The 121,896-nt window shown below is 35.5% G+C and overlaps 2 protein-coding genes and 2 long non-coding RNA genes across 5 annotated transcripts; 3 read left to right on the top strand and 1 right to left on the bottom strand.

Moving 5' to 3' along the window:
* Positions 1 to 16,959: 16,959 nt before the first annotated feature.
* LOC127832227 (uncharacterized) lies at positions 16,960 to 37,017 on the bottom strand. Its single transcript, XR_008026751.1, has 4 exons — positions 36,215 to 37,017; positions 19,594 to 19,675; positions 18,139 to 18,215; positions 16,960 to 17,169 (listed from the first exon to the last, which is right to left on the bottom strand). It is a non-coding gene; the product is annotated as an uncharacterized LOC127832227 (long non-coding RNA).
* An 11,603-nt stretch (positions 37,018 to 48,620) lies between these two features.
* Positions 48,621 to 64,643, top strand: LOC127831751 (MAP7 domain-containing protein 2-like). Of its 2 annotated transcripts, XM_052356787.1 has the most exons (9): positions 48,621 to 48,779; positions 54,465 to 54,518; positions 57,787 to 57,883; positions 58,803 to 58,841; positions 59,035 to 59,088; positions 60,024 to 60,068; positions 63,113 to 63,175; positions 63,362 to 63,445; positions 64,156 to 64,643. In XM_052356787.1, exons 2-9 carry the CDS (start codon positions 54,470 to 54,472, stop codon positions 64,178 to 64,180), a joined length of 456 nt encoding a protein of 151 aa, XP_052212747.1. In that variant the 5' UTR covers positions 48,621 to 48,779; positions 54,465 to 54,469; the 3' UTR covers positions 64,181 to 64,643. The 2 variants fall into 2 exon arrangements, with proteins under 2 accessions (XP_052212747.1, XP_052212748.1); XM_052356788.1 differs by lacking the exon at positions 58,803 to 58,841.
* Positions 64,644 to 88,305: 23,662 nt separating this feature from the next.
* Positions 88,306 to 94,026, top strand: LOC127832142 (uncharacterized). The gene is made up of 2 exons (XM_052357404.1): positions 88,306 to 92,148; positions 93,042 to 94,026. The coding sequence occupies exons 1-2, from the start codon at positions 91,632 to 91,634 to the stop codon at positions 93,392 to 93,394; spliced, it is 870 nt and encodes a 289-aa protein (XP_052213364.1). The 5' UTR covers positions 88,306 to 91,631; the 3' UTR covers positions 93,395 to 94,026.
* Positions 94,027 to 104,793: 10,767 nt separating this feature from the next.
* LOC127882426 (uncharacterized) lies at positions 104,794 to 117,219 on the top strand. The gene is made up of 11 exons (XR_008050532.1): positions 104,794 to 105,268; positions 107,272 to 107,367; positions 107,715 to 107,820; positions 108,603 to 108,835; positions 109,566 to 109,679; positions 111,320 to 111,408; positions 111,796 to 111,865; positions 112,036 to 112,099; positions 113,165 to 113,203; positions 113,524 to 113,705; positions 114,102 to 117,219. It is a non-coding gene; the product is annotated as an uncharacterized LOC127882426 (long non-coding RNA).
* The last annotated feature ends 4,677 nt before the right edge of the window (positions 117,220 to 121,896 follow it).

Here is a 121,896-nt window from a genome sequence, read left to right as displayed (position 1 = left end):
AAATCACTACAAATGTCTGGGTTGTTCATTAACCCATTTATGCCCAGTGGACTCACCCATCCTTCTAAATTGGATCAATTTATTTCCAAAAGTAGGGGTGTCTGGTATATTTATTTCTATATTTAGAATATTTCTTACAGAAATTTCTTTAAGCAAACAGCGCAGACCCAGATGAGACGCCGCATTATGCGGCGTCTCATCTGGGTCTACGCTGTTTGCAATGTCCTTTTTTTCAGGACGCTAGGCATGAATGGGTTAATATAATTAATGCAAGTTTCTGATCTAATTGCCTGTATTTAGTTGTAATTACCATGATATTGATAAAATTAAAACGTTTTTTTTTCATAAATTAACATTACATGTTTTATTTTTATCATTTAGGGAATATATAATTGTATCATCATCATCATTAAATATTCTGAAAATGGTCTAAATTATCATGATTACTTTAAAGTAGAATTTTTAAATTTTACTCATTATTTTTAATGAATTTCCACATTTGCTTGATTCAAAATAAAATGTATTAATAAGGGTTTCAGTTGTTAGTTTTAACCCTTTTTTAGTTCGATTAAATTTAAAGTACTAACTACGTACATGTATGTGAAATGCTCTTGAGTTCGTTTCCTGGGCCTAGAACCAGTACTTGGGTGTCTCTTGGAGATTTCTTAAGAATGCTCCCACACTGGGGATCAAACCAGTGACCTCCAGATCATTAGGTGGACACCACATCCATTACACATCAGCGACCTTTAATTAGTAAATTACTTTAGTATTGCAGCATTATATAATGTAATGTTGCTACATATTTTTGGAAAATGATTAATGTGCAGTACTAAATAAATCTAAATGCATACAATTTTAATTGTGTATATTGTGTGATTATTAGTTACAAATTCCCTTTTTACAGGTATACTGGATTATGAAAGACTGATAAACATTAAATTGACAACTCATCTCCCCAACGATACTTTGTGTGGCTCATTCTCAGAACAAACCCATAGTCAGTGAGAAAACTACAGTGTAAAAAGACCACTTGATTGTGACAATTATGGCTGACCAAGCAAATGTTATCATTTAAAATAAAGAGAACTTCCAGTTCAATATACATTTTATACCAATTATGACATTGGCCAACACAGAAAATAATTATAAGGTTGATTTTCCCAAAATTGACTGTTACAATTGGATACTGTTTTAAGCTTCACTGTACTTTGTCTGAAAATAAAAGTCCTTTATGATGTAATAGAAACATACATATTTAATTTTTAGTTTTACAAGGATATATATATATATATATACATACATATATTATAATATCTTTTATCGATGGTCAATCAATTTAAGTTTAACTAATATATACATACACATTTTATACATGTGTATGCTTTGATTTTTTTCTATTGAAGCCAAATTAATATCCCATTAGATAGATAGATAATATCACAGCAGTATTTCTATTTTGTCAGCAAGTACTGCAGAAATCATGGATTATTATTTTACTGAGTCAGCCTTAATCTTTATATTATAATTGTTAAAACAGATTAAGATGTGCATTATACAATTGAGGATGCATCAAGATTAAAAAATGGTACATGTATTAATTAATAAAAAATCAATAACAATCAGAAACTGTGCTTTTTTTTTCAGTATTGTGTGAAAGGATTTGAAGTAATGATGTGTTTTTGAAATATGATTTATGTGAATTTGAATAAATATATAAAATTTAGTGATTTTCTCAGACAAAAACTGTTAATTACATACTAAAGTATTCAAAATGTATTATTGTAATATTTATTCGAATTTTTTAGTACAAAACGCACTTTTCCCTGGCATTTGTATTTATAGTAATTGCATATTTTATAATTCTGACAGCATTTATAAACTGTGTTCATGCAAGCATGAACACGGTTTCATTTTTTGAGTATTTAAACAAGAGGGCCATGATGGCCCTGTATCACTCCACTGCTGAAAAAAGCCTGAAACAAATTTCTCTGCATGTGCAAATACTTAAATATAGGCCCTATTTAAGCACATGTACACTTTTGTGACCTTCTTGGCTGGGTCAAATTTAACCCCAGGGGCATAATTTGAGAAAACTTTGTAGAGGACTACTATATCTCACTACATACAAAATGTGGTAGCCCTAGGTCCTAGAGTTAAGGACAAGAATATTTTTAAAGTTTTCACAAAATAAGAAAGATATAAGCGTATATAATGTTCAATTTTGTGACATGCGGGTCAGGATCAAATTTGACCCAAAGGGCATAATTTGAACAAACTAAGTAGAGGACTATACAATGTCACTACATACCAAATTGTGTAGCCCTAGGCCTAATGGTTATGGACAAGATTTTTTTTAAGTTATCACAAAATAGGCATTATATAAGCATATGTTCCATTTTGTGACCCCCGGGGCAGGGTCAAATTTGACCCTAGGGATTAAATTTGAACAAATTTGGTAGAGGACTATTAGATGTCACTATATACCAAATTTGATAGCCCTAGGCCGGATTGTTATTGACAAGAATTTTTTTGAAGTTTTCACAAAATAGGCCTTATATAAGCATATGTTCAATTTTGTGACCCTCGGGGCAGGGTCAAACTTGACCCCAGGGGCATAATTTGAACAAATTTGGTAGAGGACTATAAGATGCCACTACATACCAAATTTGGTAGCCCTAGGCCCAATGGTTATGGACGAGAAGATTTGTAAAGTTTTCACAAAATATACCCTATATAAGCATATGTTCAATTTTGTGACCCCCGGGGCAGGGTCAAATTTGACCCCAGGGGTATAATTTGAACAAATTTGGTAGAGGACTATTAGATGTCTCTACATACCAAATTTGATAGCCCTAGGCCCCATGGTTATGGACGGGAGATTTTGAAAGTTTTCACAAAATAGGCCTTATTTAAGCAAATTTTCAATTTTGTGACCCCCAAGGCAGAGTCAAATTTGACCCCAGGGGCATAATTTGAACAAATTTGAAAGAGGTACACCCCAGGAACATTCCTAAGAAATTTCATCAGAATTGGACCAGTAGTTTAGGAGAAGATGTTTAAAGGAAAAGTTTATGCATGGATGCACGATGGACACAGGACCTTTGGCCAGTGGAGCTAAAAATCAAATTAAACATTTAGTTTTGATTTAAAATCAGTTTTTATATGCAAGTGTCTATTTCACTTATAAATTAAAACAGCATATTATTCATTATTGAAAAGATTATTCCAAGCTTGATGTCATATTTCAACTTTGCATAGTGTAGTTAATTGAACATTGTATTGAACTGTATGGGCAGCTATATTTTTTAATTTATGTATGTTGTATTATACAAAATGCATTATTTCTACCACAAGTAGACCATATAAGGCCTACTGCTACTAAATAGGCACTGGTATGAATTTGACACTGTTTTTGATGCTCATACAAAACTTTAATTATTACTACACTTTAGTATATTAAATATTTTCAAGTTTTTGTTCAACATTTTTTGCAAAAGAAAAGAGTGTCTTAATGCATTTGAAAATATACTTAAAACAAACTAAAAATGCATTTTAACATACCTTTTTCCTGGTAAAGTGTATTTGGGATGATAAAAAATACACTTGAAGAGTATTAATGCTGGAAAAATGCAGAAAAAAATACATTTGTTTCTGTTAGAAGTGTGTCTTGTCTGCATTTTTAAGTGTATTAAATGCACATCAAATGCAGATAAATACAATGCCAATACTGTTACATGTATTGTAATGGACATAAAATGCACTTGTTCTTGTAATTAAATGCTTTAGTGTATTGAAATAACCTTTTATAACGTTTTAACAATTAATAATACCTTTTTATATAAATTTTCTTTTGAAATGTGACACTTAAATGATTTTTGCACCACTAGTAAGAGATATAATTTGTGCTCATAATGCTTTATCATTACACTACATAATATCATTTGTTGTATGAAAATTACCCGTAAAATTCATGTGAAAGCTCAAGAAATCAATAGCAGCGTGCTATACCCTGCTCCTTTTTACATGACTTGATGGTATTTAATCCCCAATTCTACATGGCTAAGGGAAAATTAATGTGCAGATTTGACAAATAAGTCTTAACTGGGATCCAATAGGCAGACTTTCATATTACTTGTATTTAATTTAAATCATGATCTGAATTGCTCTTTGGCAAATCTTTGTTGGTCACAGTATTCAACTGAATTTTGTTCACTTTGTAGTGATTATATTTTCTATATTTATCAGACAACATCTTTCTTCAAAAGTTTAACATGATTGCTTGGTTAATTTAGAAACAAGATCAATGCATCATAACATAAAATGAAAAAATGTGTAATAGTAAAAATGGCAGCAAAAAAGCACTAGATTATCTGCCTTAAATCTGAGACGATATGTTGATGTATTGGAATTTCTCATAAATAATGTGCTCCATACATGTAGTTGTATAATTGTATAGTCGCATGCATGAGTGGTGTCCATGTCACAATACCAATTAAAGCCTATAATTTACTAAAACAATTTGAAGTTTGATGTGAGTTTTTTTTCAAGATCTGTTATATATAATTATATATACATGTATATATATATTGTTGAAAAGTTAACATGCAATAAGTTTACTGTAATTAAGTGACAAATAGTTTTACTGATTTGGTTGGAGGCATATATGCAGATATATCATGGTTTGTGCAGAGGACAGTAGCAAAAACAAGAGCTGTCTCCGTAGGATGACATACGCCCCCGATAAACGCTTTAATAGAAGTTATGAGCATTTTTCAAAACCTAAAAGCCGACCCTAAGTTCAAGGTCAAAGGGGTCAAAATTTGTGTGTGTATGGGAAGGCCTTGTCCATATACACATGCATACCAAATATGAATGTTACATCTGAAGCGACATAGAAGTTATGAGCATTTTTCGAAACCTAAATGCAAAGTGTGATGGATAGACAGACGGACAGTGCGATCACTATATGCCCTCCTTTGGGGGCATAAAAATGTGTTTCACATTGTTTTGGTAAATGAGTAATGTAGTTAAAAGAACAGAATCATCAATTATAAAGTTATTGATTATAAAGTGTTGCTGGCATATTTGATGCATTCATCTAGCTATAAGAAGGTCCCTGTTTTATCCCCACTGGCACCGAGTGAGGGTTCTCAAAATCTTTAAACAATATGAATAACTACATATAGGGTCGAGAGCCTTGTTGATATGGGGGCTAAACACCTGAAATCAAAGCGACCCAGGTTAAAGGCCGAGGCCAAATAAATAAACCAGAGGCTGCATGATCCTGCTATACTCTGAACAAGTATTGTTTCTTCTCAGAAAACTGGCTTAAGTGTCTTACTAAGCTTTAGACTTTGAGTTTCAGTGCAATCAATCTAAAATAAATTGGTCAAATTAAATAATAATTTGTAAAAAATAAACATTCTGCACAAATTCAATTATTTACTTTACCTGTGTGCATGAATCATTTCAGTCTTGATGGTTAGTGAACTATGTCAAAAGCACCATAGCTATGAAACACTTGTTTTTTTGAATTGTGCAATGTTCCACAGAAATGATGCTGATGATTATTCTACACGATGATGAATTCAATTATTAGATATATTTCTAAATTCCATTTCCACCAACAATTCGGTTATTCCACTACCAGTTCACATGCTTCATACACAGTTGAAAATAACACTATTTCACTCAACAACCGTGACACATGTACTCAATTTTTCAACTTTTCGCAATTAAAATTGTCTTCTTCTGTTATTGTTGTTGTTGTACTTTTGAAAGTAGTTCGAAAGATGGCGACCATTAACCCAGAGATTGATTTATGAAATAAATCGTCTGCTGATCCAGAGTGATTGTGGGCTACACCGTTATGGCGGAATTGTCCGAGGAGTCCCGATTGAGTGGATTATGCAATACAAAGCCGATTGGGTCCAAAGTGCCGGGAGTGTGCGTATATTCACAGGTGGCTAGCGTGTGGCTATGATATTAATTAGTGAAAACATCATTTTGAATGATAAATAATCATATTATAACGAAAAATAAACTTTTCTTAAAAAAATTTCACTATCAAATATATATATAACATATTTGATAGTGAATTTTTTTTTTCCAGAAAAGTTAATTTTTCGTTATAATATGATTATTTATCATTCAAAATGATGTTTTCACTAATTAATATCAAAGCCACACGCTAACCACCTGTGGGTATATTCAATGTTTTAAAAACATTTATTGGTATTTTCATAAAAAGTACCTTACATTGTGTTATATATTTTAAATTTCATTCAAATCCATCAAGAAATGATTTAACTTCACAATATTTTTGAATGCCGTACGATACGTTACGGAAAGGGGCGAGCACCTCGGAAAGGGCTCGTAGGGGAAAGGGGCCTCGGCCTTCGGAAAGGGGCTACAATTATTTATTTTTTTAAGTTTTAAAGACATTTATTTGCATTTTCATAAACGAAACGTTACTTGATGTTTACATTTTAAATTTCATTCAAATCCATCACGAAATTATTTAATTTTACAATATAATAATTAGAATGTCTTGCGATACGAGTAATGGAAATGGACGAGCACCACGGAAATGGTTCGATCATCGTTAAGTTTCGTAATAAACGGAAAGAATCTGTCGATGTTCGGAAAGCACTTAATATATTTAAACTCGTATTTTCTTAAAACATGCATTGGTATTGTCATAAACAAGTAATAAAATTGTGATAATTGTTCCGTTTTTATTGAATATTTGATAAATACAATTTTGTGATTCCATATTTGACGTAAAGAGCGACATATATTTTATTATTTTTATTATCATAAATATACACAGAGTATCATACAATTTAAGTAACATAATAACACACACTAACAAATGGCAACATAGCATACATTATGACTGAAACTGTACAATGAAGAACAAAAATAATGCAGTAGGCAATATGCCCATGGGTATACATGCAATCATATGTCAATACAATGAACATAAAGCAAGTCACAGGTCCTGCAAAGTAAATCATCACAATTAAATCGAGACAGTGTCAATGTCTTAGACGTAAACGATAATTAAAGTGTTGTCTTCATGGAGATCAACGTTTTACAGTTCTTTTAATGATTTCGACGAGTTATGTTTTTTTATTTCTTCATTACTTTTGTATTAGTTGTCTTTTAGCACTTGGTGTTCTGGATCTTTCCGCTTTCGCTCTTTTTCTTTAATCCGTTGGTGTGGTTTTTTGCCGGCTGTTGGTGTTCGTTGGACTGTCCTTGTTCCATCAGTTGATACTGTGTTAATGTTTTTCCCATAATCATTCAGAAATCTTCGTGTTCGCTTTTGTCGGGCATCTTCTGTCATTGTTGCCCAGAAGCTGATGTCGGTCTTGTGGTGCTGGTATTTTTTGCTGGTATCTCACAATTGTTGTTTGTCCAACACTTTGAAAGTTTTCCTCGTCTAGTCGGTTTGATCACGTGTTCAATGAGTAAATGTTAAAGTTTTTTTCAAAGTAATTTCAATTCCTATGGCCGATAACTTATCCGCGATGTCGTGTAAAAAGATTGGTAGGTATTTATGTTTGAGCTTTGATGTATAAAAGTAGGTCCAAAGCGAATTGGATGATCATTGGTTGCTCTTTAAATTACAGATAAGTCCTTATAAACAGTTGGTGTTACGTTAAACTCTCCAAGGTTGTATGTTTTGTCCATTCCTAATACAGTTCCGTTGTTCATACAGCAAAATCTTGTTTATGTCCACTACCTGCTGCTCCGTGAAAAGCGTGATCACTGGATGTGGTAGGCCATGTAAATGCGTATACTTTAAACATACTTGTGGGTTTTTGTCATTTCTTCTACTTATATCACTTGGTCTGCCAGGTTTCCCGTTCTAGTTCCATCATGACATAGCTTTGTTTGTTGGTATTTAATATTTCGTAGTTGCTTTTCGTTTCTTTGTTTGGAAAAATCATCATCTTTATTGTTGTTTAACTCCCTTTCAACTTCTTTAACAGGCTTATGTTTTATTTCATTTTGCATCTTTGTCTGGTTTTGTTCTTAATTAATTAATGTTTTTTACTTCATTTTTCATCAATCTATGAGCAGGTCTTCCGGAAAACGCTGCAATATATTCATACACTGCCACGTCGCATTTTATTTCATCAACATTTGTATTCACTGTCTAAACCCACGTTATTCTCCGTTTGTAAGTCTTATCTTTTTTTCTGAGTGTGGTAAAACCGATGGACTTTGATTATGTCTGTTTGTTCAGGTTGGGGCGATATCGGAATAAATTCCCTCCTGTTTGCACGTTGTTTAAGGATACAGTAATCATTATCACGCTTTACCACGTTAATGAGTCTACCGTCTCTTTCAATGTATAATATGGACGGAGTTGTTCCAGCAGTCCACGCCCCGCAATCATCCCAAAATTCAGAATGCTGTCGATCGACATTTTTTGTGTTGTTTACCACGAAGTATGTGTTCTCTTTTTTCCGATTGGCACTTCGTCGATAACCGTGTACGGACATTTGAATATGTTTCGTATTTCCTGTATTCCCATGAAGTTTTTCAACGGCCCGGGCGTATATCCGGTGTTAAAGTCAAGAGTCACTGTCACTAACATGGGAAGAGGATTTAATTTGAGTATAAGTATATTTCCATTTATCGAACTGCATAACACAAATTTTATACATCCACGTGATTTCTGCACCAATCACTATACATGAATGCCATTTAAAAGTCGTGTTTTAATAAGAGCGCGAAACATAGTCGCGTTCCACGCAGGAAAAGCGTGCGTGTTAATACAGATCATGTGTCGTAACTAAATATAGACGTGCAACATGTAGTACTTATGTATGAACAAGAGCACCGCCTTGCGGGTGCAGACCGCTCATCTATTTTCTTTTTAAAGGTGAAGGGACTCTCATTTTCAATCACAAAGGAGAGAGGGGTGGTGTGAAGAGGGGTGCATAGTGTGGGGGTGTGGACATTTATTACATTATCTTCCAAAAATGCGAAAAAAAAGAAAAAAAGGAAAAAAAAATCGGGGGGGGGGGGTGGGGGTGGGGATTCTTGGGTGCAATGGTTGGACGGTATTTCAAACATAAAATAATAAAAATAAATAGTTTTGATTTTTAACCGTTTAAAAAAAAATTGGGGCAGGGGGTGGGGTGGGGGGGGGTATAGTGTGAGGATGTGGTGGTCATTTGTGAGATGACCTTAAAATAAAAAATATAAAAAATAGGGGGGGATTCGGGGGGGGGGAAGGGGGGGCACGGGCGATGGTTTGGGTGGAGTCTATTGTGGTATGTCAGGTAAGAGTAGTTTTGTCAAAGTATCAATCAAATCTAACCATAAATAAAGAAGTAATGGCAAATTTAGCAAAATTTAATAATTTGACCTTGAGAGTCAAGGTCATTCAAAGGTCAAGGTAAAATTCAACTTGCCAGGTACAGTAACCTCATGATAGCATGAAAGTATTTGAAGTTTGAAAGCAATAGCCTTGATACTTAAGAAGTAAAGTGGATCGTAACACAAAATTTAACCATATATTCAAAGTTACTAAGTCAAAAAAGGGCCATAATTCCGTAAAAATGACATCCAGAGTTATGCAACTTGTCCTTTTACTGTACCCTTATGATAGTTTGTGAGTGTTCCAAGTATGAAAGCAATATCTATGATACTTTAGGGGTAAAGTGGACCAAAACACAAAACTTAACCAAACTTTCAATTTTCTAAGTATAAAGGGCCCATAATTCCGTCCAAATGCCAGTCAGAGTTACATAACTTTGCCTGCACAGTCCCCTTACGATAGTTAATAAGTGTTGCAAGTATGAAAGCAATAGCTTTGATACTGTAGGAATAAAGTGGACCTAAACACAAAACTTAACCAAATTTTCAATTTTCTAAGTATAAAAAGGGCACATAATTCTGTCAAAATGCCAGTCAGAGTTACATTACTTCGCCTGCACAGTCCCCTTATGATAGTTAGTAAGTGTTGCAAGTATGAAAGCAATAGCTTTGATACTTAAGGAATAAAATGGACCTAAACGCAAAACTTAACCAAAATTTTCAATTTTCTAAGTATAAAAAGGGCACATAATTCAGTCAAAATGCACGCCAGAGTTATCTAACTTTGCCTGCCCAGTCCCCTCGTGATAGTAAGTAAGTGTACCAAGTTTGAATGCAAAAGCATTGGTACTTTCTGAGAAAAGTGGACCTAAACGCAAAACTTAACCGGACGCCGACGCCGACGCAGACGCCGACGCCGACGCCAAGGTGATGACAATAGCTGATAATTTTTTTTCAAAAAATAGATGAGCTAAAAATGACATCGGAATTAATGTACACAAAAATATAGTATTGACCCATTGAAAATAAATTTACGAATAATAAATTCAATTCAATAGGCAAAATGGATGCCTATATTAGGCTATGTAATTGACCTTTTGAAAGTAAAAAAGTCAATTTCTCCTCTAAACCGGAAGCCTCTCTAAACCGGAATTTCCTCTCGGTCCCGGGGGTTTCCGGTTTATAGCGGTTCCACTGTATACGTTAGCACACAATTGTCTACCGTATAAATAGGCATCCATTTTGCGCACCCACGAGTGAAAATATGATTTTTTTATGATCACGAGTGAATCGAATGCCGGTGGCGTCCCGGCAGAGTGCCGATTCACCGATGTACCGTAGCTATACCGGGACTCTGCCGGCATTCACCGGGGCATTCACTGGAGTCCACCTTGGCACCACCGAGGCCCCTTTCCGCTACGAGCCCTTTCCGTGGTGCTCCCGCTTTCCGTTACTCGTATCGTACGGCATTCAAAAATATTGTAAAGTTAAATCTGTATTTTATATGAGGTGAGCATGTTAATACGGCGGTTCCCGGAAGTGAGCACGTAAGTAAAGTTGCTCTCACAGATGAGCTGGTAAATACAGTTGCGCCCGGAAGTAAGAACGTGAGCAAAGTCGTTCTCAGAGGTGGACAGGTAAATACAGTGGTTCCCGGAAGTGAGCACATAGTTACAGGCACACAGGTATACGGGTCATGGACAGAGCAGGAGGCAGTTGCTAGTTCTACTTGGAGAGAACTCGATGCTGCTTCTAGAGTTTATTAAAAGTAATGTTATAATTCTACAGAACAAAAACGTCATCTTATATTCTGATAATAAAAACGTATCGTATATTTTTCCATCAGTCATTAATGTAGATGCGTTACATTGTAAATGTCTAGATATTCACAGAGTTTGTAGTTCGCGCAACATTTGTTTATCTGTGATATGGATACCGCGGAAAGATAATACTATTGCTGATCAGCTAAGTAGATATCAAGATTGTGGCGATTGGTCCATTCAAGAATCTATTTTCTCTGTATTAGACGTCAAATGGGGTCCGCATATGATTGATCGTTTTGCTACACATTATAACAACAAATGTGCACGGTTCAATTCTAAATGGTGGGTACCTGGAAATGAGGCTGTGAATTGTTTTAACTCAAAGTTAGTCATGTGTAAACAATTGGCTGGTTCCTCAACCTGCGGTCATTGTTATGTTGTTAAAGAAAATGGAACACGATGAATGTGTCGGTACTTTAGTTGTTCCCGATTGGGAATCCGCAGCTTTCTGGCCTTTGATTACAGATGGGAAGGGCGGATATAGCAAAAACGTTCAAGATGTGCACATCCAGAGACGTAGACGTCTCTGACACATCTTACCACAAACGGGTGTAATAAACCCATGTCGAGGAAATAACGGGCTGTTTGGTAATGATCATTTACCCTTTAGAATGTTAGCCTTGAGATTTGACTAAGTACATCAGTAGTTTAACGAGTAAGCAATTAGAATCTGTGTAGGATTTACACGGTGTCATCATTTTTGCAGGTGTTGGTTTGAAAGCTACTTTAAAGAGGAAGTTCGATGAAGCGTTGACGATCAAGACAACGTTATTGCACGTATGGCGGGACATTTGTTGTACTCAAGAGCGGAAACAACAGTTTATAAATACTCTCACCAGGTGAAACTATTTAAAAAAAAATTGTGCCGATAAACGACTTTCATTTCAATCGGCGCATGCTATTCATGTGTCTATGTATTTGTCAAATTTAATTGACGCCGGAAAATCGGACAGCGTTGTTTCTGCAGCTTTCTATGGTATTAAGTGGTATCACATAAACGAATTACAAGATCCTACAGACAATCAAATAGTGAAGTCCATGCTGGAGTGTGCAAAACGCGTCAACTCTAGACCCGTCACAAAGAAGGACATCGTTGATACAGACTCGCTGATTTGATTGTGCAGGGACCTTTGTTTGTATAGGTCACTGGATTGTGTGACATGTTTTCAGATTCGATCGATGTAATTGTTCTCAGAGATTTATCCATGATATTATTGTCATACGCAGGTTTTCTATGATTCGACGAAGTCAGTAGTTTAAGATGTTGCGATGTTTCATTTTTGACGATCATATTAAGCTTTTCATTAAAAAGAGTAAAACTGATGTTTATAGGAAAGGGAGAGAAATCGTTATTTCAAAAGGGGGAAACGTCTGCTTGTCCTGTGTCAGTGTTGCTGAGGTATTCCGACTGTGCAACCTTGTGTTCAAAGTCCGAAATGTATTTATTTAGAGTTAGACCAGCATGTAGGTCAGGCCAACGATGTTTTTTGTTATCCAAAGAAAAGAAATTAAGTTTCACACGGGCTAAAGAGTGCATTGTTTCATAATTACAAATTGTTGCACCTCTTTCAAACTTGGGGCTACATTCTTTAAGGGCAAGCGGGGCAACTGCGGCGGGTAATGGAGAGGGCGTGTCTGAGAGATGTTTGAAGCGACATGGTCGATGGAAGTCTAATCGGGCTAAAGATGGGTCCATTGATGATTCTCTTGACAAAAAGCTTTTTATCACTAGACAATTTAAATTATAATTGATTTGCGGTTCGAATTAAAAAAAAAATAAAAAATTAACAACCTTACTAAGTATGCTTGGTTTTTGTTCTATCGCAAGTCTTGCCCAATGCAAAATAAGTTGTGTTTTGGGCTAAGTTGTGTGAAGACTTCAGTTCTGTGCGTTACGGAGTACATGTATAGCGCAGAACGTATGTCCAAACATAACGCACCGCACAAAACAGGTATATGTGCTGTTCGTTCATGCGTAGGTTGTCACGTAAGTGATGGTCACTCAGGCGGACATATGCGGGAATGTGCACGGGGGTTTCATTGTTTGGTCAGTTCTACTCTAGACTTCGATCAGTAAACTTTTTTTTTTAAATTCGAACCGTATTAATAAGTTGGCTAAAACGACCTGTTATGTTTGAGTTACACAATGTGAATTGTATATATACCTACTCTCGAAAAAGGGCTCTAAAAATAAATGTTAAAAAAAACTAAAGTATGTATATTCAAAAAAATAAAAATCATTATATATGGTCATTGAATAATGAAATAATTGAAATTGGAGACAAATTTAAATACCTTGGTATCAAATTCAATTATAATGGTTCGCTCAATGACGCTGTCAAAACTCTGAATGAGCAAGCATTAACCCATTTATGCCTAGCGGACTCTCCCATCAACACATTGGATCAATTTATTTCCACACTTAGGAATGTCTAGTATATTTATTTTTATATTTAGAATATTTCTTACAGAAATTCCTTTAAGCAAACAGCGCAGACCCTAATGAGACGCCGCATCATGCGGCGTCTCATCTGGGTCTACGCTGTTTGTCAATGCCTTTTTTCTAGACGCTAGGCATAAATGGGTTTAAGGCATATAGTCACTTTCTGTCTATATTTAGTAGAGTAAAACAAAACTGTTACTTTTATGTTTTACATTTATATGTTAAAAATAAATGATAACCTTGCTAGCTAGCTACTTTGTTGCTTCTTGTTTACGTTAAAAATTCAATTATGTATTCACGTATTCATTTAATTATCCATTTATGTGAAATACTTTTTGTTTAGTATTTCATTTGTGTGTTCATCTTTACGTTTATTTGTTTAGTATGTTGCCAAAGGCATGCATTTGCTGATTTTGCCAATAAACTGAAACCGAATCTGATAATTCAACACTCGCAATAAACACAAAACGAGTCTCTCTTTTGAATCAATATACAATTATTTATTTACAAACAAAAAATACTAAATAATGCAACACAATGTACCAATATAAAAACAGAAGATAATAATAACCATTGCATTTACATTCAAATAGTATAGTTTTTACATCTTAATGAACATCATATTAATTTAAATAATCAATTGTGCATAAATATGCACATGAAGAATTATGTCATACATACATTTGGTATCATCAATATACGCATTTAATAATTCATTGTACATGAATATGCACATAAAGAATTATGTCATACATACATTTGCTATTATCCATATACACATTAAATCGCTAGACTTTTACTTCAAGGGTCGACGGTTCGAGCGAAGTCGTGAATACATTTTCTTTATTTATTTGTATTCCCGTAAATATAAATATATACTAGATATATTTGTTTCAAATGTTTACATTTATCAATTTAAAGCATATAATGACAGACTACGAAACATGCCAAAATCTGTGAAATGGTCCCTTTGAAAGACGGCGCGGCATTCAGAGACGGCAGAATTGTTTTTCTGCATATTTCAATTTAAAAGATGGTTAAATTATAAGGATAAGACATACAATGCGCATGCGTTTGTAACCATTGTATGCAAAGAAAGGAACATCTAATGGATTATATAAGGTTGATATTAGGTTGTATAACCAACTTGAAACGTCTTGAGCACATTACAGTTTTGATAATATTCTTTATTTTTAGATTTATGTCTACGAATTGAACGTTAAATACGGGCCAACGAATAGCTGAGCATCATGCATGTTACACATTTATTTATCGTTAAACCTCCTATAACGGAAATACGCATTATGTACATGTGGACCCCCCCCCCCCCCACACACACACAACAGAATGGTTCAAAATATTAAGAACACAAACAACAAGAAGTTCAAATCACATTCAAAAATAAACTTTGATGAGAGTTTTTAATATTTTGAGATATACTTTGGACATGAGTACAAACACAGAAGGTATGAATAATAAAGAAAGCAAGCAAGACAAAACACATGAGAGCTTAACATCTATACCGTGGTTATGATAATTGGATGAAATATTGAACACAAAAAACAACGAAGTGATTACATTTAGGATACAAAAAGAACGTACCGAGGGGAATCAAATGTCAAGCAAAACGAGAACCTGTCGTAATAGTTATACAGGCCCCGACATGGCCTAAAGACTGGTTCTTTTTACACACAAAAAAAGAACATAAAGACGTTGACATTTTTAAAGGATGTTTACGAACAGGTGGTCGAAGAGAAAAAAAGGAAAATAAAGAGAAAAAGAAAAACTTCGAGCCATTTATAATCAAAACACTTTTCAAAAAGAAGAGTTATGCGCTTGGCAGCGAGAAATACCCAAAAGTATGTTTGACGGTAAGGGGTTGAACACCGTTGACAGCGGACGGACGAACCGTATACATATCACTATAAGGACAGATAGGAGGGAAAACGTGTGCATTATACTCGTATATGCTATTTAACTGTAAATGGCTGCCAGCAGACGGGCGTACCATTTACATATCACAGTAAGAAGTGATAGAAAGGCAGACGTGCGTATTATACTTGCATATAGTGGTAAGTAACTGCAAGGCTGCCAGCGGACGGACGAACCATTTACATATTACAGTAAGAAGAGATAGAAAGACAGGTGTGCGTATTATACTTGCATATATTGGCATGTAACTGTAAGGCTGCCAGCGGACGGACGAACTTTTTACATATTAAAGTAAGAAAAAATAGAAAGGCAGACGTGCGTATTATATTTGCATATATTGGTATGTAACTGTAAGGCTGCCAGCGGACGGGCGTACCATTTACATATCACAGTAAGAAGGAATAGAAAGACAGATGTGCGTATTATACATGCATATATTGGTATGTAACTGTAAGGCTGCCAGCGGACGGACGAACCATTTACATATTACATTAAGAAAAAAAAGAAAGGCAGACGTGCGTATTATACTTGCATATATTGGTATATAACTATAGGGCTGCCAACGGACGGGCGAACCATTTACTTATCACAGTAAGAAGAGATAGAAAGTCAGGCATGCGTATTATACTTGCATATCATGTCATTTTACTGTACAGGTCTGACAGCGGTCGGGCGTACCGGATGCATATCTAGCAAGGGCAGTTAATTAATTTATTTTTTAATATATTTATTTTGATTTTTTGTTATCAAAATTCCACTTTTTACGATTTACAATAATCGTTTACCTTTTTATCCCACTTTTACAGCAAATTCGGTTGATTAAAGCCGTTGACTAAATTTCTGCTATAAACCACGGCACGAAATGACGTCATTTCTTTAAAATTGACGTCATTAATCCAGCGAAATTATACACTTCAACTAATTTTGTTTAAATAAAAAGATTAACTGAATAAAAAGCGGGATAAATAGAATAATAGATTAGTGTTGATTATAGATCAGGTTTATCATGCTCTGCACGAAAACGAAAAAGCACTCGCCAAGGCTCGTGCTTTTTGTTTTCTAAGCCTCGCATGATAAACCTGATCTATAATCAACACTAACCTATTATTCTCTATTTATAATATTATATTCTATCTTGATATTTACGTTTTTAAAGAGGCCCCAATGATACAAAAAAACGATATTCATGTACATATTGACAGAGAGTGCATGAAAACTTTTACACTAAAATTACTAGAACAAGAACATGAATTTTACAAAGTCATTACGAAATTTAACACAAATAATCAATAAATGATTTAAAGACAGACTTGTCCATTGGTCATAATGACGACATTTGTAATGAAAATCTTATACAGCGTTTATTGAAATGAACATTCGTTATGTGCAGCACATGGTAGGAGAATAGAATCTGAAGCGACCATCCGCCGCATCCATCACATAACACACCAAATCCACGTGCGAAATTCTTCGCTTGCTTATGCATATATCTACAAATTACATTGTTATATATTCCATTTTACTTGAATTCGAAGCATGTTTTAACACAGATTTAAATCTTTGGTACCAGCTCCATTTGTAGATGAAAACATAAATTTGCAAACTATTCTTCCATGGCGAAGCATATGGCTGGAAGTAGAAATAAAAATGGAGATAAACGAGTTGGTTCATTTTTAATATATCGTCTTAAATATATTTCATAAAATACGATGTTGATGCTGAAAGAAAATTAAACATTCACCAACGAAATGAAGGGAATACGGAATAACACAGTTAAGAGCAAAGTGGAATAGGCGATTCAGTCTCTTTTTTTTCGTTCAAAATGTATTATTGTTTTTGCACTTTCCAAAAATTCGTTAAAGTATCGATATAGTATGTGTATGTCCCCCCCCCCCTCCAAAGAGCTGGACCCTAAGTCAATGCAGTGGCGCTTAAACAGGAGGTGGCGCAAACGAACGATTTATGACAAATTAATTACAATCTTGTTGTCAAATGACCCTTTGTGATTTGATTTACGTGGGTTTTAATTTGATTTGATTTTTTTAACATAAATACGTTGTCAAACAATTTTTAAAGTACTATGTTCAAACACATAAATTTACCAGTCCAAATCCCACGATTTCCCCACTTAGCATATAATGAAGTGTTGGGACTGGAATCTATTTTCTCTATATTTTGGATATATTATAGCTCTCTGAATCAAATTCACCATTTTTTTAAATTAATATAGGATGAATATTTTATAATAGTTTTTTTTTTAAATCATCTCATAAAATACGTTGACCAGAGTTACAAATCGTGTTATAGCTCGGCCTGGTTATAAACAGCGATCATATTAAAAGGACTTCGAGCTCAATGTTTTAAAACAGACGATTATTTTATTTTACTCATTTCGCTCATTTTTAAAACGCTGACAGCAAAATGTATATAATAATGAAAACAATTGAACTATGGCACAATATACCATTGAACAATAAATTTGATATCATGTTAACAACATAGCATGATGATTTAAGTACGAGCAGCCTTCAAATCCGAGAAGGTAATACATACATGTACAACAGATAAACATATCCAAAGTAAAGTAAAATGTATTACCGGATAGCGTTTGTCAAACTGCAAGTAGAAACCTGATGTAGTGTGTTGGTCTCCCGATGGAAACTAAATCACTGAAACTGAATGGAAATTTAAAACATTATAGCATCAAACATTTCCCACCTATCATGAACATATTACTTCTTAAGGCCCATTTCATCTTAACAAATATTAGTTGTAGTAATGTTTGTTTCTGTCTAGTATTATATTCAAGTAAAGCCCGTCATTATGAGCTACCAGTTACAAACACAAAATGGCACATTTTCCATAACAGTATCATGTTAAGTCCATTTGCATCTCCTTGCTATTAAGAAATAAAATAGAGAATCTATATAACAAAACATACTTAATTAATTAATTAATATTCAAAGTTTCAGAGGAAGAATTTTTTCGACATCCTGCAGCTTTAGTGCAAATCCTTTTTCATGAAATCCCAACAGCTTTAAAACAGTGTCGCATGTTTGAATAGCAAAACGTTGGATTGTTCGTGAAACTCTTAAGTGTGTACTTTTTGTTGTGTTGAAACCGATTTGTACTATTTGTCAAAATAATTATAACGAATATGCTCATGAACTGTTACTACTCGGACAGTGTTCGCACAGACACAATCATTAAAATATTGAATAAAAGAGTGGCTAGATTTAAAAAGGAAACACAAAACAAAAAAAAAATTAAAAGATTTAAGTACATGTTTCTCGTAACAATTATAATGTTTATTCATTGTATCAATTTATCAAACTTAAAAAAAAATCCAGAAGACTTTGTAATACTGGAAAAACATACCATGTATAAAAACACTTTCACGTTTAATTGGAGAATATTTTAATATAGAAAAGATTATTGATAAAATTAAAGGTCGTTTATTTGTTCCCATATATCAAATTGATTTGTAATTGTCAAGTGGCATTACATTTATCCGTTCTTGTTAAGCATGCATTTATTCTAGATAAAAGCCTGGAACGAATGTTTTTGTTAATGTAAGTGGAAACACCATTTTAGAAATGTGAACAAATGGAAGACACTAACATAATAGTATGAGTCGCGTTCTGAGAAAACTGGGCATAATGCATGTGCGTGAAGTGTCGTCCCAAAGTAGCCTTGCAGTCCCAACAGGCTTATCAGGGACGACACTTTCCGCTGTTATGACTTTTTCGTTTAAATAAAGTATCTTCTTAGCAAAAAACAATTTAGGCATGCATTATGTCCAGTTTTCTCAGAACACGACTCATATAATTGCTATACTCTTGCACATAAATATAGCAGGCGAAATGTATGCTTATGAACATCGAATAATATACCAGCAGTATGTGGATTTGAAATCAGGCTTTTTGTTAGTCTTATCATGAAACTGTTGTGGTAATGCTAATTTCAAAATAAAAAAAAATCAATTTCAATATAAACACAAATATAAATTACGCAACATTCAAAAATAAAAATAAGAAAAACAGACAACCACACCGTTTTATCAACACCGCAATAAGCTCCCTTTAACCATAGAAGCCATCGCGACAGTGCGCCACCATCAAGCCTTCTCTGCCTCCTGCAACCGTTCAACAAACGTTCTGTTGGTTATAAAGCTAACATAAAGACGCGCTCTATTGCACAATGTCACGCGGCACGCCATAGATTGACTGTTCTGGAACATTTTTGATCGCTCTTGCTCGTGTTTTTACAGAACAGTCAGAACATAATGTCACATTTTAGGCTACAACCAGAAGTGACATTTCGCTCAATAAGTAAACAAATGTACCGTTTGTCTTCTAATTTCAAGGTCACATAGTTACCTTTTTCGCACAAAGGCAGCGATATGATTTTGACTTATTATGTACATCTCAATCCAATTTTTAGACAAAATGCTGAAAATGCATTTCATTTCAAACATAGCTTCCTTAAACTAATTATTTATTAACACCCGCTTAGAAAGCGTCATTACTCACAAATGTGCCTGAGGATATTAATTATTTTCTAATCAATGGTCTTTTTATTGCACCAAAACATAAGAACCACATATCAGTATTACGATTTTGATTGTCAGCTAATTTTTAGGTTGCACAGTTCAGACTGCCCATCGACACCAGAAGCAACCAACGAATGTCATTTGAATTGAGTGACAATGTTAACAATTCCTCTGCTATCGTCGAATGACCTACAATTCATCATCTTTATCTGTATTATAAATGTTTGTGGCTAAAACTCTGCACCACCAGGGTTTTAAACTCCGCTCTGCAAATCTCGCCCGCGTTGGCTCAAACTCTACCCCATGTTGCCTATACGCTTCCCTTTGCGACTTAAACTTTATCTCTGGCGGATTAAACCTTAAACGCAACACAAATAGTATCAACTTAAGTATATAATATTGTTTAAAAATATATTGACCTTGCGTGGACACATAACAAATCAATAATGCAAAACACATGTGCAAAGGAATGCACATATGCAATCTAGCTGACAAAACATATTATTGTTATTATCATTAGAAAAATAACCTCTTCAAATTTCCGCCCTTTGAGAAATATATTGCAAAAGGTACGATTTCTTAAAATGGTTATCCAGTAGCACATGTGGTTAGCGTGTGGCTATGGTATTAATTAGTGAAAACATCATTTTGAATAAAAAATAATCAAATTAAAACGAAAAATCTGCTTCTCTAAAAAAAAAAAATATATATATTTGATAGTGTTTTATATTTAGAGAAGTTGATTGTTCGTTATAATGTGATTATTTTTCATTCAAAATTATGTGTTCATTAATTAATATCATAGCCACACACTAACCACCTTTGGCCAGAATGAGAATACCGCAAGCAAATCTACAGATTTGTCAACATCCCGCCATTACAATGTTTTGCCTGTTGTTTTCTTAAATATAAGCCTCTAGACATTTTTACAATCCATCTGTTACTTCAAAATAGACAACGCACAATTTGACCATGATTCACAATGTTCTATAAAACGGTCGCCCAGCCATGATCGCTTGATCTGTATATGTTTAGTTGTTGTTTTGTCTTTTGTGCAGGAATGCATGAAATCATTTCGGAATTTGTCAACGTTTGCAAGCTTAAGCATTCCGGTCATACATATATCATCTGATCGTTGGAGTTATTCAGAACATTGAGTACAACATTGTATAAAACTGGTTGTCTTAAACATACATTTGTAGAATTCATCATCATCGCTAAAATAAAAATTAACACCATCATTGTCATCTGATTACCGCAGCAAACTGAAAAAATGGGAGGACTCCAATCTCGATTATTGAGGTCCTTTAATCAGATAAAAGTACTCTTAAATCAACTAAAATTTGCATATAACTTTGCAGTGGCTTTACTCCGAAGTAAATTAAATCGTTTGTACAGCTTACCGATTGAAGAAAAGTGTCTGCGAGATGGGCAGAGTATGTGCTAATTCAGATATTGGACAATAATATGTGTCGCGTTCTGAGAAATCTGGGCATAATGCATGTGCGTAAAGTGTCGTCCCAGTTTAGCCTGTGCAGTCCGCACAGGCTAATCAGGGACGACACTTTCCGCTTTTATGGTATTTTTCGTTAAAAGGAAGTCCCTTCTTACCGAAAATCTTGTTAAGGCAGAAAGTGTCGTCCCTGATTAGCCTGTGCGGACCGCACAGACATCTCGCAGACACTTTTCTTCAGAACGCGACTCATATGAACGATTTGACACTGCATTTACAATAAAAGATTAGCAGGTAAGGTGTATGAAAGACAAAAAATACACACGTCCCAACAATTAATTTAAAACATGTAACAACGTATAGGATATCAGCTGGCACAAGCAAAGAAATACAAGGTAGATCATACGAAATGCATGAAAGAAAACGGCGAAATGCGAGAATTGGATGAATAAGCATTTTTAAAGTGGCGTCATAGAAGTTTTGGCTAGTATATCTGTAATGCTACACACATACACAATATATTCACATACGAATCGGTATGAATGATAATAAATATGAACACCTTGAAAACTGCCATAGTTGGCAGGTTAACAAGACATTAATTGTTGACAGTGTCTTCAGTTGTCTTGCTCCGTAGAATGTGCATCCTGCTTGAAATATATTACGGTGCCGACAGTTAAATGACACGCGCGCTTGGCATAACTATGCTAGGTTGATAGTTGAAACGCGCGAATTCAGTAAATGTCATATCTTGTGAGTGAGTGATGTTAGCATAGGATGTGTGTGGCTGTTGCACTCGACTTTCTGAAATAAGCATATCAAATGCTATTTATTTATGATACTTAATGGTAATGAAAAGATATAATATTTTAATCAATTTAAGTATTAATCAAATTGTTGCTTAACACATAGTTCTCACTAAACATGTTTAATATAAATATAAAATGTTCTTCTGGTTGAGTTTTAAAAACATCTATTGGTTGATAATGGTCAGTAGATACATCGCTCACTTTATATTCAATATATTGTAAACTACTACACTGCTAAACGCCTGAAAAGTCTTTCCAAGTTGGCCGATTGATGGTTAAAGGACATACGAATATCAGCATCCTCTCCTCAAGGCTGAGGTATAAGCACGATAATCTATACAAAAAAAGCAAAGGCGGGAGACCCTCTAAAGCTTGGTCGGCAGTCTGCTAGGAAAAATGAAATTCTTAAAAAATAAATTAACTATACACTCTTCTATTCAAGAGTCACGCGTGGATCTCATGTTTTCATTTACTGCATTCGTACGTTGATTTGAATGAGACCGTTTTCGACGCGCATTTGGTTTATGATTAATACTTGGCAAAGTGTGATGTCCGGCTAGCCCTTAAACCGCGTTAATCCACAAATGCTTTACATTTATTTAATTTATATAACTTGACGAAGAATTTCTGAACCATATCATGGAATTTCTTATTTAGTCAGTTCTTGTTTACGAAGACTGATTAAAAGAAACTCGAGTATTTGAAGGACAGATAGTCTGATACCAGCGTTGTTGATGTCGCTCCACATAATCATTTACAAATAAGCGTCGTGCGATTGGTCAGTCGAACAACGATATTGTATTTTCTGATTTTTCAAAAGGTCATGTAATTATATATCTTATAATTTATGAACATATATTGTAAAGAAGCTTGATCCTGGTGGAGAACAAAGAACGACTCGAAGAACGAAGCTTGACTTTGAAGCCTATAGCATTCTTCTGGTATGTGGTAACAACTAAAACAGCAACAACAGCAGCACCATACATTTATTTGAGAAATTGTTCTAAAAAAACTGGGCATAATGCATGTGCGAAAAGTGTCGTCCCAGATTAGCCTGTGCAGTCCGCACAGGCTAATCAGGGACGACACTTTCCGCTTTAATGGTATTTTTCGTTTAAAGGAAGTCCCTTTTAACGGAAATCTTGTTTAAGCGGAAAGTGTCGTCCCTGATCGTAAATAATGCAGCATTTAGTGAATTTTGATGTAACAGCGGTACCAGGTTAGGGGACATAACCAGAGCGATCCTTTTTTAAAGTATTCATACACATGTTTTCTCTCTCCCTTCGTGTCAGGGGTGATCATAGAATATATCTGCAGTGAACTAGTATTTTTGAATTATGTCAAATACGTTTCATGATTGTTTATTAAAGGAAAATGTTTTCTCTCTCTCCCTTCGTGTCAGGGGTGATCATAGAATATATCTGCAGTGAACTAGTATTTTTGAATTATGTCAAATACGTTTCATGATTGTTTATTAAAGGAAAACTGCAATAATAGTTTACGTAACGGTGGTCCCTTTGCGATGATATTAAATTTGGTTCAATAATTGAAATCGCGTAAATGTTACATATGTTTACAAACACATTGGTTTACTTTCCAACTCCTAAATTTAGTTCATAGTGCAATATTAACAATATTATATTTAAATGAAACAAAGACTTATTATAGCAATTTTGAAAAAAAAGAGAGAGTATTTTTAGCTCTTTGTTTCAACAGTAAACCGATTCCGACAAATGACGCTGATATATGAGTTATCTGCTTATCAATTGCTTAATCACAGGTTGGAAATGCTGTACGAATTTTAGGGCCCAGAAATATGAGTCGCGTTCTGAGAAAACTGGGCTTATGCATGTGGGTAAGGTGTTGTCCCAGATTAGCCTGTGCAGTCCGCACAGGCTAATCAGGGACGACACTTTCCACTTTTATGGTATTTTAAGTTTCAAGGAAGTTCCTCCTTACCGAAAATCAAGTTTAGGCGGAAAGTTTTGTCCCTGATTAGCCTGTGCGGACTGCACACAGGCTAATCAGGGATGACACTTTACGCACATGCATAAAGCCAGGTTTTCTCAGAACAAGGCTCATATGATCGATTTGCTTGGATGTTGAACGCATCGGATATAATTAATTCTTCTTTAAACGGAATAATATTTTTCACTATAAATACATGTTTGCAAAGTTCAAATTTCCAATAAAAAATTCTTTGTGGAAACGTTGGTTTAAACGACATTCAATTAATTTGGCTTGCTAATAAGACGCGACGCCCCAATTCGATGTCAGTTTTTATTATATGTGTGTTAATTGTTCTTTTCAATACAAATATTGTTTTTGGAACATTGATTTGAAATCAGTGTCAGCTTAAATCGAATACATGCCAGATAGTTTTGTGAAAACTGTGCCAATATGGTAACACTTCTTAGCTTAAAATGGTTAAAATACATCAATTTGAAAGGCAATATGTCAAAATAACTGAAAATAATGATATACGTGTAAATATACGAACTTACAGAAGATTATAAACCCATACGTTTTCGTTTAAAAAAACGGCATTCTTTTGAAATTAGAATGGACTTCTGAGGCCCCATGCGATGATCAAAATCAGGGGCGGATCCAGGATTTCTAGTTAGGGGGGGGGGGGGCGAATTGCCTGTTATTAGTGGGAAATGTTGTGCACGAAAAAGAAGAAACATAAGTTTAAATAGGTGATTTAGATCTAGTTAAGTGTGAAACATCAAATGAATTGACTTTACTTTGGCGATTTTAGGGGGGGGGGGGGGGGTACGCCGTGTCATTCCCCCCCCCCCCCCTGGATCCGCCTATGAAAATTATATAATCTGTACTCGGTAAAAATACTGGATTCGACTTCTCCTCAACTGCTAACAAATTCTAACAAAATATCGCTCGACGTTAGCATATAATGTCGTCGCTAAATTAAATTAATACAATGGTACAAAAAATGTACTGCGACCGTGCTAAATGGACTAGTTGTAGACCACGGTAAGGAACACGTTCGACGACCACTTTTTTCCAGCCCCAAATTACCATATTATTCTAGAAAGAAGCATACGAAATACTCCAGCTATACACGCTCCACTAATTGATTGGCCACCTTTACAATACACGTAATTGCGCAACAATATTGAACGAGAGCGCCGATGGCGTTGAAAGTATATTTGCAAGATACAGCTAGGACGTTTCTTCTGAAGTAAATGTTAAGGGAACAGTTGACTGAATGAAAATCTAAAAGGCTATCAAGAAGAAAAGATTTTTTTAAGATTAAGTACAAATCAATTAAACAAGAAGTGATGAAATATTGCAAAAACATCCTATATCAATCGGAAAATCGGAAACAACCGCGGAAACATTTATCAAGCGAGCTTGGTATTTTGCGAGCGAGTTAATGCCCGGATTTAAATGTTATTTCTGATTTGCCGGACGTTTATTAATGCACTTGTTTTAAATTGGAGAAGAATAGTTCCCTACAGATCTTTCCGTTGTTTGTTTATTGAAAAGATGAAGTAACTCATATAACTAGTACATGCTCCTTTGAGATATTTGTTGTAAGCGAAATATGTAAACAAAGCGATAGCCTTTCAGGAATGTTTGAATTAACGAAGAAAATGTGTATTGATGTAAGTGTATTGAAGAAATGTACAGAAAAATGTGCAGCCATTGTGTGACTACGTTTTTTGTCACTTTGACCTTGACCTTTGACCAATGAAGTTTCATGATCCTAGGCGTAAGCATTCTTGAGTTATCATCCGGAAACCATCACACTATTTCGAGTCACTGTGACCTTGACCTTTGACCTAGTGACCTGAAAATCAATAGGGGTCATCTGCCAGTCATGATCAATGTACCTATGAAGTTTCATGATCCTAGTCGTAAGCATACGTGAGCTATCATCCGGAAACCATTTAACTGTTTCAAATCACTGTGACCTTGACCTTTGACATAGTGACCTGAAAATCAATAGAGGTCATCTGCCAGTCATGATCAATGTACCTATGAAGTTTCATGATCCTAGGCGTAAGTATTGTTGAGTTATCATCCGGAAACCATTTTACTATTTCGAGTCGCTGTGACCTTGATCTTTGACCTAGTGATCTGAAAATCAATAGAGGGTCATCTGCCAGTCATGATCAATGTACCTATGCAGTTTCATGAACCTAGGCGTAAGCATTCTTGAGTTATCATCCGGAAACCGTTTTACTGTTTCGAGTCACTGTGACCTTGACCTTTGACCTAGTGACCTGAATATCAATAGGGGTCACCTGCCATTCATGATCAATGTACCTATGAAAGTTCATTATCCTAGGCCTAGGCGTTCTTGAGTTATCATCCGGAAACCATCTAGTGGACGGACCGACCGACAGACCGACGGACCGACATGTGCAAAACAATATACCCCCTCTTCTTCGAATGGGGGCATAACAAGTTAATAGTACATGTATATATAATTATTTCCAAACCAGTTTTCGAGCACCGAAAAGCAAAAAACTGGTTGACTCAAAGAAATTTTGGGACAGCGCTAGCCCTGGTAGATAGACCCCACGACACCAGTACATAATATAATTTGCAAATGTGGTCCTTTGGAAGCAAAAACTGCATCCAAGAAAGAGTCACTGTGACCTTGACCTTTGACCTAGTGACCTCAAAATCAATAGGGGTCATCTGCCAATCATGATCAGTGTACCTATGAAGTTTCATGAGCCTAGGCGTAAGCGTTCTTGAGTTATCATCCGGAAACCATCTGGTGGACGGACGGACCGACCTACCGACGGACCGACATGTGCAAAACAATATACCCCCTCATCTTCGAAGGGGGGCAAAATAGGCAATAGCGTTTTTTTCTCAACCACATAAGTGTTAATAGTTTGATGATAATGAATATCACAAAATGAAAGTGAAAGTAGAACTGTCAACAAGAGCTGTCAGAGGACAGCGCGCTCGACTATTCGAGTGCTTGACAGTATAACGTAAGCCATTATGGGGAAATGGTTCATATTCAATAATTTATTAGACGATCTTTCAAAAATAAAAAAGGAAAAATATTTATTTTTATTTTTTTTTGGGGGGGGGGGGGTTGAGAGGGGGTATAATGTGGGATGGGGTCATTTATTAGACGATCTTTCAAAAATAAAAAAGGATTTTTTTTTATTTTTTTTTGGGGGGGGGTAGGGGGGGGGGTAAGGGGGTGATGTTTAAAAAAAAATTGGGGGGGGGGGGAGGTTGGTGGGGAGGGGAGGGACTCTGGGTAGAGGCGTGGGGTATTGTTTGGGTGGTGTAAAGACTTTGTAACTAATAAGACGTTGTGTTCAGGTTCGTTCCTTTAATTCAACTGACAATAACAAACTAACAGGATATGACATTAAAACAACGTTACATAAGTGGCGCGGCGTTACGGCGGTGTTACGTTAACGCGACATTCTGGGGACCTCAAAATGATTAAGCAACATATATAAATGAATCTGATCAAAATGTTAATCAAACAAAAATACATGAAGAACAAGTTATTAGTCAAAATATTTATCTCAATTACTGTCAAAGTATCGATTAATCACCTAACCCCCAGAATAGATTGCATTATTACCTGATGTCTTATATAAATGATAATTAATTATTTTTTGCTATTTCCTCTTCGGAAAAGAAATTTGCAATGTTTTAAACTGTTACCGGTGAATATCGAACTGTTGACCGGTCAACAGTTTGAACTGTTGCCCGCTGGAATAATGACGTCATTTCGTCGAAAAAATGACGTCATTTTACAGTTAAACAATCAAAATTATTTATTTTATCGATTACTGTTGTGTGTAAATAAAAATTTAGTTTGCTGTTATTTCTATGTTTGAAATTTGATCAGGTAATAAAACACTTATTTCATGGTTGCTTGGTGAACAGTCAAAACTGTTGTCCCTCGGTATCAGGGCTGACATTTGGAACTGTTGCCCTCGGCCGACAGTACCAAAGTCATCCCTGATACCTTGGGAAACAGTTTTGACTGTTCACCGCGCATCCATGAAATAAGTGTATACTGTTGCCCGCTGGAATAATGACGTCATTTCGTCGAAAAAATGACGTCATTTTACAGTTAAACAGTCAAAATTATTTATTTTATCGATTACCGTTGTGTGTAAATAAAAATTTAGTTTGCTGTTATTTCTATGTTGGAAATTTGATCAGGTAATAAAACACTTATTTCATGGATGCTTGGTGAACAGTCAAAACTGTTGTCCCTCGGTATCAGGGCTGACATTTGGAATTGTTGCCCTCGGCCTATCGGCCTCGGGCAACAGTACCAATGTCATCCCTGATACCTTGGGAAACAGTTTTGACTGTTCACCGCACATCCATGAAATAAGTGTATACTGTTTTTGAAAGTTCACTTTGTATCACATTTGTAACAATCACATGTTAAGCACATTGTTTATCAACTGTTTATCGCGCTGTTTCTCACATGTTTAATCACAATGTTCATCACTAGTTTCTCTCGGTTTCGCTTCCACATAGCACTTCTAACGGACAGAGTTTTACAATTGGCCTGGTTGCGTGTCCATTACACGTGCGTATTTTGGAGGCACGTGTTAACCCGTCATTTCCGGTAAGCAGCTCTTCAACAACTGCGAGTTTCCAACGTATCCTCGGGAAGTCATCTTGGATTTGAACCACGTCGCCTACTCGAATGCTCTGCGTGTTGTTGCCGGTCGCCCTATGGTATTCACGAAGACCCGTCAGGTACTCGAACTTCCACCTCTTTTGGAACAAGTTATGATGTGAGCTTGTAACTTAGCTCTTTTGTTGATCTGGGAATGGTCTAGGGTTTGAATCATCGTAGAATCGTCAGGGTTGTCGGGATATGGAAGGGTCGTCACTCTCCGGCCGTATAAAAGATGCGCCGGGGTCAGGGGCTCTGGATCGTCAATGCTGGTCGATACATGGGTTATTGGTCTATCATTCATCGTAGCTTCAATTTCCGTTACGATAGTTTGAAGTGATTCAAGACTAACGTAAGCACGTCCAAGTGTCTTCTTCATGGAAGTTTTGGTTAAGCCAATCAGTCTCTCCCACCATCCGCCATACCACGGTGCTCGTTTCAGTATAAATCTCCATTCTGTATCCTGGTTACGTAGCGCTTCTTGTAGGGAGGGGGGCTGGAACAATTTCTTCAGATGAGAAGCTGCTGCCATATACGTATACCTTCGGAATGCGTTGAGGAAAGATTCTTCGGACAGATTCGGAACCACTTCAAGATGTACAGCGCGTGTACAAGCGCACGTGAACAAGCAGACGTAAGCCTTGGATTCACTTCCGGATTTCTCCTTAACGTAAAGGGCCCCGGTGAAATCTACACCAGTCACTGTGAAGGGTGGGGCATCTTGAACTCTTATCTTTGGAAGTGGAGGCGGATCAGGCGTTCCATAGGATTTTCCAGACGTTTTCAGGCAGGTGGTGCATTTTTGTAGTACTGATTTAACGCATTGACGTATAGCCGGGATCCAGAACTTTTGCCTGAGATGCGTAACTGTTGCGTTTATTACGGCATGGTGTTGATTTTTATGGACGTGATGTACTATCAGTCGTGTTACAGGATGTCGTCGAGGCAACAGGAACGGAAATTTCGTCTGGTCATCCAACGGTGCATTATGTATTCGTCCGCCACATCGGACAAATCCCTCTGCGTCATGGAAAAGTCGTAACTGTTTCACTAGGGTAAGTCGTGCTGATGACGAGGATCTCATGTTGTGTATTTCTTCGTGAAACGCTGTAGCTTGGCAGTTTTGAATCACTGTCATCTCTGCTGCATGGATTTCACGCACTGTTAACGATCCTTGGTATCTTTCAGTTTTTGGGGATCTGCAGTTCTTCACGAATCTAAGCACGTATGCAAGTACTCTCAGTAGTTTGTTGTAACGGTTGTACCGGTTCATGTCTATGATTAAGTGTAATCCATGTTGAGGACTAGATTTATTGTGTACCGTGGTCACAACTGTTGTTTTACAAGTCGTCCACTCATCTGATGTCGTCTGCTCGTATGCCGCTGCTTGTTCTTGTTGGTCCCAATGCGGCCACTTCTGTTCATTAGCTCTCCACATCGGTCCACTATTCCATAAGGTATTGTTCATGAACTGTGACGCTGGACTTCCACGGGTAAGTAGATCTACAGGAATGTCGTAAGTTGGGCAGTATTTCCAGTTGTATGTCGCAGATAGGTCATTGATTTCTCCAGTCTGTTTGAAATAAACCGTTTTAGTGGTTTATTTGTTTTTAGCCAATGTAGCACGATTTGACTGTCGCACCAGAAGACCACATCTTTTGTAGAGAGGATTCCTTGTATGTGTGAAGCAAGACGAGCGCCAATCAAAGTAGCCATTAGTTCTAATTGCGGAAGTGTGAGCGTTTTTAATGGAGCAACTCTGTTCTTCGCCATAACTAATGAAGATTCTCTCCCTTTACATAGGTAGACTACTGCTCCGTAAGCTTGAATCCTGGCATCGACAAATACGTGCATTATGGGGGGATCGTCTGCTTCATGGTGGGAGGTATGTTTTTCGTCTGCACGATGAAAATATCGTCGGGGGAAGGAAATCGTAGTCACTTCGTTGAAATCTTCTGCAAGTGATTTCCATTTCTCTTGAAAATTGCTCGAAAGTGGGATGTCCCAATCAATTTTCTCTTTCCATATCTCTTGCATCAAAATCTTGGCTCGCACGGTCACTGGGCTCAGCAGTCCAAGAGGGTCATATATGCGGGAGGAGTATTGAAGGATGGATCTCTAAGTAGCGTTCTCTATGGCAGGTATATCACGTGGTGCATATGACAACTCATCTCTAACTGCATGCCAACGCATACCCAGGACTTTGGTGATTGTGTCGTTGTCAAGGCAACCTTCTGCTGCCGCGAGTTCTCTAAGACGGGGACTATTTGACATCCATTACCGCAGGTTGAATCCGGCTGTAGTCATCAAATCGCGTGCTTCCCGGAAGTAGGTTAATGCTTCCATCTCGTGCGCAAAGCTCGACAAAACAGTGTCTACATACAGGTCTCTTTTTAATGTATCTGCGGCGTTGACATGGGAATTCATCTGTAGATGTTTCAGAAGGACGGCATTCAGTATAAATGGCGAACAAGTTGCGCCAAACAATACAGCTTTAAACCTGTAGGTGATTAATGGGCTTTCAGGGTCGTTGGGGTTACTTAGCCAGAAAAATCTCGTCGAATCTCGGTCGTTTTCGTGTTATCTCACGTTCAAAAACGCTTTCTCTATATCTGTGACTTCGGCGTACTGGTGTGTTCGAAATCTCAGGAGTATAGCTGTCAAGTCATTGAGGATAGGTGGGGTAGATTCAAGGCAGTCGTTTAGGCTCGGGGATTCACGTGCTTGTCGACAGCTGCAGTCGTACACCAATCGGATGGGTGTAGTGAGAGAATCTTTCTTGACGCCATAGTGGGGTATATAATGAACGGGACGGTTGGGAATCTTCTGCGACCTTTTCAATAAAGCCTCGTCTCTCCTGCTCTTCTATAATCTGTGCGTACTTCTGTAAGATGAAGGGGTCTTCACTAAGACGCTTGATAGTGACTTTATTTCTTCTCTTCGTGACACCGTAGTTGCTTGGTACCGATGGGTGATCCTGTTTCCATGGTAATTTTGCACAGTACTTACCATCGGAAAACGATATGAAGTTGTCTTCGTAATTTTGAAGATATTCAATGGCTGTTTCATCTTTCTCGGCTGCGTGTATTCCAATACTCTCTAAATTCCAGAACCGTTCAAGCGCCATTTCTTCAGATTTGTGGGACTGGGGTATCATGACATTTATGACAGTGTTCATTGGTCTATTGGGATAATTGCTGTGTAAGGGGCCAGAAAGAAGCTATCCGATCTTTGACTTTACTGCTGTAGGCCCGTCTCCGCGTATAACGTCATCTTCTACCACATTCCAGTAATGGTCTGCTCCGATTAATAGAGAAATCTCAAAATTACAGCCGTCTGTAATAGGGTGGGCAAGTTTCAATCCTCGCAAATAAGGCAAGTTGGACGCAGGATTTCGTAATCTAGTGTTCATGGGCGTGGCAATGAGTGGGACTATCAGGACTTTAAGAGGAATTTTCTTACTTTCCTCTGCGTGTAGGTAGATTGTAGCGTTGTCTATGTGCCGTACTTGGTTCGTTGTGCTTCCAAACGAAGATATGCTCATTTATTCTGTTGAATCCGGGACGATGTTAAATTTCTCGGCCAGCTCTTTGGTTATAAATGATCTTTGGGCACCTTCATCAAACCGAATGCTAGCTTCAGCATCGTTGAAATTGTAACTTACTGTGGCTTGCGCTGTTTTCAATAAAACTCCAGACTGTACTTTTGTAGTAGTGTGTAGCACTGAAGCATCATGGGAAGGGTTTTCGGACGTGGAATTGTGGGACGCAGATTCGGACTTCCGGTCACATATGCTCGTATGATGTTTTCGCTTGCATTTAGGCTGCACACCACACTTTTTAGCCACCAATGCGAATTGGCCCCGGTATTTCTAAATTAAGAGAACATTTCTTAAGTAAGCACCATTTTGAGTGTCTAAATAATAATGAATGTCAGGTTTGAGTTGTGGTGATTTTTCTTGGATGTTTGTAAGTTACCAAAACATTGGTATTGTAACTATAGCTGCATACAGGAAGTAGAATTAATGCAATTCGAAACCAGGTGTAATGCTGGCTCCGGTCAGTATTTCTGTTGGAAATTTGAAAGGGCGTACGGACATTGAACTATTACAAAAAATCTAAACCTTTGACCCCCAATTTTCTCCATTGCTGTTAAGTACTTGGTAAGTTACCAATGTAAAAACATGGTTTCCAGGCACCTTGCTTCTGCAGGAAAGTGGCAGTTTGTTGTTGAAACTGGCTTAACAGGCTCGGAAACACACAGAATTATGATGTTTTGATTTTAAATAATCAATACTAAAACATTTTGCCCCAACTTATTTGATTTCAATGTTATTTATTTTTCAGAAGTCACAGCCTCCACCATTCTGGAAATGTGCTTGGTTTATTTTCAGATTTGCGAGGTGACCAGTTTTCAGACATTGGTTCGCTCCTGCTTGTGTACGAGATTAACCGAGACTAAAAAACTGTAGTGTGCCACCTTACGGCATCTTCCGTTTGACGTACACTGCGCAACAAAATGGGTTTCTAGACAATTAAAACACAGTTGTTTCTCTTTGACTATCTTCCGCCTTTCGTTTATGGTTACAATACACAAAATGATCGCTTCATGTAGGGCTGTACTCTCTAAAAAAATATCATAGTTGACAGGAAGGCATGTTTTACACTTTTTACCATTATTCGGGTATTATCTTGCGGAGATAATGGTAGGGCATGAATAGGTGTTCACTACTGAATCCCTGAAATATGATAAACGTGAAGACTATAGTAAACAATTGCACTAGAAAAGGTTACATTCCACTAAGAAACGGTCGAAAAAAAAAGTTGCAAAAACAGTCGATTTTGATTTGTGTCAAGTTCTTTCTTACTTTGTACATGACATATCTTTTTTATTGCATAAATCGATTCCGCTTAGAATGGCCTTTAAGAAAAGGTATGGTTATGGGGGTCTCTATGTGCAAAATGTTGCATTTATTTTCGCTCAAAGTTGTCGCTTTTACATTGAATTATATAGGGAAACTATTTAGTGTATTATGACCTTATGCTTGTGATCTTTTTACATTCCGTTGTAGAATGGCTGTCGTCGCAAAATACACATTTCACCTCATCTTTTCGTGTTCGTGTAGAATAGACCGCGTTGCTAGGTCTCTGATTTCCGTTCATCCTTTTAGGCTTCCTTCCGGTATAAAATGAGGCTGTAGCGTCAAATGCGTACATTTCACTGTTATGTCCCTGTTGCATTCCCGATTCTATAATATTGATTTCTTTACTAATCGCTCGTCTAAGATCACTTAGAATCCAATTTGCATCTCCATGATCACGAACCAAATTGCGTCGTATTTCCGCCGGAAGCTTCCCAATAATAACTGGTACCAACAATGTCCCGTATGTGTCCTGGCTCTGTCCTAGCGATTCAAGCCCACGGATATATGCCTCCATCTTATTTTGGAAAATTCTCACGCTCTGTAAATTGTTACTGGGCGATGGTGTTTCTAACAATCCTTGCATATACGCATTTATAATCTTGTGAGTTTTACCGAACCTTTCCCTGAGTAAATCTACAGCTTGCATATAGTTCCCGTAGGTAAGTTCAAATCCCTCAATCGTCCGCGCGGCGCTACCCTCCAACTGTGACTTCAGATAACTAAACTTCTGGAGGCCGTTTTATGAACATATCTTAGCGTGATCTTACGTAAGATGCGTAGAATTTTGTCGTACGCTTATCGTAAGTACTGCGAACCGTTTTCTCAAATAAATCGCAGCTAAGATGTCGTAAGATTTGTGCTTAAAGCTACGACTGGGTAAGACCACTCTTAGCGTTCGTAAACATGGCGGCCACACGAGCTTTAGACGTTGGTAAACCAAGAGAGTTGAGAATGTTTCGAGAAAGAAAGGATTTTGCGATCTCCGTGATGGTGAACTATTGATACTATTGGACGTATTTATGTTTGATAACGTTAAATATATTCGTTATATCATTCTCTGCATTAAACGTCCAAGGGAAATAAAATTTGTGATGTTGGGATAATTAATTCGTTGAATAGGTAAGTATTTAGTCATATTTGTTCAATATTTATCAAAACAAATGTTTTATGGTTTCTTTTTAAGTAAAACAGTTCATTTGTCATTATATCTTGAATTTTAAAGGTTGAATTATAATTCGGATATTGCAATATTTCGGACGTTGCTATACAAGTTTGTTATAGACGCAATTTACTGATATACCTTTTTCGCATAAAGTTTTGAAGTTTTCGTCTATCTTATAAAGGCACTGTATGGTGTCTGCGATATCTGCCCCACCGATTATAAGTAGTAAACTTTGCAAACCCAAAATTACCAATGTTCTGTCAAAAATAGATTTATGAATTTTACAGTCAATATACATATGAACAGCTGAGCAACATCAATCTCACACTGCACGGTGAGATACAGGGTAGCAAAGTTATATTCTGATCGAGTTGCGCTCTTGCCAAATGTTATTTTAATGACACTGAATCACACTGTACAATATCAGTCAGAGTCAGAAGTGGCTTAACTAATAGTGTAACATCATAAAACATTTGAATAAAATAGATGCCCCAATCATTCAACAAATTTAATTGAATTGCATTTTCACATATTAAAGTGTAGTTTATTTGCATGTTCATTGACATTGTGTCAAAATGGCCTGGGTCAACACACATGACACCTCTGTCTTTGACAGCTTTGGTTTGAACTTTGAAGGTATGACAATAAATAATGTGCATTTATGGATATACTATTTGAGGGACTATGGCTAGTATTGTGAAAAAGTGAAATACTACTGTGATGATCATGGAAATATTTTAGTTTCTACATCAATGCATTGCACATTACTTAAATATAATGTGTTAAATGCACATACATAATTTAACATTTTTATTTCTTTTAACAAACAGAGAAGATTAAATTATATTAGTTTATATCTGTAAAATTAATTGTATCTACACGTAAAAGATGCAAATCAATGTTGAATTTATAATTGAAATTTATTTAAGATTACGTTAAGCTTATTAGCATCCTATAGCTACCTTAATAAACCATTTAACTGGACGTTGGACAAGTTGATATTAAAATGGACCGAGGACTCAAAAGAATCCCAGAAAGACTGCCACTGTAGAATATCACCGTTCAATGTGGGTAAGGACAATTTAGGTAATCTATGAAATTAGGAAGAATTTGAATTTATACCTGTCAGATGAATGGTATCGACTGGATTACGTAACGCATGTGTATCTGTTCTCCAGTGTAGTTGGTGTGTCGTCGGGATGAAATGTCGTCTGTTGAATTTCCAACCTCGTATCCGCTTGATCACGCTGTGCATCCAAGGGATGAAATGTCGTCTGTTGACCTCCTAAACCCGTATCCTCTCGACCACGCTGCGTATCCATTGGATGAAATGTCGGCTGCTGACTCCTTATGCTCGTATCCCGTTGATCACGCTGTACTAAGGTATGAAATGTGGTCTGTTGACCTCCTACACCCGTATCGTCTCGACCACGCTGCGTATCCATGGGATGAAATGTCGGCTGCTGACTCCCTATGCTCGTATCCCGTTGATCACGCTCGGCGATAAGTGTGCCTAATTTCATGCGTAAATCCATCATGTAAATATCTGTTTCCACAATTTCATCTTCAATTTCTTCAGTTTCCGTGTTTGATAAGATTTTTTCGCTAAGTGTCTCTAGCATTTCCACTTTTGTCTCCAAATTTTTTAGAAGTATGTTGATTTCTATCAGCGTTCCATTCTCTTTCTTTTCTTCGATTTTCTCCAGCAAAATAGCGATGGTGCGTTTAGTACCTCCTCTATTTTATCGTAACTTCTGTAAATTCATCGTACTTCTAATGTAATAATCACGGCACCAACATGTAAAGACTTTGTAAGTAATAAGACGTTGTGTTCAGGTTCGTTCCTTTAATTCAACTGACAATAACAAACTAACAGGATATGACGTTAAAACAACGTTACATAAAGTGGCGCGGCGTTACGGCGGCGTTACGTTAACGCACCAAAACCGCGAAAGGTGGAATCCATTGTGGTATTCATGTAAGTGTTGTTTTGTCAAAGTAATTATAAAATGTGATCATAAATAAAGAAGTTATGGCAATTTAAGCAAAATATTTAATTATCTAAGTGTAAAAGGGGCCATAATTATGTCAAAATGCTTGATACAGTGGTCTGCTCTTGTTTATAGGTTGGGGTCATGTTGGTAAACAAGTATGCAACATATAAAAGCAATATGTCAAAGGATATAGGAAATATTTGGGGTAGTACGCAAACTTTAACATAGATTTATCAATAATATGCATATTCTAAGTATAAAAGGGGCAATACTTATGACAAAAACCTTGATAGAGTTGTCTGCTCTTGTTTATAGGTTGGGGTGATGTTGGTAAACAAGTATGCAAAATATGAAAGCAATATGTCAAGGGACAATGAAAAAATGGGGTAGTACGAAAACTTTAACATTTGCACGCTAACGGAACGGAACGGCGACGCCGGGGTGAGTAGGATAGCTCCACTATATATATTTCATATATAATAGTCGAGCTAAAAATGACAACCTGTCAACGTGTTGTTTTTGCTGGCACGAGGGGGCGATTACACTCTGACAATGTTTTCACATTTTTACCATAGGCTTTGTCAATGACCTTCATAGTATGAGCGGCTTTGTTATTTTAAATTGCTTTCATGTAACTGCATGATTGTGTATATGATTACAATACACAAAGCACAAATAATGATATAAATATACTGATTGAGCTTATATTAATCTGATAACTTTAGCCGGGTCAATTAAGGACTTAAAATACAATTTGTTTGTCCTGAATTCACCAAGACTTGAGATATTTATGCAAATAGAGTAACAAGATATGGGGTGATCCACAAATAAAAAGTATTTTTGATCTGTGTTGTGCAGGCTCTTTTTCCATGACTGTGAAAATGAAATTTCCATGTGAAAAGAATGTCAATTTTTTCTGAAGTATTTGATTCAACCATTGCATAAAATGAATTATTCTGCATATAATTTGCCATTTTGATAGGTGTTTGTTAGGTGATAAAAAGGAGATGAACGGGGATCCTGAGAAAAGGGATATACATTTGAGATCTGGTCAGGGCTCCATATGAAAGTGGAAAAATGATATACATTTTATATTTGGCCAGTGCTCAAGAGAAAATGGGTATGCATTTCAGAAAATTTTACTATTTAAAAATGTTTAAATATCTTTTGACTAAGGCTCTTAATTCATCTAGCATGAACATTTGTACTACAATGTATATCTTTTTAATACTAATAATATTAAATGTACAAATTTAATCTAGCAATGTGTACAGATACTACTTAAATATATTTCACTGTATTGAATGTAGGAACTAGCTAAAATATCCATTAGAAAAAGATCAGGGGGTGAAATATGCATTGCCTGAAGCTCTGACCCTGGGGCTATGTTTATATATCAAACACATTGATTTAACAATACATTGATACAACAGATGGAAAAATTCATCCCCTCTAAACAACATGATACATAATTATGTATAATATTTTTGGATCTGGATCTGTACACAACAGGACCTTTCGGTATGCGCGCTGCGGGAGAGAGTTGGTATTGACTTAAATTTTGGAATTAATTTAATTCACTGAAATTCATCATTGAAGTTACAGTATAATCTCATTTGATATAGATGTACATGATTGTATCAAGCAACATATATTAAATAATTATCAGTATAAATTACTGTTTTGATGTCAGTATCATTTAAATGATTTCAGTCAAGTTTATCATTCATATTATACATTAATTTTGTAAATATTATCAATATAAGTATACTAGATGCAAACATAGTTGAAATAATACAGTTTGATATACTGTATAATATAATTGACCAGTCGCCAAATACGAGATCACTCCGCCCACTAAGTTGTGTTTTCATAAAACGCTTTATCCATTACTCCGACAGTCTTTGATTGTCGGACCATGTGGCCACAATAAACGAAATCTGATTGATTATTTCGTGAGTTTGATTGACAGCTGGCGACTGGTCAATTATAATGTAACTACACATCCAAGCAGTCGATCAAACCATTGCAGCCAAGCCACCTGGTGTGCCGACGTACCAGCAGAAAAGTCAAATGCCTTCTGACTTAGTGCATTTTACTATTTATAACATCTACATTTTTTAATGATACATGTTTACATTTGTATGTGTTTGAAAAAAATTATTATCTTTAATGACATCATCTGACCATGCATGTCCTAGATTTCAAAATCAAGGCCCTGGTCTGAAACATTGGTAACATTTAAGTGAAACTGTTACCAGGCTTCTGAAATTAGTTTGTATTGAACTATGTAAGGAAATCTAAATCAGGCACTGATTTTTCTTGTTTTAAAACAGTCATAGATCAGTTGTGGCATGTTGGTAATGACCCATGGTTTGCTTACTTGTCACACCCTTAAACCTTTCCACACTTCTATAATAGCAAATCTGGATTTATGTGATCTTCAATAGTACATTTACACTTTAGCTCTGTCACAAGAGTGCTGGTAAAGTCAAGTCATATATTTAAATCTAGGCCATATCAACTCCAAGTGTCAAAGACAAATAAAAGATGCGTTCATTAATTATTTATAATTTATTGTCCCACTGTTTACTACTGCTGTGAGTTATATAATATAACTCATGATGACCATCGAACATGTGAGAGAAAATTCAGATTATCTTAGTATATCAGTTTTAGAAGCCTTTTAGATAACAAAGTGTGCTAATTTTCAATGTCGCTTCTGGGGATCAAACGCACATGTTTTAAGCCCAGTTTTCTCAGAACGCGGCTCATATCATCCCAAATTAGTGATCGCAGTTGAATCAAGTTTCAATCAGAAATGCACGTTACGTACACAAATTTACAAGAGGTTTTACTGGTTGTTATTTTTAAGTAATAAGATAACACATGTCATTAGGAAAACATCGTACATGTGAATTCCAATGAAAATTATGTCACTTTGATATTATTATTACCATTTTACCATGCGAAATGTCAAATAAAGGTAATTCGTGCGAGAGATGTGCACCCGAGAAATAAAATATCGGTCTCGTACCGATCCCGTTGTTGAAACCGAAATTGTATTTAAGGTCATTAATTGTTTATGTTCAAGGTCCCTCGGCTAAAGTCGGCACCGTATTGTTGGGCATATAATCCCGTGTGCCTGATCGTGTTTGCAGAGACCAACAGCTGTATTTATCATTGGTGAATATCGCGGGTTCGATTTCCCATCCGGGCACATATTTTCTGCGGTGAGAGGAAGTGCAATTATTCATACGTCGATTTTTTCTTATCTCTTTAAAAGATGTTATTTACGATCTGACATTCACTTGACATTGTAGACGAAAACAAATGCATTTCCAGTTTATGTTGTATACACGTTTTGAAATGGAATAAAAATGTCCGTGATCTGATATTAAAGGAAATACATTATTATTGTCAATTACTCCCTCCAAAAATGCCGATACCAAATGAGCTAATGATATACGCTCGTCCGTCATCTAAGATTACCGTTTATAAATTGAGACGCGTTCTGAGAAAACGGGACTTAATGCATGTGCGTAAAGTGTCATCCCAGATTAGCCTGTGCAGTCCGCAACTAATCAGGGACGACACTTTCCGCTTTTATGACATTTTTCGTTTAAATGAAGTCTCTTCTTAGCAAAAATCCAATTTAGGCGGAAAGTGTCGTCCCTGATTAGCCTATGCGGACTGCTTTTTCTCAGAACACGACACATTTTATTAAAATCTCGTCAGGAAATATATATCTTTTGTAGATAATGTTCTAAATGTTATAAGAGGGAAATAATTTCTTGACAACTCATTGGGTAAGGACGACTTGAAAATGAACGCCTGCTACCCGATTCGAACGATGAAATTAAAGTTTCATCAAATTCGGATCTTACGGTTTCAATATCATTTCTGGAAACATCTATTTAATGGACATACAATCCCAGAAAACTCACCAGAACGAAACAACATGATCATGTGTTCGCGGAGACGAAAACTGTAACGAACGGAAAGACACACAGATGGACGGACAGAAGAAAAGACAGATATCGAGTTGGAGTGAAACGATTATCGGGAAAATTCAGTTCTGTACCACACAAACTCAATTTCTTAAAAATAAAAAGTAGAATTCGGACGGACAAACGAACATGTGTTTATCTTCTCCACCTTCCGGGAAGCTTAGACATAATCTAGAAAACATACACACACAATCATATGGATACTCGAAAGCAAAAACAACAATGAACAAATGATATATTTTATTTAAATGGCTTTAAAGAAATGCAAGTTCATTTTAAAAATGCGGTATGCGGTTTCTGTTATTTTACCACCAGTGCATCTGTCTTTGGGCTTCGTTTCCTTCACGTTATAAATATATATGCTAATACCACGTGTTACCTCTGCATTCGAAATGTATGCGCATGTGTAAACTTGTGTATCGATAAGTACCTAAAACTCCGCCTACACTTCACGGCTTTCGTATATTGATAATGTCTTTGTCATGAAAATGCACATCATCATTATCATCATCATTATCATCATCATCATCATCATCATCATCATCATCATCATCATCATCATCATCATCATCATCATCATCATCATCATCATCATCATCATCATCATCATCATCATCATCATCATCATCGTCATTGTCATCATCATCATCATCATCATCATCATCATCGTCATCGTCATTGTCTTCATGATAGGAGTTTCTATATATCCGTATTTGAATGAATAATGCATTCTATCTTTAAGGAAAACCTTTATACTCAATAAACATGTGACTCTGTCCCACATATACAGGACAACATATTTAAAAATCAAAGTACTGACAGTACTGGTGTGACGATGCTTTTGAAGAGGATGGATATAAAAGCATCAATTTAAGTAGATCTACATCATCACAGTTGTGTATGTGGGTACGAAAAAGAATTTTGGAACGAAAATTGTGGGTACGAAAAAAATATGCCAAAAAAAATTCGGTTACTAAAAAAATTAAAGTACGAAAAAAATTGGGTACGAAAACAAAAATTGGGTATGAAAAAAATTGCTTACGAAAAAATTTTGGTACGAAAAAAAATTGGGGGTACGGGGACGTAGTACCCCTGGGAAATTGACCCACAATCGCACATTCTTGGCCCTTTCCGTCAAACATCGGATAAGTACCTTGAAGGCTATAGTATGAATACACATTTATGGCGTACCATTTGGGTCGAAAGTCAACAAGACCAAGTAACTAAAAAGAGAACTGTACTTTTACGTACAATATGTATGTCGAAGTACATTTTTTGTATTTCGACGTACAAAATTGTAATTCGACGTTCAGTTTTTACTGACCCTTGACTGTAAGCCAATCAGAGGACGCCTTACACCTGTTGTTTTTAGAGATATTTGACAATGAACATTATTATTATTATTATTATGCCCCCCTTCGAAAGAGAGGGGTTAGATTGTTTTGCACATGTCGATCGGTCCGTCAGTTTGTCGGTTGGTCGGTCGGTCAGTCCACCAGAGGGTTTTCGGATAATAACTCAAGAACGCTTACGCTTAGGATCATGAAACTTCATAGGTACATTGATCATCATTTGCAGATGACCCCTATTGATTTTCAGGTCACTAGGTCTAAGGTCAAGGTGACAGTGACTTGAAATAGTAAAATAGTTTCCGGATGATAACTCAAGAATGCTGAGGCCAAGGATCATGAAACTTCATAGGTACATTAATCGTGACTGGCAGATGACCCCTATTGATTTTCAGGTCACTAGGTCAAAGGTCAAGGTCACAGTGACTCGACATAGTAAAGTGGTTTCCGGATGATAACTCAAGAATGCTTACACCTAGGATCATGAAACTTAATAGGTACATTGATCATGACTGGTAGATGACCCCTATTGATTTTCAGGTCACTAGGTCAAAGGTCAAGGTCACAGTGACCCGAAACAGTAAAATGGTTTCCGGATGATAACTCAAGAATGCTTACGCCTAGGAATGGTTTCCGGATGATAACTCAAGAATACTTACACCTATGATCATGAAATGTCATAGGTACATTGATAATGACTGGCAGATGACCCCTATTGATTTTCATGACACTAGGTCAAAGGTCAAGGTCACAGTGACTCGAAAAAGTAAAATGGTTTCTGGATGATAACTCAAGAATGCTTACGCCTAGGATCATGAAACTTCATAGGTACATTGATCATGACTGGCAGATGACCCCTATTAATTTTCAGGTCACTAGGTCAAAGGTCAAGGTCACATTGACAAACAAGAAATGTGTTTGTCAGAAACACTATGTCCCCTTCTGCGCCGCTTTGATTTAGTTTTTTTGAAAGTTGACCTTGAAGAATGACCTGACCTTTAACCACTCAAAATGTGCAGCTCCATGACATACACATGCATGCCAAATATGAAAATGCTATCTTCAATATGGCAAAAGTTATTGCAAAATTTTTAAGTTGGCACAAACAGACCAACGGACAGACAGACAGGGCAAAAGCAATATGTCCCCCACTATAGTGGTGGGGACATAGAAACGTATTCACACAATGTCTGCAACTACAACTGACAGCCCATATGGGGAGGGGCATGCATGTTTTACAAACTGCCCTTGTTATTTATACCAAATTATGCGACTATCGACCGCTAACTAATAGATATTGAGCGTATGTATTGAACATTATTATAATTATTTATACCAAATTATGCGACTATCGACCGTTAACTCATAGATAGTGTGTGTATTTATTGACCTGGCGTGGCGGAATTAACCTCTGACTTATGCAAATAATGGTTAGCACAAAATACAACCAAACCAGGGAGTTTATTATACATTTTTAATGCCGTAATCGTTTGGTTACCGTTGGGAATTTCCTACACAGTGATGCGCTGGACCGTGATATTCCGCCCCGCATGGTCAATAAATACTCACAATATGCTTTATAATTTTAATTTAAAAAAGGTTACCTTGAATATTCTTCAAATGGGTATTTAATCTATTTCAATCCTTTAAATACTTGAAACTTCTTTGTAAAATGTTTTTTTTTTCAATTTTGATATTTATATTTATTTTGTCCTCAATTAAAAAAGAGATTTTAAACATTTATTATGAAATCTGAAGAAAAAGCGGCTCTTGAGACAAGTGTTTTGATCGGCTGTTAAGACAATTTGTACGTTGAAGTACAAATTGTACTTTGACGTACAAATATATACTTTGAAGTGTATTTCATTTGGCAGTGGCTAGTCGTACGGCCCCGTACGGCTAGACAAGAAGCTAGCTGTACGGCCTCGTACGGGTAGACAAGAGGCTAGCTGTACGGCTCTGTTCGTATAGTCTTTCCACATTTGTATGTGTTTGAAAAATCTTTAATGACATCATCTGACCATGCATGTCTTAGATTTCAAAATAAAGGCCCTGGTTTGACACATCGGTAGCATTACCCTTACAGAAATGAAAAGGTTGCCGCTATGTAGCGGCAATGTTTCGGCTACAAAGCCGCTACCATTTTTTGAAGCCACAACTACAAGCCATAAAGTAGCCAATAGTAGCCGCTAGCGGCTACCTTGTGGCAATTCAATGGCTAGTAGTGGCCGCTAGCGGCTCTTAAAGCCACTAGCGGCTCATAGTAGCCGCTAGCGGCTCATAGTAGCCAGATGCTGGCCAGAACATATTCTTATATAAAAAAGTGCAATTATGAGCAAGATGGTAGCCACAACCAATACTTTAATATTATTCTTGAAAACACAAAAGTCTTATAGTAGCCACTAGTGGCTCTTAGTAGCCAGAAGGTAGGCACAATTGTAGAATGACATCATATTTTGTATGATGTCATGACATCACTGATGATGTCATCAGACAAAAATCAAAATAGCTGAAGAATCTGACAAACAAAAAGAAGTTACTGGGAAAGAGTTAAAGTCATTGTAAGTAAGCTGTGGTGGTTAATACAGTTTCAATTGGTGTATATTAATGAAAAAGCATGGATTTGGAAATTAAAACCTGAATTATTGAAATATTAAATATGATTATTCATACCCAAAAAAAGCATGTCAAGTTTTAACACTGAAATTTTTCTTTAACATTTGAATAGGCTAAAAAAAGGTTTTGAATAAAAATCATGTTTTAATTCATGTGTTGAAGGTTCGTATCTATACTTATTTATTATAAGATAATTTATTTTTACATTTCAATTGTTGTTGCTTTATAAAAAAGCAGTAAAATTACAGAGCAAGATTAATTTTATCTCTGGATTATTTCAAAAGGTTGTCATTATGTTTTAATTCTAGCTGTTGGGCTGGCCATTTGTGAAGTCAACATAAAAGACAAAAGCAATCCATATATATAATTTCTTAGAGGGTTTCTGATAAAAAAAAGAAATGTTGCAGTTTTTTCAGATTGGCCCCACTTTCCTCAGGACAGGTGTCCTAAATGGTCAATTTTTTTCTGAACATTTGTCCTAAATCATGAAAAAACTTTCAGACAGCATGTTATTGTAAAGTTAATAAACTAGTCAAAACTAAATCCAATTACATTTTACTTTAAATAATTAACACTTTATAACTACAGACTTTTAGGAAGTTTTTTAGTAGAAAATGCATTGGTTTGCAATGTATAATATGGTATTGTAGGTTCATATATGTTCATGGCTCTCAAGGATTGCAATCATTACACTCTGGAACAGCAGACTATTTATTTCATAAATCTTGCGGCTAGAGCGGAGCCAAAACTAGCAGCGGCAACCGAGCCGCAACTAGTAGCCAGAAAGCTCATTTGCATACGAAAAACAACCCTTTGGCTACAAAGCGGCAACTAGTAGCGGCAACCGAGCCGCAATTAGTAGCCAGAGCAGAGCAAGAACTAGCAGCCGCAACATAGCCAGAACTAGTAGCGGCAACCGAACCGCAACTAGTAGCCAGAAAGCTCATTTCATACGAAAAACGAACATGCGGCTACAAAGCCGCAACTAGTAGCGGCTACTGAGCCGCAACATTGCGGCAACCGAGGCGCTAATAGTTGCGGCAGGGCCTAAAGTTTCGTAAGGGTTAACATTTAACTGTTACCAGTCTTCTAAAATTAATTTTTATTGAACTATGTAATGAAATCTAATTTGGGCACTGATTTATCTTGTTTTAAAACAGTCATAGATCAGTTACTAGTGTGGTCTCTCGGTAATGACCCATTTTTGCTTACTTGTCACAACCTTAAAACTTTCCACACTTCTATAATAGGCTTAGCAAATCTGGATTTGGGGATCTTCAATGGTACATTTACACTTTAGCTCTGTCACAAGATTGCTGGTAAAGTCAAGTCAAATATTTCAATCTAAGCCATGTCAAACTCAAAGTGTCAAAGACAAATGAAAGATGCGTTCATTAATTATTGTCCCATTGTTTACTTCTGCTGTGAGTTGTTATATAATATAACTGATGACCATCATGTCATTGTGAGAGAAAATTCACATTATCTTAGTATATCAGGTTGAGCAGTTTTTTAGATAACAAAGTTGGCTTGTTTTCAATGTCACTTCTGGGGATCAAACCGCAGCACAACCTTCTGCAATCAAAGACGACACTCTACCACTTGGCTTTTAGGAAGATATGTTAAATTTTTCGATCTCTCGTCAGAGCAACCAAACCGAAAATTTAATCAATTATTTCAGACTCGGTATTATTGAGTCAGTTCATGAGAGGATGCAACATCTCTCACGCCCCCGGGCATCGCCTTAAGCAGTATTCACTTCTCAGCACAAAAGTGCTGGAGTCATTGATCCCGAGGGACCAGAAAAAACACTTGATTAATGTTCGAAATAAAATCATTTGATTAATGACAACACTATTATTTGAGCCAGGTCACGGGGAAAGGACAGTCTAATCAGTATCCAATTAAACTACAACTGTATTTGTTATTGTCAGAAAACCGCTTTTAAGCAAACAACTTTCAAGCGACTGCAGGCTGATCTAGATCCAAACTGGCCACAATCACCTTAATGTCTCTTTTACTGTGACACAGTTCATTTGACTTTAAAATGATATCAAATACTAAAATAGAAAGAAGAAATAATACAAACCAGTAATTTGAACAAAGTAAAGACTTTGTAATCAATGTTTTCAGGACAGCTTGGTGTCGAAGTTGGTGATATGCAACTCCCATGTGATACGTTGATATCGGATATCATAGTCATTCAATAAGTCGCAAAATACTCGAATACAATTTCCAAAGCAAAATGTGACTTTAATTGATAACTAAAAATACAAATTTTGCTGTGTCCAGCTGTCAAGTCTTCAGATCCAAAATTAAGTCCTGCATTCACATCGAATATATCCTTCGAATTGAATCCATTGTTGACATTAGCGGAGATTTAGTTAATAAATAACTCATATATCCTAAATGACAGTTTCTAAATAGCCAAAAAAGCCGATGTACGCTGTAAGAAAGTTTTGAAACGAAATTAAATATTTTCTCTCATGGACGCGGCCATTGTTGTCGACACGAACGACAACTCTGCTGGAGAATGTGGGTCGCACTAAAACGAGGACCAATCTGAGGACGATATAGATTATAAATCATAATCTAAATCGTCCTCAGACTGGTCCGCGTTTTAGTATCTGCCGGAGATGTTATCAATGCTAATCAGCGAGGTATGCCGATTAGAAAAGCTGCTCTCTCTCAATCGGACTGGCTCGGTCTTTTACATAGCTTGCCATTTTGAAGAATTTGTTCATGGTATGTTAACCTTGACTCGCTGCTGAAAGCACCATCGTCAAAAATACCTCCGCATTTGACGTGAGCGTGGATGGTCGAGTGGTAAAGTCGGGAGACATTTTACTGAAAAAAAATATGACACTAGGGGTCAGTGGTTCGAGCCCTGAGGAGGTTAACGTGTTTTCTTCTCTTTTTTTTTAAATTGTATTCTTATTTTTTACTGGAGATTTTCAGTTCAAATGTTTAAATTTATCAATATAAGGCATTTAAAGCAGTTAATGACAAGCTTTAATACATGCCACAATCTGTTGGACAGTCCCTTTAATGTTTGACCCTCATCTTATTGCCTTTTACAATCTATGAACGTTTCATGATACACGTTAAGGGTATAGGATAGAGTGATCGGACACGAAAATGGACATTCAAACCACGTTGCCTAAAATAACGGCATTGAGCCGGCATAACTAACTCATACTTCCTGCGAATCGTCTTAAGATTCTCAATGCTTGAGGCTGGTTAAAAGTCACCAATATCTATTAGAGATAAATAGCGGACGCGAAAGTGTTCCGTAAAGACTGAAGGACTGACGAATGAACAATCCCCCGCGGGATTAAACGTGCAAAGGAAATAATCCCGTACCAACATAACACACACAATTAAATGTTATTTCCTGTAAAAATGTTTAATTGCTATATTAAATTGAAGAAAGGTTCAATGATTTTTACTTTGAAACCAGACACGATTTGTTGACTAATTTTGCAAATAATTCAATACACGGCGGATCATTTTAGATAATCGAGCAAAATTGTGCAAACCAAGATAAAAAATAATACCTGAGACTATTTGATGTAGCGTGGTTAGATAGAATATGCTGAAACATGTTAAAGAGAAAACAGATATTGATTTTGAGATCATTGATGATATTATGTATCAAAGTGCAGTTTGAGCGGAGAGGCCTAAGTCTGTGTACGGACTGCAAACACTTCACAGAAAGGTAGGAGGAAATTCTCGTAAATTTTCAATGTCATTTTTTTCCATCTTGATATAAGTATCTTTGTCTTCCGAGGAAAATTGAAACATAAGTTTGCCTCTGTATGGTTAGTACTAAGATTTTCATATTTGTAATTGCCATATTTTTTTTATAGAATATTTTTTTTATCATCATCGTTAACGCATACAGTGAGTTACGAAACCTGCATTACTTGCAGACATCAGTGAACGAGTACATAAATTGTTTTTAAATATGATATCAGTCTTGAGATAGAAAAAACAGTGTATACGAATACATTTTGGATTGCGATGGACAATTCGCCTGATGTACTTCTATGTTACCCAAGAAATTGTTTAGACACATATGACACTTTTTTAAATACAAGATTTTTGTAAAACTGGTAAAGATAATCTTCCATTTTAAAAAGAAAAGATTGAAAAGATTATCGTATTAACCTAATGTTTTTAATTTTAGTAATGAAAATCATGAAATTCGATGAACAAATACATATACGAATCGCTTATTGAATACGATTATCGTACTTTCATTTGATTCTTTTTAATAATTGAGGCTTTTGCATGATTCTTTGAGTGTAAAACATCGTATGCAAGAAATCGAACGTGTTTCAACACGACAATAGCAAACAAAGTTTTGGAATATCATAGTTTTAGAATTGTTTATCGAATAAAAGCCAAATAAAAATGGGAATGTAACATGATTTTATAAGATCTATCCAATGATATGATTTTCAGAAAATGTTATGCCGCGTTTGTTAAACCTTGAACACTGAAAATGCTGACACTACGATATCTCTTCAAACTTGAATTAAACGAATGCAGGTATAGTGCAGATAACAAACAAGCATTATAATTAAGCTTTGTTGACATTTCACAGGCTCCATAGCGATTCAAGATAAGATATGGATTAGTGTATTGGTAACGGATGTTCAAAAAAGCAGTTGCTATCAACAATTAAAAACACACACACAAATCTATTTTTTAAAGTGTACAGATTAGTGATCGTGAGGTGGCAAGTTTACCAATTCGAAATGCATATATATTAATGTCAGTAAATGACAACCACCATACGTGAATATGAGGTAGTAGGAAAAAGGACGAAGAAAACATTCATGACCAATCACCAAACAAGTTATGTGGTAGGACTTGTGGTACGGCGCTTTACTTACTGAGCTATCCGGCCGTAAATACACAACATCAACCACTTCATTGAAAATCTGCCTAAATTGTATCAATATGGCACATGTCATGGCATAAAATATATATGTACAGATAAATGCAATAAATAAAGTACAGTGTTGCTATTTATTGCTTGGCAATTTGTCACTTGCTTTATATAAAGGACCAACTAATTGTATATGCTGAAAATGCAATACTGCACCTGCAGCTGGAGTTTCACTTCTTTATATTATTTGCCAGGCCTAAAAATACTTTATTTATTCCGAAAAATCATTGGGGGGGGGGGTGGCTGTATTCACCAGTTTATCCATCCGTCTTCCGTCGGACTTTCCGTCTGCCCTTATTTCCATACTTTTTTCACTCGTTCGTACCCTGGCTATTGCTAAGAAAGCAGTATGTGAAACGTAACATACATTTAATCTTAATTACCACAAATTATTCGTATAAATAGTCTGTTTAGCAGTTACTTTTGACCTGGGTAAATCCAAATGGAAAAAAGTTTCGACAAAAAGTAAATTTTAAGTTCAAAGTTATATATGTGAGCACAATTGCCTTCGAGTCCGTTACCTGTATTGAACCAGTTGTTGGTGTCACAAGAGAAGCTCTTGATGAATCTGTGATCGAATTACCTCTAAAAAATGATAAATGAAAACACTCATTTCGCCTTAGTGTGAGATATTGCAAAAGAGAAAGGATGCTAATTGGAATTGGATAATAATATTTATTATAAATCTAATAAAATATGTCCCATGTCTCGACTTGTAACTGATTAATGTTCCGGTCATATCCAGATGACTATCAATATTGTGCATATATTGACAATATTAAATTCAGTACAAAGACGATCACTTCTACGGTGATTCCGTCAAAAGGAAAAAGAAGTTTTATAACATTCGAAAACATGTCAATCATGAATGATCATATAACGTGTGCATTTTACCCTCTTAATAATTGAAGAATGCATTAAAACGTAATATGTCATAGGAGCCTCACGATACGATTTAATTGCGAAATGAGTATACGGTGGACAAACATGTTCATTTTCGCACGTATTCCCGCTTTCAGAAAACACGACTTTGTACTTAATGGCGGCGTTAATAAAAATACACACCCCTGTACTCATTGCACCCACAACGAAATTAGCCAATATGCAATAATATGACCTTGAAGTATTTATTGATTTTCCTTGACGTTTTTTCACAAAAGCATTTGTTATACTGTGTATACATTGCCCGTCCTTGTCATAAATGCACAATGTCGTTCAATAGGCATGTACGTACATGAATATTTTTGAGCTTTTTGTCCGTATTTCTTTTATTTAAGTAGGATTGGGCAATCAAATCATTTTTTACTTTTTCTATTCAAAATGAATAGGCATCTGTTTAAAAGCTGAATTCTTGTTTTAAAATATTAAAAGGCAAAATCAACATTACTTTGAAACCAGACACGATGTGTGGACAAATTATGTCGAATAACACAACATGTCGGGGTCCGCCGAAATTCGATTAAGGTTACATATGCGCACACCGGAAGTCTTGTCACAAAGGTAACAAAGGTCATCATCATCATCATTACCACCACCACCACCACCACCACCACCACCACCACCACCACCACCACCACCACCACCACCACCACCACCTACACCTACACCACCACCACAACCTACACCGCCACCACCACCACCACCACCCCTACCATCATCATCATCATCATCATCATCATCATCATCATCATCAACATCATCATCCTCATCATCATCATCAATCATCATAATTTATTATTTATTCCTTTCATTTTTCTTAGAATGTTCTATCGATTGTTTTTGTTATTCATTACAATCTTTGTCTTTTAACGCTGACGCATAATACGTAATATGTATGTATGTTTTTATGTCTTTTGTAAAGTTGACAATAAAGCGAAAAAAAGATCAAGCATTCACTTCATTCTTTAATTAAAATCGTTTTATATGTATTTCACTAGTGTATACAAACGAAATTTCCTTTATGTATTTAACAAAGTGTTAATATTTCTGAACATTTACAGTTAAGTGCATATGTATCATAATTTCTTCACAATGTCGTTTTCGGTTTGTCCTATTCAACTTTTCTTCTAAACCGTCGATTCACAAATTGCTTAATGACCCTCTTAATGTTATCTTACAAACACTATTAAGGCTTGAAATGGTGCACCTAGTGCAGACACAATAAACGAGATATTGAATTTCGCTGACAAGACATTGCCATAAATTGATTTCCATATTTACAAAGCGTAACTGTTTAAGGTAAACAAAGTGTTCGATTTTCTGAAAACAGATGTATTTGTATATCGATCACACCTGTAACACTAAAATTCGATACAATTCTTCACCAACATTTATGCGTTGCATATTTCCAATTAAATTATTTTATTGAATTTGTTGTTGAGAATTTTCATAGGAAAAGAACAATCTGAAATATTTAGATTACATGTCAGGGTCTTATACTTGGAATAACAACCCCCAAAATGAATTATTTAAACATTGTAGAAATTAAACGGCATATTTCTCATTGTCAGAGGAAAATCCGAAGTCCCCTAACGGCTGAACTTGTAAAAGGTAATAACACGCACTTAAGAAATATGTAAGCCATCAATTAAAACAGATGAAGAACTAAGAGACTAGGCCCTTGTTAAAATGTTTATAGACATCTACCCTAACGACATTGCAGATCAAAACACATAATTTAGATATTTTTATCACACATTTAATTTTTTAAGTATGCATAAGTATAGCATTTTCGCACCGACAAAGGCCTTTAACTTTGACCAGCTTGTTAGAATGATTATACCCCGTTTTGTACTGATGAAAGTCCTGTAAAGGCTTGCTTTGAAATACTACACATATTGAATTGAAACTCCACACATGTTTTAGAGATCATCATTTTATGTTACAGACCAATCCCCATAAATCTGACTTTCGAATTATGCGCATTTTTCTATTGTTTATACTGCATTTGATACTAGTTGAGTTAAGGTACAGATGCTAAAACTAGAACCATTGTTTATGCTTTATAACTTTTGTCTGGGGGAGATTTTCTGTTGTCTGTTTGTACGTAGCTCAAATTACTACATTGTTTACAAGGTTGTTATGAGTAACTGAAAAATACTTTTTTAAATCTAATTGCTTTGAATGATCAGATTTTTTGTTTAAATTAGTAAGTTGTGATCAGTTTATTTACAAAAAATGCATAACTACTACAGATATTCAACTTAAAATATGGCTTTGTTATCATTATATTAAGTGAATGACAGAAAACATAAATTATACTATCAAAGTAAAAGAATTAGTTACTTATTATTGTACAGCTCATATTCACAGTTCCAGTTGTACGTGAACTGACGACTGAAAACTTGACGGCGATGTGTGAGATGCAATTCATATTTTTAGCCTTATTGGTTCAAATCGTATTATACAAAAATGAGACAACTTAAATCTGCATCACATCAACTGTGAAAGGTTTCTTGATTACTGGTATTATCAAGGTGATGTCCCCTGTTTGTTATGTAGTGATATACCAGATATCTACAAATCTAGTATTTTAGCAGGCATACTATGTGCAAAATTTCTTTAAATATGTGAATGTAGTAAAACAAACCTTTTTAAATTCGTTTTCTTTGATTGTCCTTATTTTACAGAATGTTATCTAAAATTAATGTGTGTGCTGAATAAAGGATTGACTTTATTTTAGAGGTAAAGATATACGAATTTAAAGGCCCTATAAAGGTGACAAATCCAATTATTATGCATATAAACGTCTAATTTTTACCGGATTTCAGTTACTCTTGCATAAGAAATGCTAATAACACAGCTTAAGTGCAACTTTGTCAAGAATTATGGAAGATATACCCGTTTCATTATCGGAGGAAATGTTTACAACTTTGCAACTAACGTGATGTGTAGCCCCATAGCGGTGACGTATCCTAAAAATAGCCGAAAGAACATTCAACTTTAATTCTATTTTAAACAACTTTTTACCTGCAGAAAGTAACTTATTAGATCACTACAAACGTTTTAACCCTTTAGAAGAGACCTACTTTGTGAGTGATACCGGAAAACGTTGAAAATCAAGGATATATTTTTGGTGACCTGAGTCACTTTCACTTTCACTTTCCCGAGTAAACAGCGATGTAAATAAACTGATTGTTTGTAAACACGATTGACTTGGAGGACACTGTATTTTGAGCTCAAAACAAGTTGTATTGCTCATATTTTTATGGTAATGTCCAATAGCATATATATATTGTTTTTTTTAATAACCTTTATAAATAAAATATGGAAAAAAATATTTAAAAATCGGTAAATATTTACGGATCGTCACCTTTATAGAGCCTTTAATGCTAATTTTCCTTATAATAAACATGCTTAGTGACGACTTGTTTCACGTCAAAAAGTGATTTGAAATGATTTGCAAAGAATGTATAACGTTTTTTTTTATTTTATTTATCATTTTAGAAAAAATGACCGATCCCATGGCTGCGGTTGTAGGGGGTATAGCTAGTGCTGTTGGTAAGTATATAAGAGTCATTAAAGTGGGAATAAGTTTGAGCTATCAACATTCATCGTCGGATCAATTTTGTTCAAATGTTTTCCTAATAGTAAATATGTATATAATAAAATTGTGTGTGGCTACTTGCTGTTACCGGTTGTTTAATTTTAAATGTTTTGATGGATGTATTTTGATATAATGTCCTATTTTCATACCCAGCCGCAGTTGATCGACAATAATTGTTCTTATTTGAATATGCGAGCGTTTACCCAATAGAAAAAGCAAATGAGGCTACGTGAAATATACTGAAGATCGATCATAGCTTTAGGCGGAAGTATTAAGCTAGGCCAGTGTTTATATAGATACATACATTATAATACTCCAAAACATGACATGGAAATTAAACTATATGAAAATAAATTAATCTCATTATTCTTTAAATAATAGTTAAAGTAAAGCTCAGTACACATACCATGTTGAAGTAATATTGATAAAATGAAATAAATGTTTATACACGTATATTTAATACGAACGTAAAGTATATGATGGTCATCATTGAGGTGTTAGTTTAATTTAGAAAAGATATGTTATAGATTATTTGCATTATGCATGACAGCGGTGATTGGATACAGTTGTTAAAGTAATTAGCTTTGAAATGCGTGTATTTTTGCTCGATAAAAGACCAACATCTATGACAGTGGTGTATATGTGCAACTTAAAAAAGTTATATTTGCAGTATGATAACTTACAAGCTAAAATTTTCATATTTTCAAATTAAATAATGGTTCAAAAAATCTCTTCTCATTTGTAAAATACATGGATTTGACAGTTTATCTTACAATTCTTTCATTTTGAAGCAGGAAGCTTAATTTATCCATATCACTATATGAATCAAATAATGTGTCGACATATCAAGCATTTAAAACAGTAATTGGCGAACTAAAGTACAGTATATTCAAACATAAAAACACAAAGTAAGCGTGACAACATACACGTTTATTTTGCGAGGTTAAGAACACTAACACGACATGCCCTTAACGAGATGTTCATGTTTTCGTGCTAAGCCAATGAACTGTTATGTGTTAAAATTTCATGCCTTCCTGGATTCATATGCATCCCATCATGTTCACATATTTTCTGTCTGCATTCCGTAATTTAACAAACATCAACTAACGTCACGACAATAAACAAAACGGTGTAACGATATAACGCATGTGTATTGTATCAATAAGGTTAATATACACACACATTTATGTCATTGCGTGTTTTTTGTCAACGAGGGTAAGATGGAAGGATCACATGTAATATTACATGAATTGTATCTTTAACACCATTAGTACATCTGGGACATATTATATCATGTACATTTAACCTTTAATAGTGTTTTTGATTCGTGTGACTTACATTCAAAACTTCGAAATTGCTGACCTACGATTGTATTGCATTCAAGTTTTAACACAGTGTACAGTTTCATATTAAAGGAGCGGTGTAATTTGTATATTCTGCCCACATCAATGTTCATGCAAATGAAACCGTTTTGACTTTAAAGTGACAATTTATTTATTTGCAAATGAAAAAGATGTTTCTGATATGTTAATCTTAAAACTTTCATGATCCAAATAAGATATTCTGCACTAAAACATGAAACTTTTTTAGTAAATACAATATCTCAACCCATATCAACGGCAACCACACCACTTTCAAGTTCCTAAAAAACACATAGATCGTTTATTTAATCAAAACAAAATTTCGAATAACCCAGATACGTGACCCGTAAAAATACAAACGGTTTTTAGACTAAATAAGAGTTATCGGCGCAGGCAGGAATAACTCCTTCTACCGACGCGACCTCCTTTAATAATGTTAATTCAAGGGTAAATAACCATTTTATATTTTAAAATGTGTGCCTTCTACAAACATTATTAGCAAATAATAAAACCTCAATCTCCCTCTGCTAAAACAAGGAATGTCTAAGAAAAAAGACAATCGGCTTTGGAAATAGTATTAAACTATATTTTTCCGGTAATGTAACTTACAAGACCGAGAAATTCGCTTGCGTATCTTTTCAAGCCCCATATGTGTAGGGGTTTTACCGTGGTGATATAAATAGTGGACGCGTTGACTCTATAATTTTCGGATATCGGATTCAACATTAGTTGCAAATAAACTCGAACGACATTACTTTCTGTAGTGCAGGAAACCGACCATATATTTCACCATGTTTCCACCAATTACACGCAAATAACACTGAAAAATACCTGCAATGTACGTAAACATAATTAAAACATGAATTGATAAAAAATCAAACATTAATTGAACAACATCTGATGACGAATTTCATTTCAAAGTACAACCATAATTATAAATAACACAGCAATTTATACATTAAAAAATGTACGGTGCACAATGAGTTTTAAAACAAACAAGCGCCTTTTTTAATTCTCGGGGTTTATTTTTCTAAGTGAATCGATGTAGACGTACGCTTTTGTAAATCTAAAACCTTTTCAGGGGTGTATTGTAAACGCAAGATAAAGCAATGAGTTTTTTCGGCGCATTTAACAATGTGTCAGACATGTATTTGTGGTCAGTTAATCTAAACATACTATTCATATGTAAACTAGTTTAACCAGTACTAAATGGAAATGATTCTGTTTTTATGAAACTGATAACGCCTTTTTTTGAAAAGATGGCAGAGTAGAATGTTCGTAGAAAATACTTCAAACAGACGAGCGCTTAAGTCTAACAATAAAAATGGATTTCTTATTTATAAAAAGCTGATGATTAATCTGAAGTGAAGCTTATAGCTAATCCTTAAGTTTCCACCAAAACGTAACGACACTGTAATGTACTTCTTACGGCGGATATATTTTTCCGTGAAACAAAGATAATTTTACTTAATTGCACTTCTTTAATGTATTTTCGATGGAAATGGGTTGTTCATTTTATTGCGTTTGTATTTAACAAATACACTGTACATTTTAATTGATCATTACGTGGAAAGATGTCAGAATGCACTTTCATAAATGTTTAAATGTGAGAGATGGTCGGAAAAAAGAGAGTCCTGATTTGGATCTACTCGGCTGTGCCATGTTACGGTTTTTGGACACAAATATCTGTTCGCGTATGAAAATTAAAATGGAGTAGTTAAATTCTACCATAACATTAATTATGACATTGTATACTTTAAAATATATGATATGTTTGTTACATATTTTTTTACACGAAGAGAGTATTGACCATATACAAACATTGTGGACGACATAAGTCTCATTGTATTTATTATTGTAGTGAAAACGGGAGCACAGATATTTGGTTATGGTCCAAAGGTTTGCGTATCGGGACACGAACATAACAGTGAGAAAGAGGCACAAGCATGCAACGATGTGTAAGTTAATAAAACTAGTCATTGTACTCCACGAGAAGAGGACCATATACTCACCTTTGTTCCGCCCGTCCAATTCTTGTGTTCATAGAATTGAGATTTTGAGGGTATGAAACAAATCTCACTTCCGTACGAGATAGTATACTGGTAAATGTTTTCATAACTACATATTCGAGTCAAGCAGAAATCACTGAAATCAGAAGAACATTGTTTTATTTTCCATTTCTTTCTGATCGGCGTCTAATCTGCAATTCTTATATAAAGCACAATTTGTCTTCATTGTACTCTTTTCTTTTTAAACCTTCAGAATTCGGTCAACTCAAGTAGTGTGACTTACATTCTTCACATTTTATCTAACACATTTGATGGTTTCTGAAAAATCTTCTTGGTGTATTGAAGCTTATAGGGCGCCAAACATTGCGACACGCTAGAAAGACAAATTTTCCCACTTAAACAAAAAATGATACTACTTGTCCTTTTTGGCGTGCTCACGTGTTTTGGACTTTCAAACCCGCTTACAACACATCATAGTCGCCAGCGCGACATGATTATTTTGTAACATTTTCTCTACATTTCGCACATTGCTACAGCGCATTATTGTGAACCACCTATCAGTTTCACTTACATTCTAGCTTTCCTTGTGTTTAACAAAGTAAAATAATATATAATAATAGTGCTTGCTTACAAGATTATACAAATTCGATTTATCATTCTGATGTGACATATAATCGTCGTAATCATAACACAATACATATAATATCTTTATGTCAAAATATGTTCCCTTGCATTGCTTTTAATTTCGTTATCCTTATTATTATTCCGACGACAATTCATTTGTGTAATTAATAAATTAAAATATTACTGAAGACGGAATAATTCAAAACGATCTCGCTAATATTTGTTTGTCAATTTTGTATTTAAGGCAAGAGAAGAAAAAGTTATATGAAGTGGAATTGTTACGGTATGCTTATTTTTAGTTAACAAGTACTTGTAACGCATGATTTTTTAAAGCCACTAACTCTTTACTGTACAAATGTCGTATAACGATAAGTAAACATTGTCTCCGTTAAAAAAATAAGTTTTCAAGTAACGCGCTTTGATTTTTTTGATTTTTTAACAATGTTTTGTTGTGACACATGACATGTTTCCTCTAGCGAAACAAATCGTCACCAAGCAGCAATGCAGAAAGAGAAGATGGAGGCCGAGCGGTAAGGGTACCAACATATAATTAGGCTTTTAAGTGTACGTTTCCATCATCGTTCTTTTTTCTCAAATATATGTCAATTAAAATTAATAAGACTGGAATTCCAAACCAAATATTGCATATATCGTTAAATACATAAATATTTTATTGTAAAGAACTAAAACACACACAAGTGAATGGTAAGTATATGCTGTTTAGATGATAACATAGCTAACCTTGGTAGAAAGCATATAGGCGAAGTTGCCTTATCAAGGACAACATGATTCAAGAGACAGTTTGTCCATTTAATTTCTATATTAAACATTCACAAAATCGCTGGAAAATAGTCACAAGACATCGTCATAAAACATGTATTATGTGACAGAGTCGGAGACCTGCGATCATTGCTACAAGCAAATGATTTCGCCTTCAAACGTTACGTCGCTGGCGATTTTCGAGGATCAGCTTTAATTGCTAAACATGTTTTACCTGAATTATTCACGTACTGAATTACTAATGTATAGTTAGACCAAATGTTTATTGGCGTGGAATTTACCAGCACTTATAAGACCACATCTGTTAATGTAAATGAAGAAGTATGTATACGCCAAACTAGATCATGACTCAATGCTCGAACAAAACTATCCCTTCCTTACACGGTTCACTTTCTTTGTAAAGATTAATCCCAATATGCGCCGTTGCGTGAAAGAGTTATGGGGTATTTTGAGTGGATATGTACATGAATTGACATTTTATATAGCAACGTATATTTTAAAACTAAAGAATAACATAATAAGTTTACTATGTTTGTACAATGTACAAATGAATGGTACTGATATAGACCGCTTTATCCACATATTGTGTTCTCTCAAGCAAGTTTTGATCAACTAAGAGGTAAAATGGTTATTTAAAAAGTAATTGTTAAATGTATGAAATAAAGTGTAAATTTTAATATTTTAGAATCAAAGCCATCGAAGAGCAACAAATTATAAAAGAGAAGTTAAGGTACAGTACCTACACGAGTAACAATTACATTAAATAAGTCTTAAAGCCCCATAAACACTAAAAATCAAATCGGCAGCACTACGTAGTTGCCATGAGCTGCCCGCAGCCAATCTCGCGTTTGCTCGTACATGTTCGGATATGGACGAGAAAATTTTAAATTGAATATATTGTCACACAAAAAATAAAAACGAGCATTATGTATCTCGCTAAATCTATGTTACCAGAACACATACAGGGTTGAAACTTTGGCTATTGCTTTAAGGAACATTTTTTTTTTTTGTTTACTTTAATTTTCCAAATATTTTACGAAATGTTCGTTGATTTTGAGTGTTTATGGGGCTTAAGCTTTTAATAATAGCATTTTAAGAATAAGTCTAAAACAATGGAATGGCACTGCACAAGCTAGCTTTTGTAAAACACATATTGTCAGAACTCCATATATGATATACATTGGAAATCCTATGATTATGTGTAAACGGAAGTTGAAAGAGCCTATTCTCCAATCGGGGCTTTACAAAATGTATGTAGACACATTTTATTAAATAATCATAGTATTTATGAAAACATTAAACATGATCATATTGCATGTCCTTTTAATGGTATTTTACTTTTCATTTTCAATACAGAATTAAATCACTAAATTGCAGAGTATAAAGTATAAGAATAATAATAATCTCTTTATTTTTTGAAGGTAACTCATTAAGACAACACATTGATACAAAGTAATGCAAACAGTTTAACAATGGTAATCTTATTTTCAATGAGGCCTTCAAACAACTATGGTATGTATAATGCATTTCTGCATTATCAATTTATCATGCGAACATGTAGACTTTAACGGACATAAGAGTACTGTAACAATGTTATAGAAGTGTCATAAAAAGAAACTATTAGATTTACATGACTTCTCTTATATTAATAATTTCTCTTTCAATATTGAAATGGTCTCAAGGAACAATTATTTATTTACAGAAAGTATTTAAGAATCCGTTGATTACAGTCATGTTATTTTAACGAAGCTGCTACATAAGGAGTATCTATGCTCACAGAAAGAATTATCAACGGATCTGTCCATGCCATTTATTTGAATCGTTCAATAAAGGAATCTTTCGGACCAAATATAATATGATTCGGTAGTTGGTTTATTTGCTATATATGACGGTTCTATATTTCACAAGGCCGATGGATTTTAATTTCCGCTACTTACATAACTATTTCTTGTGTTTTCCTTGTATTAACCACACTGGTATATTTGTTCTTAAAGGGATCTTTTCGCGGTTTGGTAAATTGACAAAATTGAAAAAGTTGTTTCAGATTCGCAAATTTTCGTTTTAGTTATGATATTTGTGAGGAAACAGTAATACTGAACATTTACCATGGTCTAATATAGCCATTATATGCATCTTTTGACGATTTAAAAACCTTAACATTATAAAGCGTTGCAACGCGAAACGATTGAATAATTTGGAGAGTTCTGTTGTTGTCGTTTAATTTTGTGAAACTACGAAGATTGCTTATATAAAGTATAAAATACTTCATATGTATGCTTGGCAGGATAGCCGAGCGGTCTAATTGGTTTTTACTCCAGGACTCCGGGGATCACTGGTTCGAGCCCTGATGCGGGTTACTTTTTTTTCCTTTTTTTAAATTTTATTCTTGATTTTTTACTTGAGCTTTTTAGATCCAAAGTTTAAATTTATCAATATAAAGCATTAAATGACAAACTTCAAAACATGCCAAAATCTGTGAAAAGGCCCCTTTAAGATAGTTGAAATGGTCCCACTTATCATCAAATAAATGCCAATTTAAGATAATGAATATCATACGAAGAGAATAGCTCAATAAATAATTTAACAACAGATTTGTGTCGCTGGATCTGTTTATTGTATCCAATAATGTCGAAATTATCTAAATTATATGCAGCCTTCTAGATAAAATGCTATTTAATTATCATCCGGCAAATTTTTACGAGCGTTTAATCTCCCGCTACGTTTATGTACGATTAATAATAACTTTAACGTATTTATAGTATTGGCTATGATGTTATCGGAAGTAAATGCCCGCGATACTATAATTAATAATTTAATATGAAATATAATTTAGCCTTATGATTATAACAACTTCTTGTTATGGTCAAGATTACACAATTACCAAACTTTTCAGATGTTTCCGTAATAAATTGTTCTTGGGTAAAAATTATTTTTTGCTAAACCACCAATATAGCGTAAACCGTCTAACGAAATATGGTATTTTAACACAGTAGAGTTTGTTTGAACCATGTCAATTGTATCAGAACTGGAAGCTACCACACGAGACTTTAATAAAACATTGAATTCAATTGCAATTAAACCCCCGGTCAGATGGTTTATAAAGACTTACAAAGCACAATTATTTATGAAAATTTTCCTCTAAAACGTCCAGGCTCATAGGTTTGATATTGTGTTTGTTCCATCCGATCATCATCCTGTCCGCAGGATTCTAAATTGACCACGCTCTGTGGGTAATGTTATTAAGTAAATATTAAAACTTGCTTAAATATTTCGACATACAGTGTCGGGGTGGGGTGTTACTTAGCTGACATACAGTGTCGGGTTGGGGTGTTACTTAGCTGTGTCGGGGTGGGGTGTTACTTAGCTGACAATCTCTCATTATTACTAGGTTGCCTCAGTAAATCTCATAATTATATCATTTATGTATTGACAAAACGTCAGACGTATAAAAAACATGTACACAATTTAACATATTTATCATGTTTTTGTTCGATTTTTTTTTGGTGTGTGTGTAAGGGATTATATTTGACAAAGCTTATTGTCATGATGGATGGATTAGTTTAAGTTTATACTGATAACCTTTTTATGTATTATGCGGGGAAGTTTAAGTTGTTGGTAGTACAACTGGTATTGCAAGATTATCACTTCTATTACTTTTCAAACTCACGTGAACAAACAGTTTTATTGACCTTTAAGTGAGTTATAAAATGCCTTTCTAATATAATTAATAATAATTACATAATATTTAATAATATGTTTATTTCGATATTTTAGATTGGAAGAGAAAAAGCTAGATCTTGAAGCACAGAAGAGAAAGGACGAACTTGAAGCAATGCGGTAACAGTGATCCTGTGTTATTGTTTAATTGAATGCTAATTGCTTATGATACCCAGCGACCGATATTCGAAAGTAAGCCTATTTGGGTCACCCCTCTTTTTATGCATATTTAACGCAGAACGCAGAAGAACATACCTATTCGATTCTCAGTTACATCTGTGTTAAAATACAATCATATGATTTTAGGGAAGAAAATCGTAAACAAGAATTACAGCTGGAAAAGGAGAAACTTGAAGCACAAAAGAAAAAGGACGAATTTGAAACAAAACGGTAAGAGTGGTGTTTACCTATTGGAAATAATAGCATACGTTTTGCATACATATGATTATTAATGTTATTATTGCTTTGACATATTTTGTTGGGTATGCGGTACATATTGCTAAGCATATTAATTGTATACGTTTATGCAAATAAGCCTCAAGTTGAGTCTACCAAATATCATTTCTCTTCTACGAATTACAACTATCCATTACAAATTCAACTTTTCGCGCGCATGTGACCATGAAATAGCAATGTATTTAAAATTAAGAAAATAGAAAATGAAAGCTGAATACAACAACAAATCTTACAATTATGTTTAAATGTCTGTGTAATAAAATTCATAGATATAGTTGTCATTTTTGTAGGGTTAGAATCTAGTTCGATTTAAACGAAAATGTTAAATGCACAAAAGACACAAATAAGTTTATTACTTTTGAAATTGAAGAATATACACGTTTTATTTATGAAATATTCATTATAGGGGCTATAAGGTTCATATGTCACCGTTCTAAATAATGGTATACTAGTTGTTACAAATACTTAATATTAAATAACAATATATTATACATATTGCAATCATGTTATTTTTCTGTGACTGATTTCATTTTAGTTTCTCTAATTCAAACATTAAATGCACAAATATGGTTGTTGTCATGATTCAGTTTCTTTAATTACATTAACAACTGTTTCCAGACAAAATATATTTATGTTTATTTCAGATCCAAGATGTGCGTTATTCTGTAAAAAGTTGAGTTGAGATACGACAATCAAACTTTCAAAATCATGTAATGATGTATATCTAAAGAAATCTTTTATTGGTCTTACTATTATTATACCTATAACTACTACTCATATACTACACGTATATCCACTTAATACATAACCACTGCCAGAAGCGAAACATGTGTAGTACGTATGCATAAAATTGTTTTAGTTGACGCTATTCGCATGCATATACCATTGAATTAAAGCGAAATATAAACAGTTAATATGCATAAAATGCAAAAAAATATGTTTTTGCAGCCCTTCCTTTAATGCGCCCAAGTTATTTGGAACATGTATGTCATTTGTATTCCATCTTCGAATTTGACAGAATGTTTTACTGTTTGAAAAAAGAATTCATAAATAACCTTAATTCCCTCACTGCTTTATCTACATGTACTGTTTTGTATTAATGCACAAATAAAATCAGTGTAGTTTATGTTGATATCGCTTTGATTTTTTATGAATCCAGAAGTGCGAATATGATTTAATTTGCTATGTAAAATCTCCTCTCTGATTTACCACATAAATATTTACCAACAGCAAAGCGTGACAATGTGCGTTTATTCATAAGTGTATGGACGAAGAAATGTTGGGAATATGCATGTAAGAATAAACAAAAACATCACGTAGTACAAACCAATTTACGCAATTTATTCGTTGTGTGAGCAATTCAACTAGCAATATCCAATATGAATTATATGCAGTAATGTTTCGCATAGAAAAAATACGTACATTCAAAATAGTTCATTGTTCCTTTGACAGTTACCAAATTAAAACAACGCCAGTCGTTTTAGCGCACTCATTCAGACCAACAAGCGAGTCTTGGTCCGAGCTCAACAAACCTATGTCCGAGTACTGCAACTTTGTCAGGCTATGACGATTTGAAGGTTACGATAAATAAATAAAGAGTTCAAATACGGTTGGTTTGTTTCAAGCTATATTTCAAAATTAGGTAAAGTTTTGAGTTGTGAGTAAATTTATTTATACACTTGGGGACTTTTCTAACGCAACACTTTTCAAATTTGAATATCTCGGTTATTAGTTAAGATTTTGATTTAAAATTGTACGTCTGATCATTTGACTACATTCTGCGCAAGTCATTCATTCTCGGACCAACTAGCACGTGGGGTATGTATGGTTTCATCTGTTTGCAAGTCTAAATGGTGAAACGCAATATTATTCTAAATTCATTTTAATTTTATCATTTTAGGATGATTATAACATCAGGAAAACATAAAACTAGTTTTTAAAAATATAGGGCTCATATGAATATTTAAGAGCGCAACCGCGCATTTTGGCAAATTGCAGGTTATCTGCAAGTGTATTGGAGACTTTTCTTACGCAACACTTCTCAAACTTTAATATCTCTCTTATAAGTAAAGATTTTTATTCAAAATTGGAGATGTGATCATTTGACTACATTCGGTGCACGCTAACGATAAAATCATTCATCCGTGACGATCGGACGCTTTATCACGTGGGGTGGGTAACATGCAATTTGCCAAAATGCGCGGTTGCGCTTCTGAATATTCATATGAGACATACATTTTTTTTATTAATTTTATGTTTTCCTGGTGTAAGAACCCATCTTAAATTACGAGATTGTAATATATTGCTGTTCACCATTTCCACGTGCAAAAAGACGAAGTCATACATACCCCACGTGCAGAAGCGTCCAACAGTCATGGATGTATGATTTTTATCGTCAGCTTACTCAAAATAAAGTCAAGTGATCACGTTTAAATTTTTAAATTATAATCTAAACTCATAAAAGAGATATTCAAGTTTGAAAGTGTTGCGTTAGAAAAGCCTCCAAGTGTATACTATACATAATAAAACACTCAGTGTTGAACTTTTAGACATGAGTTAACAAGATAGCCATGATTTTGAAGCGGTTTGCGTTTTAAATGCTATTCATTTATTGTAAATTTCATCAGAGAGAATTTAATATAATTATAAATAACGATTTCTTGAAAAAAAATCGCTATTATTCCTATTTAAGTACAAACGGTAAATGCATTAAATATTAAATTTTAAGACAACATATAACCATAACTAAAATGACATTTGAACCATAAACAAAAACAATCTTACATAAATAAAGTTGATGTCAAGAGAAAAATATAAAGATTTGTTAACTAAAATCAAATTTAAATCAGCAGAGCCCTTAATAAGGCAGCGATGTTGAACATACAAGCATCGTTTTAATTTCACAATGGTGTAACCATTCACAAATAAAAACAACCCACTAAATCTAAAAAAAAGGTTCATATTGTAAAGCGTCGATTTTGTCATATACATTTCTTACTAAAAAAACTACAAAATATCAACATGTTTTAAACAAAATACATATATATTTAGAGTTAACAAAATCGATATATAATTCATCGAACACATTATTCCGGAAATAAAGGAAGTACAACACGCATGTTTTATACAATATCCAGTATCCAATGAAGCGTCAAGGTTCAAAACTGTTCAACACGTATACTATATAGTCAGAAGTGACAGACAAATATACAAAAACCACACAATATAATAGGTAATTAAGTCGGCAACAAATGTGACAATCGGCTGAAAAGATGTTGTTTTATCAATATCAGACCATAAACCAATCTTTAACCGTTATTTTACTTCTTTGATATAGATTGACGTGAACTTACTATATTAAGGTACATATGTGATAAATACTATTTACATATGTATTAGTCTTAATAACTGTCTCTCCTGTTCTGATCTTTATTTTAATACAGGCTTTTAAACACATTTATGTATGTGAGGAATAAATGGTAACCGACAACTATATTAACCACTTATAACTGTCTCGTTCTAGCTTTGTATTTGTTTAACAGATTGTAATGCTTAGTGTATCTCAGCTTGTCTTGAATGGTCAACGAACTCAAATTATTGATCCCAAAATGGCCCAAACCTCCAGTGACTGAATTTGGCACCAGACACGAACGTTGAAGAATGAAGCAACGTAACAAGAAGCAAAGTAATGAACGACCTCTCATATGATCGTCTGACGGTGTTTTTTTCATTCACTTGTGAAACATATGTAAATGGTTGCAAATCGCGACCGTTCAATTCATGGGTAATACTTCGGGCAGTGGTGACGTTGTTGCGAGAAATAATGACGTGTACTTGAGATCGTCCATTCAAATGTTCAGTCATAGATGTGGCTTCTCGAGTTTGATTAAGATTTTTTCTGAGATTTTCCCGGTGATCTGGTTTTGACTCTAATTGACCCAAGATTTTAATTTGCGCTTTATAATATATAGATCAACATCCTGAAAAAGTCTCATTAATATTGATAAATCAAAGTACTGACAGTACTGGTGTGACGATGCTTTTGAAGAGGATGGATATAAAAGCATCAATTTAAGTAGATCTACATCATCACAGTTGTGTATGTGGGTACGAAAAAAAATTGGAACGAAAATTGTGGGTACGAAAAAATTATGCCAAAAAAAATTCGGTTACCAAAAAAATTAAAGTACGAAAAAAATTGGGTACGAAAACAAAAATTGGGTATAAAAAAATTGGGTACGAAAATATTTTGGTACGGAAAAAATTGGGGGTACGGGGATGTAGTTCTCCTGGGGAACTTGACCCACAATCGCACATTCTTGGCCCTTTCCGTCAAACATCGGATACGTACCTTGAAGGCTATAGTATGAATACACATATATGGCTTACCATTTGGGTCGAAAGTCAACAAGACCAAGTAGCTAAAAAGAGAACTGTACTTTTACGTACAATATGTATGTCGAAGTACATTTTTTGTATTTCGACGTAGAAAATTGTAATTCGACGTTCAGTTTTTACTGACCCTTGAGTGTAAGCCAATCAGAGAACGCCTTACATCTGTTGTTTTTAGAGATATTCGACAATGAACATTATTATAATGTCCCCCTTCGAAAGAGAGGGGTTAGATTGTTTTGCACATGTCGATCGGTCCGTCAGTTTGTCGGTTGGTCGGTCGGTCAGTCCACCAGAGGGCTTTCGGATGATAACTCAAGAACGCTTACGCTTAGGATCATGAAACTTCATAGGTACATTGATCATCAATTGCAGATGACCCCTATTGATTTTCAGGTCACTAGGTCAAAGGTCAAGGTCACAGTGACTCGATATAGTAAAGTGGTTTCCGGATGATAACTCAAGGATGCTTACACCTAGGATCATGAAACTTCATAGGTCCATTGATCATGACTGGCAGATGACCCCTATTGATTTTCAGGTCACTAGGTCAAAGTTCAAGGTCACAGTGACCCGAAACAGTAAAATGGTTTCCGGATGATAACTCAAGAATGCTTACGCCTAGGAATGGTTTCCGGATGATAACTCAAGAATACTTACACCTAGGATTATGAAACGTAATAGGTACATTGATAATGACTGGCAGATGACACCTATTGATTTTCATGACACTAGGTCAAAGGTAAAGGTTACAGTGACTCGAAATAGTAAAATGGTTTCTGGATGATAACTCAAGAATGCTTACGCCTAGGATCAAGAAACATTATAGGCACATTGATCATGACTGGCAGATGACCCCTATTAATTTTCAGGTCACTAGGTCAAAGGTCAAGGTCACATTGACAAACAAGAAATGTGTTTGTCAGAAACACTATGTCCCCTTCTGCGCCGCTTTGATTTAGTTTATTTGAAAGTTGACCTTGAAGGATGACCTTGACCTTTAACCACTCAAAATGTGCAGCTTTATGAGATACAAATGCATGCCAAATATCAAGTTGCTATCTTCAATATGGCATGCATGTTTTACAAACTGCCCTTGTTATTTATACAAAATTATGCGACTATCGACCGCTAACTAATAGATATTGGGCGTATTTATTGAACATTATTATAATTATTTATACCAAATTATGCGAATATCGACCGTTAACTCATAGATAGTGTGTGTATTTATTGACCTGGCGTGGCAGTATTAAACCTCTGACTTATGCAAATAATGGTTAGCACAAAATACAACCAAACCAGGGAGTTTATTATACATTTTTAATGCCGTAATCGTTTGGTTACCGTTGGGAATTTCCTACACAGTAATGCGCTGGACCGTGATATTCCGCCCCGCATGGTCAATAAATACTCACAATATGCTTTATAATTTTAATTTTAAAAAAGGTTACCTTGAATATTCTTCAAATGGGTATTTAATCTATTTCAATCCTTTAAATACTTGAAACTTCTTTGTAAAATGGTGTTTTTTATTCAATTTTGATATTTATATTTATTTTGTCCTCAATTAAAAAAGAGATTTTAAACATTTATTATGAAATCTGAAGAAAAAGCGGCTCTTGAGACAAGTGTTTTGATCGGCTGTTAAGAAAATTTGTACGTTGAAGTACAAATTGTACTTTTGACGTACAAATATATACTTTGAAGTTTATTTCATTAGGCAGTGGCTAGTCGTACGGCCCCGTACGGCTAGACAAGAGGCTAGCTGTACGGCCTCGTACGGGTAGACAAGAGGCTAGCCGTACGGCTCTGTTCGTATAGTCTTTCCACATTTGTATGAGTTTGAAAAGTCTTTAATGACATCATCTGACCATGCATGTCCTAGATTTCAAAATAAAGGCCCTGGTCTGACACATCGGTAACATTACCCTTACAAAAATGAAAAGGTTGCCGCTATGTAGCGGCAATGTTTCGGCTACTAAGCCGCTACCATTTTTTGAAGTCACAACTACAAGCCAGAAAGTAGCCAATAGTAGCCGCTAGCGGCTACCTTGTGGCAATCCAATGGCTAATAGTGGCCGCTAGCGGCTCTTAAAGCCACTAGCGACTCATAGTAGCCGCTAGCGGCTCATAGTAGCCAGATGCTGGCCAGAACATATTCTTATATAAAAAAGTGCAATTATGAGCAAGATGGTAGCCACAACCAATACTTTAATATAAATCTTGAAAACACAAAAGTCTTATAGTAGTCACTAGTGGCTCTTAGTAGCCAGAAGGTAGGCACAATTGTAGAATGACATCATATTTTGTATGATGTCATGACATCACTGATGATGTCATCAGACAAAAATCAAAATAGCTGAAGAATTTGACAAACAAAAAGAAGTTACTGGGAAAGAGTTGAAGTCATTGTAGGTAAGCTGTGGTGGTTAATACAGTTTCAATTGGTGTATATTAATGAAAAAGCATGGATTTGGAAATAAAAACCTGAATTATTGAAATATTAAATATGATTATTCATACCCAAATAAAGGATGTCAACTTTTAACACTGAAATTTTTCTTTAACATTTGATTAGGCTAAAAATTTGAGTAAAAATCATGTTTTAATTCATGTGTTGAAGGTTTGTATCTATACATATTTATTATAACATAATTTATTTTCACATTTCAATTGTTTTTGCTTTTAAAGAAAAGCAGTAAAATTAGATGTATCAGAGCAAGATTAATTTTATCTCTGGATTATTTCAAAAGGTTGTCATTATGTTTTTATTCTAGCTGTTGGGCTGGTCATTTGTCAATTTTTTTCTGAAAATTTGTCCTAAATCATGATAAAACTTTCAGACAGCATGTTATTGTTAAGTTAATAAACAAGTCAAAACTAAATCCAATTACATTTTACTTCAAATAATTAACACTTTATAACTATAGACTTTTAGAAAGTTTTTTAGTAGAAAATGCATTGGTTTGCAATGTATAATATGGTATTGTAGGTTCATATATGTTCATGGCTGTCAAGGATTGCAATCATTACACTCTGGAACAGCAGACGATTTATTTCATAAATCTTGCGGCTAGAGCAGAGCAAAAACTAGCAGCGGCAACCGAGCCGCAACTAGTAGCCAGAAAGCTCATTTGCATACATAAAAACAACCTTGCGGCTACAAAGCGGCAACTAGTAGCGGCAACCGAGCCACAATTAGTAGCCAGAGCAGAGCAAGAACTAGCAGCCGCAACATAGCCAGAACTAGTAGCGGCAACCGAGCCGCAACTAGTAGCCAGAAAGCTCATTTCATACGAAAAACGAACATGCAGCTACAAAGCCGCAACTAGTAGCGGCTACTGAGCCGCAACATTGCGGCAACTGAGCCGCTAATAGTTGCCGCAGGGCCTAAAGTTTCGTAAGGGTTAACATTAAACTGTTTACCAGTCTTCTGAAATTAATTTTTATTTAACTATGTAATGAGATCTAATTCGGGCACTGATTTATCTTGTTTTAAAACAGTCATAGATCAGTTACTAGTGTGGTCTCTCGGTAATGACCCATTTTTGCTTACTTGTCACAACCTTAAAACTTTCCACACTTCTATAATAGGCTTAGCAAATCTGGATTTAGGGGATCTTCAATGGTACATTTACACTTTAGCTCTGTCACAAGATTGCTGGTAAAGTCAAGTCAAATATTTCAATCTAGGCCATGTCAAACTCAAAGTGTCAAAGACAAATGAAAGATGCGTTCATTAATTATTGTCCCATTGTTACTGCTGATGTGAGTTTTTATATAATATAACTGATGACCATCATGTCATTGTGAGAGAAAATTCACATTATCTTAGTATATCAGGTTGAGCAGTTTTTTAGATAACAAAGTTGGTTTGTTTTCAATGTCAATTCTGGGGATCAAACCGCAGCACAACCTTTTGCAATCAAAGACGGACACTCTACCACTAGGCTGTTAGGAAGATATGTGAATTTTTTCGATCTCTCGTCAGAGCAACCAAACCGAAAATTTAATCAATTATTGCAGACTCGGTATTATTGAGTCAGTTCATGAGAGATAATGGAAGATGCAACATCTCTCACGCCCCCGGGCATCGCCTTAAGCAGTATTCACTTCTCAGCACGAGAGTCATTGATCCTGAGTGACCAGAAAAAAACACTTGATTAATGTTCGAAATAAAATCATTTGATTAATGACAACACTATTATTTGAGCCAGGTCACAGGGAAAGGGCAGTCTAATCAGTATCCAATTAAACTATTTGTTATTGTCAGAAAACCGCTTTTAAGCAAACAACTTTCAAGCGACTGCAGGCTGATCTAGATCCAAACTGGCCACAATCACCTTAATTTCTCTTTTACTGTGACACAGTTCATTTGACTTTAAAATGATATCAAATACTAAAATAGAAAGAAGAAATAATACAAACCAGTAATTTGAACAAAGTAAAGACTTTGTAATCAATGTTTTTAGGACAGCTTGGTGTCGAAGTTGGTGATATGCAAATCCCATGTGATATGTTGATATCGGATATCATAGTCATTCAATAAGTCGCAAAATGCTCGAATACAATTTCCAAAGCAAAATGTGACTTAAATTGGTAACTAAAAATACCAATTTTGCTGTGTCCAGCTGTCAAGTCTTCAGATCCAAAATTAAGTCCTGCCTTCACATCGAATATATCCTTCGAATTCAATCCATTGTTGACATTAGCGGAGAATTAGTTAATAAATAACTCATATATCCTAATGACAGTTTCTAAATAGCCAAACAAGAGCGCCGCATGACGGAGCAATATACGCCCGATTCGTGTGCCATTGGAGATGATACACTGATGATTGATGTATTTGTTTTGGAAATAAGCAATATACCCCCATACCACTTTGACGCAGGATAAAAAGTTGTTTAAAAGTTTCGGATGAATACAATTTGAATTAGAGTCCGGACAAAGTGGCGCCGTTGAAAATGCACTAATTGACCCTATGACCTAGTTCTTGACCCGACATGACCCATATTCGAACTTGACCTAGATATCAACTAGATGCAACTACTGACCAAGTTTGGTAAAGATCGGATGAATACAATTTGAATAAGAGTCCGGACAAAGTGGCGCTGTTGAAAATGGACTAATTGACCCTATGACCTAGTTTTTTACCTGGCATGACCCATATTCGAACTTGGCCTAGATATCAACTAGATGCAACTACTGACCAAGTTTGGTGAAGATAAGATTTATACAATTTGAATTAGAGTCCGGACAAAGTAAAATGCACTAATTGACCCTTTGACCTAGTTTTTGACCCAGCATGACCCATATTCGGACTTGACCTAGATATCAACTAGATGCAACTACTGACCAAGTTTGGTGAAGATCGGATGAATACAAATTGAATTAGAGTCCGGACAAAGTGGCGCCGTTGAAAATGCACTAATTGACCCTATGACCTAGTTTTTGACCCGGCATGACCCATATTCGAACTTGGCCTATATATCAACTAGATGCAACTGCTGACCAAGTTTGGTGAAGATCGGATGAATACAATTTGAAATAGAGTCCGGATAAAGTGGCCCCTTTGAAAATGCACTTATTGACCCTATGACCTAGTTTTTGACCCGGCATGACCCATATTCGAACTTGGCCTAGATATCAACTAGATGCAACTGCTGACCAAGTTTGGTGAAGATCGGATGAATACAATTTGAATTAGAGTCCGGACAAAGTCATGCCTTCCGCCCGCCGCCCGCCGCCCGCCCGCCGCCCGCCCGCCCGCCAAGGGGTTTCACATAATACGTCCCGTATTTTATACGGGCGTATAAAAAGCCGATGTACGCTGTAAGAAAGTTTTGAAACGAAATTGAACATTCTCTCATGGACGCGGCCATTGTTGTCGACACGAACGACAACTCTGCTGGAGAATGTGGGTCGCACTAATCATCATCTAAATCGTCCGCAGACTGGTCCGCGTTTTAGTATCTGCCGGAGATGTTATCAATGCTAATCAGCGAGGTATGCCGATTAGAAAAGCTGCTCTATCTCAGGCGGAATAGCTCAGTAGGCTAAAGCGTTTTTACTTCAGGACTCTGGCAGGACTCCAGGGGTCACTGGTTCGAAACCTGCTCCGGGCAATGTTCTTTTCCTTTTTTTAATATTATTCTTGATTTTTTACTGGAGCTTTTACGATCCAATGTTTACATTTATCAATATAAAGCATTTAATGAATAAGTTAAAAAATGCCAAAATCTGTGAAAAGGCCCCTTTAAAGGTAAGAAGTTACTCTCTTGTAATAGCTCTTTACAGGAGAATAATTGCAATTTCGGTGATGTTATAATATTTCTTTAAATATCAATATAATTATAAAGGCGCTATGATTTGTACAAGCTTTTGGTTTCACTGTTTGTAACTAAAGGTTGGTTCCCACTGCCGATCCGATCAACTCGATCATCCCGATCACCGTAATTTCCCGACCAAACCCGACCAAGCTCGACTAAAAAGGGTATACACGACTTCTTCTCGACCTCTTGTCGATAACACACGACCCCACACGAATCATTCACGACGTGCACTCAACCATCTTTCCTATTTCCGCTCGATCATCTCGACCTTTACGCGAGCCCTATACGATCTCAGCTCGACCAAGTGAACCTCAGCTCGATCGCCACCAGATCGTCACACGACCAGATCGCGATAGTCGTACTACAGTCGTACAAAGCGATCTAAAATAACTCGGGTAGAGGTAAAGCGGATCGGGAACAGAGCTCGTGTATGGTCGAATAGCAATCGGGAAGTGATCGTGTACAATCGAGTAGCCGTCGGGTAGCAGTCTAGTAAATCTGTACATCAAATCGAAAAGAGGTCGAGTGGATCGTGTTGCGATCTAAAATAACTCGGGTAGAGGTCGAGCGGATCGGGTACAGATCGTGTAAAAGATGTCAATCCGATCGCCACACGATTGCTTCACGATCAACTCGATCTTCTACTCGACTAATACACGACCACTTCCCGAGCGCTTCTCGATCCATTTCCTACTCGACCGCTACTCGATATTTTTTGACATGTCAAAAAATATCGGGTAGGAAGCCCGACCAATGCCGACCTACCCGACCGCCCCCGACCACTCATGCAGACCGAACCAGACCAGTACCCGACCGCTTGGTCGGGCTTGATTGAGTTGATCTGATCGGCAGTGGGAACCCAGCTTAAAGAACGATCTTACCGATGATGTACATGTATTTTTGTCTTAAATGGTTCACGGTCAAAAAGATTTGTCGCAGTGCAATGGTTGCTCACAGCGAAATTAACCCATTTATGCCTAGCGTCTAGAAAAAGGCCTTTGCAAACAGCGTAGACCCAGATGAGCGTCACATTAGGGTCTGCGATGTTTGTTTAAAGGAATTTCTGTAAGAAATATTCTAAATATAGAAATAAATATACTAGACATCCCTAATTTCGGAAATAAATTTGATCCAATTTAGAAGGATGGGAGAGTCCACTAGGCATAAATGGGTTAAGAATTTTGGGTACTACAATCTTGGCAATCGTTATCCATTAGATATGTGGTGACCCTTTGAGTTTTAAGATTTTGCACAACGAAGACAATTCGCGTTAACTATTGCATGTGCAGCGCAATTTCATTTGACTGCACATGGATGCATACATGTTGGAACAATGGAACTGCTGTTGATTATATGTGATCGCATTTATATAAGATCAATTTTTGCAACTCGCTGTTCTAACTCCTATGTAATCGTTTATGACATGATGATTACATATTTAAAGCGGGTATGCACGATTTTTATAGGTGTTAAATTGTAATATATTGATAAAAATAGGTTACAATAACACATTATAGGCAAGACAAATTATACATTGAAGACGAATTTCATAAAACGCAGCAAAGACAAATTAGCGCCTCGAGCCTATTGTGACGAAGATATTTCGTACATATTCTCCTACAATACCGAAGCATTCGTCTTTTTATTAGGATCCGATCGGAGTTAGTGTTCGTGTGTCGTATGAATAAAAATATCGTTGCAGGAAATTAAAATGATCTATAAAACTAAATTTAGATTCCCATCGTACATGAATGATATACATAATTGCGAATTCGACTGTACAGACAGTTTCGATTTCAAAATTTAAAATCTGGCTTACCGGCACTCTGTATAGAAAATGATTCCGGTCTTTTGAAAACATGGGCACTACGGGACGGGGACCTTTTTCCTAAACACCTTAGGTATATATATATGTATATATAAAACGTAACAACACTCTTGAAGTTACATTTATTTCCAATCTCCGTGAAAACTTGCTCAGAACATAATTTTTTGATTATGTTTTGACCAAGATGAAAAGAAATTGGTTCAAGACGGTTGAAAAAAGATGGCCACCAGAAGAAGGGTAATTTTTTCTTAAAGAGCTATATTTGAACTGCTTTAATTTCTTGAAGTCACTTTTTGTGCTCATGAAATATTCTCAGAATGTTCTTCTGATATTTTATTTAAGTTCAAAATCCGTTACAGTCGGTTGGAAAATATGTTTACCATATGGTCAAGTTTTAAATGTTTACAAAAATGACACATTCATTTGAACACGTGTTTAGGAAAGTTTTTTGCGCAGGATGATGATGTTGATGTTGTTGTTGTTATTGATGACAATGATGCTGCTGCTGATGATGATGATGCTACTGATGATCATGATTTCAAATTGTTATGAATTTTATAATGTTATTACTTCAGATTAATATTTGTATGATTGCAGAAAATCACAAAGTGAAAACACCAGTAAAGCATACTGTTTCGTATGAACAAACATGTATGATTACAAAAAAGAATCAAATAACCAATCGAAAATCTGTTGTGAGGTTAGGCATGTGCTCTCTTTGCCCCCCCCCCCCCCCCCCCAACGGAAAACTGGACTTGAAGCAATGGGGTGCATAAGAATGAAATCGTGTCTCAATACGGCTAGAAAACAGAATTTCCCTAGCATGACAAGCATATATACACCATCGGGTAAGGAAAATCATAAAACAAGGACCAGGATGGCCTTTATGCGCTCATGCGAGGAGTGGTTATCAAGACAGTGTATACTGATTTTACTTAATTAGTATTTATAAACTAATTAACCCGCACGTGAAATATAGTGTCTGTAAATGTTTTTAACACTTATTTAGTTAAAAGTAGTATTATATAAAATATTATAATAATAAGTCCAGGCAAAAGGAATTATTTCGTTTGTATAACCCATGTTACGTGTGGTGAAGTTTCATTGCGGCCCCGAACCTGCTACACAAGATGCTGCAACGCCAGTGCTCTACCGCTAGACCACGAAATCCCTGTAGTACTAGAGGACAGACACAAGCATATTTAACCATACCGTAAACAGGGCCTTTCACACCTTATCATGCTAACACAAGCTTCTTTTGTTCGCATATCTATAGCTTAAATAATTGTTATTTAAAGTAACTGAAACATAGCAAGATGAACTTTTTCAAAATAAAACTGTAAAATGCAGAAGATAATTTTATGGTGAATGTAATTTAATTACATATTTAACAAACATTCTAATCCAGATACCATAATTGTAGTAAAATTGTTAATTTACTGCGATTCCTAATTAAAATTCTACATTTATATTGAGACAACGAAACTTAACTAAAGAATATAAAAATATACTATAAAAAAGTTACTAAACAACAGAAACGTGTGCGCTACTTAGAGCTTTGCGGACTTTTCAACTCTGTCCAATCGACGGAGTGACTCAGGCTCTATGAGCCCACCTTCATTGGATACTGGTCGTGGTAGCCCGATGTCTTTCTTATTCTTATCTTTTCACACCACTTTTCATCCTGCTTACAGCCTCACTCTCCTCTACATGCCTCATTTAATTGATATGTGTTCTATCACTCGTCCTGTTCCTTTTCCTCTCCTAGCACTATCAATCTATACTCTAACTATTCTCTCTCTTCCCTCTATCTATGCTCTAAATCTACTTTCCTTTCGCATTTTTCGACACATGTTCTTCTGATCTTTTATTTTAATTAATATTGAAATATATGTATAATAAGTTTTTTTTTACACATTTTATGTAAATTCATAAATGTTTGACAAAATCGTGCATTCCCGCTTTAAAGTTTCAATTTTATGGCTTTTAATATTTAGAATTGGTTCGCTCCTTAAAAGTATAAAACTGTACGCTGAAAGACCGAATGGCAGACAAACCAACCGATCGGCGACCAAGTTCCTCCAATATCAGCGTGTAGGATCACGTGGGTTCCACCTGTTAAATGTTTCGGATTTGAACGACGGTAAGTGGTGCTTTATATGCGAACTAACTTTTTATATAAAGTTTTCTTAAGAATTTCAAATAGTGCATAAAAGAATGATTTTTATGCTGATTATGGTAATGTGAAATACAATAGAATTACTTTATTTAATGAGCACGTGTTCTTGTTCAAAAATTCCATTTTACTGCATTCATTGTACACGGTTATGTGTCACGCAACGTGAAATTTTGTCAACGATTTCAGACGAATTCAATGGTTTATTCTTATAACTTAAAATGTTGGCACAAACTGCAAGAAAACCTGTCTTTTATGCACTATAGATTTTTTGCAAATTTATTTCAATAACTTGAGATATTTGCAAAAATAAAGTTCTTAATAACGGCGTGATTACATTTTGTCCAGCCGGTGACGTGTGCAAACCCCTGAAAACCCATTTGATTTTGCACCCTGAATATACAACCTCTTAATATTTGTTTGTATTAGTATAATTTCGCTTTCGTTAGCTGTACCATAAATGCGGAAAACATATTTCACGACCAGTTCTTGGAATAAAAACATTTTGTGATAAAATATGCTTCAAGTGATATGATGTATAATGTTCTTTCCATGGGTATTACTGATTTCAAAATCATATATAATCTTAATTCTTTGAAGAATATTACGATGCTTAGTGCTTTGCATCGTTTTTTTTAACAGTTTTACAGTTGTTTTGTTAGACGGGAAAAATAATTATATTACAATGCATTGTTCCTGTTCTTTGACAAATTTTGATTTAATATTTTAATATTGTAGGGTGCAATACACTAATAATGGAATGTTAAATATTTACTTAATCGGTTATGACGTTTAGAAGAACTATATAGTTAATATTCAATACTGTACAAAAAGGAATGTATACAAACATATCAGACACAATAGTGTTTTGTGATCTCTTTAGATATTTAAATTGCATCGGAACGTTGTAGACAACACTAAGGTAGCAATTGTTAAGTAACACAGTTTTACATGTTCATGTGTTAATATAGAAATAACCGACTTGTATATGTTATCTCTATGATATTGAGGAATGGTTCCGAACTTTTTTGAAAATATTGTTTTGGGATGCTTTTTGCTTTTTATTGCAACTGGTTTAAAATCTGAAGTAAATACATGGAATTCCACACTTTAAAAGAAACAAAATATATTAAAATTATTAATCTATCGTGAATGAAAATGCAAAAAAATCAAGGCCCATTATTGTTTACAAACTTTGAAATCTGACAAATAAGAAATATTGAAATCATTTGTATATCCAATTCTGACTTTATAGACCAGTTGAATGTTATTGTTTACATTCGGGATTTTCCGCGCATGCGCACTGACTGGTTGGCAAAAAAACACTGGTTACAGTAAAACATGTATACAAGTCTTTTGTTTAGTCAATAAAACGATACAAAAATCCGAAATAAACATTAAAACTCTTCAATAATATTGAAAAAATATAACATTTAATACCAATAAATGTATATTCATAAATATAATTTCCTCTGTATAAAAATACGAATTAGTTATTACCGGCAGATTAAACGTGGTCGGAAGACTAAAAACTGGCAATCCCACAAAACAAAACATAAACTTTTCTTTCGTATTCTTTGTGAAAGTACGATTTTGATAATTTATATTTCAAAGATAATAACACATTCATAAATTTGATTATAATTATAAGTGGTGTAGAAAGTGTTATTTTTCATAAGCGAACGATAGTGTAAGAGGTGCATTTAATCAATTATAAAACGATGCCCTAAAAGCGGAATACATAACAATTTGTACATATTGTAGTTATTTAATTTTCCATTGAATGAACAATCGTTTCGTTTCCATCGAATGACATTATCATAAAGTTTAGCATTCATATGAAAAACAAAAACTGCATATTATGCAAATTGAACTGTCTTTGCGTGCACTCTCTTTACTGGCGATAAGGAGTGATAACAATCTAGCATTTTATGATAAATAAATCTATATATTAATTTATTTTACGCAAGTATTTTTTACCCTTTTGTTGTTTGCTTGTTTTCATGATGTCGTTTCGTACACTACAGTAACGTACAATCATAACACGTAATAGCCGAGTTTACATTTGCCGGTACTCGTTAAATACGTTAATTAGGTAGCAGTAAAATTGCACAATATTTTTAATTTATAGTTATTAAACACTGTATTATAATGATTTAACTGGCTAATATATACACAAGTTACTGCTAATCCATTTCGGACAAATATCTTTATTTTTTTTAAATATGTTAACATATTTTATTAAAGCAACTGTTTTGTATTTTGGCTTTACAATTTTGCTTAGATGATCGCTCAATATGCCAAGAGATGACATGGAGGTATCATAAATGATGTTTAATGACCAGACACTTGTATGCCACATGTGGTTTATGAAGGGACCCAAATAGGTCCCTGGATTTGTGACACCATGTGTTCTTTGTAATTGTTTGGACAGTATCCGATCATAACGAGATAATCGGTTTATGATCAACAAAGGTGCAATAAAACACCGGGTTATAAAGGCTGAAACAAAGAGTGTCAAAATTGGTGTGAATAATTAAATGTAAATGCGCATGCGTGAACATGGCGGAATAAAAAAATACATCGAAACAAATTGAAAATTCGTGGAACTAAACGTGTGATCGTGAATAAAATGTGTTTTTAGTTAACAATTGGATGATTATTTATGACTAGGAAACGCAAACCTTCCAAAGATTCGCCGGATAACGGTCAATCAAGTTCAAAACCAAACACGAACAAGCGGAACAAAGGAAAAAAAATGGCGCAAAATGCCCATGCATCGCCAGTGACGAATCTTAGCGGTCAATCACAGGCGAGCCAGGCAAGTCAGTCAAGTCAGTTCTATGGCAGCCCACAACTTACGCAGATGCCATATTCATACATGATGAATACGCCCAATTTTTATGGACAGGGGTTTATACCGCCGGGAACGCCATCACCGCTACCAAGCTCAGACATTTTGTCATCAATCTTGGAAAGGTTGAATTCTGTTGACAAAAAATTATCACAGTTGGACCAAATACAACAAACAGTGTCGGGCATAGTCTCGAGAATTGACAAAATTTAGCAAAGAATGAATAATTTTGAGACCCGAATAAAGGATTTAGAAAAGTCATGTGATTTCAGCGGGAATATGACCGAAAATTTAACTGTTGTGACTTTGCCCCCGATCCGTACCAAGCCGAGAGAAGACGGGACGTAGACCAGACGAGTGGTGCGGGTTTTAGTGCGTACCGGTGGTGACATCAGACGATGCAGGTGGAACTCGTGCATTTGAAGGACCGAGACGAAGCGAATAACAGCTCTTGACATTGAATTGTACATATTGTAAATAAACTTGTATTTTAAAGAAGAACGTCTCGGTTTTAAAAGTAGAATCATATAATTTCACATTATTGGCGACGAGGGAAAACGTTAATCTAGTGAATTTGCAATTGGGGCTTTTCTGCACCAGGCATATTTAGGAAAATTGGACACTCGTTATTCGGACGTGAAAGTCAAAAAGAAAAACCACGAGGCACATGAGGTCATCGTTTTGAAGAATACTTCGGGGCTTCTTCTGTCCTGTACCTTTTTTCAACGAGTTGGCTGTCAATATTGGGGCTTCACTGCACTAGACAGTTCACGGCACAGTCTTCATTTTTTAAGGTGAGGGGAAAGATGTGTTATTTTGCAAATTATTGTGCAGCTTTATGTAACATCTTTGTTTACTGAAGAGTAAATTGTTGTTAATGCTAAGCAAGATTTGGGCTTTCGTGATTATCAGATGAAAGAACGGGCATGTTAATTGTGCATTAAGGTCATTTGGGAGTTATATAAGGGAGGTAATTTCTGGTAGCCATTCAATGGTGTAAGGACGAAAAAAGGTTGGGTATCATTTACTGGATGAACATTATTAAAAGGGTGTAATTTTTTGTACTTGGTAGCCATTCGCGGTTTTTCGTACACATTAGAGTTGGTACCGGTAAAAGAATTTCTGGTAGCCATTCAATGGTGTAAAGGACGAAAAAAAGTTTGGTTTCATTTACTGGAGGAAAATTATTAAAAGGGTGTAATTTTTTGTACTTGGTAGCCATTTGCGGTTTTTTGTACACATTAGAGTTGGTACCGGTAAAAGAAGTTTTATTTAACTGTCCAATTGGGTTGGCCTTTTGAATGTATAATTGAACATATGAAATCTGATAGGGAATATGATAGTAAAATCATAAGGGACACTAAAGCCAAATTTTGGGTTAGATTATTAAAAGTAAATATTCTTACAAGCAAGCATTAGGAAAGAATCTTAATAGAGTCATTATTGACATAAAAAGGGCACAATTCCATTACAGGAAATTGTTGATATTTGTGTGATTGCATTTTGTCCGTCGTACGTCGTTCGTCGTACCTTGCATGTTTCCAAATCCTTGTGTGATTGGATTTTGTCCGTCGTACGTCGTCCGTCATACCTTGTGCATTTCCAAACCCTTCGGATCGCATTTTGTCCGTCGTACGTCGTCCGTCGTACCTTGTGCATTTCCAAATCCATGTGTGATTGCATTTTGTCCGTCGTACGTCGTCCGTCATACATTGTGCGTCTACAAATCTATGGTGGGCCATTGATGTTATCATAGGACTTTGCAAACCAATGGTGGGCGATTAATGCCATATTGATACTTAACATCTCTATGGTGGACCATCGAGACCATACAAGACTTTACAAATCTATGGTGGGCTATTGTTGTCATCATAAGACTTTATAACTCTATGGTGGGCTATTGATGTCATCATAAGACTTTACAAATCTATGAAGGGCTATTGAAGTCATCATAAGACTTTATAACTCTATGGTGGGCTATTGAAGTCATCATAAGACTTTACTAATCTATGGTGGGCTATTGAAGTCATCATAAGACTTTGCAACTCTATGGTGGACTATTGAAGTCATCATAAGACTTTACAACTCTATGGTGGGCTTTTGAAGTCATCATAAGACTTTACAACTCTATGGTGGGCTATTGAAGTCATCATAAGACTTTACAACTCTATGGTGGGTTATTGTTGTCTACATTAGATTTTTCAAATCTATGGTGGGCTGTTGATGTAATATTAAGCCTTACAAATCTATGGTGGGCAATTTGTGTCATATATTTATTGTCAATTTGTTTGTAGACGCATTTAGAATTATTCAAACTTTAATTTTAGTTTGTTTTGAATTATTTTGAATAATTTTTTGTGTGCTGACAAATCTTTTTAGTAAAAATCTTTCATAATTTAGAATTAATTCATTCATTTATAAAACATTTAGGGATTTTGTAAATATTTTTGTACATATAATTGACTCATTTGTTTAAGTTTTTCCTTGATTGAATTAAATCTAATTCTTACTAAATTGAGCATTTTAGTTTGACACAATGGAATATCTTGACCCAACGGACAGTAGGAAAAGGGAATCCTCAACAGCTTCACAAAGAACAATGAGAAGTCCAACTGGGGCTGAGTTGAGCGCCTGGATGAGACAATTGGATCGTCAGCCGGCAGAACTGTATTTAAGAACAACCATGAGAAGTCCCACTGATGCTGATTTGAGTGCGTTGAGGACGCAGTTGGATCGCCAGCAGGAACAACTCGACCTGGAGATTTCACGCCTTACTGATGTTATATCAAGTGGGTTGAGAAGACCAGCACTCACTCCGTCAATCAAGAGGGGTAGACCAGATGTTCATGGATCCAAAACTGCAATCAGTGTTTCAAATCCTGCAGTAAGGTTGCATTTTGATGGGCCTACAAGGTTTATAACCTCTAGTCCGAAGTCAGAAGAAATCCATACTGGGGCGTATCGCTTCAAACCAGAAGTCACTCCTGGGGTGTATCGTTCCAAACAAGAATTTTATACTGGGGCTCACAGCTCCAAACCAGAATTCAATACTGGGGCGTATCGTCCCAAACAAGAAGTCTATGCTGGGGCGTATTGTCCCAAACCAGAAGTCTATGCTGAGGCGAATTACGACCGAGCAGTTTATCCTGGGGGCTATTGTCCCAAACAAGAAGTCGTCGATGCAGGGGTGTACCATTCCAAGCAAGATGTCGATGCTAGGGCGTATCGTCCCAAACAAGAATTCTATACTGGGGCGTATTGTCCCAAAACAGAATTCTATACTGGGGCGTATTGTCCCAAACAAGAATTCTATACTGGGGCGTATTGTCCCAAACAAGAAGTCGTCGATGCGGGACATAGAAGAAAGGATCGATCTCCATCAAATGAAAGAAGCCCAGTGAGGAGAGGTAATCCGAAAGACTTGCCCAAAAACCTCAAGTACGATGGTTCCACCAGATGGCTATCCTTCAGACAGAAATTTGAGAGCTATCGCACTGTCAACAAATGGTCAGCCAGTGAAAGCTTGGACTACTTGAACTGGTGCTTAGAAGGAAAAGCATTGGACTTCTTCTCCATTCATCGGCAGCAAGGACCAAACATTTCCTTCATTGACATGATGGCAAAGCTTGAGTGCCGTTTTGGGGCTAAAGAGTCACCAGAAACGAGCAAAGCCAAATTTCAACAGGCAACCCAGAATCAAAACGAATCGTTGGAAGACTGGGCAGATAGAGTCCTCTCCTTGGCAATGCCAGCCTTTCGTGACCTTCCAGAACAATATTGTACGGAAGAGGTTATTTCAAGATTCTGCTAGAAATGTCTGGATAAAGAAGCAGGGAAACATGCGTGCTTAAATCGACCTAAATCGATGCAAGGGGCCATAGACCTGGTTCGCCACCATCAGTACATCAGTACAGCAGTTGACGGTAAGGTGTCGCGCCATAAAAATAACTCCGTGAATGCAGTCAGCAGTTCAGAAGATAAGATTTTAAGATTGGAAAAGAAATTGGACCTTTTGATGGAAAAGTTGGTTAAAGCAGAACCATCTAACAGCTCCAAACCTAAAGAAGGGTTCAGAGGTTTTTGCTATTTCTGCAACAAACGAGGGCATATGCAGCGCGAGTGCATACACTTTAAAGAAGACCAAGCACGAGCTGGACAAGAAGGAAAATTAAATGTTCCTAAAGAAAGAGGCTCACAGAACTTTAACTGGAAGAGGCAGGAGGCATCGAACCAGCCAACCCGCCAACAGACTTTAAACTTAAAGGGGCAGGAGGTATCGAGCCAGCCACCCTGCCAAAAGTAGATCAAGGCTCACAATCTTCGAACCAAAGTATGGAAACACCATCAAGTACAATCCAAATGAATAAAATTGAACATGTACAGGAAAGTGAATTTATAAAAACTACACAAACATCAGATGCTGCGTGTGTCACTCCTTTACAACAGGAAACGCCATCAGAAATAAGCAAAGGTTCCATTCGAATAGTAACAGGAGGGTCATCTGCAGTAAAAATAATAGTTGGTAACATTCCGGTTTTGGCGAAAATAGACTCTGGTGCTGAAATAACTTTTATATCAACCAATGTGTATGACAAATTGGAAAGAAAACCATCCAAAGTCAAAGATGTTCAAATGCAATTGGATGATAAAGATTCAATCTTAAAGGGTTTTATAATCAAACCAATTGGACTTACATTAGGAAATCAGACTTTTAAAGAACGTGTCTATGTAGCTCCAATTAATGATGATATGCTGCTAGGCCATGACATTTTACATCATTTGGGAATTCTTATGACATGGCTTCTTATACTCTACTTCTCAACGGTGAACGTATACCCGTTACTACTTCTTTTAAGGAAAGTACACCAAAGGTTGCCAGGGTAATCATTCCTCGAAGAACTGTAATACCACCTAATTCAGTACTTAGAGTTAAATGCACCTTGTCATCAGAAATGAATGCAGACTTTTACTTTCAAAAGAACGAGGAGTTGGAACTTTTAGCACCTAGGGTGGTACGATCAAAGGGACAAGAACCAGTCATCTGTCTTTTGAATCCTTCAGAACATTATCAGACACTCAAGAAAGGCAAAATCATTGGCAATGTTTTTGAGTGTTGTGTTGTTGAAGAAGACCTGGGAGAAAAGAATGGGGTTTACAATCCCAGCGTTGACAGATTACAGACGAATGGGGTTTACAATCCCAGCGTTGACAGATTACAGAATAATGGGGTTTACAATCCCAGCCTTGATAGATTACCGAAGAATGGGGTTTACAATCCCAGCGTTGACGGATTACCAAAGAATGGGGTTTATAATCCCAAGGTAAGCCAGTCACATGAAAAAACAGATAGTACACCAACAGTTCCGGATCACTTGAAAGATGTGTATCAGGCGTCCATTTCCAAGCTGAACATTGAAGAACAAAAACAACTTGCAGATCTTTTGATTGAGTACCAAGATGTTTTTGCAACGAATGAATTTGACTTGGGAAATTTCACAGAAATCGAGCACACTATTGACACTGGTGATGCTAAGCCTGTGAAGCAAAGAATACGCAGGACTCCAGCATGTTTTGCAGGGGAGGAGGAGGCACATCTTCAGAAGATGCTCGACGCAGGCGTGATACACGAATCTACATCAGAGTGGGCATCTGCACCTGTTTTAATACGGAAGCGTGATGGAACTGTAAGGTGGTGTATTGATTACAGGGAATTGAACAACGTCACAGTCAAGGATACCTTTCCGTTGCAATTGGTTGAAGATTGTCTGGACACGATCTCGGGAAAGCTTGATGCAAATTCAGCCTACTGGCAAGTAAAGGTTAAAGCAGAAGATCAAAAGAAAACCGCTTTCATTACCAAGTATGGTCTCTTTGAACATGTGAGGATGAGTTTTGGCTTAACGAACGCCCCCGCAACATTTTCAAGAGTTGTAAACTTAGTATTGAGAGGGTTGACCTGGAAAACTGTACTGGCGTTCCTTGACGACATTCTGGTGATGGGAAAGTCATTCATTGAACATCTTACACATCTAAGAGAAGTTTTTGACCGATTAAGGAAACATGGTTTGAAATTGAAACCAAAGAAATGTATCTTCTTTCAAGAAGAAGTAGAGTTCCTGGGCAGAATTGTCACCCCTTCTGACATGTACTTGCTTGGTTTATTATAAAACAATCAATTTTTTAAGGATGGCTTAAAAATGAATTTATTCAAAAATAGCACTCTGTGAATTGATTTCTTATTATCAATGTAAACATTGTAAAGCGCATGATCAGAAAAATTAATGTTAGTGTGTTACATCTATCTGTGCATCAGTGTGTGGGGATTCATGTCTTGCCATAAATAAAAAGGACAACATGCTATAAAAAGATTTCTCATGCTGGTGTGGCTGAAATCTTTTTTTATGCCCCCGGTAGGGTGGCATATAGCAGTTGAACTGTCCGTCCGTCAGTCTGTCTGTCCGTCCGAAAATTTTAACATCGGCCATAACTTTTGCAATATTGAAGATAGCAACTTGATACTTGGCATGCATGTGTATCTCATGGAGCTGCACATTTTGAGTGGTGAAAAGTCAAGTTCAAGGTCATCCTTCAAGGTCAAAAGTAAAAAAATACAATTCAAGGGAAGTAATAAGCTTTAAAAGGGAGATAATTTCTAAACCTGACAAATGATATATTCAAATTTTATTTCAAAGCTGCGCAATAGAGGGCATTGTGTTCAGGTCGGACCTCAAAGACCTCGTGAAGAGGCCGGTAGGACCTGTAAATAAACTCTGATTTAAAAAAAAAGGGCATTGTGTTTCTGACAAACATATTTCTTGTTTCCAATACATTTTATTACATGACTGGAAAACAGATACATGTATAAATACTTATGCAACACATCTACTCATACGTTATCTATATAATTATAGACAGTGACATACAAAGAAATACATTAAGTCAATTGGCTGAAATCTTAGGTGGTGTATATTGTGTCACATTAACCCATTTAAGCGGAGTGGACTCTCCCATCCTTCTAAATTGGATCAATTTATTTCCAAAATTATGGATGTCTAGTATATTTATTTCTATATTTAGAATACTTCTTACAGAAATTCATTTATGCAAACAGCGCAGACCCTGATGAGACGCCGTATCATGTGGCGTCTCATCTGGGTCTACGCTGTTTGCCAAGGCCTTTTTTTCCCTATCGGTGAAACTGGAGGAGACTTATGGTTTGCGCTCCCTCTGTCTGTCAGTCTGTCAGTCTGTTTGTATGTCAGTCCGTCACACTTTTCTGGATCCTGCGATTCATGCAACTTGAATTATGGATAGATGGCAATATGGAGATTATGCACGTCACTTCATTTTGTTCATACGTCAAGAATTCTGGTTGCTATGGCAACATATAAAAAAATATATAAAAATTACTAACAATGGTGGAGTTTCACCGGTAGGGGACAATATTGCTTGGCAATCTCTTGTTTCTAGATGCTAGGCATAAATGGGTTAATTGAGACAGGTGTGTAATGTCTGGGCCAAAAAATATAATGCCAGTGTTAAATGGGTACGGCTGATGAGTGTTGACAGGTAGTGCTTAGATTGTACAAAACTAATCATGCATTTTACATGTAGAACTTGAATGGATGACTTAACCTTTTGATTTGTATGGCTTGTAGTTGAATAATTTATGGATTTAGTGAATAATTATGTAAAATCTAAAAAAGAAAATAATGAACAATAAATACAATAAAATAATTTATGGTTCAATGCACAACGATAAATTAAAAAATATATCTTGTCGCTGGTGGAGTTTAACCTACATTGGAATATCCAGCTGTAAAAAGGGTTTATTGTACCTTCGAGCATTACCTAATAACACTAAGAAGGCATTTAAATTGGGAAAGCAGCATGTGTTTGCCACCTGCAGCAGCGTTATTTGACATTGGAGCTGTATGTTATTGATAACAATTTATTGATTTTATATGGACTCGTTGAACTTATTACATGCCAGGGTCTGAATAACATTTATTACCCACAGGGACGTTGTTAATATTATCTCAATTTCATTGATGTCTCTGAAATGAAGGTTTAATGGAAAAAGCATAATAACGAGTCTATTTACATATTCCTCTTGAGTATATTCATGGTGCCTATACCACGTGACTTTTTCAGATCTGTGTTGGGAGAATAAAGCGCGACCCAGTTAACATTTTTTAAGGATCTCTTGTTATGCCCCCTTTCGAAGAAAAGGGGGCATATAGTGATCGGACTGTCCGTCTGTCTGTCTGTCCGTCTTTCTGCCACATTTTGCGTTGAGGTTTTGAAAAATGCTCATAACTTAAATGTCCCTTTAAATCTAACCTTCATATTTGGTATGCATGTTTATATGGACAAGGCCTTGCCATACGCACACAAATTTTGACCCCTGTGACCTTGACCTTAAACTTAGGGTCTGTGTTCAGGTTTCGAAATCTGCGTTTCGGTTTCGAAAAATGCTATAACTTCTATCAAAGCATTTATAGGGGGCATATGTCATCCTTTGGTTACAGCTCTTGTTAAATATTTAATCATTTTTAATGGGAGTTTTCTAGAGGTATCATGATCTTTTTAAACAAATAAGATTCTTTTCAATAAAGTGCAACGGCGTGTTTGAACGGTTAGAAAAATGTCGGATCAGTACGTGCACTTCATATTACAAACGCGTGGCTTCATTTAACTGAAAAAATACTTATTTGTTTAAAAAGATCATGATACTCAGATATGAGCAGGCTCTCCGTCCGTCGGTCTTCCCGTCCTTCTGTCCGTCCGTATTTCCGTCCGTCTGGAGCAATACCTTGGAAGTGCTTTGGCTAATTTCATTGAAACTTGGAAGTGCTTTTGCGGATTTCATTGAAACTTGGTATGAGTATATATATGGATAAGAGGATGATGCACGCCAAATGGCATTGTATACCATCTGTTAATAACAAAGTTATGACCCTTTGTATCTTTAAAAAATTCTTTTTTTGTGTGTGTCCGGAGCCATATCTTGAAAGTGCTTTGGCCAATTTCATTGAAACTTGGTATGAGTATATATATGGATAATAGGATGATGCATGCCAAATGGCATTGTACACCATCTGTTAATAACGGAGTTACACCATCTGTTTATAACGGAGTTACGGCCCTTTGTATCTTGAAAAAATGCTTTTTTGAGTGTCAAATATAACACTTTTGTGTCAAAAAGCATATTGGCGGGGGATATCAATTCAACGAATTTGCTTGTTTTAACTCCACCATGCCATAACTTACAAAGTTTCTCACGTTTTTAATTGGGTTGTGAATTTTATGTTTCTGTACATTTTTAAATTAATTAATCTTCGCTGAATCGCACTACATTGTCTTTTTAAAATAATGCGATATATGCTGAAAAAACATTGAAAACCTTATCACCCTGTAAAATTATCCATGAAATTTCAAAGCCTGAGCACCACCTCGGAAGTTACATTGGCTCATTTATTAATGAATCTCAAAAAAGAGGTGGGGCCCGTGATTAACAGCCGTGTATCTCTGCATATTATTGTGTGTATTTCAAATTTATAATTAGACTAAAAAAAGGTACGAATTTTGAATTATAGCTGCAATTGTCATCTATTTCTACTTGTTTCTGAAATATTTTCATTCAATTTTGGTGTGGTCTTTTGTTGTGGGAGAAAGCGAGAGTATCCAAGGAAACCCCACCTGCGCATTATGGTGGCTACCAACCAAAATCCCATGGTTCAGTGAACAGGGATTGAATTACATGGCTGTAATGAAACATTGCAAACACTTACTCAGATCATTTGTTCATATGGTATCATGGCTACACTCAGCTTTGAGTCTCAGGTGAGGTACCCATGGCCTTTGACCCGATTGTTAGTCTTTTGTTGTTGTTTTTTAAAAATTGTAGCGTGCAAATTTTGAAGACTATAAGTGGTTTCTATTATACATAATGAATATTTATCAAACTAGCAATTTCCTCAGACAAAGCATCTCAAGGTAAAGTATTTCAGGAATGACAAAGACAATTGTATTAATTGTTAATTTCTCATATATTTGATACATTAGTCTGTTAATGCATTATTTATTATTAAACAGTACATTCATTAAAACTAGTTTTGAGTCTTACTTTGCATTCCAGTCATCTGCAGTTAAAAATACTCTTTGATTATACCCATGGTATCAAGTTCACTTAAACCGACTATTCTCGTTGCTTTATTGATTGAACACAACCTTGAGTTAAAATATTTCCTGTTGTACGCTCAAATAAGCCAACCGTAAACTCTCGTGACAGATAACATAGTTACCTTGTTTACTGAAGTATAGCTTTCAAACAAACTGGAGTTGTATTTGTGTTGGATGGTGGCAGTGTAAGGTGTTACTTGTGAACTGATGTCCGACAATTGCTAGATTGGTGTGATTTTATCAACTCTTTAATTTAGCCTACCAATATTAAGACATACCAAAATATTGAATGAAAATCAAAGAGATTTTAAGAGATCTTAAGCTGTGAATTTTGTAAAACTCTCACTAAAATGGCAACCTTTTCACAATCCATTATGGAGAAGGGATCTGACATGGTCGAAGAGGATCCAAACAAGGTATTCACCTTGCAGGGGAAGTCTGTAAAAAATGTGAAAATATCAAGTGATTCATTTGAAAGCAATATCATAGCCATCTTAGTTCTCCATGATGGACATGTCCTGGTTGCAGACCACATTAATAAGAAAATCAAGCTTCTTGACCAGCGTTACCAGGTTGTGAGTCACTGTGGTGTGAGTGCCTGGCAATGGGACTTGTGTCTGATCACTGCCAGTGAGGTGGCTGTGACTGTGAGTGATACTCTTACAAACACACATGAGGTCCAGTTTCTCACAGTCAACAACAGTCTGATGGTGACAGGAAAGAAGCTTCAGTTACCACATGAATGTATTGGTATTGCCTTTCACCAGGGAGACCTGTACATTACTGCTAATACTGCACTGTATAAGTACACACTGAATGGGAAACTTGTAAGCAAGATATATGAGGATAAAGCACACCCTTATACAGGTAAGAATCAAACTTAATTAATCTTGATATCATTAGGAATATGTTCAATAAATAGATTTATAATGAACCACCAGTTCATTATTTCAGCGGCAGTTATGAATACAATTTAATGTTTAGTTCATTTCGACATTCCATGTCTATGTCATGTCTAAAAGTTTGTGAATTCATTTAATTTAATTTATATTAAATGTGTGGATTAGTAAAGTTTGGCATTTTTGTTGGATCTTAAAAGTGTGCGTTTTTTAAAAGAATGTCTGATATTAGACTTTGGATATTAGACTTTAAACTTAGGTGAACATTTGATTTCGTCATTGAACCAACAACACAAAATTTGTTGGAAATTAATTTCCAATGAATTATATTGGTTTCAGATAAGACACTGCATACTTTTTTATAACTGTTTGTAACCTGGAACTTTTTAGTTTTTGGTATATTTTTAATTTGAATTTATAACTCATCAATTGACTTTTGTAACTGAAGGAAAATCTAGATACACTATTTAAATTTTAGTAACAAAAAATATCTATAGTCATTATTTTGTTTGATTGTATGATTGTCATGTAAAATATTTCAATATCATTATGTGTCGATAACATTATAATCATATGTTTATGTGTTGTTAATGTCTTATTGTTGCATGTAGTGATTTCCTTCTATGTTGTTGTGGAGGACTTAAAATCATCCAACATAAACCTGTCAAACATTGAGAGAACACACATCACTGGAACAGAATTTCCTGCCACACATACATATTTATTTGTATAGGATTTGATACAAATCTTGGTGATTTGTTTATCTGGTTTTTATCAACAGATTATTAATACAGTTTCAATGAGATTTGTTATTACCTACTACACATATAATTCAATATCTCATGTTACTCTGTTTTGCAGTATGGAAGTGTGCTGTGAGTCCCACAGGAGACAAGTTGTACATCACTAACAACTCCCAGCATAAGCTCCTCACCCTGGCCAGGGATGGGTCAGTCCTAGCAACCTTCACTGACCCAGCACTACAAGCCCCACGTGGTGTACACGTGACACCTGCAGGCCAGGTGCTGGTCTGTGGAGGCCAGTCGGAAGCTATCCTACAAGTGGACGGTGAGGGCAGAAAGAAGCTTACAACTCTTGCTACACAGGCGGATGGAGTGGTGGAACCACAGTCAGTCTGCTACAACAGACACACTGCCTCAATCATTGTGGGACTTGATGAGAACAATAGCATCCTTGTGTTCAAAGTGCAATAGAGTTACATTGTGGTATGATACTTAACCAATGTTGGTTTCTTTGCAGATGCATTTATTTTGTAAACAAATAATGTTATTAATTCAAAGAATGTTAAGAGTTTCTGTGAACATGAAAAACTGCATATAGGTTATTATATTGTTACATCGATAGCAATTGTTTTTTATGCCCTCGAAGGAGGGCATATAGTGATCGTACTGTCTGTCTGTCCGTCTGTCTGTCCGTCTGTCTGTGTGTCTGTCTGTTTGTCACACTTTGCGATTAGGTTTAGAAAAATGCTCATAACTTATATGCAGGGATCATATTTTCCCGCAACATCAATCGGTCCGGATTTAAATGGGGAAAAAGTTTCCGAAAATTTATATCCGAAATCATGACAAATAAGTTAAAATAAAAACCATTGATTTTGCTATTCATGAAGATGGTATAATAAATGTACAAGTTAAATTCCCTTGGGAATTATTTTTAAACGGAACATACGAGTTTTCTCATTTTGTTTATTCATTTGCTATTTCATTGACATTGGTTGTTTCGCGTGCTGTTTTATCTGACTGTTTTTCATCGTTGTCAATATTATTAGTCTGTGTAAATCTATACAGATGATTTAAATCGTTGTCAACTCGATAATAGCTTACAAACGGAATTACCTCAATAAGTTGTTTTGCAAAATTGTTTACAAGCATATTAAATGAACGCCTTAAACAATGGGCAAAAACAAATGACATTTTGACGGATGCACAATTCGGCTTTAAACCAAATTGTAGCACGGTCGATGCAATATTTATTCTTAATGCACTTATAGAAAAACAGTTTCAAAATAAAGATAAACTATTCTGCTGTAATATTGATTACCGGAAGGCATATGACGTCATCAATCGCGGTCAATTATGGAGTAAAATGATAAATGTGGGCATCGACGGTAAGCTTTAAACATTTATTCGATCAATGTACGATGAAGTTAAATTACAGGTCAAACACATGGGTAACTTATCAGACATATTCAATAGTAACGTCGGTCTTTTTCAGGGGGAGATAACGTCGCCCATATTGTTTTCTCTATTTATTAACGATATCGAATTCGACTTGCAAAATGGAATAAACGCCGGAATTACACTAGATCAAATATCAATTTATTTATTATTATTCGCTGACGACGCGGCTCTATTTTCTGAAACCCCGGAGGGTCTTCAAGAATCTTTAAACAATTTAGAAACCTACTGCGATAAGTGGAATTTAACGGTTAACATTGAAAAAACTAAGGTGATGGTATTCCGGAAAGGAGGTACAATCAGTAGAACATTGAAATGGACATACAAAGGTCAAGAACTAGAAATTGTGAATAATTTTAATTATCTGGGAATTGTCATGTCAAGCGGTGGATCTTTTGTACCCGCAACAAATACATTGTATGGCAAATCTTTAAAAGCGATGCATTCTTTGTTCAACTTAACAAAAGATATGGACGTACCTATAAATGTCATGTTAAATCTTTTTAACGCATATGTATCATCAATTCTAAACTATAATTGTGAGGTTTGGGGATTTATCAAAGCGGAAAACATTGAGCGCGTCCATCGTAAATTTTGTAAAAGAATATTAAATGTAAAGATGTCAACAAACTCATTATCGCTATATGCCGAAGTTGGTCAATTCCCCTTGTATTTAGACAGATATGTTAGAATCGTTCAATACTTTTTGAAATTATATACTGTAAAGCAGGGTAATTGTATTCTGAAACAAATTGTTATATCACAGAGATTAGACATTGACCGCAAACATAACACAAACAATTGGTCATCAAAAGTACGGGACATTCTTATCCAAACCGGTTTTAACGATGTTTGGTTATTCCCCGAATCTGTGAACTCTAATCAATTTATCCCGTTACTTAAAAACAGGCTACGAGACCAGTATATCACTAACTGGAACGCAAGTGTCACATCATCTAGTTCAATGATTTTATATAAGGAATTAAAACCAGTATTCGAAAGATCGGCTTATATTGATATTGTTGAAAATAAAAAACATAGGAACATTATAGCTTAATTACGTTTGTCATCTCACAAATTATTTATTGAAACGGGTAGACGCCAGAACATTGTTAGAGATCAACGTAAATGTGTTTTATGCAACCTTAATGATATTGAGGATGAATATCACATTGTTCTTACATGTCCTTACTATGCCGATGTTAGGAAAACATTAATTCCAAAGTATTACAGATGTCGCCCAAATATGTTTAAGTTTATCGAATTACTTAATAGTTCAAATAAAAATGTGTTAAAAAAATTAGCCATGTTTTGTTTAAAAGGCTTTGAAATGCGAGAAAATGTCTTATATATGTGAACATGTTTCATTGTAGTATATTTTATTTACTTGATTGTATTTGTAATTCATAGATGCACTTTGACTATACTGTGTTTACTTGTTTGTCAATGGTCAATTGCGTTTTGCCGATTTTTCCAACAAAAAAAACTTGAAACTTGCTATATGTTATATATCTTTCATAAAGCCACTAAGCGTATAATAATGTAATATGTGTTGCAAGCATTAAACAACGTTTTTACAGTATGTGGTCACCCAGTATTAACCTCTTCCATGTGACATTCTCACTTAAACATGTTGTATTTCATTCTTTTTTTAATCGATCTTCCTTCGAATGATGTACATTTTGTATTTAACTACTAGTATAACGCATGCTGTTATTGTATATGTATGTTAACGACGATGAGCTGTATATGCTTAAGTCAATAAACTATTCTGTTCATTAAATAAAAACAATTACATTTATTAAGAAAGTTCATTTAATGTGTAACAAGGTAAGGATTTTACAGGCATAAATGTTCGAATAAGTTGCTATATGTTGCATACATAAAGTCGATCTATTTGCTTTTTGATTACATTCTTATTTGTGTTCATTAAATTTGATTTATTCTGAAAGAATTTAAATATCTGAGAATGTTAAATCTTAAAAATGGTCTCGAAGATGTGCCAAAAAGAGAATATTATGGTAACCAAATACCGAGCTCGTATATTGTGTTCCACTCCCGAGTTCGTTTATAGTAAAAAACTAATAATAACAACAATATAATCGTTCCAAAAATGCATTTCCTTGCACGCTTATGTTTTATTCAGACATAGTTAGTAAAATTATATTTGATATAGTGCATGATTATCAATAAAAACGACGATTATTTCAACCTTCTCTATATGCGCTTATATGAATTTCACCTCTTTTTGCCAACCAGTGGGCGGAGTCTAATATTTGCAGGTGCGCGTGACGTCACTCGTCAACTGGTCTATTTATCAAAACTAACACAAATTTACCATGTTGATATTATTTAACGCACTAAAATATAGTTTGTCGCACTTGTTCGTTTATTTTACACAGCCATCCCGTATGAAAACAAAAAAGCAAAGTTTAAAAAAAAAGATTTTAAAAGATTTAAAATTTTAAAATATAAAGATACTGCAGAGCTCCAGATAAGGGTCGTATTTTCGTAATTACGAATTATTTTCAAGTCCGTTACGTATTTATTTAAAAATCTTGTCGTACCATTAACAATTACAAAATCAAGTTACGAATATTATTTTTACATCGGTTCGTATCGATTTTTATTGAGTTCTTTTCGCGTATTAAAGATCTATTTCGTATTCGGTGCTTATATAGAATGGTTATCGGGTTTGTTAAAAGAAGCGCCTTTTTTCCAATAAAAGCGGAGTGTACAGTCTATCTGTCAAAAAACAATGGCGGCGACCAGAGCGTCCTAAAAAAACTGCAAAGCGTGCAAAATCACGATTTTAACATGTTGTACGCAAAGTGAGCCGAAGTTGAATGTTAAGAAAGACATTATATAGAAAAGATCTTATACGACGTTGTACATGTATGTTCAGTTGCCGACACAGTCGGAAAAACTAACAAGAAATGTGTCCACAGGACACGGATGCCCCCAACTGTAGATTTGTCACTACATAAAAGTATAACTGTGTAAACGCTTGGTAGAAGTTATTAGCTTTTTTCAAATCCTAAACGCAGATTTCGAACCCAAACGCGGACCCTAAGTTCAAGGTCAAGGTCACAGGGGTCCAAATTTGTGTGCGTATGGAAAGGCCTTGTCCATTTACACATGCATGCCACATATGAAATTGCTATCTGAAACGACATAGAAGTTATGAGCATTTTTCGAAATCTAAACGCAAAGTGTGATGGACGGACAGACGAACGGACAATCCGATCACTATATGCCCTCCTTCGGGGGCATAATGTCTTAGAATATCAAAATAAATCAGTAAGCCACATACACTAGAGAGCAGACAACATGCTTAATCCTTGAAATGCACTAAGTGACCCCGTGACCTAGTTTTTGACCGGGCATGACCCATATTCGAACTTGACCTAGATATTGTCTTAATACAACTTCTTACCAAGTTTGGTAAAGATTGGTGGCCTTGCCATATATATTAAAACACAATTAATTATGAACACCTGGGAGTGAACAATTTAAATCTGATGGTAGCACTGCTATTGAGGTATTAGCCATTAAATTGGTTATTGACAAGAACTGGTCTCTTATCCTGGTCAATTTATATTCAAGAGGATGTGATCTTGAAACTCTGAACGGCCTCTTTAAGGAATTAAGGACCATTAAAGGACCCTTTGATGTTATAATCACAGGCGACTTTAATGCACATCACCCTGCTTGGAGTTCCATCAATTCAGATGCAGAAGGTCGGGCGGTGATAGAATGGTTGGATGAGCAAGATCTTATACTGCTCAATGAAGGTTCTCCAACCAGACTTAGCCCCACTGGTTTAAACTCCCACATTGACCTTACTGCTGTTAATGCCAGGATAGCAAGTGCGTCTGCATGGGCAACTTTTAATGATACCATGGGATCTGATCACCTCCCACAACAGGTTACCCTGCTCAACTATATTGCACAGGGAACTGAGGCTCAATGCTCAGGAGAGCAAAAGTTCTTATTGGAAAAAGCTAACTGGGCTCAGTTTAGGGACCTCTGCTCAGATCTCTCCCTTGCAGATGTTCACTCCCAGGACCCTAATCTGTTTTGTAACAACTTAACTAGCAAGATACTGTCCATAGCGGAATGTAGCATACCGGTCTCCTCCGGCAAGGTTAAGGCCAGAAATAGGGTCCCGTGGTGGATTGAGGCGTGCTCCAATGCGGTACAGGCCCGAAAAAATGCTTTAAAAATACTTAAAAAGAACCCCGCTGAGCATAGTCTTCTTAATTATAGGTCCCTCGAAAATCAGGCAAAGCGGGTTATTTTGGTCGCAAAAAATTCACAGAATTAAAGGAAATTCATTCACCCCTGTACCGCTACTTAAATACAAAGGCGAAATTGCCACTACCCCAAGGGAAAAGGCTCAATTTTTGGTAAGACACTTCCAATCTGTCTCCAGCAACTCAAACCTTCCCGTTGAAACTTTGAATTATCAAAAGCGGTTTGAGACTGAGCACCAAAATATTTTAAATGAGCCTGGGGACAACAGCACGCCTCTCAATTTACCATTTACTATAACAGAATTATTAAGTGCCATTAACTCCAGGAGCAACACCGCCACGGGGCCTGACAAAATAGCATATTTAATGTTTAAAAATATGCCAGTCATAACTCTGAAAGTTTGGCTTAACTTATTCAATCAGGTGTATAGGACAGGCAGGATACCACCCGAGTGGAAGCAGGCCACAGTGATTCCAATTCCTAAACCCGGTAAAGACAAAAATGATCCAAACTCATATCGTCCAATAAGTTTGACATCACATGCAGGTAAATTATTAGAAATAATGGTCAAAAATAGATTAGAACACTTATTGGAATCAAATAATATACTAAACTCCTTCCAGTCTGGCTTTAGGAAGGGGCGATCTACTCTTGATCAGCTAGCTAGATTACAACATGATATTCTTTCTGCAAAAAATCAAGGGCAATCAGTATTAGCAATTTTTTTGGACCTTCAGGCCGCCTTTGATTTAACATGGACCTTTGGCATATTAAAAAAACTAGCTGACTATGGAATCACTGGATACTGTTTCCACTACCTCAGAGCTTTCCTAGAGGGCCGTAAAATACAGGTCAGAGTCGATGGGGAGTTATCAGAGGTAGCCATAACTGACCGCGGAACCCCCAGGGCTCTGTTATATCCCCAACTCTGTTCTCCCTCATCGTAAACGGTCTACCTGATGCCGTAAAAGACTCAGGAATGGTTATCTCCCAGTTTGCCGATGACTCAGGCACTTGGTTAAAGGGGTCTAACATGTTACGCCTGCAAAAGAGGGCTCAAGCAGGCTTAGACTCCATATGGAAATGGGCAATTGAATGGGGATTTAAAATTTCTCCAACCAAAACAGTAGGAGTTCTATTTGGCGACCAATTTCAGAACTCTTTGGACTTAAATTTAGGCGGCACCAAAATTATCTTTGAAAAAGTGGTGAAATTTTCTAGGTATGCACCTAGATAAACAGTTAACTTTTACTCACCACTTCAAATATTTGGCAGAAAGGTGCCGAAATTTAATGAGAATGTGAAGAGGTACAGGTTTCGGATCAGATAAAAATAGCCTCTTAACTATCTACAAGTCCCTTATACGTCCAAAGCTAGATTATGGAGCCCAAATCTATGCATGTGCAAAGCCAAACGCCCTAAAAATGGTTGATGCCATTCAACACAAGGCCCTAAGGATAGCTCTGAGAGCCCTAAACTGTACACCTGGTGCACTGCTTGAGGAGAAGGCCAGTGTGCTGCCTCTTGACTTGCGTAGAAAACAACAGTCCTTTAACTTCTGGGCCAGGGCTAAGTCTCGGCATGGTTCAAACCCCGTTAACAAACTTGTCGGGACTGGCACCTTCATCAAGGGGAAAATACTGAAGCGTAAGCATGTCGCCCTACCTTTTGGTGCGAGTATTAGGACCCTGGTTGAAGATGCCGGTCTCGACAAGGTACCTGTAGCAGACCTGAGGCCCTCCAAGACCCCCCCCCCCTGGACGCTTGGACCCATTGATGTTGACCTATCACTCTCTAATAAAATAACGAAAACTGACTTGCCACAACTCATCAAGTCAGAAGCTCTCTCTCTTATAGATAATATGTATGCTGAGCATCTAAAAATCTACACTGACGGCTCCAAATGCCCTAACTCTGGTTTGGTAGCCAACTCTTTTGTAATTCCTTCAAAAAACATTAGTAAAACGCACAGGCTCAGCAACAATCTCTCTATTTTTACAGCAGAACATTTGGCAAATAAATACTCTATGTGCTGGATATTGGTCAATAAACGTACTAAAACTGCTATTTTATCAGACTCAATGTCATCTCTTGAGTCTATTAAAAACAGAAATAGCAGATCTAGGCCCGATATTTTTGCTAGCATTTTGAAATTTCATCAACAGTGCCTAGATAAATCTTTAAAGGTCACATTAGTATGGTGTCAAGCACATGTCAACCTTAGTGGGAATGAGCAGGCCGACAGGGGGGCCAAAGAGGGCCTCTTGAGGGGGGCCGTAGATGCTGGGGAACCCCTGGCACCTACTGAGATCTACTCCCTGACAAAGAAATTTGTAATGGGGGAGTGGAATCTCCGGACCGATAATTTGTCTTCCCGTTGACATACTTTTACCAGACCTGCGAAAACCCTCAGGCCGCCTGACAGATACTCAGCAAGCATTGTGCTTGACAGAGCCATCACGCGCGTGAGGATGGGAACCACTCTATTACCTGGTGGCGCAGGAAAGTATGTTCTCGGTGTAGACCCCGCATGTCCTAGGTGCCAGGAACCTCTCACTGCGCCCCACATGCTGCTGCACTGTCCTAACCATAAGGCGCAGAGGGACCACCTCGAAGCTGCATTGCACTCCCATGGACTAGTTTTTAACCTTTTCAACGTGCTAGACCTCAAGGGAGCAGCTAGGGGCCCGGTCTTCTCTGCCCTCGCCAAATACCTTCTGAATTGTCAGATAACTGACAAAATCTAGGTCATTGGGGGAGGGAGAGCAGCCAACTCCCACCTAATTATTCAGTCTTGTGACTGTTTTTCTTTTTAAACTGTGTAATCTTTGCACAAAACTGATGTAATCTAATAATTGTGTTGGATTTGTGTCTCTTTTACACAACTTTTATTTTAGTTCTTAATGGGTTTATTGTTCTACCCCGCCCTTTCTAAATCAGGCCAATGGCATTGACCTGGTCTTCTTTATTTTAATACATTTTTTATGAGAGTATGACGTTCGTCCACCATTTACATTTTTCAGTTTTTTAATATAATCATATTTTATGGCATTTCTTACTACAAGAAAGGACGAGGCTGTCCAGTAACCTGGGATTGTTGGCTGCATTGCACCCCCTCTCTTCCCCTTTGACACCCCACCCTTTCCCCTTCAAACTCGAAGAGCCATGTCGGACTGGAGTGCACGGTGCAGGGCCGTATACCATGAAAAACACTTATTTAGCCCTATCCAGGGTAATACAAATCCCTTGGTATTATTGTCGACTTTTTTGATACTGCTAATTTTGTACCTTGTAGTATATTAAATCTTGTTATAACTGCTATTTTGTGTAGCAAATTTCCTTATTTTTGTGTAAAACTGCTATCTTATATAGTAAATTGCCTTAATTTTTTTCTCAATACTGCTATTCCTACACCATAGCAAACATTTTACTCTGTATTACACTAATTCATGTTAAAATTGCTATTTAATATAGCAATTTTCCTTAATTTTATACTAAATTGCTATTTTATGTAGCAAATTGCCTCGGTTTTTCTGTTTAATTGCCATTTTACATACCATACAAGGTACTTACGTACTATTTCCTCCATTGTTATCACCAATATATAAATAATATTGGTTGGATTAGAGCTTTTTGGGTTTGTTTTAATGCATCTAGGTAATATTTGGTCTTTTTACCATTTTACATCATACCTTTTTATAATTCTCCTTCAATTGTATACAAACCATCTTCCATTTACCTGCACTCCCTCTGGTCCAGGGGAAACAACCATTGTAGACTCCATCCCCACAATTACCTCCCTTAGTTCAACTGAGTGACAAAACCCCTGCTGGCTCTTTTTCCCCACTCACACAGGCCTACACTTCCAAAAATCTCTTCTTCTTTCAACCCTCCAGGATGGCAACTTGTATTTTAAATATATAAACGCATATAGTTCTGCACATATTGTAAATAATGTACTTTTTGTACAAATTTAGTTGTTTTTGTCTCATTTTTAACTGTAAAGCACATTGTCTTACCTTTATTTTTATGTGGCCCTATAAAGGTGACCGTTTGGAGACACGTAAGTCATTACCCTTTACATATAATTTTTTTTTTTACTAAACTCACTTTTAAATATTGTTTTAATTCCACTCTGGGGGGGACTTCTCTTTTCCATAGCCCAATCCTCCTTAAGTTCCATACAGACAGGGTCTTACGTTGGAGCATTACGGCTATTTTCCCTGTCTGCAAGTGTTTAACATTGAGCCACATACATAAATTTATACACATTACTTTTTTAATAACTCAATACTAAATCGCAACATTAATATATATTTGAGAGTTATACTCCCTATGTGTTATTATATATTGTATTTTTTCCTTTCTTTTTTTCATATAATTGCATGTATACATGCATATTCACTTTACATTTGAGAGCTGTTAAATCAGGCTCTGGCAACCCTACTAATTAATGTTCAAAGATAAACATATCTCTCCAACGATTAGATCTTGCAGTGTGGCATTTCGTTCAAACCTTTAATATACACATAATAATGGTACTTGATTATGAATGTAAATATATAATGGCAATGTTCAACCACTTTGTGATCTGAAAAACCCTCAAGTATTATTATTTTGTTTCTCAAACATATTACACATCTGTGTATTCCTTTTTTCTATAAGCATTATATTAAAATAACCCTTTTTGGATTTTAATATTTAAAACACAGATCACAAAGTCTAAAGACTTCAACAAACCCATTGCAGTATATACTGAACAGTGGGTCTAGTAATGATGATGCCACAGGATGTGTGTTTTCACCATCTTTACTTATAAAAATTGGGCTATTCTTTCTCTCTCTCCTTAAAAAACAAAACAAACAATAACATACAATAACAACATCATATAAATAATTATAATTGATAAGAAGGACAGTAACATAACATAAACATAGTAATTTATAACTATAAAACAAGTCCAAGTTCTTTTGGATTATTCATCCTTTTCTTTCATTTATATTTTCAGCATAGAAACTATTATTGTTTACTTTTTGTAAAAGTGCAACGTCCGCCGTGGGAAAATTCTATTTATAAACGGATTGACCTACTTGCAATGGTATAGTACCAGAAAGGCCGTTTACCAAAAAGGCCTTCCCAAAAAGGCCGCATAAGTGAACCAAAAAGGCCTCATGGTATACCAGAAAGGCCATACAACATTTTGTACTATCATTGAGTATTTATGCTGATATTTTATTATCATATATATTAAAAAGTCATATTAATTCTGGTTTTACTTTTAGTCTACTTAAAAGCCGTTAATTTTATAATCAAAGTCGGCAAAAATTGTTCGTTAGCTGCAATATTTTCCTTGAGTAGATATTTCAGTTTTTGAATTAAAAGCCGTTAATTTTGTAATCAAAGACGGCAAAATTATCGCCAATATCGCATATGTATTGTTCGTTAGTTACAATATGTTTCCTTGAGTAGATACTTCATTTTTTTAAATTAAAAGCCGTTAATTTTGTGATCAAAGTCGGCATAATTATCGCCGATTATCACTAGGAATTATCCGTTTAAGAAAATAAGAATTTCTTTGAACTTGCTGTTTGCATCTAAAAGTGTAACAAATTAGTAATGAAGGTGTTGTAAACTACGTGGCGGCCAGATATATATAAAATCCAGAATTATTGAGAAATATATAACCCGTTTAGGTGTCAGAGTGGATAATAGTAGTCACCCGATCCTGTTTTATTAGCTACTACTAGTAGAAACTTATTAGACTTTTTAGACTACTACTACTAATAATAAAAGATGCCTTTCCTACCGCGGTAAAATTTTAGTACTACTGCCAACACTAATAAAAGATGCTGTCGCTAAACGGTGCTTGTTCATTTGGCGGACAATGGTGTGCCACGTGTGAGGAATTATGCCGTTATTGCATAGCTGATTGTATTTCCTGCCTTTAAAATGCTCGAACGAATATGAACTCTGGATGTTGGGTTTCATTAAATTATAGCAGATTACACGATTTAAGCACAATTTGATACCTATTACGAGAATTCAGTTTAGTGCTACTTTTAAAATAACTATATAAAATATATAGTTTCCGGTAATGTAGTATTATGAATAAATATTTTCGAGATATCGCTGTTCTTTTTTACAAATGATATTATTTTTAATTAAATTTGCCTGCGCAGTGATAAGCATTTAAAAGCTATTGGAGTGGTTCGATTGCGCTTCAGCTTTACGTCAAGTCTTATCTGGCCGCAAATTATACCTTTCTGAAAGGCGCTTATACAGTCAATCGTCTGATAATGCTGACGTACCGGCGTTCGCGGAAGAAACGTGTCTGTTATTTTAATTATAGAATACAAATAATTATGGGATAATAAAGTGATCAGCCTAAATTAACTAAACATCATGCCAATGATCCGGAAGCTTCTATTAAAACTGTGTACAAGGGGAAAAGCCGGCGAACAGTAGGCCTACATGTCACCGAGAAGTGGGGCAGTAGGCAAAAGCTTGGAACGCAATCACAAGAACTTGCAGAAGTTCAGATTGAGAATGAGAAACCAGAAACAAACTTAATTGCTAACTGTACTACAAATAGCAGTTCAGTATCAGACGTAGATACTTCGGTTACATTTGGTAAGTAAACAACAACCTAATTGGTGCATTGATTGAGATTAATTCCAGCCTCCGTCCGGCTCTAGTCACATGTCAGCTGTCCTTGGTTTATGGGTGTGTGTGATCATATATATCTATTCACAAAGTAATGTTTCCAAAACCAATGATACAGTATTAAGGAAAGTTTAAAAATCTGAAGTTAATTATTATTCCAGACTGATATTTGGATCATTTTTTAGCTCAGCGTTTTTCGGAGAAAACCAGAGTTATTGTCATAGCCAGCTCGTCGTCCGCCGTCTGACGTCCGCCGTCCGCGTCGTGCTAAAACCTTAACATTTGCTCTAAAATCAAAGTGATTCCACCTACAACTTTGAAACTTCATATGTAGATGCACCTTGATGAGATCTACGTGCCACACCCATTTTGGGGGTCACTAGGTCAAAGGTCAAGGTCACTGTAACCTTTTTAAAAAAAAAATAATCTGACAAGCCTTCATTTATTCAAAACTGCACCCGTAGCCGAGTGTGGCACCCGTTATGCATTGCTCTTGTTTTTAATTCCCAGCATTGTCGCACAACTTCTGACATTACCTTATAAGATCACACAGCTAGTATAAATATATCCTCCAATTACCTTCAGTCAAGCGGTTAAGGAAACAAATAAAATAATTTCTGAAATAATTCAAACATTGCCGCAATAAACGATGTACCTCAAACAATTTATTTCATTCCCATTAAATCCATGTAAAAATTGTTTATTTACAGCGTGTTAAACTACGCAAAGGCGATAGTTCCATGCACATCCGCAAATAATATACACTACACGCGTTGTCTACCTTGAGTCAAAAGGTTACATTAAAAAAGCTATAGTACTCGATTGCAATAGACATGATGTCAATTAAACTTAGAAAATTCGATTCACTGAACAAATTTAGAGAAACTGAAAGATTAATTTAACTTTTTTATAACTTCTATTTACCATTTAACAAGTTTCTGTTTTATCGGTAGATCTTCTGTTAAGCAACATATACTCAAGTGCTCAAGAATTGGAAAAAACAAAAACGTTCGCAATTTGTTCAAATAAAATTTTGGCATATATGTAACTATTAAAAAATTTGATAAAAATATCAAATCGAGACAGTGTATACCCACTGAACATGTGGATAAGGGATGTCACCTATTTTTGTGATGTACCTGCAAAGATTTTTCCATGCAACATTTTCTGGGAATTGTGAAAAAGTAAAAGAATTTTCTTTAAAATAAAACAAATACATGAAATTATGTGTTTACACAAGCGCAGTGGTCTGCAATTTCTGTGCAAGTTTATTGATGAGTAGCAAAAACATGAACGGAATCGGCATACAATTAGAATATTACAGTTGAAGTAAGATTTGTAAATGTAATTAAACTTTTTTTTTCCTTATTTTAGTTGTGTCTGTAGTTTATATTTTCAAGCGTAGTAATGTTAGTAAAACAAAATACTCGGAACGCATGCATGTGACGTCATCATGAGAGCCGCAATCTTAATGTAAACAAAGTGATATAAATTAGGTCATGCTCAAAATAAGGGAATTGTACGATACATACTCATGATATTAATTAAAGTGGGAAAGTACCCCATACCACGGGTGTGTGGAAATGTATATAAAAAAAACACACACTACAATTATGTTTCAGAATTTTGCGACTCATTGAAAAAAAAAAATTGAAAAGTTCGCAACTCAAAAAAAAAGTTAGTGGGCCAGGGTCCTCACAAAATCATGGAAAAAAACTTGGAATATCTGAGAATACAATAATTGAGGTCTACTTATTTGTCTATAATCAATAATATTTACTGTCAACTCGAAACTCCTCAAAATATTAAAGAAAGATATGTATGCGTTGCAGATGAAAATATAAGATACGATACTGAAAAGGCCAAACGTCTTGAAGAATGGAAAAGTATATCTCCAGAAATTATGTCTGCTTATGTACAAATGCAGACACCCAATAAGCGACAATGTGCTGATTGTTGTCTCTCCACAGATGAACTGTACAGGTGTTGTGATTGCTGTTCATGGGAGACTACGTGCCTCACATGCTTGCGGTTGAGGCATTAACATCCTCATTTGCATTTGGAAGGTACAATGTTAACAAATACAAGAGAAAGCATTTATCATATCATTGAATTTGAACATAAATCATCTAAGACAGTGTACTTTTTTTTCTTAAAGTGGTATGACTTCATGTATTTAAAAAATCTTTGAATGTGTTTAGAGATATTCAAAGTACCATTTTAGAAAATTATCATTACATGAGCTTCATACAAATACGTGTATTACAAATGTGGTCTTTTTCAATACATGGTTTCAAAACCAACCAGTTCCAACTGCCATCAAACTCAAAAGCTGTTGTTATCTTGAACTTTAAAACTGCCAGGTGTTTTTAAATGCTTATTGAGCATTTGTCTTAAATGCCCTTTTTTACAGAACATGGCTTACCTTTCTTTCATTGATGATGATGAGGCTTGGAAATTGAATGACCATTCCTGTAGCACTACTTACCTGAAAAAACTCGTGGTCGTGGATGATAAAGGTAATTTTGTAATCCTATCATGTCTCACCCTCATCATTGTTCTTATCTTATAATTTCTCATGCTGACAATTGTTCTTATCTTGTCTCATGCTGATAATTGCTTTTATCTTATCATGTCTCTTGGTGATATTGTTATTATCTTATCATGTCTCATGCTGATAATTGTTCAGATATTGTCTCACACTGATCATTGTTCTTATCATGTCTAATGCTGATAATTGTTCATATTTTATATCTCATGCTGCTAATTGTTCTGATCTTGTCTCAAACTGATCATTGTTCTTATCTTATCCTGGTTCATGCTGATAATTGTAATTATCTTATCATGTCTCATGCAGATCATTGTTATTATCTTATCATGTCTCACGCTTATCATTGTTCTTATCTTATCATGTCTCATGCTGATAATTGTTCTGATCTTGTCATGTCTCACACTGATCATTGCATTGTTCTTATCCTATAATGTAACTTGGTACGAAAGATTTGTTGCAGGTTGTTTTGCTGTCCTGTTACTTTTTGTTAAACAGTAGTCAACTTATATTGGAATCTAGCTACATTCTCGCCAATATTAATATATGCACCCTGTATCAAACTGGGTCATTAAAAGCCAAGTAACTAATTATTACAACTGGAAATGCCCAGCATGGTTACAACTAAGTTGCAAGTTAAAGTGAGTTATATGATCCCAATAAATCATGGTTTTGCCAATTTGCAATTACTAAAACACTTTTTATAGTTAACAACCATAAGTATTTTTTAAAAACCTTGTAATCTTTTTTAAGGTCGACAGCATTTGAAGACCCTGCAATTTTGCAAGTGTGAAGTTGAAGCTGTACGCTTGATTAGGTTCAACCTGTGGCCATCTTCAACCAAATTTCCAAACGTGGCATTTCACTTTGACTTCATGCGCTGGTTATGTGGTCTTCTTCTTGAAAGCTCGGTGTCATTTAAAAGTTTCTGCTCCGCATTAGACGCGTGGACATCAAAGCACATGAAGACATATATTCATCACCCTGTATGTTTGTACATGATTTTTGTTTGAATTGCTTTTGAAGTAACACAAAAGTATTATATTTTTATATGTAGTTAATACATAAAATAAAGCTTGTTTACAAAATAATTTAAGTATAAATATTTGATTTACTGATTCATGTGAATGATTTGCTATACTAGTATCAGAAAAGCAGGAGGTGGAGCCTTCCATTTTTGTGCCCCTCTCTGTTAAATATGTACCATCCCCCTTCCATTTTTATGCTCTACTTTTTAAAAGTATGTCTCACCATTGTACACAAATAATTACAGAAAGACCCTATGTGTTATAGTGGCTATTAACAATTTTATAGATTAACATACATTATTATTTGATATGAAAATTATCAAATTCAATTTGATTAAGAGCAGACAGCATGGAATTATGCTGAATGGATGGATGATTGAATATAAGTATGTAAGTGGAAACACCATACTGAAGTCGCTAACACAGAACAAAGTTTAACATCTGGAAAAGTTTCACAAAAAAGTTCACACTGCACCGACAATATTCCACATTGGGGGCATATGTCAGATCCTATGACAAGCCTTATTTTTAATTGCAATGTGTAATTGCCTTATGTGTATGCTTTAGTTTACCTTTAAACGTTTATTTTAAGTTCTTACAGCTTGCTTTAACTGTTGGTTTTGTCTCTATATTTTATCATGTTTAATAAATTTTGAATAAATGGGATAAATCACGGTTATATTTTTAGGTCAAAGATTTGTACAAAGTGCTTGTAGGAGGAACAGCCGATGAATTTCGACATTTTATCTACCAAATGGAAAACATCCACGATGATGGATCCAAATGTCCAGCTTGTTATGAGGTAATGTTAAAAATAGTGATTGTAACAGAAAATTATCCCACCATTTAACAATTACAGTATTTAAAATAAATATTAATCAATGAATTGATACTTTGCTTTTTAGCTCACCTGATTGCTCAGGTGAGCTTTTGTGACCGTTCTTTGTCCGACGTCTGTCCGTCCCTCCGTCCGTTCACATTTGTTCATAAACACTCTAGAGGCCACATTTATTGTCCGATCTTCATTAAACTTGGTCAGAAGCTTTGTCCCAATGAAATCTCGGTCGAGTTTGAAACTGGGTTGTGCCGGGTCAAAAACTAGGGCACTAGGTCAAAAAAGAAAAAACTTGTAAACACAGTAGAAGTAACATTTCATGCCCAATCTTCATGTAACTTTGTTTGTCTTAATGATATGATGGTTGAGTTCAAAAGTGGTTCCAGTCTGTGAAAAACATGACCGCCAGTGGGCGGAGCAGTTTTCCTTATTTGGCTATAGAGAAACCTTGTAAACACTCTAGAAGTCACAATTTTTGCCCAATCATCATGAAAGTTGGTCAAAACATTGGTTTTATTGATATCTCGGACGAGTTAGATAATGGTCCAGATCGGTGAAAAAACATGGCTGCCAGTGGGCAGGACATTTTTCTCTATATGTATATAGTGAAAACATGTGAACACTCTAGAAGTCACATTTTTGGCCCAATTTTCATGAAATTTGGTCAGAACATATGTTTCCTTGATATGAGAGTTGAGTTTGAAAATGGTTCCGGTCAGTTGAATAACATGACTGCCGGGAAGTGGAGGGGCAGTTTTCTTATATTTATCTATTTAAAAAAGCTTGTGAAAACTATAAGTCACATTTTTTGCCCAATCATCATGAAACTTGTTGAAAAGATTGGTTATCCCTTTCCCGCTTAGAAGCAAAGTGAAAAAGGCAATGTGCAAACAGCATAAAACCAGAAAAGCCTGAGAGTAACTCGCAGCCTGTTCATGTTTTATGCTGTTTGCTGCTCATCAGTATCTATGGTTTAGATATGAAGTCTTAAAATCTTTAATCTAGTAAGAAAGGTCTTCAATGAAATATTATTTTATAAGGAACTACAAATGCGTGAAAATACGTATCTAAGTGGTAACGGGTTATATATATATATATTTCAGACGAGTTCGCAAATGATCCCAATCAGTAAAAAAACATGGCTGCCAGGGAGGGGGGCAGTTTTCCTTATGTTACTAGAGAGAAACCTTGTGATCGAACACTATCGAAGTCACAATTTTGCCTAATCATTGTGAAACTTATTCAATACATTGGTTTTATTGATTTCTCGCATAACCAACAGAGGCTTGCTAGCTGACTGTAAATAATACAATTCCTAAGATAAAGGGTTATATTGTCAATCTTGTAACATGATGTGAAACAAAGAGGACATAATGAAAAGAAAAACGCTAACTTTTACTTACTGATGGAGACAAAACTCCATGTGCTAGTATTTACCACTGATTTGAATTAATCTTTTAAAGAAAGGATAGATAGCAGTTTACTGTTCCCTCAACGAAGTCGTTAGAAGTGTTGACTGTCAATTTCTCATGAAAGGTGTTTTCTTTTTTGAAAATGGATGCTAGTTTTCTGTGACAATTTAAACTTCTGGGTATTTTCTTATTCAGGATTCTCCCTCCCTGATAAGCTTGCTAGAGCAGAGGATATAGAAAAAAAAGCAAGGAGGCTCTTCAAGAAATTTTGGAACCTTTTGCAGGTAAGAAAACATGGACAAATGCAGATTTTCTACAAGTGTTTGTGTCATTATATAAAATTACCATCCCATATTTGTTTTGCAGTTTCCAGTGTTTAATTAAATGATGCACATGTCAATACCAGTTGTGAGATGAACACCTTTAATTGCTGGCTTGACAGAATTCGACTAATTGCCATCTCAGAAAATATTGTTCCAATATTAAAAAAAACAAAATGTTTGTGCATAACAATATAGAATTGAAAGACTTTATGTTAAATCAGAAGAAACAAAACTATAAATGTCCCGATAACAAAATGAACCATTTAAATAATGTAGATGAATTTAAAATAATTATTGTTTTTCTCTGTGTAAGTTCACAAATATTTATTAAATTGTTCTGTTGATTAGGAGTCAACTGAATGTCTACAGGAATGGATAGATTATGAGCGGGTTGTGTGTATCCGCAGCAAATCAACTGGTATGTTTGTTATATGATAATTATTTGATTCATAAGTAGCTTAGTGAGTTTTTCATTTTCTCGCAGCATTCAATTGTTTTAACAGAAATTCAATAAGTGTTTACAAGCCACATAATGTGCTTAACATGGTCTTTGTGTTTTAATGATTTGCACTTCACATTTTAATACAGAAAATCACTCCTTGTCACCTGCTGAAGAGTATTGTCTAGTCCTGGAGGAGCTAACAAAATACAGGTACTTTTAATAGGAATAATGCATTTGTTACTACGTTATTTTATACAGATTCTGAGTAATGTTATTAGTTAGCATCCAGTCTCTTTGTGGATAAATAAAAAATAAATGAAGTTGTGATGTGCAAGAATAATGAGTTTTCAATCATAACACTTAACCCTTTTTTTCTCAGAATGTTTTTCGGGGAGATTTTTTTTGTTTGTTAGCTCGACTATTATATATGAAATATATATAGTAGAGCTATCCTCCTCACCTGGGCGTCGGCGTTAGCGTGCAAATGTTATAGTTTGCTTTCATATTTTGCAAACTTCTTTACCAACATGACCCCAATCTATAAACAAGAGCAGACAACTGTAGCAAGCATTTTGTAAGAATAATGGCCCTTTTTTGTCTTAGTAATTGAATATTTTGTTAAATTGTGTGTTTAGATCCACTTGACTTCTAAAGTATCAAAGCTATTGCTTTCAAACTTCAAATATTTTCTTACTATCATGAGGGTTCTGTACCTGGCAAGTTCAATTTGACCTTGACCTTTGAATGACCTTGACTCTCAATGTCAAAAGAATAAATTAGTTAAATTGCCATAACTTCTTTATTTATGATCAGATTTTATGAATACTTTTACAAAACAACACTTGTATGAATACCACAATGGATTCCGTCCAAACCATCCCCCACGCACCAACCCTGAATCCCTGCCCCCCCCACCCCCCACCCCCCCAAAAAAAATATTTTTTTTTTCATTTTTTTATTTTTGAAAGATCGTCTTATAAATGACCACACCCCACATTATACCCCCTCTCAACCCCCTCCCCTACCCCCACCTGAAAATATACCTGAACTATTAACTTGACCTTATTGAATAATTTGAACAATTTCCCCATGTTGTCTTACGTTATACTGTCAAGCACTTGAATAGTCGAGCGCGCTGTCCTCTGACAGCTCTTGTTAGATACATAGTACATTTACATAATGTTCCTGTAGTGGCCAGTGGTTAAAAATCATATGCTCTATGTATGTTAAATATATAATTATATCGCTAACAATTTTATGAAATCTTAATTTTAGGGGTGTGTTTGCGACGGATGTAAACAAAGATAAGAAAAGGTATATTGCATGTATATATTATGCATGGCCTTTTTTAATTGACCTTTTTCCATTTGATACTTATTTATTTATTTAAACATTCTGTTCTATTTTCTGTCCTCTAAGTAAGGCAAATTAAACTCTATCCACTTATAAAAATAACGATATGTAAATTACCCCCAGACAAGTAGTTTTTAAATGGTCAAAGGTTAATGCATGTTATAGATTCTTTGCCTAATGCGTGTATAAAATAATTACTTTAAAAAGTCATTTCACCTTTAAATGCCAATCTTACATACAAGAACATATACATCAATAGGATGTAATTTTATCCAATGCAGGCTAGAGACAAAACTGAAAAAGAAAGGGAAGAAGGCTGGTGTCAAATGGGACTCAACAAATGTTGATTACCTGCGGACACTCAAGACAGCACAAGAGAAACTAAGACTTCAGATACTGGAGACCCTTCAACAGACCACTGCAGAGAGGCTGTTTTTGTTAGATTTAATAAAAAAGTATGCAAGTAAGTATAAAAATCCATTTCTATATGATACAAGTTATTGTCACCTTAATGTAATACAAATATCTTCCTAAGACCTTTCAGTGTGTTTTTCATTACTGAATATACGTGATGAAACTTGTATTGCACATTAAGTTTGGGATTACATTTGGGACCAGTTAAGCAATGTTAGCTGTTACATTACATAGAATGTTCCTCTAAATAATTTGAGTGTTCATGTGGGTATTTTGTACAGTTAAGTGTGCTGGTAGTTTATATGCAGACTTAGCTTGAGATCTAGGTCTCTGTTACTAAAAACAGTAAAAGTATTTCCTAATTAAATTGTCACATCATTCATTACCTTTCTTTTAGGAGTCATTTGAAAGTTAACTAAAACTTAAAAAATAATGTTGCTTTTAGGAGGACAAGCTGTAGCCATAAGATTGGGCAAGCAACAAAAAGATAAGAGAACAGCTGTCGTTGTACAATGCGGTTGGCGGGGAAGTCGTTAAAATGCCGACACATTTGTCATTTGAAGATGTAAAGTCGTGTGACAGCAAGCTGTGGGACATTTTGAAGTCATCAGATGTAGGTGCTTGGAGGACCAGTGTGCCTGTGTCTGTAAAACAGCAAGCTGTTCGCCTGTTTTGCATGACACAGAGAGCTGCAGAAGAAAAGGAACTTTTGATTTCAGAAATGAAGTCAACATTACATTTCTTTTCCAATCAACATTCAGGTCTTTTAAACAAGGTCCTGGATAATGTTAAAGGAGACATGCCAGTCATCATCAAAGAAGGGCTTTATGTGGAAATGAAATTTAATTCATTACTGAAGGCATTCCAGTCATATCTCCCAGACTTAACACTGACTTTGCTTTCTGATTTTGCACAAAAGGTTGGTCTAACCAGCGTTCAAGAGGCTCGTATTTCTGAAATAAATTATGGAAACTTACCAGAATACGAGTTAGAACCCTCTGAACCAACTGATGTAATACTCAGTGATGAGGATTTTACAGACAGTGATAGTGACAATGACTCTGATGGTGACAATTAAATGTTTAAAAGACATCATTGACTCAAACGCAATATTGTCTTAATTGTCTCAATTGAATTGTTCGCAATAAGTGTTCTAAGATAAGACAAACAACTGTGCTATGGCTTTTTAAATGCTCTTGTTTGTAGCTCAACTGGTAGCTCAACTGAGCACAATGTGAGCTTTTGTGATCGCCTTTTGTCCGTCGTTGGTTGTATAACACAAAAGCTCACATTGTGCTCAGTTGAGCAAAATCAGAAAGCAAAGTCAGTGTTTACTCTGGGAGATCTGGGAGATATGACTGGAATGCCTTCAGTAGTGAATTACTTGAATCACTTTCCAGCCATATCAGTAAAAAGGTGATTGGCATTTATTTCGTATTTAAATTCGCTTTATATATCGACTTTTCTCCCCGCAAATTTTGTTAGTGGAGCCCAAATTAGGTCATCCCGCTAGGAAATTTCGCAGCGAGTAAAGTCGAGATATATATAGAGCGAATATAACTATGAAATAAACGCCAGTATCTTTCTTGCTGGGGGGGGGGGGACTTATTGTTTGCGCTCCGTGTGTCAGTCTGTCTGCGTGTGTCAGTCTGTCTGTCAGTCCGTCACACTTTTCTGGATCCTGCGATAACTTCAAAGTTCTTCATATTTTTTTATGAAACTTGAAACGTGGACAGATGGCTTATATGGAGATTATGCACGTCAATTCATTTTGTTCCTATGTCAAAAATTGTGGTTGCTATGGCAACAAATGTAAAAAAAAAATATAAAAAAATTACTGACTGGTGGAGTTTTACCGGTAGGTGACCATATTGCTTGGCAATCTCTTGTTCCATATATACTGAAGTTGTTATCCCCCGCCATAGGCAGAGGGATATTGTTTTGGCATTTTCCGTCCGTCCGTCCGGAGCCATATCTTGGAAGTGCTTTATCGGATTTCATTGAAACTTGGTATGTGTATAAATATGGATAAGAGGATGATGCACGCCAAATGGCATTGTACACAATCTGTTAATAACGGAGTTATGGCCCTTTGTATCTTGAAAAAATGCTTTTTTGTGTGTCAGGAGCCATATTTTGGAAGTGCTTTGGCCGATATCATTGAAACTTGGTATGAGTATATATATATATTATATATATATGGATAAGAGGATGATGCATGTCAAATGGTGATGATGATGCATGTACACCATCTGTTAATAAAGGAGTTATTGCCCTTTTTATCTTGGAAAAAAATGCTTTTTTGATTGTCAAATATAACACTTGTGTCCAGAAGCATATTGGCTGGGGGATATCAATTCAACGAATTTGCTCGTTATAAACTCACATTTCAATGACAATTTATGATATCTGTTTTCCAGCTGTATACTGTATCATATGTAAATCATGATTGTGTTGGTATGCTTGTTTCTTTTTGTTTTTAAATGCCCCATGCTACAAAACAAATTGAATTGTTCATGCTTATATACTTTTGCCTCAAGTATTCTCATAAGGTCATTTGAAATGATGAAACAGTTGCTATTTTACGAGAACAATGATCAGAATAGATCATCTATAATTTTGTTGTGTAAAGAGGATCGATAATTGGTTAATTCTAACTTGTACTAATACTCATACCAATATTAAAACATACATTATTCCAAAGGATAAACCATTCTAGAATTTTAATACAGAGAAAACTATTCCTTATAGATTCATCTATAATTTCTTTGCGTATAGGTGGTCGTATACAGAAATAATTAAACTAACAATCATGTTCAGGTTGCTATTATCATAAATATATATATAAACTGACAATCATGTTCAGATTACTATTATCACAAATACATGCATATATATTACAATTTTAAAAGCAATTGATATATATGTCTCAAAAGCTATGTCCTTTTTACGTCCCAGTCTATACTTGGGGACATATTATATTTGCCCTGTCTGTTTGTTGGTTTGTTTGCGTCAAACTTTAACATTGGCCATAACTTTTGCAATATTGAAGATAGCAACTTGATATTTGGCATGCATGTGTATCTCATGGAGCTGCACATTTTGAGTGGTGATAGGTCAAGGTCATCCTTCAAGGTCAAAGGTCAAATATATGGGTGGGACCTAGTGTTTCACAAACATATCTTGTTTAGTATAGACTTCAACATATCTTGGACAATACAATTTAAGAGCAATTAAGAGGTTGATGGTTCCACCCCTTTGCTTTTCTGTTGCTGAAATGGTGTTAGTACATACACCAATCAATTGTTATTACACCGATTTACCCTGTTAATTTTTTTGTGTGTATGGTGTCGCTTTGCTTCAGCTTGTTTTTGTGATACTGTAGATGTTGTTGAGTACTGAAAGGTAATTAGTAAGGTATGTAAAACTTAGCTTAACACTTATGGACAATGTTTTTGCATAGTTTAAATTGTATGTATGTTGAGTCATGTTATTAATTGCTTGCAATAATTTTATATTGTGAATCAATGTATGAAAAATAAACCTGAATGAAATGAAAATCATTTAAATAAAAGTTGTGTTCTTTTTTATATAGTTATGCACGGACCTATACAAACAGTCCCTGAGTTATGTCACAGGTTAGGGATAGAGTGCAACCAATATATAGGACACCTTATACACTTATAACTTAGTAACGGTACTCAAAAGGGATTTTGTGCTGAGCATGCAATATATACATGGAATATTTCACGAAGGTATAATGGTGTACTTTGAGTGAGTTGATATGCAAAACACGACTGTGCAGGTTTGATCCTTAATTCAACTGAGCGTAAACAACAAAACAAATATATATGACGTATATATTGCGTATCACTCTAGTTCTGCACGAGAAAGTCATGTAAGGGGAATACCGTGCTACCAGATGTTCATGTCCGTTATTGCGTATCACTCTAGTTCTGCACGTGTAGTCATTTAGCGGTGATACCCTTCTAACAGATATTCATGTCCGTTATTGCGTTTCACTCTAGTTCTGCACGGGAAAGTCATGTAGCGATGATACCCTACTAGAAGATGTTCATGTCCATTATTGCGTATCACTCTAGTTCTGCACGGGAAAGTCATGTAGCGCGGATACCCTACTACCAGATGTTTATGTCCGTTATTGCGTATCATTCTAGTCAGGCCGGGTTTCCATGTTTCCGTGTCCGTGCTCGGCGTTCGCGTTTCGTGTCCGCGTTCCGTATACGGACACGGAGTATCTAGTCCATACATCCGCTTATTATTTTAGCCTTTCCGTGTAAAACCCCATTCCAAACGAGGTGGTACTTGGATTAAGATGTCGTTATTAGAAGAGCACACATTTTTTGTGATGACTGCAGTACAGCATGTTAGTAGACGGATTGCAGACATTGGTACTGGATAGATGTACGTGCCATCATAAGAAACCGTCGAACAAATTTATTAATTCAGATTCTAAAAACCTTATAATTATATTGATAAACATTACTGATTTATTCGTATTAGACAGACTTCAAAACTTATATGTGAAACTTATATATATAGGCAAAAAAGAACATAAATAGCGACTTATTTTAGCGTTATATCTTGTTTGGAATATAAACTGTGTCTGTTGAAAAGCGATTATAGAGTGTACAATATGCAGACGATATATAGTCGCAAATTACTATTCTCACTTACCTGAAACGCCATCAATTTACATTTCGTTGGCTATGCTTTTCCAGATGTTTTAATGCAATGTCTTTGTCTTTGAATTCTTTCATACGTTTGTTGTATATTTACTAAGTTTATTATTTTTTCACTAATATCTATGCTTGAAAGTCGACCTTTCATGTTGACTGCCGTCCGTGTACTGAGTCCAACAGATTTCAACCAGTTCGTTTTTTCGCGGACACGGACACGGAACGCGGAGACATGTAAACCCGGCCTTATGCACGTGAAGTCAAGTAGCGGAGATACCCTTTTAACAGATGGCCATGTCCGCTATTGTGTATCACTCTAGTTCTGCACGAGAAGTCATGAATCGGGGATACCCTACTACCAGATGTTCAGATCCGTTATAAGAGTACCATTCTAATTTTGTATTGGAAAGCCATGTAGCGAGGATACCGATGTTCGTGTTCGTAATTGCGTATCATAATAGGTCTGTTTGGGAAAGTCATGTTGCGGGGATACCCGAGTGCACTATATAAATGCCCATAAAAATATTTCACAATGGTTTTTGACAATTTACTTTGACAATAAATTTCAAAAGGTCAGACGTGCACGGCCTTGTAACGAGTAATACGCGACAACTCTTGATTTATTCAATTTAAACAAACACACGTGAACACACAGATAAGGCATTATCTTCTATGTTTAACTGCATAAAGAAACTTTCTATTATTAAATATTAAATATAGGCTTTAGCACTCGTGCATCTGTTGTAATGTTTTAGAAAATGCAGTTTTGTGTTCACGCTTATTCTACAATAGCGTGATAAATCAGTGTAATATAACCTTTATATATGAAATTTTGATTTCTTACGCTTTTTGTGCAAACCGATGACTTGTATTGGGTTTATATTGTAGACCACTCTCTTATCAAACATAAAAATAGTGTTTTTTTGTATTAATTTGTTATAATATTTCCTATTTTTGGTGCTAATAATATTGATATTTACATACTAAATTCGGATATTGCTTGAAAATACAGTTCCAGATAATGAAGAGTTATATAAATACTGTCTTATGTTAAACTTGCGCAAGATATAAGTTACAATGAACGAAATAGACCAGTTTCACAATACGAACACTGTTGCTATTATTAGATATCACGTGACGAGTCGAATCTCAGAACGAGGCGGAACGTGACAACTTTCTTTTCCTATGTTATGCGAATGGTTGAGAATATCGATCATTATAGAGCAGTTGACTGTAATGTTTTACATTCGGGACGGTTATAACATTATTACAGTATGTGTTAAGTCAATAAATTGATAAATACTTCTTAAATAATCATTATAACAACCATAATAATAATTCAACGACATACTATCTAGTACAATTAGTGAATATTTAAAAAAAAAACATCTTTATACAAATACGAATAACCCATTAACACATCAGAGTAAAGGTGGTCTGAAGACCTAACATCGATAATTGCTCAAAACAAAGATATATAAAAGCCGCAAAATAAAATAAATAGTATTATATGATTATAATTCTCAAAGGTATGGGTGTGTTGGCGTGCGCTATTTTTCATGAACTGTCGAACGTGTAAGCGGTGTTGAATCAACCATAAGACAAAGCACTATAAACGCGAAGTACATGACACTATTTAAATTGTATGTTAATTTTCTTTTACATTAAATAAAATGTATTTTAGAGTGAATGACAATATTAAAGAAATTATTATATACAAGTGAAACAAACGGACGTGGTGGAAATTGAACTGTCTAAACATGTATAATAAAATTTCTTTGCAAGAGATTATGAGTGAAAATGTATAGCATTTTATATCAAAATGTTTAACCCCGTTGAGGTTAAACGAAAATGCTTGTTTTAATTATGTTGTTCCGTACGGTTTCCGGACATTCGTTCACAAGGACAATCGTTCCTACGCTAATTTTGACAAGGCGTACATTCGCTCGAATATTGTATTTAACAAACCGGACAATACTATTTTGACAGCCCGGACATTCGTTCCTATGTTATTGCGCAACTTTCTGTTTTGTGGCCAAAAAAGCATTGTATTGTGTTTTTATGCTTATAAAGGTTGTTGTTGTAGTTTTTGTTATTTGACAGTCCGGACATTGGTTCCTACAACTAAATGCAAAACTAAACAAAAAAGCAATATTCCGAGCAAAGCTTATCTTCTTTGATTAGCCTATTCAATTAACCAATCTTGTTTACAGTAAGCCGATTCAGAATAAGCCAGCCAATATGATTTTAATTGATTAGTTGACTAATTAATTAACTGACTGACATTTTGTCGACAATACATTTAACGCAACTTGTTAGCTCTAAGCCGATTAAAAACAGTCTGTCGATTATATAAAGCAAACTGTGAAAACAATATGTATGTTGAATAATGGCCCATTCCTTAAAATTCACTTCCAACATATAACTTCTAACAAACAATCGCGGTCGGTCTGTGGGTCATCCGTACTCAAAGAAAAACATGTGTGTGATACTCGATTTTCTAAACAATTTCTTTATTGCGCAATAGTGCTCGTATTTGAACTCAATATTTTAAATCAATTATTTTAACATTGTTTAAAAATGATTAGCAACAAGCTTATCATGTAATATAGAACGGATTTGTACAGAATTGGAACTCTGGTGATTGTGTACATGTATATATATATATATATATATATATATATATATATATATATATATATATATATATATATATATATATATATATATATATATATATATATATATATATATATATATAATAGAATGTTTGTATTGTTGTATTGTATGTAATTGAGACTATAATAAAGAATAAATCTTCGTGTCTTACTCTACACTACGATGGTTATTCACAAAAAGCCTCTTCGATGCCTTTCTTAGGCAAACCATCATAATTATAAGTTTAATAAAGAACAACATGAACAACAACCATCAACTTCTTATGCGGTTCTTATTGTTTTATTCCGTTCAGTTTTGTTTCACTTATTCTAGTAAATGAAAATAAGGAACGAATGTAATTGCTTACAATAATGAATGAACCATTGTCAGGGCTGTCAATTTAATGCATGAACTAATGTCCGGGCTGTCAAAATAACGTTGGAACGAATGTCCGGATTGGGAAAAAAATGTGGAAACGATTGTCCGGGATGAAAAAAAACTTAGGAACGAATGTCCTTATTGTCAAAATTAGCGTAGGAACGATTGACAGTGGGAACGAATGTCCGGGAATCGTTTCGTACACTACCGTACACTCTTCATAGGACTACGTAATGACGGAGTTTAATTTTACCGGTAACCGTTGAATAAGTTAAATGTTTAGCATTAATTTGTTAAAATATTAAAAATGTATGGGTATTAAGCACTTCATTATAATGATAAAACTGCTAATATTTATACAGTAGTTAGTTTCTGTCAATCTGTTTGTCAAAAATAACTTTCAATTTTTACAAAATCTTACATATCTAATTAAAGCAACAGTTGAGTATTTGGCTTTAAACAACTCTAAGAAATGACTATGCAATACCACTACCACGAGAAGAC

Source organism: Dreissena polymorpha, chromosome 5 (genome assembly GCF_020536995.1).
Source record: "Dreissena polymorpha isolate Duluth1 chromosome 5, UMN_Dpol_1.0, whole genome shotgun sequence".
NCBI lineage: Eukaryota > Metazoa > Mollusca > Bivalvia > Myida > Dreissenidae > Dreissena > Dreissena polymorpha.
This window is presented reverse-complemented; position numbering and strand designations above follow the sequence as displayed.

Coding starts and splice junctions, on each gene's coding strand:
- LOC127832142 (XM_052357404.1), top strand. CDS start 91,632: ATGGCAACCTTTTCACAATCCATTATGGAGAAGGGATCTGACATGGTC. Junction 92,149..93,041: donor TAAAGCACACCCTTATACAG/GTAAGAATCAAA, acceptor TCTGTTTTGCAG/TATGGAAGTGTGCTGTGAGT.
- LOC127831751 (XM_052356787.1), top strand. CDS start 54,470: ATGACCGATCCCATGGCTGCGGTTGTAGGGGGTATAGCTAGTGCTGTT. Junction 54,519..57,786: donor GGGTATAGCTAGTGCTGTTG/GTAAGTATATAA, acceptor TTATTATTGTAG/TGAAAACGGGAGCACAGATA. Junction 60,069..63,112: donor ATTATAAAAGAGAAGTTAAG/GTACAGTACCTA, acceptor TCGATATTTTAG/ATTGGAAGAGAAAAAGCTAG.